This window comes from Channa argus, chromosome 24, assembly GCF_033026475.1.
Source record: "Channa argus isolate prfri chromosome 24, Channa argus male v1.0, whole genome shotgun sequence".
Taxonomy (NCBI): Eukaryota; Metazoa; Chordata; class Actinopteri; order Anabantiformes; family Channidae; genus Channa; species Channa argus.
Genome location: NC_090220.1, coordinates 3,455,299 through 3,599,477, shown reverse-complemented (window position 1 = coordinate 3,599,477; position 144,179 = coordinate 3,455,299). Strand labels below are relative to the sequence as shown.

The 144,179-nt window shown below is 39.3% G+C and overlaps 1 protein-coding gene across 1 annotated transcript; it reads left to right on the top strand.

Annotated features, from left to right (window-relative positions):
• Positions 1–48,838: 48,838 nt before the first annotated feature.
• Positions 48,839–130,849, top strand: pcdh1a (protocadherin 1a). Its single transcript, XM_067494712.1, has 5 exons — positions 48,839–49,413; positions 57,113–57,926; positions 58,788–60,974; positions 109,107–109,326; positions 126,845–130,849. Exons 2-5 carry the CDS (start codon positions 57,132–57,134, stop codon positions 127,213–127,215), a joined length of 3,573 nt encoding a protein of 1,190 aa, XP_067350813.1. The 5' UTR covers positions 48,839–49,413; positions 57,113–57,131; the 3' UTR covers positions 127,216–130,849.
• The last annotated feature ends 13,330 nt before the right edge of the window (positions 130,850–144,179 follow it).

Sequence of the window (144,179 nt, the reverse complement as noted above, 5' to 3'; positions counted from 1 at the left end):
TGAGATGTGCAGTCAGAGGCACAGGGAGGTGAGACACGGTCATACTGAGGGAGACGTAGTGACGTGTGCTTGATAGGCTAAGTGGAACTGGATGACAACTCTATTCTGAGATGTCATCCAGCATGGAAAGATTTGAAGTAAAGAGTAGGGTGTGCATTGGCACGATAGTGTGTAAAAAGTACCTTTCAGTCATTATTTTGCAAAGGTAACTGCCATGGTTGCTTACACCACATTCAAATATATTTAATATGATACCAGATGGGACACATGTACTAAATCTACAGACACTAATGATATAACTATAGGTTTTACTATCACTATTTTGGTGGAGATGTTGGGGAAAGCCCACAGGGCAATAGTTAACCACAATCAACTGACCTGGTATGGGAGCTGACTTTGGCAAGGTGTTTTTCATAGAAATGAGGTGGATACTTCACTTTCAATTATAGTCCACCGCTTAGCCTACGGGAAAGTATGACACAATAAAGAGATGCGGTTATATGCCGCTTATCTATGCTGCTTTAAACTGATTAAAGTGGATATAGTGAATGATGCGGTAATTGTGTTTCCATCATAACTTTGGATGTAGAATTGTGACTTCATCCAATCCAGGCTAAAGAAAGAAAATGTATTTTCTTTGTGAGACTTCTTCTGTGTCACATGTCCTTAGAAATGTTTCTCATCAGATAGTTTCAACTCTCTTAACTGCAAAATGTGTTGCAAGTCCCTTGTTTTAGACTGGTCCCACTTCCTCATAAGAAAAAAAATCACTTGCCCTAAAATTGTCCTATGGAGGCTACAAGTTCTTCTTTGTTCATGAAAACGTTTAATTCATAAAAAGGTTGTGAGAGTAAAGAGAAAGAAACTCTCATTGCAGAACTTCAAATCTAGTGTCAGAAAGTCAGCGAGCCACAGTAAAAGCTTTTAAAAAATTAGAAAGTGTTAAACGTACATCCTGGTGCATTATCAGAGCAGTGCTGTACTGTGACTGAAGGTAAAAAGAAGCCTTTAGGCTAAATGAAGGAAACCAGTTACAACCTGTTTATAAATCAAATTAGGACATGGTCAAGATGACAACACTCTAACATTAGAGGAGAGAACACTGTGGTTTTATAACTGAGGATGATAATGGACACAGGCCTGTATTAAAACACAGAAGCAACAAGCAACGATATATATATATATATATATATATATATATATATATATATTTAAACATATATCAGTGAGATCACAATTACATCAATCTACATGCATAACTCCTATCTATTGTTCCCCCCTTGAGAATTTCATACATAAAAACAAATATTACAATTATACTACAAACCCAATTCAAAAAAAGTGGTGATGATGTGTAAAACCTAAATAAAAAACAGAATTAGCAAATCTGATTAACCCATATTTTATTCACAATAGAATATGAACAACTTTTAAGATTGAAACTGAGATATTTTACCATCTAATGAATAATATTAGCTGATTTTGAATTTGATGGCAGCAACACATATTAAAAAAAGTAGGAACAGGGTGACGTTGTCCATTGTGTAGCATCCCGTCTTCTTCCAACAAGTGTCTGTAAACATCTAGGAAGTGAAGAGACCAGTTGCTAGAGTTTGGGAGAGGAATGTTGTTCCATTCTTGTCTGATGCTGGATTCTAGCTGCTCAACTGTCCTGGGCCTTTGTTGCCAAGCCTTTTGTTTTATGATGTGCCAATTGTTTTCTATTGGTGAAAGGTCTGGTCTTGCAGCCAGGGTCAACAAGCTGGATGGTCCCTCTCCACTTTAGTCCACAGGACATGGTTTCCAAAAAGAACTTCAAATTTTGATTCATCTGACCACAGAACAGTTTTTAATTTTGCCTCAGACCATTTTAAATGAGCTTTGGCCCAGAGAACACGGCAGTGTTTCTGCATCATGTTCACAAGTGGCTTCTTCTTTGCATGATACAGCTTTAACCTACATTTGTGAATTGCACAGCGAACTGTATTTACAGACAGTGATTACTGGACGTGTTCCTCCTGATTCTCTGAATCTTTAAATGATATTATATACTGTCTGTTCCACAATTTTAAGACGCAGTCTGTCGCAGATTGGTGAACCTCTGCACATCTTTACATTTGATAGGCTCTGCCTTTTCAAAATGCTCCTTTTATAACCAGTCATGTTACTGACCTGTTTCCAATTGACCAAATTAGTTGTCAAATGCTCCTCAATTTGTTTTTGGATTTGCACCAGTCACTTTTTCAGCCTTTTGTTGCCCCTCTTCCAACTATTTTGAGATGTGTTGCTGCCATCAAATTCAAACTGAGCTAATATTTCCCATGAAATGGTAAAATGTGTCAGTTTCAACATGTGATATGTTGTTTATGTTCTATTGTGAACAAAATATGGGTTCATAAGATTTGCATATCATTGCATTCTGGTTTAATTAAGTTTTACACATCGTCCCAACTTTATTTCAATTGGGGTTGTAATTCTTATGCATTACAGTCTGTGGCAGTTCAGAAGAAATCTGATTCTATAAGTGGTTCTTCAATACACCCATTGTGTCAGCTTTCAATCTCAAATTTTAGAATTTTAAACTTTGGGGTAGTGTGCACCAGGTCTTAAATTTATCTCAGGGCCAACATAGAGATACAGTGTACACAGTAAGACAACCATTCACAATCACATTAACACCTATGGGCATTTCAGAGTCACCAATTAAACATGCATGTCCGCGGACTGTGAGAAAAAAAACCCATGCAAGTACAGAGGGAACATTTAAACCCCACACAAAAAGGCCAAGCTGGCCCGGGGGTTTGACCCGGGGACCTTCTAACGCTAACCACTCCACCACCGTGCTGCCTAATAGGAATGGATCTTTTGGGTAAAATTATTTGAAAAAGAAGTGACTACCTTTATACTGACCAGGTGACTCTTCCACTAAATGGACATGGGCCAAAAATAATAAACCAACCAACTACAACAATAACCAACAATAAAATCAACTATAGTATGGGATTTCAAACCAAGGCCTAGTCTTTCATAACAAGGCAGTGTAAAATGGGTATACAGTAACTTAAAGTATCTAACTATTGCTGTGCTCACTTTAGAGCCCAGTTACTGCTTGTGTAAGCTGCAGCTCATCTAATCTTTTTCATTTCAGCCAAGTAAATAATATAGTTCTATAACCATGCATGCAAAGGTTAACATGGATTGGACATAACAAAGACACACCTACCTATATAAATACAAAATGTTTTACTGCTTGCTTTGTAGTTCATTAGATTGAGGGAATGGACGCCAATTTATGTCGTACTAACCTCTATAGCAAATGAAGGGCAAATATGCAACGAGGTGGGTGAAATATGAAGTTGACATCAAAGCTGAATTAGACTGCTTCTCAAAAAGGGTGCATTCTGTATGGAACTTGAATAATACACAGCAATTCAAGGACATTTGTGTTTATTGTTTTGCATGTCCTTGAGAAGTCTAATAAATAGTAATGTGCTTTGTAGTAAAGGCCAGCATGGACTATAATTGAATATGAAAAGGTCATAAACCCATATGGGTTTATGTGAAAATTGAAGGAGAGTTGTGAAACCTTGTAAAGAGTAGCCTAGTACAGCCCATCAGGGAACATTCCTCAGGTGTAGTTTTCTTTAAGTTGAGTCATGTCAACTGGACTTTTTTATTCTTAGTTGGGAACATTTCAGTGCTCATGTCATTGGGTCCTTGAGCCAACTTTCCTCAGACTGATAAAGCCACTTAGATGGGTGGCAAAACATTTCCAACTACGTAAAATTAAGTCCAGATTTATGTCATCTGGACTTCTAGATGCAGCTTATTGCAGATCGGTGAACCTCTGCACATCTTTACATTTGAAAGGCTCTGCCTCTTCCAAATGCTCCTTTTATAACCAGTCATGTTACTGACCTGTTACCAATGAACCAAATTAGTTGTCAAATGCTCCTCAATTAGTTTTTTTATTTGCACCAATTACTTTTCCAGCCTTTTGTTTCTCCTCTTCTAACTTTTTTGTGATGTGTCGCTGCCAGCAAATTCAAAATGAGCTAATATTTCCCATGAAATGGTAAAATGTGTTTCAATATCTGATATGTTGTTTATGTTCTATTGCGAATGCAATGTCAGTGGATGAGATTTGTAAATCATTGCATTCTGTCATCCCAACTGTATTTCAATTGGGGTTTTAAGTCTTGTGCATTTCTCACATATCTGAGTAGCAAAACATTTCCAACTAGGAAGAAAGAAATTCAGATGACATAACTCAACTTCCAGATGAATGGTACACGTCGGTAAATGTAGAAAACGTATCATGACGTGAGATAGAGCAATGCCAAGGTGTAAGCTGAGGCCGGATGTCTGCTGCTGCTATTTATTAACCATATCCCTTTGCCAGTTAAAGCTTCCTGCCAGCATCAGAGATTTTGTCTCCTGATGAAGTGAAATTTAGACATCAGTTCATGCTGTGTGGGTGGGAGTTAAGGAATATGAAGCCGCGCATAATGTTAGTGACAGTGCTAGCCAGTGGCATCACACTGCAGTGATGCTGATGTCAACAAAAACTATAAAATGCTATACAGTGTTTCCAGATCCTACTTAAAGATACTGTACAAGGATTATTGCCTGCTGATGTAGATGGTCAGCAAGTAATGTGATGTCATTAAGCATTTTGCTGAACTCATGTTGTCTGAAGAATATGTGTCTGTCACAGGTTTGAACGAGGCTTCGCAAAATATAAGTGTGTATAGGGATTTTTACTGGCTATTCTCCACCCCCTGCCCAACAAAATGGACAAACTGCAACTTCAGAAAGGGACAAATAGGAACTTTGGACGTTCTGCTACTCGCTATTTCATTAAAACCTGGCATGTTGCATTCATCCCAAAAACAGCACGGTAGCTCCTGGGCTGTCACCTGTGCCAACCTAACTGTAACAGAACTGAAGAGGAGATATAATGTGTTTCTATATCAATTATGGTTGGTGTACTTTATGGTGTAAAGTAGATCCTGCATTTTACCCTAGAAAAATTGTGGACTATTTTTTATTTTTTGTGAGTTTCCCTAATTCTTACCCATCAATGTTTGCATCCCACTTCACACGTGAGAGACACGCTGCAGCAGTTAGCTGACTAGATAACCAGTTTAGAGCAAAAACAATTGGCCACCATTTTGTTTGGACATGGGGACCTGTCCAAAGCGAATCTGATCTGCTTAAATACACAATAGACAGCACATAAAGTGCCCCTGCAGAGACCAGCTTACACTGGATCATTGTTCATTTCAAAATTGTTACTGCTGTGATGTTTGATGCTTTAAATTGCAAGGTTGCACACCATTGACAGGAGATAAGTTGAATCCATTGTTGTGATTGCATCACAAATTCCTACAGCCTTATTCAGCATTATACAGCATTATTGTCGTCGTCGGTATTTGATGCAGTTACATGGGACTGCAAACTTCCTGGAAAACCTCAACTGTCCTCAACCTCTCTTTTTGTGAGTTTTAGCTGGGCATTCAACAACATCATTTCAGAAATCCTTTCCTCCAACTATCAATGCTCTTGGTATCTGCCTCCATCTGTCAGTGGTTGACCAGCTTCCCGAAGGGGAAGCGGACAGTTCACACAAGGTAAATATGGGGGAAGATATTGTGCGTTTGGCAAACCATCAACAGTGCTACATAGAGATGTGTCCTCTCTGTTCTTCTCTATTTTCACAAATGACTGCACGTCCATTGAGTCTACTGTCAAGCAATAAAGTTTGCGAACCGCACAACTGTTATTGCCGTCATCCAAGACCGTGACAAGTTTGCATACACACTGTAAGTTTGTTGGCTGGCTCTGTAGTGGAGCCAAAATAACCTGGGGCTGAACGTTCTCAAGTCTGTGGACCTGTTAGGTGATTTCAGGAGGAGCCCCTCCAAACACTGCTTCCCCTCACCATGTACACCAGCCCTGTATCAACGGTGAAAACCTTCGAGTCCTCCCAAAATTTGTACTTATACATACTTACTTGTACTTATGTACAATAAAGCGATCACCCTGGACATAACCTCTTCCAGCTTGACAAAACCACCCGACACAAGAACAATTTCTCAACTCAGGCTACACACTCATTAAGAGGTGACCTCATGCTTAGTTCTAAATTGCTTCTATCCATACTGGACTGTACACGCTGGATGTACCAATACTCAAGCAGTTCATCCCCACACAACAACTAAATGTGCATACTCTGCACCTCGAGTACACAAGAACTTGTGTCGGAACTGCAACAAAATCTGCATGTGGAATTGCTTTCTTTGTCATTCTTATATTTTGTGGAGCTGGTACTCTAATTTTATTGTTGTCATCATTATCCTGTCTATATTTATTTACTATTAAACATGCCCTTGAGAGCCACCAGAAGCAAAAAGTTCAAATTCAATTCCGATATAACTAAAATGTAAATGTGGTTACAATCTTGTAGTGAAAGCAATGACTTATTCGTTATCTTCGAATGCAATGTATTTTTCGAATGGATGAAACAAGGCAAAAGGACCTACCAGGTGGTGATTGGGGAGGGTGGCGGATGAACAAAGCATACCATGAGCTCAGTTCTTGAGTCTTTTGTCTGGTTATGTTCAGGCCGGATATGCACTGAAGTTAAGGTCAGAGAAAGATTGTCGATGTGTTTCAAAGCGATGAAAGACGTTTTGTGTAAAATGACCATTACATTTTGCTGTATTACACCAGCTCTCGATCTTCTTCTGACCCTAACTAGCTCCTGTACCTGCCTAATCATAACCATAAAAATGCTTTAATAACGCTGTAGTCACACAAACAGAACATAGTACTGCAGGCTCACATATTAGGGCGGAAAACGAAACCAGATTATTATTATATACCAGATTATTTATTTATTTATTTTATGTATTTTGGCCTTTCGGCTTATCACGTGAGTTCAGGGTCGGGCACATAGGATAATTTGCATGCTGATTTGGCACAGGTTCTTTTTTTTTTTTTCCAGGGACGTTTCGACATGTGGTCAGGAAGAGCAGGGTGCACACCTCCATCCCTATGGTCGGTAGGTGGCCACTCTACCAACTGAGCCACTGCCTCCCCAACTCGCCATTTACGTTACATGTCAACATATTCTCATTATCTTAACAGTACATGTAAAGTGGTTGAAATGATGTAATTATTTGAAAAAGAAAAAGTTGGTGTATACATAATTTTATTTGCACGAGGCACTAGGAGCTGCTGGCAGTCAACTCCCACCCTGCTGACTTCCATGTCCACAATGAAAGGCTGCTGGGGGTCGGCGTACACCAGGACAGGAGCATCTGCAAGCAGGCATCACGCCACTCAAACCGCCGGCCCTTCTCAGTCAGTTGGTGAAGGGGGCTGCTGATGGTGGTAGTCTTTCACGAACCTCCTGTAGTTGGAGGCTAGGCCCAGGAGATTCCTCGGCTCGCTCGTGGTGGTCGGCTGGGGCCACTCCTTAATTGCGTCCACCTTGGCTGGGTCAGTTGTCACCCTATGACATTTTAAACACACAGAACTATTTACATGTCTTTACCCATAATGCCCTAGTGTCTAGTCCTAATGTCTAGTCGGGGCATTGCAATATTAATGAATTTCTTTGATAATGCTCGATTCTGGCCCATCCCCAAACCAGCCCTAATGCAGTAATTCTTTTCTGTGGAGTCTGAATGAATTCCAACTGTGGTGACATTTTCTGTTCACCGCCATAAACAGGAATCATCTGTCACTATGGATACTGTTCATATTTTACATGTATATTTCTCTGTAAAATTGTTTCTCTGTAACCTCCATAGAGCAATCAGTGTGCGATGGAAAATAGATGAAGAATTATTGACAGATTGATCAAATGAAATGAAAGGAACAAAGTTCTTTTTTTTAAATTTACCACACACATAAGCAGATGAACACCGTGTGAGTTTACTGCTCTACATTCTCAATTAAACATTAAAAACAATTAACATATTAGGGCACTGTGTGCATTAACCTTTGACTGAAGCAAAAGTCATGGTCTTACTTTATTTAGGTTGAGTGTCTTGTGCCATTTTACTCTGTAGCAGTGTCTGCTGTAGTTTTGTCTTGCAGTCTTGTGTAGTCCAGCCTTCCACTGAACCTAACAGTAGTTTAGAAAATCTCCTATCCCAGTTTTGAGACAACCCCCCGGAGGCATAGAAACTGATCCAGTGAGAGGGGAGACAGAATTTGTCTTTTTTCAGAATCTCTCAGCAGGCCGCTCTGCTTTAGTGTTAAGTCACCCTAACTGGGAACTTTTTTCCAACCCTAACGCACCACATTCCTTATACAGTACATCAAAATTAAACATATTTGAAAGCTAGGAAAAAGTCACACTAACCTCACTCCCCTGAGGAGTTTAAAAGAAAAGTTTGTCGTGAGTGTTTTGTCTACTTTCCAGAAACATGGTTCTGTAGCTAGGCAGCAGGGACATTTAACAAAAGCAGTTAATCTGGTTTGAAAAGGAACTTAAACATTCAACATGTTTAACAGAAACTATTTTGAAAAATAAATGTATACATACAATATAATGAGTATTTCCAATGCTTGGTTGAGACATTTAAGTGAGGAAGACGTTTGAGTTTAAGATCTAATGTAATACAAAATGTGGATTCCGAATTAGAAATATTAAAATAAGTGGCTTCATTTATTTTATTATTATGGATTTTTTTAAATGTCCTTAGTTTATATTTGATAGTTACCATTGAGGAGACAAGAGACATAAATAAAGGGTAAAACAAAGGTCCCCCCAGTGGATGTTGTAATGTTTCATGTGCTGTCAACATTTTGCCACAAAGGTACTCGAGTTTTTTAAAGTCCCAGCCAACCTTTAATAAGGAAGCAGCTACTCTGGTCCATATTGTGAAATGCTCAGTGTACAATATGAAAACAGGTGCGTTAGAGGCCTTAATAAGACCAAACATAACAGCAATAAGGAAATTCTGTGAATGTTTCTGTGTGTGATTCGTAAGAACCTAACCTTCTTCCACAAGTAGTAAACAAGGACCACAAGATGCTAGAACTGACAGTCTGCACAGCTGAACTTAATTCATTCTTTCATTCATACAATAACACATCACATCTCCTCTCCGCTATCGACTGATACAGGTATGTTCATATAAATACTTCTAGTGTAAACGGTGTATTGTAAAAGTATATAAATGCAGTAAATCTAAAGTCTAGAACACTCACTATGACACTGTTCACTGTACAGTTTTTCAGATTGTCCACCTTCACTAATGCGCAGCATAGAATTCTTCACTATAATCTGCTTGTTACGTATCATATAATAAGCAACTTTTTGGAGTCCAACTCCTCAGAGTGACAACTCCCTTCAATGTATAATTTGAAATTTCTTTGAGAAATCCATGTACTTTTTAGTGAGAGATTGCTGAAAATGAACAAAGGACTCACTTCTTTTGAGACTGGTACTTCTTGTAATTTTTTTTTTTTTTTTTTCATGATTCAATTAAGGGTATTTGAGAAGAGAATTTAAGTTTAAGGTGTTTGGAGAAGTCGGTAGGAAGCTAGCTAGTCAGCTGTCAATGAGCAAAGGGAATCTGCAAAGTTCAGGACAGACGGATTTCAAACCAGATAACATACAGCAAACATTTCAGCAGATATTAGTAACTAAATTAAAATGTTTGCATGGGGATGGTAGAAGATTTAGTAAATACTCCAATTCATATGATTAGCACACTAACGTTAGTGAAGCGGACCCTTAAACTGCAGCAGCTCAGCAAAACAAACTAGAGGCATTTAATAAAGCAGTCAACTCTGCTGCAAATCAACCTGTTTCAAAATACCTGCATCCATTCAGTATTTTCCATAAAGTTGTTCCCCACTGATGGAAATGTAATGTCAACACAGTAAGGCAACTCCCCCACTTACTCCAGACTAGATATTCCAACTTTTGTTTTTAACAAAAAGAAAAAAGACAAAAAAAAAAAAAAAAACACAATGAAAATTACATTGAGTGATAAATAACAAAATTAAATATAACCCCCCTTTTTTAACTGTTGATTAATTAATTGCATGCAGCCATTATATTACCAATAAAATCTTAACGCCTCATTTCGAAATTAATATACTGAACACAAGCAAATTGTAAAAAGATTTTTTTTTTTTAATCTGACCCCATTTCATGCTAAAACTATTCTTGGCAGTTTACCACAAACACAAGGGATTACAATGGTTTTGCTGGTGTTTACTATACTCATGGGCTTGACTTGAACGTGGACAATTAAACAGATTTTTCATTGTTTACCCAGACACAGTCAAGGTTAAAAGTCCCAGCATGAGGATAAACCTGTGCTTTCACAGTGCCATGGCTGAACCCAGCTAAGGCTTTCTCACCTATGAAACAGGGTGGTTTCATTGTTATATTATGTCTATGCCTAAACAAAGATTGTTGAATCGCTCAGTGTGACCCTTTTTGAAATCAGTTGACTTTGAGAAGTTGTTTCAAGTCCAAGATGAAAACATTTTTTTGTTCTTGCAATAATACAGTTCTTGGAATAAAATCTCAATAAATGCAGTAATACACTTTGAGTCTATCTTGACTTAGATGAGGACACAAAGTACAAATTTAGGATCTCTCTTATGACGTCACACTATTTTCTATCAAAAATCCACAATGTCCCTATAAAGCCACCCAGTTATTGGTTTAATAACAGCAAACATTTTTAAGTCACGTTATTATTATTTGTCACTGCAATCCTGTCCAATGCATGGGATTTACTGTAGTGATGCTGATACCGAATCCTTTAATGCATGGTAACACTCAAATTGCTTTGTCAGATTTTATAGACATAACCTCCTGCAGTGCACAATGCATAGGTGAACCAGCTGAAATGATCTCACTTCTTTATGCTCAAAAAAGTGACTTCTTTGATGTAATAGAAGAGCTGTGGGCAGTAAAATATCACTAAGTTTTCGCTCATTCATAAGTCCTTTTGATAGTTTGAAAAACTAATATGGATGCTGCTTCCAGGACTTTTGGTGGTTCTGATGATAGTCTTCTGAACTTTCATCTCAATTGCCCCCATATAGGAAGCCCACCATAAATCACGGCACACAACAAAATGGGCTTTGGAATATTTTTGTGAAATCAGAAGACAGATTTTAGGTGATGGGCCCATATAGGGAAGAATTAATCAATTGTTCTTAATCTTGTCATTCATTTCACATGAGGAAAAGCATTTCTTTCAGCCAATTCACTCAAGTCTACTAAATAGACTGATGATGTAAAATCCTAAATCACAATTAATTGTGCGAACAGGGAAGGCATTTGACTGTGAAGTCAGTCTACTGTTGATTCATATGCATTTTGTTAGTTTTTGTTCTGTTGCCTTCATTTGACTGCCATGCATCACTTATTGTTTGGAAGAATAATACTGTTTGTTGTCCAACTGGTTAGGATAAAATTATAGGGTTTTGTTAAGTTAGGTGTTTGAAAGCAGGAATTAAACTATTACATGTTTCATCAAATTGAAAATGCAGGTTCTTTAGTGTTTTCGTTTTGATGAAGGGCTGACTGAGATTAAAATGTCAGACACACTCTGACTTTGTCTCAACCTTTAACATATTTAAGTCTATAAAATGGATAAAAGTGCCCAAAATATAGCAGAGCTCCATCCTCTGCATTTAAGCATCTTTTATTTAAAGGTCCAGTTAGTGTATGCAATAATGTATTTCATTTCTCCTTAGCACTCTCTTTTTTTATTGTCTGTTTCCTCCAGTGAGGGGGTTTTGGCCAGTGATGCCAGGCCAGGGTTGTTTCCGTGGTAATGAGCTGTCAAGGATATAAAGAAGGCTGTTTTTTTTTTTTCTTTGCATATCTCTTCTGTCCAAATAGGGACTGTAGATGGGAGAGCTAGTCTGGCAGCAGCATCTGTGGCGAGCACGCCCTGGGGATTCTAGTGTCACAGATGCAGTTTAAGAACCATGTGAATAGAGTGGCTCTCCCTGACTGCAGGCTGTGGGACTGGCGTGATTAGACCTTTAGATGTTGTCTGTTGAATGATAACTGGGTTCTCAGGTGCTCAGAAGGACTCGTCTAAAGGACTGATTTAATTTGCCAGCCTCTAATGACAAAAATAAATCCTCCAATCAGTCTCTGCTCTTTTGGGTTTGCTGATATGTTTCCCTCTGATTGTGTAAGTACTAATTGTCCCTTTCATCATGCGGTCCAGCTTGCCTCAAAGCAACACACTTGCTCACCAATAAACTGCACAGTTATTAAGGCTAGCTGACGATGGAAATGCTTTATTTGCAGTAATTCCTCTCTGTTACAATATCACACTTGAACACTGCTTTATGCAGTTCTGTTATGTTATGTAACCCATGTGCAAGTGGCTTATCTGAAAAATTTAAATCATAATTGAAATTATTCAGATTTTCATTACCTACTTTATAACTATAAAATAGATTTGGAAGTGATTAAAAAAAAAACACTGGCAGCAACAAATGCACACTCAAAACTCTTGAAACTGAGATGAGACTGAAATACATAAGGAGCTAATCTATATTCCTCCCACTTGTAGAACTGCATGAGCAACTGGTTCCAGATAACCAGGTTAAAATGACTGGTTCTTGGCCTGAATAAATTGCATAGGAGATGAGTCATTGCATTGGAAAAATTCACTACAATGAATCCTAACTATATGGAACAAGACATTTTCCCAAATACAATTGCTAATTGTGATCCTTCATGGTGACAGTGCACTGTGAGTGAATTTAGGAGATTTGTATAATGCTGATGAAAACCAGAGCATCACTCCCTCTCTCTCTCTCTAGTTATATATATATATATGCTTTTTTTTATAGTTTACTTGGTACAGATTTCTTTTACTACAGCATGCAATAGCTCTGTTATAGTGTTGTATGTGCAAAAAATTTTTTGGTTTTTTTTTTCTGCACACATTTCACTGCTACAGCAATAGCTTTAGCATTAGCAATTGTTTAATGTATAACACCTTGTTGACATCATTAAGTTAGTCTTTCTTTGCATTTATTTCCTCAAACAAACACACACACACACACACACACACACACAGTGAAATATTATTAATATTATTTTGCCATTCATGTGCGTTCTTGGTGGACATTATGCATATGCAGGTATTTACAGGTTTATTTAGATTGGGTCACTGTTACATTCTGAGTTGTTGAGTGTGTGTTTGTTATTAATAGCTGCAGGTATACTCGATACATGTATATGCCTTACATTTTGTTATACCGACCATTACAACGTACATTTCTTGTACGTTCATTCATGCATAGCCTGCACAATTTCATTTGCACCTAATAAACATCCTTATTGCCCTGAAACCTGGACTTATTTGAGAAAAATAAATTATAGTGGCGATACGAAGACAATATCTTGGTATTAACCTACAGGGCTATCCAGAGTCCAAACTATGAAATGAGATAAGACTATAGTGAATAAAACAAACAGAGAAAACGCAGGAAAAATGAAATTTATTCAACATCTGGGACTCTTGACACTGTGATGATCAGTACTGACAGAAAATGCAGAAAGTGTGCCTGCTGCTCAGCTTACAATGTCATGGTGTAATGGAAATCAAATTAATTTTCCACCCGAGATTTCCATATCACTAGCCAGACAAGAATGATGTATTGCACATGATATTCATTTTCAATCATCTTTGGCAATCTTTGCACTTTTTGTCAGGCTAATAGAAGTCTTTTAAGAGTAGGGCCATCAATCTCAACTTCAAGATAACCACTTGTGTTACATAATAGCATGACTGCAGGAATGGGCTTCCTTTTAGAACTAACCATCTCTTACCGGTTACAGGTCAGTGGAAGGTGGGTATCAGCTGAAAATAGGGACATATATTTGTAGCAGGCAATTTTCTGCATACATCAGTCATGAAATGTGATCTGATCTTTACCAAAATACCAAAAACACAATATTAAGCTAAGAAAGCACAAAGAGTCTTTATTAGTGGTGGTGGAAAAGTAATGGTAATTTTTTTTTTATTTGACTGGTAGAACCTTCTTTTGGCAGCAAGCATCTCCTGTAGTTGTGGATTAGACCTGTAGAAACTTCAGGAGGAATTTTGGACAACTATTAACGCCAACACTAGGCTTCTGATGTCACTAAATATCAGCTGGAGTCGGGTGTTAGCAAACCTGGAGTCCAGTAAATGAAACCAGAACGAAGATGTGGTTTATGATCACCTCAACTAATAAAACCAATGAAACATTGTCAGTTCACTGTTCTCTAGCACCGTCAACTGGTGTGAGCCATACCTCATAAAAAAGAGGTAGAAGACCTAAAAGGAGTTGTTGATTTGCATGCAGCTGGAAAGTTAGATTATTTACAAAAATTTAGACAAGTCATCAGTCCAGAGTTAGACCGATTGTCTATAATTGGAGACTATTTGTTACTGTGGCTACTGTGCATGGGAAATATCAAAATTAACTAAAAACTATTATATCACAAATACCACAAAAAGAACCCTAGAATAAAGGTCTTGAGAGTAACAAATACTGATTTGAAGGAATCAGAGTTGGTTAACATTTCTGTTTATGAGTCAAACATTCCCAAAACAATGAGCAGGCATGTATCCATGGTATGATGCCAAGAAAAAGCCATTTCTCTCCAAAAACAACATGCCAAATACCACCCTGACACTCCACAATGCTGCTGGGAAAATGTATTGTGGACAGATGAAACAAAAATAGAATCGTTTGGGAAGAACACATAGCACAACGTGTGGTGTAAGAAAGAACCGCATACCAACAAGAAAACATCATCCCAAAAGCAAAGTACGGTGGAGGGAGCATCATGATTTTGGGCTGCATTGCTACCTCTGTGGAGTTTATCAAGGTAACCTAAAAGATAATGTCAGAGTGGCTTTACGCAAGATGATGCTCAGAAGAAGATGGGCAATGCAGCACCACTTTGACAATGAAGTCAACCTATTACAGACTGGCTTAAGAGATACAAAATCTACCTTCTGGAGTGACCAAGTAAGAGCTCAGAGCTCAAAGCAACCCAGATGATTTAGAATAACCGTTCACGGGAGATAGAATATGGCTGAGCTGAAGCAGTTTTGTAAGGAAGAATGGTCCAAAATCCCTCCTGCCCCTTGTACAGGCCCAATCCATAATTGCAGCAACGGCTCACTTGCTTAAGGTTACTGTTGTCAAAGAAAGTTTCATTAGTTGCCATTACTTTTTCCCACCATAATTTCTATGTTTAATGTGTGTGTTCAATAAATACATTAAAGGTCACGACTGTTTTTTGTTTTTTTATCAGCTTAGTTATATTTCGTTAGTCGATAATTGTGACTCTGGTGAAGATTGGGTCACATTTCATGATGAATTTGTGCAGACAACCAGGAAATCTCAACAGTGCCATAATGTTTTCCTTGTCACTATATTGAAGGGTGATCTTTTTATAAAAAAAAAAAAACTATTTGTGTTTTAATTTGCTTAATATTATGCTGGAAATCAGCAAGTCTGTTTAGGAGGAGTGGCACAGTGATGACACAATCACACCGCAGTGTAGGCTGGGAAAAGAGATCAAGACAAGTAGAGAGCACTTTCATTCGCTGACAAATCTGCATGAACGTCAATCCAATGAGACGCTAATCTCTCCACATAACCTATGTGCAAAAAGCAAATTGCAGTTCATTTGAGATTGATAATACAAAGATTTTACAGGTAATAAGCATGAATGTGAGAACTCCTCTTCTTCCATAACATGCAAATGCCAAATGCTGTGTACAGAAGTCATTTTCATACCTTTTCAGATGATATGTGCCTCTAAGGTATTGTAAGCAGAGGTGAAGTTAGGACAAAATAAACAGATGGTCTCTGAATAGATATAACCTCAAGAGAGGCAGTGACAGACAGATCCCTACCAGCAAGAGGACACAGCCTTGCACAGTGCAAATACACAAAATACATGCCCCGATATGATACTCTCACAGGGAAAATATGTAAAGCCATCCTCATAACAGTGTTAAGCTTGATCGACAAGCACACTTCATTCATTAATGCTCATTTCCCCGCTGTGCTATGTAATGCTACTTGGTTCAATATTTGTAGGATGCCCTTTAACAAAGGAAAACAAAAGGAGAAGATTAGTTTGAGGTTGGTGTGTGTGTGTGTGTGCGCGCGCACGTGTGTGCATGTTATCATATATTTTAGAAACATAGATGTCACTGATAATAATCTTTTTTCCCCCCTTGTAATTTGTGCCATGAATTATGTAAGTCAGGAAGAACAAGAGTAATTTGTACATCACCCACAATTACAATTTTCATTTAATCATATAAGGGAAAACATTTACAACAGCCAAGCTATATATATATATATATATAAACTAATGCCCCACTCGCCCCGGCTCCTTTGGGGCAGACTTATTCCTTGCTTCAAGCTCGGGTCCTTTATCTGAGGCCTGGGAGCTTGAGGGTCCTGTGCAATATCATAGCTTTTTCTAAGACTGGGATCTTCTCATGTTCCATTTTTCCTGATGTTGCTATCACTTGTAATTGCTACATCTGCCACTACAGCCTTTTTCTTCTGTTTGTCCACAACTACTATGTGGGGTTGGTTGGCCATTACCAGTTTGTCAGGCTGTATCTGGAAGTCCAGCTACGTCCAGCAAGTGGTAGGATTTTTCAAAATCACCCTATTCTTCTATCTGATGCTGGTACATACGTGTAGGGGTTTTTCCTTCCATGAGTGCTCCTCTTATAGCACCTGGACAGCTCAGATATCCACTACAGCTACAGCACGTCGTGGGTTTCGATTCCTGGTCAGAGGATGCTCAATCAGGGGTAGGTTCCACTCCTGTTTAGGGTGTAGTCAATATCCAGTGTGGACCCTTAGGCAAAGCCCTTAATGCTACCTGCCTACATCGTTGCTAGGGAGAGTTTGGAAACTCAAGAGTCACACCGGCTTGGATGTCGCCCAGCTCAACAAGGTCTGCATAAGGTGATAGAAGACCAGGGCAATAGGCTACTAGCTCCTGGAACAAGAACAAGACTTTCATGGACGATGAATGTCTTGGATATATAGTTTAACCTAGGTGGTTGCATAGTCCAAAATGGACCTGTTGTCCAGGAAATGTTCATCCATATTCAATTTGTTTCTTATTTGGCTGTGTTACTTGCATTTGTGGATGTCTCAGCCTTTTATTTAATTGTATTTATTTTCCTACTTTTATCACTCATTGAATGTACTTGGCTCGATTTAAATATCGCTAATATTGATACTAACATTAGTATTGATATTGATAAAAGTGTAATAAGATCAATACTATGAGTTTCTCTCCTGTATGCACTGAAGCGCTTTCATCAAGGAGGCAGCCTGGCTGTCTGTGTCTTTGGAAGTGTCGCTGCTTTCAAGTGCCGATCCTGTCACAAGTTTTTTTGTTTTGATGTTGGACCATCACGTGACTCAGCAGCGCCAGCAGGCTCAGCAAGCCAGGCAGCCAGCAGCACAGAGACGCAGGAGACGGTTGGAATAGATGAAGAGGAGGGGCTTGTGGCTGTGGTAACATATTGTTATATAATTTTAAGTCTGTGTCGCTCAACCCTAGTATTAATATAAAAAAAAAGAGTTTTTGAGTTTTTGATGATGATGATGATTTACAGTTGCTTTCTCTGTGTCAGTGATGAACCCAGAAGGTTGGGTTGACTAGGTGGTAGATAACTCCTGTAAAACTTTCAGAGCAAGAAGAACTGAACAAATCTAAAGCTGAAATAAAGCAATATTTCAACATTAATCATTATTTTATTATTATGTACATTTAAGGTGGTTTTGTATATTTTGTCACATTAGAATTTCTTAGCAGTAGCAACCACGCAGGTCATTCCTGCAAAGATGGATTCTTACTTCTCCCTAACTTTTCTATATTATTTCCTTTATGACTATTTGAGTTAAAAGAGGTAGATGAGTTAAAAATATACATAGTTACATTTCTGTCACTGAATAAACAGACTATTTGCCTATTAATATAGAGTTTATTATTATCAAAAAGGTTTTTATTATTAGAGTTTAAAACCTTCTAAATCACTTTCACCACCCTATTTTCAGCCTGGCCACCCCAAAAGAAAAAATCTAGATCTGCCCGTCTCACTTATAGCTTTTTCTTGCTTATTAATTGGGATACAAATAAGATTAACCCTTAGATGCATGAGTGACTGGACCCTACACTTTTCCATAAAGTGGGTCAAAAATGACCTGTGTTACATCAATGTGTTATTATGCCACTTTTGTAATTTTGGCAAAAATAAACATTTGTATTACATTTTTGTCCACACAAGAATGATTTCATGTTTGTTTCACTTTTTAAACATTTTTAACATTTTTAAAACATTTGGAAAATTTGAAAAGTAAAACAATAAAACAATGTCAACATCAATTTTGTGTGTGTGTCTGTGTGTTAATGGTTAATGGCCACGTGGCCACTGTAACAATCACTGTTGACTCTATTATCTTTGTTGCTTGAATGTTTTGAATCCATATGTCAATCAATATGTAGCTACATAAATAAATGCATACACGCATGTACGCACACACACCTACGTAATGTTAGCTAGCTACTTTTGCAAACTATAAAATAGGCAAATATGATGATGGACAATGAAACTCATACTCTTTCACACAACAGTCATGAATGACACACACAAACACACACACACACACACACACACACACACACACACACACAGTACATTCACTTATGTTAGCATATTTATTTTACCTCAGAAATGTGTGTGCTTGTCCTTCACACATGAAATTCCATAGAAAATGAAAATGAATTTTTGACCTCCTATGGAAGCTTTGGGTAGTAATACAAAAACTAAAATTTCCTAAAATGTATAAAATGGTTGGTATAAAATGTAAATGGCACGATTTCAAAAACATGTTTTTTAAGAAATTGCTGGACTATGAAATGATAACATTTCATTACGAAGATACTGCAAGAAAACAACCTCACCATGTCATTTTTGACCCACTTTTGCTCCTTGCTTGCTTCTGTATCCATGGATGGACACACAAGCACTAGGTGTTTTCTTGGTGAAATCAAGTGTGGTGTGTTTGTATCTGATTGAAGTGAGGATTCAATTGAGGTTTGATTTAAGAGGTGCATTCTCTTTTCTCTTGAAGCATTAAGTCACCAGACTGCAGCTGTATTTGGCTTCCGGCAGGTGTGAATGTGACGCTGTGTAAGTGTGAAGCAGGATGTTTATGTAAAATTACATGCATATTCAGTTGTCGTTCCCTTAAAAAAAGGAAACAAAGACATTCAGCAGGTGGTAGATGATGCCTCTATGTGCTTCGCCTGGAGTTGCTTGAGTAGGGACACTTCTGCAAATTTGAAGGTTTTTTGCATAACAGAGTGTCTCTTTGTCCTCCTTTAGTGCTTTTCAATCACCTCTGACAGGTTATAGAAACTGAATTTTATTTGTTCAAACTGTCTTTTAGAACCTGACTGAGAACAATCGACTATTAAATATAGTTATTATATAGATATAGATAAATATGGATATAGAAATATAGTTTTCAGACAATTTGGGTTGCAGCAGACAATCTCCTGTCCTCATGAGCAACACATCTGCCTTACGTGCTTCCTCACGACGTTGACGTGTCGCTGTAACCAGCATGCAACCTCTTCCTTTAGTTGTCTGAGTGTAGTTAACTTCATTACCTGTTCAAGCCCAAGCTCATGGAATGTTTCTTTGAGTGATGTATTAATGCTACAAAACTCACTAAACAGTTAGTTGAACTCTGGGAACAGCTTGGTTTCCGCCACCTTGTAGCAGCCCTCATACATGAGACAGCAGATCTTGCTCTTTTGTCTCAACAGCCGCTCCAACTTGGTCTTTCTTCTGTCCATCAGATTTTGCAAAGCAGTTTCCACGGCCTTGAGACTTGGCTTGGCCTTTAGTTTCCCCAAGCCGTCTGATCAACTTCTCCTTCCATTATTCGCTGTGTAGTGCTTAGCCCGTGTAGAGATGGTTTCTTACTAATGTAGAGGTGATCTTACCCGAATCTGACGCTCCTGATGCTCCAGCACATACTTCACTCCGGAGATCATTTATTGTACTTGCTTCTCAAACGACGACAGATCTATTGTACATACAACTTTCAGTACAGTGATCTCACAAGCACGTCCACAAACAGTTTCATCAAACAAGTGTCACAGAACTTGCAGAACTCGGTAAGAAACCGTGTGCCTCCACAGCTACACACTGAACCTTGTTGCCGTCCACACCACCTAGTAGTCAATTCCTCTGCAACAGTTACTTGGTAATGTCTGCTCCCTTCAGTTGCTGAGCCGAACATGTCTTTTTAACAAACCCTTTGCATTGCATTGTTCCCTTGACCACTGGTCAACAAATTTAACTACAATTAACCAAGTTACCTTTGTAACTACTACAAATGCTATATGGGGTCACTAATGACATCATCAGTACACAGACAAGCAACACAAACACATACTGCATAAAACAAAAACTAAACTGAGGAAGTACTTCGCACTTTTCCAAACCAGTTGTTTAAATGCATTGGTAGTTTTGAAAAATATGGAAGAGCTTAATACTACAAGCAACATACGAGCGATGGTCTCCAAGCTTCCATATAAGTTGAGAGAGAAGTGGAGGAATGTGGCTTATGATCTTGATAAGAAACACGAACGTAAGGCTACTTTTACTGATGTAGTTGTGTTTCTCAATGATGAGTCCCAGAGCTCACTGCACCCTTACTATGGGGACATAGTAGACAAACCTAAAGAACACTTAAAGAGTCCTTCAGGTACCAAGTTGGGGACAGTAGGTGGTATTAAAAAGAGTTTTACCACTACTGCAAAGCAAGTGATTACTCAAAGGGGTGTGAGCGTAGAGCCTGGCTTTAGTAAGACAAGCCCTTCCAGTACTATCAAAGTCTCACCTGAGTCTTGTCCTTTTTGCCGTGAGGGGCATACATTTGACCTCTGTAAAAAACTACAGAGTTCTTCTTACAAGGATAAGATAATTTCTCAGGAGGAGATGCTTTAAACCAGGACATACTAGCAGGCGCTGTCAGGAGGGCGTAAACTGTCAGTTCTGCTCAGGGACGCAGCATACGTTGCTGCATGTGAAGCCAAAGCAGAGACAGTCTGTGGATGGTGATGAACCGGGAGTGATTAACGGATTTGTTTACAGCAGTCGTAATCAAAACTTCGAGGACAGGCTCTGAGATCACAGAGGGCAGCACAGCTACGTTTTGCACAGATAAACTGACTGATGAGCTGAATCCACGTGGGAAAAGGGTTAGCCTTCTTCTTACAACCAAGGAGGAAAACAAAGTTGTGACCAGTAATATGGTGACAGAGTTGGAGGTAGGCCACCTGGACTCACATAACTTCATAGAGCGAAAGGAGGTGTTTTCACGAAAGGATATTTCAGTGAGCAAGAATAACATCCCGCGACAAGAAGATCTAGATAAGTGCCACATCTTAAGGGAGTGCAAATACATCTCATCAACACAGACATAGGACTGTTGATTGGAAGTAATGTTGCCAAGACGATGGAACCGAAGGAGTCATTCCTAACGTCAAAAATGTGCCTTTTGCAGTCAGAACCATACTGGGTTGGACAGTCAATGGGCCACTGAAAGAGGATGGTTGCAGCACAACCAGGGATGAAATAATGCAAGCTGCATCAAATCGTGTATCTGTAGCCAAGAAGACCTGTGGACACAACAGTTTCAGTATGACTTTCCTGAGGGTGGTCAAGGAACCTCATTGAATGAGCAGCTCCTTCAAGGACCAAATCTTACTAGCACAATAATTTGTGTTCTGACTAGGTTTCGTCAAGAGCCTGTGACAATAGTGGTAGATGTGGAGGCCATGTTCCACCAGGTAAAGGTCTCGTCGACCGACGCTGACCTACTCAGATTCCTATGGTGGCCAGATGGTGACGTTAGTTGGCCGACGTTAGAATACAAGATGGAGGTACATCGGTGCATTTGCAGAAGTCAACACACATCTGTTTGATGCCTCCACAGTAAATACAGTACTGCAAAACTTTTACGTATAGATGACTGTCTAAAATTGGTTGAGACTGCTGAAAACGCTGAGTCTCTACCACAGTTTGAACTATGTATGTCAGATGGGTGGCTTCAGGTTAAACAAGTGGATAAGCAGCGATCGGATGGTGTTAGTAGCCATTCCGGAGGAGGAGAAGCCCACAGAAATAATGGATCTGGATTTGGATCAAAATGCACTTCCAATGGAAAGGGTATTGGGTGTGCAATGGTGCAGTCAGTCAGATCAATTCATGTTTAGGGTCGTTATTCAAAGTGCTAGGAACATTATGCAGGAGCTTTGTAAGATGGAGTTGGGATGGGATGGGATGAGATTGTGCCTGAACATCTTGCCCAAATGTGGTCCCATTGGGTGCAAAGTCTACAACAGCTAGTCTACAACAGCTAAATTACTTTGGAATTGAGAGATCTTTCAAGCCAAAAGGCTTTGGCCAGACTGTGTCTGCTCAACTGCATCATTTTGCAGACGCTAGCGAGGACGGCTATTGGACAGTAACATACTTAGTCCAGTGAAACATCAGTAACCAAGCTCACAGTTCCTTTGAGTTGGGAAAGGCAAGAGTTGCCCCCCTAAAGCCCATGACTAGCCCTCGTTTGGAGCTTACTGCAGCTACCTTAACGGTTTGTATGGACAAAATGCTAAGGAAGGAGTTGGAACTACCACTGGAAGACTCTGTGTATTGGATTGACATTACAGCGGTGCTAAAGTACATCGAGACAGTACAACGAGACATCAAGGTTTTGCACGTTTGTAGCTAATAGGGTGTCGGCGATTCAGCAGACCTCAACCGTCTCACAGTGGCACTACGTAAACTCTCAGCTTAATCCGGCAAATGGTGCATCGAGGGGACAGAACATGAAAGCCTTTCTGCAAAACAAGCTGTGGGTATCTGGACCTGACGTCCTTACACAGGCAGTCGAGAATTGGCCGAGGAACCCAGACTTGCAAGAGATTGATGTAGCCGATCCTGAGGTGAATAGAAAGGTCACAATGAATGTTCTCGCAGTTGCAGAAAGCACTGATATAATGCAAAGGTTGATAGAGTACTGATCAGCAGCCGAGCTGCCATGCCTGACGAATCCAAGCACCCTGCTATTCTGGCTAAAGATCATCAAGTATCTCAACTTATACTGCAGGGGATCCATGAACGGATAGGTCATGGTGGTCGCAACCATGTCTTGTCTACTTTGCGTCAAAGATACTGGATACCAAATGCAATCTCAGCATTCAGAAAGATTCTATCCAGGTGTTGCACCTGTCGAGGATTACATGGAGCAACCAGGCGGCAAAAAATGGCCGACCTCCCACATAGTAGCGTCTTACCTGATGAACCACCATTTACTAGAGCAGGTGTCGATTGCTTTGGTCCCTTTAGTATTAAACGGGGAAGAAAACCTGCAAAAAGGTATGGCGTCATATTCACATGTATGGCTACGCATCATTGGACACGGATTCATTCATTAATGCACTTTGACGCTTTATTGCAAGAAGAGGTCAAGTTTTAGAAATAGGCAGGATCATCCACACAATCAAGGATGGGCGCGAGGTCTAGTCCGTCCGGTTTGGGTCCAGACGAGGACCAACGAGTTCGATAGACCCATAACTAAGGTCTGTCTTCTCCAGGAATCAGAGTGAGACAGACTGATCTCCTACGGTGTGTTAAGTGCTGGTAACCTCTGGCACCAGAAGAAAGAAGAGAGAACACCATAATCGTGTGTTATTGTATGATTTGTTTTGTGTTTGTGCAGTAATTTAGTAATTGTTTCCAACATTAAATGTTTCTAATATTGGAGCACAATACATACACACCGGATATGTATGAGCCAACCAAAAGACTTGTACTTCCTCAGTTTAGTTTTTGTGGCGTGTATTATGTGTCTGTGTACTGATGATGTCATTAGTGACACCATATAGCTTTGATAGTTGCCTTTGATGGTTACTTTTGTAGTTTACCTTTTAAGTTTGTTGACCGGGGGAACAATGCAATGTAAAGGGTTTGTTAAAGAGAGATGCTGACGGTGGAACAATGCAGATGTGACAAGGTAACTGAAGCTGGAGTGTCAGGAGCGTCAGATTCGGGTAAGATCACCTCTACATATAGCATTCAGACTTTTACTTGCTGTTTCAATATTAAGCCAATCAGTAAAGTTCAGGAATAAGGATTTGAACATTTGGCAGGATTCAGCATTTGCAAATCTATGGGAAATTATCGGATTATAGAAATAATGCCAAACTGCTCAGAATGGCAACGTCAGATGTATCCACACACTGAGTCAAGCATCTGGAGAAGCAGATGTAAAGGTTTACCCACAGATAAAATGATAACCTGATGGGCACAGAATTGATTCCACATCATGCGTGATGCAGACAGGACCTGCAGGAGCTGCTGTTAGATTATATCTCGCATGGGCCATGGCTAATATTAGTGGAACTTGTTATACCAGTCTTTTCATTTCCTGAATTATCCTGGGTCCCCGCTAGTTTAAATGGGACCTGGACTACATGGGTAAGCAGATGGACTCAATGAACCACGCCACAAAATTGTATGTAGTAATGAAAAGTGGCTAAAGGTTGATTGGATTGCACAAGACATCTCTTAGTGGCCATCTATGAACATTTGCCTCATGGCCGAAAAATCACAGAGCACAAACTAATTCTAGCTATGTGATCTGATTGTTTGCTGTTATATAGATCATTCCACAGCTCTGCAACAAAATAACCCAAAGGCTTGTTAGCTGCTACCACAGTTGTTACCCTTATCTCCCCTCAAAGCGTAGTGGAATGCTTCTATCTTCAACAGAAATGCAGGCTATTATCTGCTGTAATGTTTTTAGACATCCCCTGCTATGCTTTACTGTAGGGCTTACCACCCTGAAGCATATCGGAGCTCTTAGCGGAACAGTTAGTTTAGCTGGAAGAAATAATGCTTTATGTATAGTTGTATGTGTGTGTGTGCATGTGTGTGTGTGTGTGTGTGTGTGTGCGCGCTATCTGCAAAAGCTACGAGGAGGTAAAGGTTTGTGGGAATAATTGTGGCAGTTGTGGAGGTTTTTTTTTCTGTCTGTTGACTGACTGTACTCCAGCAGATGAATCGCTTTTTGCTTCTGAATAGTGCTCAAAAAGGCCACACACTATTTCTTTTTAAAAATGTTGGCGACTGTAGCTCAGACATCCGTAAGGGTAGTGGTAAAATAAATACATGAAGATCTAGAAGAATTATTTATAAGTAAATCAAATTACTGTGTAATGTGAAAAGTTTACTTTACGGCCAAATCCAAAGTGAAAAAGTACACAAATATGAAGCACTGAAGAGCTTATGGCCACTTCCAGCATATTATTGGTAATTTAATCCACACACAGACTGCACAGTTGCCTCCCGACAACTGTCATTGACAAACAGTGTTTGCTTCTTTCTGTCTGCAAAACATTCACACTATTTGACTGATTCCAACTCATGATTTGATAAACTTGTTTTGCCCTAAATTGTGCAGCATTTCAATGCATCTGCTTCCATGAACACAGTGTTCGGATCCAGCGAGAATTGCCAGAGGCAATGTATTCTGCTGCTGATAGACTAGAGCTACATGGAGGTGCCTGCATTGTGTTTTGAAAGTGAGTTTTTGAAACATGAAATGTAAAAATATCATATTTGTAAACTCTAATCTACTTTGCAATTGAATATCTGTGTTGTATTGACTACTTGGTGCCATGTCTTGCTGAAAATGTATCTTTCTTTTTTTTTTTTTGCAATAATTGGTACCATATTAAAGTCTTACAGAAAAATATGAGAAGGCAGCAGCACTATCACAAAAGTGATGTTCCCTCTTATTATTAGAATGCAACTGATACTTTTTTTTCATTGTTGATTTACAATGAACGCTGGAACCCGCTACCTATGGTGGGTGTCTTTTTAACTAGGAATCATTAAATTACCTCATTACCATCTGGTGTGCGGATTGAATGCATGTGCTACAGACAGCCAATCAAGAGATGGCAAACATGTTTCAAAACAACATCTTTCATTCAGAGTCTGGAAACTGAACACTTTCTGAGCGGTGTTTTAACCATTTTAATTACTGAAATACGTAAAATATGAAAATAGCATTTGGTCTTAAATTTAATTAGGTAAAAGTGGATAAATGAATTTAACAAAACAAACATGAAATCCGCCAACAACTTTTTAATGGGCACAATCTGAACTACATACTGTATTTGACAATTTTAATTGCACAATTCCAGCGCTGTTCAACTCAGAATGAATAGGAAAAAAGGCATATATTCATGTATTGTAAACCGATGAAGGGTTTAAAGACTGGCTGGTTGAGCTCCTGATCAAGAGCTCAAATAAGGGAAGAGTTGGTGGCTTTATTGTTGTTTATGTCAATTAAGGTAATGCATATTGAATTGCCAATTCCTTTATGATGTTACCAATTTCTATTTCAGATTCCTCTATCTAGTCCAACAGATGGCATCAACACACTGCAAAACGAGATGCCAGTTAAGCATAGCATGGTAAGTGTTGATTGGATGCAAAAACACCAACTATTTGAACTTATGGCTCCTTCTTTTGCACAAGCCAAAACGGCAAACCCAAAATTAAAGCATTACAGTTAAGAAACTCTGAGGATTACAATGATTTCCTTTCTTTTCAAAAGTAACACTTCTTAATAATACTACAGGACCTTTAGAACTAGACTTAAGTGTCCTATAAGTGTCTATTTAGGGACTTGGAAGTAGGTTAATCATGACGTGTTTGCTGCAAAATCTGCTGCCTGCTGCTGCTGGTAATGACCGTGATGGGATTCTGGAAACTGAACCTAAACAGTAAAGATGAAAACAATGAGCTAAAAAAGGTTAAGAAACTTTTGTAGTCCTGAGGGGAACACCAGAGTTGGTAATAACTTCCTGTGGATTTCATACTACCTTTAAAGTAGTAATTTAATCAACAGGATAGAGGAAGCATTGCTCCATAGACCTTTATAGGTTAAAATAATAAATTCTCTTATAATGTTGACCACAACCATCATCTCCCATGTGAGATCTACACTGTTGTGGTTTTCCAGGTTTCTAATGTTTCTAAATCAGGTTTGTATGTGCATATGGAAGCTAAACCGCTACAGAAGAACTTTACTTCAGTGGTTTTGTTTTCTTGATTAGCAAAACATAGAAATGTCTGTTATTTTTCTTATTTTATTTTATTTTTTGTCCTTTCAGCTAATCCCATGAGTTCAGGGTCACCACGGCGGATCATTTTGTCTGCATGTTGATTTGGCACAGTTTTTTACGCCGGATGCCCTTCCTGACGCAACCCTCCGCAATTTCTACCGGGCTTGGACCGGCACTGCACAGCTGGGGAGGGGAATGGGCGGTTAGGGGTTCAGTGTCTTGCCCAGGGACACATCGACATATAGCCGGGGTCCGGGGATCAAACCACTCATCCTGTGGTCCGTGGACGACTGCCTTTACCAACTGAGCTGTCTGTTAGTATTGGTATTAAATGATTAATACCTAGAGTCATTTCAACATTTCCACATATACACTATAGGTTTTATAAAGCATAATCCATATGAAGAGTCCAAACAATAAAACCATAGCTACATTAATAAACGCAATGATTGATTATAGTGAGTAAATATTTTTACATTTCCAAAAAGGAAAAACAAAATTAAGTTACAACACAAGTTCAGAATTCAAAATTCAAACTCAACAGATAGGTACAGATGCTGGTTAGTCAGTAAGGGGTAATGTTGCATTTGTTGTGCATCTTAGTATTGATATCATTAATAAGTAGGGGATGTTTAGATAAATAATTCAAGACTCTTAGTACGTATATGGAAACATTCAGGAACCCTAAAGTCCTGTAACTGTCACTGGAAACTCTTCAACAAGACAAATAATTTTCAAGTTGTCAAATTACAAAGCAAAGTTTGTGTTCAGTACCTTCAGCAAACAGCTTGTCATGAATCCAGATCACTACAAGTACTGTAAGTACTGCACAAAGGTAGACAAGGTACAGGAAAGTGAAGAATTGCACCTTGATGTAAATAAGCTGACAACAAGATCAGCTAGTTTTGAAATGGTGGGGACAGTTTTATTCCAGAGCTCAAGCTTGTTCCTTGCAAAGTTACTTCAAATAATAAAACATGTCATTCAAAAAAACAAACTTTCGCTGCGAACACTCCATTCGTCTTAAGCAAGACAACCAGTAAAAAAAACGAGGCTTATTGGTGACGGCACTATTATGCATGTGCATAACAACGTTTAATTGACATCAGCTGGCGTGTCAAGGTTTAAGAGAACAGACTGATTGGTAAACATGGATCAAGTTTTGACAGACAGTGAGGGCAAATTATAAGTGTCATCTATGTGCTATGACATCTATATGTTTAAGTTGCAAGAGCATTTGTAACTTTAGATTGTAGGAAGCTGTAGCATTCTTTCTCTGGCTATCTTCAAAGCTGCACATTGCTCAGTGCAGTTTTGGCAGTTTGTATCCCCCACATGCAAACTCTGTGCTGGGAGGAAAGTAAAATCAATTGGATTTGACCTTGAAGTGTCACCCTATTACACCCCACATTTTGCAGTAAATAACGTCGGACTTAGTGCTCCCTCAGCTGTTTCTGTCGGCCAACTACAGACGGTCAAAGAGACATGATCCTGCCAACAAGCTGTGCATGTGTCCCCTTAAAACCTGTTTGTTTAGCTCCCCCACATATTCTCAAGTGCTCAGAATCTGATGAAAAAGGTGCTGCTGATATCTGATTGTTTTTTGCATTGTTAGTTTTCAGGCAAGCATCACCTATAACACAGGCTGAGTGATTGTTTAACAGCTACTGAAACCGTTACAATGTTATTGCTTACATTCGCTGTGTTAATTTAAGGGTACACAATTATAACGTTGGCAATAAAGGAGGGATGTAAGGAGTTGAGAAGATGGGAAAAGGAAGCACAGGATTAGGAGCATAGTAATCAGCACAGAGAGCTGGAGGGCAGGAATAAATGAGAAGAACAGAGAAACAAAAGGGGGAGAGGATGGAGGAGAGAGGCCGAGAGAAGATATGAAGTGAAGAATAACAGGATGAAACAAAAGAGGAGAAGAGGAAGAGAAAGGCAAATGAACAGAATATTACAATAGCAGGAGCAATTCAAGAATGTGTGTGTGTGTATATATATATATATATATATATATAAAAATAATATATAAATATATATACGTGTGGTGTGTGTGTGTGTGTGTGTGTGTGTTTGGCAGGTCAATACAAAATTCTTGAACAATGCAATGCAGAAAATTGCCTCCTTTTTTTTGGTTTTTAAAATTAAGACTCAGAAGTGATAAAAATGTCTGCTTAGAATGTGCTTCATTTTTTTGTACTTTATTTATTAAATTTATGTCTCTATAACGACACAATAGGCAATTAAAAGGGTTCTGTGTTTTAGTCTGCATTTCTTCTCATAGTGCATAACCTCACGAAATACTTAGCTCTTGCAGAACTGGCCGTACCTGCTCATTATTTCATGTCATTTAAATTGCCGATTTTCAAGTCGCCACTTCAGTACCAGTTAGACTTCATGGAGTTTCTGCGTTTGGCTTCAAACACAGCATGATGACACATTAACAACACCCCTTCGTAAAAGGCCGAAATATGCTTTCTCAGTGTGTGAACCGTGTGAATCATATGCTCTGTCTGATTATATTTAGGCACCAGTGAAGAACACTTGAGGCCCCAACAGTTGTACTGTTTTCATTCTCTCTTTCTGAATAAAAAAAAAAAGTGTCAAAAGCATTTGGACCAGTTCTGTGAGCCCAGACAGTTTTTTCCCACTTTTCTGACAGTAGGTTTGGTTAGAAGCACGCAGCTGAAAATAGCTGACACAAGGAGGTGGTTGAGTGCAACACAGCTCCTTCTGCAGAATAGAGGAGCTCGCTTTGTCTTGAAGCATACTCAGATCATTTCAGGTTTGAGCATTAAAGTTAGAGGTGTGGCAATCATTGCAGCATCTGCTAAGGAGGATCAAGCCACCGTTTTGTCCATTAATAACAATATGTTTAATATAAAATTAGTCTTTTGTCATTGATAATATGAGTTTCATACTCAGTATGAACATTCAGCAAATATAATCATTGTTTTTATCAATCTGTGAGATTTTACCAGCACTTTTTTAACTCTGAATTAACAGGCTACCCCAGTGTAACCGTCCTGGATGGAAGTTCTTAATTATGGGTTTCTGAGGTTGCTGATAGGCAGCATAAAGCTCCCACTATTCTGTCTTCTGTAAAGCTGTGGGCCATGTCCTCTGGTTGAATTAATGATTGGGCTCATGCATGAAAATGAATCAGTCTCACCCAAAGGGTACACTGACCTGTCAGCTGGAATAATGACTGGAGTGTAGCAGATCACTAATGAGAACACTAAACAGTCAATTGTTCCATAGTATGGCCAGAAGATAAAAGTTGTCCAGCTGTACAGGCTGATTTCACTGTAACACAGTCTTAACATGGTGAGTAACATCATGTTAAGAGTACTGCAGCAAAGCAGTTTACATTGCGAAAAGCTTTGAGTCAGCAATCCAGACTGGCATGTAGAAGGAGAAGCCAAGTGAAACCCCCAGACTCTGCACCAGAACAATTAGTAATGGTTAATGACCTACAGGTTGAAAATCCTTCACATTCCAACAAGACTGCATTTGAAACACGATACAACCAGCAGGGATTGACACAGTGATGACAAACACAAAGGAGAAAATTGAAATCACTTGAAAGATAATTCAAAAATTAAAGATTCTGATTACAAATTCATATGATTAGAACAGCAGGTTGCCCACATCATTATAGAGGGATGACATTTTTGAAAATGAAAATTTGAGTTTGAATAGATTGTCCAATACAGTTACCACCGGAGAGGCAGAAAAACAAGGCGAAAACCTTATTTATTTTTTTGGGGGAACCACCATGTGCATTTCAGTACTATTAAATTCCCACCTGAATGTGTGACAGGCGCGTCAGAGGAAAACCATTATTACATTCAAATGTTATTGTTGTTATCCTGGTTGTAATTGTTTACTGTAAAACTTGTTTTCATCACAATACTTGAAAATGTATATGTACATGTAGTTCAGCCTATAGAGCATCTGTAGGTGTCAGGATGAGACCCAAGCGAAGCATAAAGTGTGTTTTTGTACACGCAGTAATATTTTTTTATTTTTCCCAGGGTGGACTGACTTATTCAATGGTCTGTGTGCTGCTTGTCCCTGAGCACCCTCACTGTTGGCCTATGGAGGGTATAGACAGCCATGTAAGATTGGTGTCACAGCAGCTGCTCCCTTTCTTTTGACAGTGAGGAGCTTAACACCAGACTTATCCATCCTTAAAGATACCACTATGTGCAGAAAGGAGGTGTGACCCATCAAACAACTATATGTAAGTGGGGCATGCTCCCCATCAAACAGTTTAATGGGGTGCGTGGCCATACCAGAAGTGATACTGCTGGGAACTGAACCAGGGTAGCTGTGGCAGAGGGGGAGTAAGACCACTCGTGTTTTTGGCTTGTTATTTGCGTAACTCTAGGGATAGCAATGTCAATTGGTCGGTCACTTCCCCACTCAGACTGAGGTTTCTAAAAAAAAAAAAAACTACTGGATGATGTATCCTGCATACTCCAGACTTTTATCTGGTGCCAAATAACTGGGTTATGATGATAGTTTGAACGAAAGGCCTATGTTGTATAGGTATCATCCTGTACATTACTGACATATGTTGTCATTTTATTGTCTCAAACGTGCTGTAGCAAAAGGCTTCGTGTCATTAGCACTTAAACATTGGCCAAATGAAGCCAGCTCACATGGTCGTTTAGAAGCATTACAAACAATTAGTGTTCTTAGTGGATCAGGGGCGACTGTGGCGCAGGAAGTTAGAGCAGTTGTCCACCAACCTCACAGTTTCTGGTTCAATCCCCGACTCCTCTGGTCACATGTCAAAGTGTCCTTGAGCAAGACACTGAAAAGCACTTTGAGTGCCAATAGGTAGAAAAGCGTTATATAAGTGCAGACCATTTACCATTAGGCCCTCGAGATAAGGCCTATAAATAATATAGCAATATTTAGGCCATATCACGATACACAATATCTCAATATGCAAAGCATTTCAGAAATGCTCAATTTAATAATTTAATGCATATATTCTCAACAGTATGATGATTGTAATAAACATTCTTGTTTATATGCATTAATGGTTTTCAACCAACTTTATTGAAACAAAACTATATTTTTTTCAACACAGGAAATTGCTAACATTTCTTAAAATGAAAATAATGGCTTAGATTTATATGCTGTAGCCTGGTGCTCGGTTGATCAGAAGGGAAATTATCTACCAGAAACAGTTGTCTAACCAAAAAACAATTTCACATAATTTTTAGTTCATCGCTGTTTAAACGTTTTGGATGACTTTAAAAAATGAGCAACATTTTTATTTCTATTTGTCAACTATAGATGTCTTTCTCCGTGCAGCACCCTGACTTTCTCTCCTGTGTCCTCCTTTCTGTCACTCTGAAAGTAAAACACCTCCATTTCAAAAAACCGACAGCATCAAGCAGTGACGTCACTTAAATATGCAGTGTGAATACAGGTTAGGAGCTGTGGAGTCGCTGTAAACTAAATTATCAAGCAACAACATTGAAAGAAATTATGTAAAATGACTTCGGTCCAACATTATAATGTCTCATTTGAAATGTTGCATCTATGTTTGATTAAGTCTATGACAGCAGCCTTTTTTGTGTTTACAATTTTTTAGTGTAGCATGTATGGTGTGTTTGTTTTCTATCCTGTGTAACACGAGTGGATGGCGGCACAGTGTTGCAGAATAAGTGCAGATGTCATTTTAAAAGGTTTAAGTTACTACACCCTATAGAGCAGCAATACACATTAAGTATATTCCAGATATACTTATACACCCGAACTGAGAATATTTGTAATTTTGATTTTAAGTGTTTCTTATTAACTTGAAGTGTATGCTTAGTGTTACTAACTCAACAATAGTAAGAAATCATCTTTTCTGGTATTAATAAAAATGAGGTACTGCCAGTTTAAATATTTGTTACAATGTACAGTAAGTTCAGTTAAAGAGCAACTCATTTTAGAATACAGTCTGTAAATATTGACCTTTGTAAAAAAAAAATAAAGGGGGGGTCAGTATTGGACTTAAAAGCAGGATTCTATCTTCATAAAAGAGGATTTTTGAAAAACCGATACAAGCATTAAATGGCAAAAGCTTCTCCAACAGTATTGTAAACTGTGCTCAAAGAAAACTCTAGGTTGTGTTCAACAGGCACATAGTGAATGTAAGGCTCTTAAAGAAAGGTTCTCATTTTATTAGTCCTTATGAGACTGGTCCTGTTAGGCAAACCTTGCTGCTCTTTCATGCCTTGCTCATATCACCATGGCAACACACCAGCCCCTGCAGGCGTCTGCCAAATTGACAGTGTAAAACAGAGCACACACATCCACCCATTCATCCAACCCCCTCTCTTTCTTTAGCACAGATACATTAGTTATAGAGTTAATTAGTGTATGCATACCTACTATACTTATAATTTATCAGCTGGTATGAAATGTCGCATGTTAGCCCCTAAATCAATGATTGCTTTGTTATTTTTACAAGGGTTAATTTGTTGGAATTCAAGTGAAGTAAATTGCAATAGGTGTTGCTGACAAAAAGCCTTACAGGTTGAGATAGAATCAGGCGTAGGAGCAGGATCACAGTGTAGGAGGATTTAATAGACCCTTACCTGCAGGGTATACAGGCATTTTCAACAATTGAGCTGTGATGTTAGTAAGCTGCTAGAAAGCTGGAGATGACACACATTGTGACAGTTCGCCACTGTCTCTCCAGCCATGTACTTTCAGCGCACAGCATGCATCAATAGATAAGCTTTTTTAGCAATACAAATCTATTATTTTTGACATTTTGCGTTTAAACGAAAGAGCAGAGCCCAATGTGAATAATTGACATGACTAACATACCAAATTACATGAAAAAAATACAAAACACATATCTGAAAATGCACTTTTGGAAGGGATTCGGGGAACACTAAATGAACAGCCTGAACATGTTTAAAGGTATTTTTTTCCAGATCTGTAAACTGTGAACTGATAGCCTGCAGTCTGCAAGTTCTTTTTAATAGACACTCCCAAAGGATGTTGAGATTGTAGCAGATGCTCTGAGGCTATGTGTGATGCACTTGTCAGCCTCTGCTTGCTTTTAGTGCAGCAAATGTAAATCATTACAATTAAAATGTATTAGATTACAAAAGATTTTACATCAGGCATACAAGAGTAAGTGAATTATATGTTAAGAAGCTGTTTTCTCAATTATGGAGAAAGTCTCCATGACACATGGAAGCAGCTACTAAAACAACTGAAAAACTAGATTGAAATACAAAATAAATACAGCTGATTAAAGTATTTGACAAAACACATGCACAGCTAAGCTCCATCCTTATGTAAATTATAATTCTCACTAAGAATTTATGCTATTAGCTGTTCCGAAATGAATCTTCAATATGTTCAAATAGCAATAGAAATAGCCCAGATAGATTTCCAACAACTATATTACACAGTGAACTAATCATACTTTACACTACATATGAATAGAGATGGTCATGAGCAGTTTGCGGGGGTCTTCCTGTGCTAAAGATTGAAATGATTTATGCTCATTAACAGTCCCTAGCACAGTCTAATTAGCATGTAATAGGACACCGAATCCAGCACAGGAGGCTTGTTATTTAAGGATAAAGCTCATCTCTCATTTGAATGCATTTTTCATAAGCTGCTCTAATTAAGTTTCATTAGCATTATTAATTAAACATGAAAAGCTTCTCATTTCCTTTGTATCATGGCATCTACTGTACTTCAAAACAGCTCAGACTGACAGTCCTCGTAGTAATGACAATTTCCAACGCAATATCTTAGGCCTCAAAATATGATGACTTTCAAATCTTGAATAGCTGTATGGAGAATAAAACTATAAAGTGTCTGTTCATGTCGTGAGCATCTGAATCATTCAATTGTACCTTTCAAAATACAGAATAGTATCCAAAACAAGTAGCAGTGAACCCCTTGTGCAATGTGACCCTTTGGAACAGACCAAACGTTCAAATACCCTGGTACAAAGTATCACAATGGGTGGTTGAGGACTCCAGGAATGGATTACAAAAGCCTGCTGCTCACAGAACGTCTGATCCCTATCCCTCAGGTCCAAGCAGGATAGCTCTGAAAGTCACAATTAGTCATTCTCATTCCAAAGCTGAAGTACCATCATCCTTACCCTTTCAAGGAAAAGCCTCTGGAAACAATCTTAATTCTTTTTGTCTGTCACCCGCAAATCATGTAGAGTTACCATTGTAGAGCCCATCTGGCATACTGGCAAAAGCTGGCCTTGGTTTCAGCAAGCTCAGTTCTTTTTCTTCGCCACATTAACTATGATTCATATCCACATGGAATTTAAAAGCAAACCAGTGTTGTCGATTTTGGCCGCCAATATGTCAAAATCAAATTAACAGAATATCACTAATCCACAATAAGCTAACGGAAACCTCCTTGAAAAGCCTGAATTATCGCTTATCATCAGAATTGTAATGCACTAATAAGCAGGAGTTGGTATTTTGGTTTGAATGTATCTTCCCTTCAAGTTGAAATTCTGTTCCATACAGCTGCCGTAAATACCAGTCGGGGTTTGCCATTGCTTGTGGACAGCGGTACATGTTCTTTCGTTAACAACCTGAAGCTTGTTTAAAACAAAGTTATGCCTTTAACTAAATATCCACGCTCAGACAGTATCCTTTTAGTGCAGCAGTCAAAGTTTACACCAACAGAAACAGAACACTTGGCCAATTAAATTGACATCACAAACTTTCCTTGAAACAAAGTTAAACTTGGGAAGTAAGCTAAACAACACTGAGCTAAGCATGTTTCGACAATAGGACATGATCTCGGCATCTGTCTTGCAGAAATGTCTCAGTTTTAGCTTTTGCCATAGAGTGAAAAAACAAAGACGGTTGTATACAGTGATGCCATTTGCCTTAGTGTCTCATCAAAACTATTTCGAAAAGATTCTTTTACCATAAAAATGTTACATTTCAGCATTTTAAATTGTTAAAAAGTAATATGCTAATTGTTTTGGCAGACATTGGAACAGGCAAGGTAAAACCTGTGTCCCTTTTCCTGATAGTAATCATTACACATTAGTATACAGTGTGCTCATATTACCCACAGTTCCTCTGGTATCACCATCACAGCATGTCATGTATCACAGAGCTCTGTTCCTCCAAGTGAAAGTGCTCTGGGCAGTTTCCATTTTGAGGTTAAGTTATCAAATGCACTTTTTTTTCCCTCCCTATTCGTTCATCAACACAGGCGAAAAGAAAAGCATCTGGGATTCTTCTGTCTGTCTATGACATGCAAATATATTTGGCAGCAGTTTTGTAGAAAGAGGAAGTGAATCTCTCCCTGATCTCTGTATACACGTCCCAGTACTGTACTGGAAGCTTAGTACACACAAGATCTCAGTGTACTTGTAGGCAAATTTTAAACAATTGCTTTTAAAAAACAGCCTCCAGCTGAATGTGAGGTCAGTTTTGGTTCATAATCTTGGAAAATTGAAAAATGTTCTGCTGCATGATTTGCTTTTTCTTAAAAAAAAAAAAAAAAAAGTGTTTAAAATACACTATAAACTACTCCACAATTTCCATTAATGAGTTTTTCAGCCAGCTGGGGGTAGAACAACACAAGTAGAAAAAGCAAACACACTTGACGTACAGTATTATGGCTCTATAGAAGATAATGGGGCCAACACATTGGCAGACAACTTACTCCTGTTTCTGGCAACCAAATAAATGTCGTATTCATTCTAATTCCAACTCCGTGTTAGTCTTCACCATTTCCCAATAAACATACTGTAGTAGGTCTGAGCTGCAGGACTCTGCATTCACTAGATATATAGAAATAGCTGGGCAGGTAGTGTACTGTGGGTTTATCAGAGGATTTCAGTTGGAAATGTCCGTCTGCTGCTGGGAACAACATTGATGGGACCTATGAGACCAAACCCAAAAGTAAATATAAGGGGTAGGAAATGAAAGCAGTGAGCTTTAAAAGGTAGATAAATTCTCTAGATCCCAATGTGGGTGGTGAGAGAGGTGATAATTGTCTTGGTTTGTCACTGACCTTTCTAACATTTTGTGGAACCTGTAACATTAGCATCATACTAATATACTGAAACACTACAGTTAAAGCTCTTTGCTTCTATCAAGGCCTGACAAGGTTTCTCTCTCTAACTAGTGAAGGCTATATAACAGCATTAGAAAGACAGCTGATTTGGTGTTATGTTCACAACAGACAAAGATGTTGCCTTTGCACAACATTTGCACTTATGTCGTTATGTAGCTACTGGATCCAACACTTTGGCCCTTTCCTTATTTGGAAATTCTCGTTTCCCAATAAAAGCCCTGTCTCTTGCAGATAAATACATTAAAAAGCTAATACTGTGCTCGTTTGGTGCACAGCTGGTTTTCTTGTGCTGATGTGTGACAACTTTGTCATTCATAAGGAATGTATTGAAACACATGTATTAAAATCATCAAAAATGTTCTGCTTGCTTCAGCCAAATAAAACAACAGCAATGAACTTATCCATTTTTCATGAAACTTGCTTTTAGCTATAAATGTTCTGTATTCTTTTTTATTTCTTATGTTAACACCAGTTTCATTCACGTTAGTACTCCGGACAAAATCAAAGCCACAAATAAAAAAAAAACTCTTAAAATGTACATTTTAATGGCTCAAGCACATTCAGCAATTTATTAAAAGGTATCAATAATTTTGCTTTAAAAACAAACGGACAGGAATAATTATACATTTGTGAAAAAACATAATCACTACTCTATCTCAGTATCAGAAATGATGGCTATTAAGTAAACGTACTGCTTTCATGAAGACTGTTGATGATTATGATAGAAAACCATTATTATATTAACTATTATAAGACCCTTAGACTAGAAGTCATTAAAAGTGCCAAAATGCTTTGTTGAAGTTATCCATTCATCTCTACACGTCCTTCATCTCAGAATTAAAGGTTCAAACTTGCATAAACATGAGCGACACCGTCAGAATTCAACTTCAGTGTGTTTACTGTGCATAATTCTTGTTCCACGTTTTGGTCAAACATGCTGCCCGGCTATTGAAGAGGACTGCAAACAGCAGCACATATTCTTTGGCCTGATTGTCTGCTAGTAATGAGTCTGTGTTCTCTCTGTGGGATTTAGTGTTTTTAGGTTGTACCGATGACTTATAACATTTTATGTGTTTGAGTCAAGCTGTCTGATCTTTTAAATTGAGCAAGAATGTATTCTGACAACGTCAGAGCCCCCTGGCCATTCTATAGTGTAGATTAAAGACCAAAGGCGGGTCAGACTTTGCTTTCCTGGCCCTCAGGCTTTGAGAACATCATACCTGTTTGAATAGGTGGAGACAGTGCTCTGGGTACTTTGGTTCCCACAGTCCAAAGACATGCATAGGTTAGTTAGGTTAGTTTGTGACTTGAAATTTTATATGGACCCTACCTAGAGAAATTAAATTGCAATAGCAAGACACGGTAAGAATTAATAACAATAAATATATAAACTTTTTTTTCATGGCTTGGTGCAAGATCTGGTATTTTAAAATGAAGGCGACACTTCTCTAATGACCTATTGTGGCAGCAGCACTGACCTGCTGTAGAATCACCACACAGGCTCTACCCCACCACCCAAAAAGCAGGGGGTGGTTTGCAAATCATGGTGCCTGCGTCTCCCTTCAGTAACCACAGCGTGATATCAACTACACACTTCATAGTTAAAAGATGACATGTCAAATACCAAATTACATGGGCAGACGTTGCATGAAGAAGTACAATCATCATGTATTGGAAGAGAAAATTTTAACAAACCCATTGTTATATACTAGTCAAAACCGTTTTCATTAAAAAAAAACATCTAATCCAATGCAACTTAATTAATTGTATGTTTAATTTAATTTTAAAATGATGTAATTTTGTTTAACACGCCATGTCCAATAAAGATGAGTGGGCTCTGTGGAATACTATATGTCAGGGCAATAATAGAACATTTAATAACATATTTTCAACCAAAATAAATGTCACACAGCCCCCAGTGTGTGCACAACACACTCCCGACTTCTGCTAAGACTCACAGGAATTTTGAATCTCACTAAGCTCAGTCCACTCTGCTTTTTTGAAAATTATTTTATTCTTGTTTTTTGTATAAATTTCTATGAGCTGCAGCGATGAGGTCTACTTGCATCTGTTTTACTCATGTTACAGACTGAAACAGAAACTCAGTACAGTCTATGGTACAAACTAGCATTTCCTGGATTTCACATTGTATGGTGAGTATGTATGAACCAGATTAAGTAGATGAACAAGATAGAATAATGACCTAAATATAAATGCATTTCCAAATCTCTCAACCACAAAGCTCAGAAGTACATGATGATACATTAAGGCAGTCACAATGTACTTTACTCTTATGTCATTGCAATTTCCTCCTCATCAGCTGCTAGTTGCTGATAAGCATCTCATTACTTGGTTCTTTTGTGATTTCTTAAAGCCGAATTTGTGGAACAATTGCACCCGTGTTTTTTTTTTTCTTTCAGAACAGATAACTACAAATCACATTCGGGGTTGTACTTGGCAGGAACTTGTAAGGGAAACAACAAACTACAATGTGAATGGTACAAAGTATTCACTTTGCTACAGCAAAGAAAGAATAGGAGACCACAAAAGAATAAAATGTGTTTTAAATAAATAAATGAAATGTGTCTTAAATTAAATCTAATGTAACTCTGAAAGATGCAATTGATTTGGCTTAGAGACTGTTAAAGTTGGGTATAATTTTCTTTAGCTTAAATATGCTAATTATAACTTTAGAGAATATTTTCTCAAAACGAGGGTTGTGAATTTTGGCCCTGATTGCTGAGTTTAATCGTGTTCTGGGTGAAATTTGATGAAGTGTTTACAGAGTGATTGAGAAACATGGTTATGAACATTCAGGATGTTAAAATTGAACTAAAAAAAACTAATTTCTTTACATATATTGTACGAGGATGATTGAGACGGCCCGAAAATGCGTGAAGAAAGATTAGCACTTGAGATTTTGTACCAATTTCTAACGGTGCAGCAGCAGTTTTCCTCACTCTAAGGTATTAGTAGGCAAAACTGATCTGACCATGCATGTCCTACCCCCACTGCTGATTACCTGTATTGTCTGTGGTTAGTGCCTTGAGATGACTGTTGTGATTTGTTGCTTTATTGATAAGAATGGAATTGAATTGAAAAATTGACCCAGGAACCTGATCAGGTAACCTGCAGTGAGTAGGCCAGGGAGACCCAAGGTTGCCTACCCCTTACTCTGAGGTATTTTCTATCAAGAATGCATTTCGTTATTTACATTGTAACTTTAGGCGTCATGACAATTCCCCAAGTCAAGTCTTAGACTGAGGTTTTGGTACTTGACCCGATATCAGTTATTGTGGCACACGAAGACCTAGAATTTCTGTTCAACACTGTTCTAGATATTCAGCTACGACTACAAATGCCTGTATTCCTATGGTATTCCACTTTAAATGATTAGTTTATATAGTTTATATTTTAATATTTTATTTCACATCATGTTGTCAAGTATTCCTCAAGGAGAGGAAATACCCCAGTATGTAAAATGAAAGAAATCCCAGTGGTAAGTCTAATTAAAATTTGGAGGCCAGATGTTTTGCCTTCTCTCTTTTCCCAAAAGTATTCTATTGGCAGCCTCCAGCTTCTGTCTTTTTCAAGAAGCTCTTTGGATGCACAATAAAGCAAGAAAAATGTCTTTCATTTCCAGCCAGTGGATATTCTTATATACTGTAGATAGAATTTGTTCAGTGTTTTTCATTCACATGCCCTATAGGACCACAAGGGTGTACACTGTTAAAGGCCTGATCTCACATTATTTCCTTTTGCTTTATTACCAACATGGTCTGCATGAGTGAAACCACTGGGTTTGAGTCACTTATTTTGGATATCTGCCATCTTGCCTTCTATTGAAGAAGGGAAAACAATCATTACTTTCAATGTTATGACTATTAGTGACACAAGATAGCACACCAAGGCTTTTTTGTTCCATGAGCTGAGGAATAGCTGGTGCTATTATAAATCAACTTTTTTGCAATCATAACGATTTTATAATGCTCATCCCATTAACAGTGGGGACTGATGGAGCTTCTTCTTCATTTTGGAAAGCACAGTACGTATCCGTTGTCCTATCACATCTCCATGGTTCTAAAGATGGGCATAAAATAGTTCTTTCTTCATGCTGAACATTAACACAAGTTGCTGTATGTGTCCAGACGTGTCGTTTTCCATTGAAATAGTAACCCAGCCATAGTCAAAATGTTTAACCATCTTTTTCATTTCAATTGTCTTACCTACCTGAAGCAATCCAGTTTCTTACAAATCACATTCATATACTACTAAGCTGCTTTCACAATTACTTTGTAATAGCAGCATAATCACTGGCTGAATTATGTTCAGAGGCAGGCTTTTGGTTCTGTTTTTGAATGAATGAATGAAGCAGTAGATTTATTAACTGCAACATTGCCTGGAGCTGACTGTGGTGGGTGGCTGTCAGACAAAGTGCACATCTGAAGTTACTGTTCATTTATTCTGTTTTAAACCAGACCATGATATTCCCCCAACCCTAACCAACTACCGCGAGTGCCGAAAATAACTATACAAACTGTGCATGGTACTTCTGAGAAAAAACTAATAAACTGCTGTCTGGTTCCATGATAATTTACAGTGTTGCTTGAATGAACCCCTCAGATATTTAAGGTCATGTTTTCTTCCAATCAGTGGGATGACAAGTCTTTAGTCTTGTTATTTAGTCTACTATCAGGTGTGTGGTTAAGTCAGAAGGCAACTGGAAGAAAGTTCTTGGACATTGTAAAACTTTCTGGGTAGAAGAGGAGGTGTGAAACATGGCAGTATCATGGTTTGGGCCTGCTTTGCTGCCCCTTGCATTCATTGATGAAACTCGTTCAGAAATAATAAATCTCGTATCCAAAGAATAGTTAAAGCAGGAAATGAGATATTTTAAAATTGGGTCAAAAAGCTGACATTAAGGAGCCAGTTCATGTGGAAAAGGCAACCAACATCCATTGGTTGAAGCTGTTCTTTTAATGAGGACTGGGCTAAAATCCTCCCTAACAGATACAGAAACATCTAGTAGAGGATTTCGATGAAATAAACTGGTCATATTCCTTTACTGATATTTTATTTACTTTTGCTACACATTTTTTTTTTAAAGACTGGATAATTGTTTATAGAATATACAAATTATTTACTTTATGTTCTCATTTCTTTAATCTGAACTTTAGGTCAATTAAGCAAATTCTAAATGGTTCACAAACTTTCCAGCTCAAGGGCTACGGTTTTAACACCGGAATTCAATGAAAATCCGAGTCCTGTGTGTTTAATAGTAAAGAAACTAATTCAAATTCATGCTCAGCTTGCAATAAAGTATAAACATATGCGTTGGGGGAACTTGATAGGTCAAGATCACACTTTTTATAATGTGAAATAAATGTAGAAAAAATGTTGCCTTTACCTGGCTGCAGTTGAATACAGTTATGTGGGTGAGCTTTAACAATTACAACTTATTCTTACTTCAGGCTGCATCTACAGATAGCTAAGGCAATTAGTGGCTGTAGCATTTATAAAACCATGGAAACACTGAATGGGTCAACTTCTTTAATTGAAGGCTTGGTGGGCAAGTTCTAAAGGCTTCTGTTCCTAAAGAATCACTTCATCTATTACTCTTTTATGCACGCAAAAGGTTTGTCTGACAAGCGGACAGACAGTGATTCACACGCAGTTGCTGCCATTTTGTTATTATGCATTGAAATTGGAAAATATTTTTTTCATTATTATCTCATGTATTCATTAAGTCAACTTTAATAATTTGAAAATGATAAAAACTGTGATTTCCTGTAGCCCTCGCCAAAATTTCTTTGGAGGTCTGAATCTGATTTTGAACAATATTAAAGTCATGCAAATGAGATCCCATTTTACCAACATGCAATAATGAAAATACCAATACATTTATTACGGAGGCATTTCATCTGTCTACTAGAGTGTTTCTGTTTGCAATCCATATATTTCCCAGACTTATTTAAGTTTTATATGAAATAATGTATCACACCACATGGAACATTTATCCGTCATCAAATTTTTGTGTTATATTACATTTGGTTCAAGCACATGTTTAAACATTTACTATGAATATTTCATAATATTGAGTCTAAAAATAAAACCTTTTCAAGCATTTCAAAGTGTCAGAAAATTTTGATCCACAGGGCAATATACGTGCCGGAGAACTTCTCTAGTTTGCAACAGAAATGACAAAACAACATAACAAGAAAAGTTAAAGGCTTCGTAGAAAATAACATGATTAAGTTCACATTCTAATAAACACAGCTTCTTCTGTGTCATTATTCTTTTGTCTTTGACATTTTGCACAAGACAAAAAAAAAAATATCTAAACGTATTACAAATGGCTCAAAAATGTATCACTAAATCAAGAAAATAGCAAACTCTTATCTTCTTTTATATTGTTGGTCTATTATTTTAATCTCAAAATAAAGCAACATTTATGGTCTGTTGACCCTAAAATATACACTTGAGCCTTTTCATTTTTTAATTACATCCTCTTGTTTAGGTTCTGCAAATGTTACCTATTGAGAATTTAGACAAGTTGATGATACTGTACCCACATTAAAGCTCATAGTTAAGAGCTTAGGAAACTCTGTTAGTTGCTACTATACAATGAAAACCCAGAAACCCGCCCACTGGCATTAGAGTGAGTCTGCAATCAGCCGAATGGTTTGGCACGCTACGCAGTTTTTTAAAAAAAAGTATAGAAAATGAGACAAAATAACTTGATCCACAATTCAATTAGTCAAGCCTCTGATTCAGACTGCAGAGCTAGATAAATGCTACCATTTGCTAAGCCATTCAAACCTATAGCAGTTATTTATGACTTTGTACATATTTTAATCTTTTTAAAAAGCAAGACCAAAATGCTAAGTAGCTTAATTTGCTCGCTCTCTCTCTCTCTCTCTCAGTCTGTCTTTCCCACTTTCTTTAGACGGTGTAGGGTTAGCACTTGTGCTGTGCAGCAAATGACTGCAGGAGTGTTTAAAGCCCACCGTTTCACCACGAGACATGTTATTGTTGCTACTCTTACATGCCTAACTGTCAGAATCGTGTGGATATAATCCAAAGCCAGTGGCAAACATAAACAATAAATGAGAAAAGCAAATGCAAACTACAGTAGCTCCTGGCATGGTTAAACACAATGCACCCCTCCAACCCCTACTGTGTAAGAGAAATACTGATACAGAGCACTGCTACTCAGTACAGAGAATAAATGCACTGAATAGGATGAGGAGGCATGAGACATAACAACATGTTTATGTGGCAGTAACAGGATTACTCATCCCCACAGTGCAGTATAGTCATTGCTCACACTAATGTTTTAGAATATTAACTCTAAAATGTGTTCTTAAGTTGCTTGTTTCAGTTCCAGCGTTGTGAAGATGAAGAAACTGTTTCCGAAGCGTCTTGTGTTCCCATGTTGAAATATTTCATTTTGTACAATGGGGATGTGTGATGCAGATCCTCCCACCGCTTAATACTGTCTGCTTGATAGAGAGCCCATTCTGTTAATTAACCAAACCACATGGGGCCAAACATACTAAGCCTAAATGCTCTGTCTTGTTTTGCTTTAGGTTTACTGTATACAGTCTTCTCCGAGTGACTCAAAAGCAGAAGCTGTATGCAGTCTGTTCAGAATATACCTTTATGTTGGATCCTATAAGGGGGATTGAGGGTCAGGCTACACACAGACTGGGCCTTAACCTATGACCTTATCTTTCGTCTTCGAATGGCTCCTGCTCTTCTCATTTTTTTTTTCTGCTCTACACCTACATGTATATTATGGAGAAAGCCAATGTGCATGAGGTGAAGTAATAATATCCGAAATATCAAAAATCCACACACAGACACACACCAGCTCCCACACAAACACATCGAGCTAAATAATGACAGAAGTGATGGTGAGTTGTACATGTGGCGCTGACAGCTTTATAAACACACCTCTTTTAAATCTCATCAAATGCCAGCGTGCCATTAGGAAAACAGCTCAGTTACGTTAGATCGTGTCAGCCTTTAGAGGATCATTTCTTTCTGCTCTTCTCTTTTTCCGATGCACTATTTCTATTGAGACTGAAGCCATGTGAACTACCGGGCGGCGTGTTGGAAAGAGATTTTTTCAATATGATATTGAACATTAAACTGTATCTAAAACATGATAATAAAATAAATGCAAAACTATTAACCAGCTCTAGAGCCTGCTATATGTAGGGCAACATGTAATTGTGTGTTTATAGTAGAAGTGAGACCTCTATAATGATATCAGCATTACGTTGATGGTTTACAAAGCTAAACCAGGTTTGGATCAATTATGCTGTAAATAATTATTACTTCCTACTCTGCTCACCAAGTGGGGTTTACAAGTGTGTAAAGATGAACTGATACTGAAATAAATTATAAGTTCAACTTAAATGTATCTGTACACGTGTCATGCAATGTTTTTCATTTGTTACAAATGACAGATAAAGCTGTTTAGTGTACTCACCAATTGCTACGTTCAGATACTTTGAACTCCCTCATATTGCCATCGTTGAATCCATACCTCAGTTTAGAAACATTCTGTAATAATGTATAATTAGATAATTAGGCAGTTTATGCAGATTGACTAACAACTGGTAGTGAAGATGAACTAGTTGCTTTTCAGAGTTACATCAGTACATTTAAGTTTGTTCTTGATGACTGTATTGCTGGGTTTTGGCTCAGTGCTGGACACTTCACATCACTGCTCCTTCTGTCCCTGGCTGACCCATCTGTAAGTGCTCCCACTCCACAAGTGGATGTGCTCCAAATTTAAATGCAACATATTACTCAACTCAGTGTCTGCGCATGAAGGGAAAACCTAGGAAATGTAAGGGAGGTGGAGGATGCTCCTTTCAATCACTGAGAATGAAATATTCTGGACGTTGTGAGATGTTGTTCTGCCCACACGCCATGTCACAGTAGCTGTCAATAGTAAAACAGCTGCAGTATCATCACAGACTGGGATGTGTCCAGCACGTGTAGCATTCTTGATTGTGCAGCTGATTCGTTGTGGATTTACTCTTTACCTGCAGTAGAACTTTAGTAAAACTTTAGCTGCAGTTCTCGTGCTTTTCTTTAAACTCATTCTCTCTCTTTAGATGCAACCCCATTTGTGTAATGTGTGTTTGTGCATCTTTGCACCCACCTGTGTTAGTACTTTCTCTGCATTTACCTCCTGTGAAAGTGTGTATTTGTTGGAAGTACAAAAGGTGCTCCAGGTGTGGTATGTGATAAGAAAATAGATGTAAATGTATACAGATCACATTCACATGATGTGTTTCCATGTGCCGCAATATCAAACAAGCTATGAGCGTAGAATTATAACGTTCTGTCTGCTTAGAGAGTATTCAAGCGTATTCAGCTTAAAGGTTTTCTGCAACAATTCACATAACTAGAGATCAGTTTAAATAATGCATTTCTTGAGAAAAAAAAAAGAAAGAAGAAGCCTTAATCGAGACTTAAATCAAACAGAGCCAAAGTGCAAGACTCTAATATTTAGGGGCACTGGTCACAGAAATTGTGCTGGCTAGAAACTGCATGGTGGGCATAGTCTGGGGGAATTTGAACGGCTTGATGGCCACTCACTGTCTTTGTTCTAATTCACAGATTACCCTTGCTTTGTCCTTGTTTTACCTCTTTCTTATTCAAATAGCCAACAGGAAAAGGTGAGTGGGAATCAAACGGGGCTCTGTGCTCTTTAAACCAACTAATAAAGGCATCAAATGAAGCAGTATTTCAGCCCACACTAAATTATACCTGTGAAGGACAATACCACTGTTGAATCACTCGCTTTCTGCTCTTTAGTTAGGGGAAATGCATGAATTATAATAAGTGATTTAATAAGCTGACAATGCACAAAGTTAATTTAAGTGTAATTATGTTGACTCGGTCTTAAATTCTTATTTTTATGTGATTGCTTACAAAAAAAAAAAAAAAATGCAGCTGAGAGCTGGAGAGAAAATATTCAATTAAGCATCAGGAGACTTAATTTCTGTTACCAGGCAAGAAACGTGAATTTAAATAGTTTGACGTCCCATAAATTAGGCTTTAAAACATTTTAGATGAAATGTAATCATTTTGACTCAAGTGGCTGCTCACTCACCACTGGAACACTGACTCACTCTGTTCCCCAATTATATGATATTATCTTTTATGGTACATAACAGCCTAAATCTTAACTTCTGTTCGTCTCACATTTTTGTTCCTCTCCTTTTTCCCTGCTCTCATCTCAGACACCTATGGGCTACCTGTGGAAACAGTTAAATGTGATTAGTAGAGCTGGTGAAATGCAGCATAGCCGTGGCAGTGCGTGGGCGGGAGCTCTAATATGATTGGCTCAGGGACACTGTAAGCCTGAGTGGCAGCCCTTAATGGGAGCCCTGGAGAGGTAACCCAACAGCTGTGTGTTTGCAGCTAATGAGAGATGGGGGAGGAGTAAAAGATCACAGACTGGAAACACTGATAAACTCTTGCTTCAGAATAGCTGGTGGAGATAGGAAATCAAGTTTTCTCCCGAGGACATTGCTTAAGGATTTCCTTTGTGACCAAACTGGCGTTTGACTCGTTGCTCCTGGTCTGCTGCTTATGCTTAAGCAGTTGTGATCACTGGCATCAGTGTTAGGGAAGAAAAGGAGGAGAGCAACTGTGGTGTGGGATGGATTTCACTCCCCACTGAGCCATGCTGATTTATAGCCCTGAGCAAAACCATTGTTTTTTTAATTACACTGCTGCAGTTTTAATAGATTATGTCAGACACAACTAGTTTAGCTCAGTGCTGTTCACCAACAGCGCTGCTTCTTTTTTGTGCACTTCATAGTTATCGTCCTCTCTGGCAAGAAACCAACATAATAAGATGCATTACTCCAGCATCATGCAGTGTTAACATTCAATTCCCCTAATTTCCTCAGCTGATGTAGAAGACTGTATTACTTCCCTTCCTTATTATAACCGCCTGAGGGTGGCGCCAAAGGAATAACTAGTGACTAACCAGCTTCCATTTTAGGCCACTCATTTTACTACATGCAATGCATATCAACAAGTAAACAGTCAGTGCAGGCTACCTGTTACATCCGATTTTTTCTTTCTTTTTTGTGACAAGTGCATTTTGTATCAATAGAAGCACCAGCGTCTCTGCAGCGGGATTAAAAGTAGTACAGTGCACAGTGATCTTATTTCGCCATTATTTTAAAAGATGCGGTCCCCTGTTTTGGGGTGACCCAGTTTGGTGAGATCTTCTCAGATTGTAGGAACCACACAGTTCCCTGGTAGCCAGCCCAGGCATAATGTGATGTTGAGTGTGAAGTTGCTGTGCGCTGCGGTGGATGGCAGCCCCACCTCCTCCCACGCTCTGATGAGGAGAGAGAGAGAGAGAGAGAGAGAGAGAGAGAGAGAGTGATTCTGTGTATGTGTGTGCGGGAGAGAGGAGCAACTACACTATCTCACCACTTGCTCTCTGTAAATGCTTCAGATGGGCTCCTTGTTTAGGACCGGTTAGCCATTTCATTTCACGTTGCAAAAATGACATTTATGTTGCAATCGTTTAGACACCCAGTGCGTCCTTAGAGTGCGCCCCAGGCTACTTGTATCGAGGTAAGCGCTGGACAAACTTGGACCTAAGGGATGCGCCAGCGAGTGCATATCTTGGCAGGGATCAGTAAGTGACGGTTGGAGATGGCAAACCGTGGACTATCCCTATGGTCTGAGACTCCTCAATTTCCAGCTCCGTTGGCATAAAACAACGTACCACAAATCGCTGATAACTTATATTTCTGCAGACAGAAAGACGCATCCGTTCCATAGAAACTAACGGACGACGGCCAGAGGAGCTCGAATTTTGACGCGGAAAGTTATCAATGCTATGAACGGATTTTGTGGCTGCTGAAGTTACTGTGGCGGAGGTTTGAGGGTGCGTTCAGGAGCACCGGTGGACACACCAGCTACGGACGAATTGGCTACGCGACAAGCGCTTATAGAGAAGTCCCCTGGCTCAGGTACCGAAATCATTGCAGAATTTAGCGAGAAAGTTACTGTAGCAGCATTAGTCCACAGCGCTGAAGATGTGTGTTGGGATGTGAATGAGGTTCTGTTCTTTTGAAAACCTTTGACTTGTCTCAAGTGATGTCTGATAACGCAGGCCGGAGCCCAAATCCACTGTTTATACAACAAGTTGTCCTCGGTGCACTTTTTCAAGAGACAAGCCGACGCAGCAGCACCTGCTCGGGGTTACAGGTTGATAGGGTGCCGTGATGGAAAGTTAACATTGGACACACACTGCGTCTCACACATCCATGATGCGCTGCTTGATTGATTAGACGGTGCATTGCATTTAAAACACATTGGACAAGACTTGAGATTTAGCCTCTAAATGGTATTAAGAGTAGTGGTATTAAGTCATCGAGTCTGCATATCCTTGCACTTCGGCTGCCATATGAATGCATGCACTTCTGTCCGATCTGTTCTGGTGATCGGCTAATTGCATTTTATTATACCATTATGATTCTGTGGAGCAGAAAATGTGATGCATTTGTTTCATCTGCCTCTTGTCATTTCTTTTATACTAGCTGCAAGCAACGTGCTAATTGCTTTTATTTAAGGATCATCATTTGGAGCTGTTTGCTCACGAGTAACGATTTTATTTTTTTCTTTTTGCGCAAATAATTATGACGTATAGCCTGCCGTGTTAATAACTAATCGGCTGTTTTCCCTACAGAGACATTCGTGCATGCAACCGGAGACAAAATCTTTGATAAACGCATCCACACGGGTAATCTCCTCTGCTCTGCACTCAAAGTCCGGGGTGTTGTTTCTCGCCACTCCATCGACCATCAGGCACATTTTAATAGTCTGCTCTACATAGTAATGTCGGAAGTTCTCACACACACTGTAGGCTATGAGGCCATCAAAACAGACCACATCAAAACAGGCTTATAACCCACTTCTACCTCATGTCTGCCAAACTGTCTATCACACATGAACCTGATTATGATTGGGAGTTCTCTTTAACAGCCAAAGACTTATTTTGTTACAAACAACTTCTATCAGTCTATACATCTATGAAATGATCAACGTGTGGGGAAAGACTACACTTTCTGTTGCATTGGCTTTATATGTTCACTAGTGCAAAAAAAAAAAAAAACAGGCCATTGAACAGTTGTTACCTTAACACCTTTCCTCTGTCTCCTCTGAATACTGTGCAATAACTTGCAATGTGTCTTTTAATGGAGTAGCTGGAGAAAGGTTAACTGTTTGGCCATTTGGTAAACACATCACATCATAGAAAGGGTGCAAATGGGTTTTCTGACATGACTCCTCAAACAGCTACTGGAGAGAGTGAACAGTAAAATAACCATGAAAGGAAATCAAACTCTGATTTCAGTCACATACACAGACCAACAAAGAATATAAAGCGTATGACCTGTCAGTATGTTCATATCCCCTTTTTAACACGGGCAAATGTCTGAAAGCAGCCCCAGTGATCTTAGCGTTTTTATTTAATAGTTTTTTTTTTCCTGCTAGGAGATGGGAGTGATCAGTATTTCTGTGTAGATAAATAGCTAAATCAAATACTCATGGCCTTAGCAAGTGTTTCCAACCAAAGGCCATTTCTTTCTCATTACCAATGGCCTGGGTTTAGAGTATCAGTTTGCAGTAAATTCTATTGGTAGATCAACTGTAAGGGGACATACAGCTGTGATAGTACCCATCATAAATCATGCTGGTGGGAGGGTAATGGATTTTACCTGTTATACCAGCTAAAGGCGCAGAGTCAGCCAATATATCAAACCACATCAGTTGAGAAAATCATTAAATCATCCGCTATCTTGCCATACTTCAGCAGTGTGGGAAGATAAGCAAAGCAAGGAAGTGCAGTGGTAGAAATCCACGAGCTTGATTCGTGGCAGGTAAGAGGTGAAAATTCAGATTCCACAACGAACAAGAGGACTAGCAATGCTGCTGTGGCTGCACAACAAGCAATTAGTGCCAAATCACTAATGACAGAATTTTCTTTTGCCAGCAAAAACCCCAAACATTCTGACCTATTAGTAATTTTACAATTATCCCTCAGTTAATTCTGCGCTTTAGTCATTTCTGCTGGCACTGTAGAGCAGCCAACTTAAAAGAGCAAATGTCACGCAGTCAGTCACCGAGTTGACTCAGTTAGTAGATAGTCTGTCTCTATGGTAACTGAGACAGGTGCACATGCTCCGCAACACAATTATATTGTTTATTTTCTAAAGACCTATTTTTGTGGGACTTATCATCACAATACTTACACACAATATATGCACCCGTACCTTTTTAGTTTTTCTTTTGCAAAAAAAAAAAGAATATATTTAATATCTTAACATATTTCAATTCATGTTACAACTTTTATTGGTTCTCTGTTGCAATCCTTTGCTTAGAAGGCTTCAGTTATGTTGTTTTTCCCTCCCATTTAGAAAGCATCAGCATTCCCGAACACAGTTTTGACAGCTGCCTGTGGTGCAAAAGGTTTTTGTCACAACACATGTGGGAGCAGTTTTAGCAGTCAGAGTGAATGAGCGGGATCCTTCTGTAAGGGCCCATGTGATACATATCTTACTGCATTGGGTTCCGCATCCCTGGCCTCATTAAGGCAAGGAATTATATTCCTCTTGGGAATGAGACCAAGTGTGCAGAGTTTGAATGGATGTTGATTGTGGACATGCAGAAGTTGAAACATTCCCCTTAACAGTGGGGTCGGTTTGGGTGGTGCACCGTGTGTGGGCTCCAGGTGAGACTCCGTTGCAGTTTGACTGATGTTTAGCTGCCAGTGGAGGCTTTCACCTTTTCTTCTGTGAGGTGCAGAACAGCAGCACTTGCGCTGGACACTGAGCCTTTAGGGAGAGGTGGAGAGATGGAGGATTGTAGGCAGTTGCTGTGAGGAATTTGGGAGTTCTCTGTCATTCAAGACGATATGGTAGAAAGTGGGCAGATCTACGAGGTAAGAAAGAGATCAGAAGGAACAGAAAAGGAGCCACAATTTGAGGAGACGTCCTTTTATCTTGGATCCACCGTTAAAATTCAAGTCCTCTCTCTATTCTTTAAGGAGCTGTTGCAACTGTTATAATATTCTGATTGTGAATTCAACATCAGCTTTGTGTTTTTTTTTTTTTTTCATATTTGGTTTTCTAATAAAGCAAACCCACTCCTCTTTAATTATTTAAAGGTTCTATTATCATATAAACAAACATGTCTCCTCACTGTTGTACATTTATAGAGCTCTGTGTTTTACCACTAGAAAAAAAGCATTGAAGTTTGATAATCAGAGGCGACGTTTCACACAGTACCATCCGATGATTCTGGTACCATATCTTTGTATGTTTTGCCTCTTTAATGGAAACACTTCCCCATTAAGATTTTGTCACTTTTATACAGTAATTCCAGGCGACAGTGGGCATGAGCATGAATCACTTTCCATCCCCTTTAGAGCCACTCTTATCTGCATGGGTCATTGACAGGTGAAGGGTATGCTTGAGTGAACTTCTTCTGTAGCTTGTGAGTCTGTGGAGAGATGGAAAAGCTGAGGCTGAGTCAAGAAATACAGACTTCCTGGTCTAGTCTTGTCCGTAGTCTTGGCACAGCATTTGGTTCTAATAAGCTGGGCTTTGGCCAAGCAGAGTTCTTGCCATGTGGCATGCCTATTTTGCAATGTTCCTCGGGGTCTTAAACTCCTGAAACAGCTTTGCTGAACTTTTTTTTTTTCCCTGCACTGCGTTCTTTTTTGCAAAGTTTTCACAGTAGATGAGGGAACATTAGACCCATCAGGCATTTTGAGAGACAGTCTTTGAAGGTCCACCTCCATACTGTGGAACAGGCTGCCTTCAGTTTTCTCCAAGTTGGAACCATCTGGACCATTGCATGAGCACAGCATGAGCCTACATGCTGAATGCTGCTTCACTGTTAGATTTAAAGTTCTCGCCTCAGTGAGATAGTTGATGCTTTGATTGTATATGGAAAGCTATTCCTTCAGAATAAGTGTTGCTCACCTCATAAAAGGTCTGGCTCGGTTTATTTATTTATTTATTTTCTGTAGTTGCTTTCTGCACAATACGGTGCTTAAGTGAAATACAGTTTGAGACTTTAAGGCTGTGTTGAGTCCTAATAACACGGTATAAAGCAAAAAAAAAAAAAAAATATGTGTACTGCACTCATGGAACTTATACTACAGTAGAGGTCACTCAAGCATTAGCCGGGTCTACGTTTTCCAGTAGTGTGGCTGTCACAAAGTAGCTCTGCTATTTTCCCGTCTTAATGGTTAGGTCAGCGCATAAATGAAAAAGGTTTCTTCTTAGATTCTCTTGGTTAAACTCTGAGGCACCATTGTGATATTTAAGTGTTGACAGGGTGAGTTTATTTTGGTCAAACGACTTTCAGTTTCTTAGCCTCCGCTTTACGGAGACACCAATGTTGCAAACCCTGATCCAGTTATAAAATCTGCATTTGAACTCCTCACAGAATGCGTTACTTGAACCTCCAGAGTAACAGAGAAAACTATTTGATATTAGATGCATTGTCCTGGACATGATGCATTTGAACTCACTGAAAAACTAACCTCTTGTTCCCCCCTTTGATTTTATGCTGAGTTGTGTATCACTATCTGCCTAAATCAGCTTGTAGTCTTGTGGGTCTACCACACCATCTGGGATGGCAGATGATAACCAAGTTTTTTTAGAGAAAATGCTGAGATGCAGGAAACGTAACCTCTGGTTGTGTTCAGCAGTTCTAATTTATCCATTTGCAGCACAGGTAGTGAACTTTGGTGAGATGCGTAGCAGTCTAAGAAGTCTCACATCCCTCAGAAGTGAAAAGTCTCAGCACAAGTTGCCCTTTCGCCACTACCTTAGTGTGCTTTGAGAAATACATTTGACACTGTCAACCTTTTGATGGAACAGTCGTGAAATAGTTGAGAATTGTGAGCTAAAAACCCAAAGTGACAGTGTCGGTAATGTTCAGGCATCGGATGAGGGTAACATGCATATTTCACCAGTAACGCATATTGTAATATAAACATAAACCAAAAAACAATGAACAACAATTCACTGTAGCTGCCAGGCACAGTGCCATCTGGAAGACAGGCATGAGGCCAACTGGAAGACATTAAGTCATGAGTGTCATCAACCATAACAATCATGTCACTATCAAAGCGTGCCTATTCATTATAGAAGTAGATGCAAAGGCAGGGAGACATTTACACTTAAACAAAACATTAAGGAAATATTTCTGGTTCCGTATGTGTAAATCATTTTGTTGAAATTATTTTGCAAACTTATAGGATACAAAAAACAAAGAAGTGATCATTTGGTTAACTTGCATACAATAAGACATTCAGGACTTGATTTTTAATTGTAGGTTTTTTTAAAGAAATAGTTTCATAAGGGTATTGGGGTTTTGAGATGACTGTTACAAATTGCTTTAGTCAATTTGAGTGATTACACCATTAGTTTGTTGAACATACCTTTTAACAAGCTCTTGTGTTTAATTTAAATGGCGACAACAATCTAAAACATTTACATTACAATTAGCTGTAAAATAACTTTTGCCCACTGCTTGGTTTGAATTACACATTATATGTGGCTCTTAGCTGTAAATTTAAGTTACAAAATCTAAAAAAAAAGAGGATATTTTTGTGTTTAAGGTTAGATAATGCTTTGACCGTGTCTTTTTATTTTACTTCGCACACGAACACACAGCAAACACACTCACTGTCCATGACACATTGACTAGAGACTCCCCTGCAAATGTAAAAAGGGGGACATCAATAACACAGCAATTAGTACATCAATACCTTGCACTTCCAATTTTAATGTATTCAGGAGAAATTGGATTTCTCATTGGATTTCTGTATATTTGTGTTTTGGTGTCTAACATAATATGCATTTGCTTCGCTCCTCTGTGGAACATTGTTTTATGTGAGAAGATGCAGGATTTGAGCACATAATAACACTCTCCATGTACAGTACCGTTCTCTCTCTTTCACACCCACTCACACTAAGGTTGCACTGATCCCACTTGTTTTTCTTTTAAGTATTGGCTGATGCTAGATCCAGTACCTGTATTCTTCTTTTCAATTTCAGTCTACATCAAAGTGATTGAAACTGTTGTTCTCTGTGTGTAATGTTACATAATGCTCTATTACTTTTAAATAAAAGTAGACTTTCTTTGAAGGCCTGTGCAGGTTTTAGTTACATGATTCAAGGAGATTTGGAACATTGTGATTAAGTCAGTGACACACAAACAGAATGTAACATGCGCAGATCTGGACGATGCCCGATTCACTTATCAGAACCAGTGTTGATCAATGCAACAGTCGGCGCTGAAAACACGCAATAGTAACGACCTTATTTTTAAATAGCACTTCTCAATGCAAAGTAAAAAAAGTGCTTTGCATTGTTTAGACGTGATTACATGGAGAACCAGAGCTCTGCAGTTGAAAAAAAAAAAATTACGCAAAAAAATAATCAAGACATTAGATTAAAAACTATGAAAAACAGATATAATAAGGAAATAAAAATGGCCCCGACAAGTTTAAAGAAGTGATATTAAACAATGCGCAACACAAAATCAGGTAAAAGATTCCGACCGCTAAGTTTTCCAGAGCACAGGACCTCGATACTTAACCTCAATGTCTGCTCCATTTCAGTTATCAATAGGACATTTACACCCACACACAAGAAATAATTATAGTCTACAATCAATGCAGCATGAGAAAAGGCACGTGCTTTAGCTGAAGGGGATACAGATCAAAGAATAAACTAAAATAATGGGTCGTAATTAGAGTTGAAAGGTTCGGAATCAAACATTACGATTACAGTGTTTAAACTAGCTAGCAGCAATAAAGAGAGAATGGAAATTTCTGCCTTGTACATTGTTGCAAGCTCCATGTGATGATAATGGCCAAATTGCATAATCTGCATAAGAATAAATTGCCCGAGTGGCCCTTGGTGTGTGAGCCCTTGTTGTTACAGGCTTCTCCGGTAATGAAATAGATCAAACAGTTTATCTCTGTCAATAGACAACATCTTGGCAGATTGGTAAGGATTTGTTTTTGGAGCGTATGTTTATACCGTAGGTTGTTTTTCAGCTATATTGCTTGACCACTTCATGTCTAGTGGTGTAATACTGAAATAATGAGTCTCTTAGGCTGTGTTGAATCTCTGAGATTTTGTATTTCATTTTTATTTGATTACACAGCTGAAACAATTCACACTGGCCCTCAAGTTTGTTTTGCGCATAAGCTCACGATATACAATTTCTTGTTCCTACATTAATTTCTACACGAAATGTGTAAAACTGAGACATTTATTGGAGCTATCGAAGCCCCGGGACAGAAAAGAAACCATGCTGGGATATAGCTATGAATACATTTTTTGTTTTTTAGATGCCTCTCTTCTTTTTGTTGCTGTTGTTCCCTAATTGCAGGCTTGCAGGCCTGCTGTAGGCCTTGGTGCAGCTTATTGACAAAATACCACAATGCAATGAAGAGGGTTGTTTTCTCGCTGGAGAAATGTATCATTGGTCTTCAGAACTTGCTAATGAGGGTTCTGTGATCTCTAAAATACAACTTTAAAGCAGTTGTTACCTATGGACGTTGATGCAGCTACCAAACCGTTTAGAGTAAAAGCGTGATTTCTACAACATTTTTACACAGATTCTCTCTGTCATTTACAGGTAGCCCTCCGATGACCTAATGGAACTGAACTTACAATTAGTGCTGTTTTGGGTCCTGGTGCTGCACTGTGGCTCCGCTGAAGGTAGCATCCTGTATCGGGTTCAGGAGGAGCAGCCCCCTAACACTCTTATTGGTAGCCTGGCAGCGGACCAGGGACTGCCAGACTCAGGTCACCTCTACAAGCTGGAGGTGGGTGCCCCATACCTTCGCGTTGATGGGAAGACGGGAGACATTTTCACCACAGAGATTCCCATAGACAGAGAGACCCTGAGGGACTGTAGATCACTTGCTAAGGGTAAGCCCTGCTATTTGGAATTTGAGGTATCAGTGACAGATTTAATACAAAATCAGAGCCCACGACTCATTGAAGGACGCATCGAGGTACAGGACATCAATGACAACACCCCACAGTTTCCCTCCTCGGTGCTCACCATCTCTGTCCCTGAGAACACAATCATGGGGGCACTATTCTCCATACCTTTAGCTACAGACAGGGACACTGACAGAAATGGAGTGGCCGACTACGCGCTGACTGCTGGGCCAGATGCAGCAACCCTGTTTGGTCTACAGGTGGCTGACGACAGGGGAGGGAAGCTTCCACAGCTCATTGTCCTGGGCAACCTCGATCGTGAGTTAAAGGATTCCTATGACCTCACCATCAAGGCAGTGGATGGAGGGAATCCCCAGCGCTACAGCAGTGCTTTGCTGAGAGTGGTAGTTACCGATGCCAATGATAATTCTCCCAAGTTTGAAAAGTCTATGTATGAAGCAGAAGTGTTGGAAAATAGTCCAGTGGGACACTCTGTGCTGCAGGTAAGACTGAAAAGTGGCTTTTCCTTCACTTATTTAAATCACATTGCATGTTGGGGTGCAAAGTAAATTTTAAACCAGAAGTTTTTCCTTAGCTTGGTGGTGTTTTGCATCTTCAATTTGGCTCGAATTTATCAAGATGATAAATATATTGTCTATTATTTTTGTGCAGTTTATATTTGTAGCACGTCCACATTTATTTATTTTTTCTAGTGATGTAATTTTGAAACATTTAAAATGGTGTTAAAGCTATAAATCTCAAGAATGTGTTATGCAGAAGTATTTGGGGAAAAAAAGTCCACCCACCCTTAGTTCTTTTTAAATTCCATACTGCATCTTATATGCAATTGCAAATCCATATTTTATATATTTATTTACTTGCACTTCTTTTATGTTAAATTTGGGTAATACATGATATTAACAATAAGACAATAGGCTTGTACAGGCAATTAAGGTGCTTATTGCTCTTGTTGTGCTAATAAACTTGCAGAAATACAGTTAGAAATACATAGTGTCAGAGAGGAGGAGTATGATGCTCTGTGTAGGATTTTCTCTGGTTACCACTGAGAAATTTCAATGACTGGAGTGTTTTGTCACATGTTTTCATTTGAACCTTTTCTCTGTTCCCCCCCTTTTGGAATAAAGGAGGGACAGAGTCAGTGACATAACTGCTAAAAGCATAGAGCCAATAATGAAATATGTCTAAATAAAGATGTGCACATTTAAGTCAGCAGACTTCCATTCATTTTGTTATCCATTGACCGGTGATTTGTAGAGAAACTCCTACACTGGCTTCCTTTAAATTTAAACCCAAATTGTTGTAGATAAATCATGCCTCTAACCACAGACTCTGTTTCATTGTAGGTCAAAGCAAATGACTCTGACATGGGCCCTAATGGAGAAATTGAGTACACCCTTCACCAAGCAGTAGACCCAGTGCCGAAACTGTTACGAATTGATCGATCCACTGGTATTATCTATGTCAAAGGATCACTGGACAGAGAGGAAATTAGCAGCCTGTCCTTCTATGTGGTGGCTAGGGATAAGGGTCCTCAACCTAAAAGCTCTAAGACATTTGTAACTATAGAGGTAACTGATCAAAATGACAACGCTCCAGCTGTAGAGATTCGGGGGATCGGTCTGGTTACACACAGCGAAGGAGTGGCTAATATTTCAGAGGACATGCCGGTGGGAACAGCTGTTGCTTTGGTTCAAGTCTCTGACAGGGATGAGGGAGAGAATGCAGTGGTCACCTGTGTAGTTGCAGGAGATGTGCCCTTTCAGCTGCGCCCTGCCAGCGACTCGTCCAGCGACAACAAGAGGAAGTATTTCCTACAGACCACCACCCCTCTGGACTACGAAAGGGTTAGAGATTACAGAGTGGAAATTGTGGCTGTGGACTCTGGAAATCCTGCACTCTCCAGTACAAATTCTTTAAAAGTGCAGGTGACTGATGTGAACGATAACTCTCCAATTTTCTCCCCAACCTTATTTGAGGTAGATTTTGCTGAGGAAAACCAACCAGGGGAAGAAGTTTTGGATGTTACAGCTTCGGATGCTGACAGTGGCACTAATGCGGAACTTATGTATAATATCGTGGGCGACTCATCCATCAAAGGTCTGTTTGAGATTGACCCAAATACAGGGGAAGTAAGAGCTCGGAGCCCTCTTGATCGTGAGCATAAAGAACGATATGAGTTCAGGGTCACGGCAGCAGATAAAGGCTCCCCTATTCATAAAGGAACAGCAACTGTTGTAGTAAAAGTCCTTGACCGCAATGACAATGATCCCAAGTTTATGCTTAGTGGCTACAGCTTTTCAGTTTTGGAAAACATGCCCCCCCTCAGTCCAGTTGGTATGGTGACTGTTCTGGATGTGGACAAAGGTGAGAATGCTCACGTTCACCTCTCTGTAGAGCCTGATGGAGGAAAATTCGTTGTTCAAAATGGAACGGGTACCATTCTCTCAAGCATCTCGTTTGACAGGGAGAAAGAAAGCAGTTACACTTTTCGTCTGAAAGCAGTGGATGGAGGAGAACCGCCCAGATCTTCTTATGTGGGAGTTACAATAAATGTACTGGATGAAAATGACAATGACCCTGTGGTCACTAAGCCCTCCAATTCCTCTTTCAGGCGCTTGTCTCCTCTAGCTTCCCCAGATAGCCATGTGGAATTAGTGGAAGCAGAAGACCTGGACAGTGGCCCTAACGCAGAACTGGTCTTCAGTATTGCTGGTGGAAACCCTTATCAGTTATTTCGTATTTCCCCTTCTACAGGAGAGATCACTCTAGCAAAGGAGATGACTCGAAAACACGGTGGACTGCATCGCCTTGTGGTACGAGTGAGTGACAGAGGAAAGCCCACACGCCATGCCACAGCGCTGGTCCACATCTATGTCAATGAAACAATTTCAAATGTCAGCTTAGTGGAAGCACTAGTTGGACACAGTCTTTACACACCATTGGACAGGGACATTGCTGGGGATCCTGACAATGGTTTTGCCGCACACCGTAGTAACATTCTGTTTGGGAGCCTTGCTGGCGTGGCGGGTGTTGTCATGCTGATCTTAGTGGTGGTATTTATTCGACACCGCATTCAGAGAGAAACTAAGAGTGGATATCAGGCTGGCAAAAAGGAGACTAAGGACTTGTATGCGCCCAAACAGGCACCAAAGAATGCCAAAAGCAAACGAGGACGAAAAGGAAAACCTCAGAAGTCCCCGAAACCCCTGGGGGAGGAGGAAGAGGTCAGTCTTCAAAAGAGTCTCAAGTTCAACCTTGATGGAGTCAACGATAGCCCTAGGATACACCTACCCTTAACATATTCGCCTGGAAGCCCTGATATAGGCAGGCACTACCGCTCAAACTCCCCCTTACCCTCCATCCAGCTGCAAGCCCAATCTCCATCAGCATCACAGAAGCATCAGGCCGTCCAAGACTTGCCCGCTGCCAACACCTTTGTAGGAACAGGGGGAGACGACAACTCTACCGGCTCAGACCAGTATTCAGATTACAGCTACAAGACCATCCAACCAAAGTACAACAACAAACAGGTAAAGTCTTGCCTTTAAATATAAGGTGACATCTGCCTAAAATGGGTTGTTGTTGTGTTGCTTTGGTTGTGGATTTTGAATAGAGGCAGTTTAATTGTTGAAAATATACTTTATATATTATAATATTTCCATTGTGTTCATCGCTATTAAAACAGCTATGCGATAGGCTAAATTAATATGGTTGTGGTCTACGTAAAAAAAGCATATAATGATATAAATATGAATAATTTGGATGGCTTTTGTTTACCTTGTGCAATCAGTCCAGGTTGGAAAAATGTGAAACGATATTTAAACATTTATTACAGATTTGTTAGTGTTACTGCTCTTCTATTTGTTGTATCATTTACTCCAAAACTGCACATAATCTCTGAGATGACAGATCATCTTCTTTTACAGAAGATTACTGTCTACCTCCATTTGAAAGCATATAACTTGTGGAAACAGAATTACAAATTAATTTCTAGTTGTTTTCACGAATTTCACAAATAGACATCAAAATGCATTGGGAATAATGTTATTATGAAATTTAGATAGTGGGAGTAATTTGTCTTAATATTAATTGCATTCTTTTTTCTCCGTATAACTCTGTCTAAGGGTGAAGTTAGATACTTAAAGAATGTACCACAAAAAGTTATTAGGTCCAGGTATGTGTTCAAATGCAGTAGTACTAGGAAACTTAGGTGGGGCTTCGTATTTGGTTTTTTCGCATCTGATTTGCAGTGGAGTGGAGCAGGGAAGGTCCATTTGTGAGTGACTTACTTCTGCTCTTCTGCTTCACCTCTGCTGCTCTGATCTCTGCGGGTCACTTGCTCTTATCTCCCTGATCCTTATATGTTGTTATCTCCTCTTATCTGTACAACATTTGGCAAGTTTCAAAATACCATGGAAACAGAAATATTATTAGACTCAGGAGGGATTACGGACGGAAAATTTGTAGAGTCTGGGGATAGAAAGCTAATGTGTCTCTAGGTTTCTGTGTCATCTGCAAGTGTGTGAATGTGCGTTTTTGGACTAGACAAGTATTGATGTGTATGTGTAAGTCTGTGTGTGTGTGTGTGTGTGTGTGTGTGTGTGTGTGTGTGTGTGCAGGGGGATAAAGCAGACTACCATAATCCTTGAATAGTGTAACCTTATGTATAGTATAAGGAAATGCCCAGATGTCTCGATTCTATATGTGGGTTATTGAAACGGATTAATTACGGTACTAAACTCTTTAACATGCAAGTTCAGTTCAGTGTCAGCAGGGGGTACATAACCTCAAAGAGCCCCCAAATCCAAAGACATGCATTGCAGTCAGGCACAGTAAGCTAAAATTACTGATATCACCTGTGTGCGAAAGGGAGTCCGTGGGGAGGCCAGATGCGATTCACAGTTAAATAGGTTGTGTTTAGTCGGTCTATCAACCTCTACTATTTTATTGTTGTTGCAGCAGGTGTGAATAGGACCTTTTAATCATTTATACACATTTACCATTGAAACATACATTATTTCAGTTGTATGTAATATTAGTTCTGAGAATAATTTACATTTGCAAGATTTTTGATCTTGTCTCAAACTGCTGTTTTTTTAATTGACCTAACTAATTGAAAATGCATCAAAAGCTTGTCGACATTGTGTGTATGTTGCTTATCGTTTTGTGTCTGTTCTTGTTGGATTAAGCTGTTGGAGCCCGTTTGGATCTGGTCTCTCTTTTGGGCAGGTTTCCATGAGTCAGTTTACGGTACGTGAACGTCCATCCATTGTGGCAGCTGCCTGTTCTGTCACGTTTTCTCCGTTGCGGGTCATGTTTCGGTATTTAGACTACATATGAAAAATAGTTTTACAATTTCCATATGCACCACAAAAAATATTTCAAGCGATTGCTGTCTATTACCTCACAAGGGAATGAAGGACAAATTACAGATAGGTGATGAATTTAGTCTTAGTCACCTATGACAGCTGGTCCCAGCCCCCCTGCAATAATGGATAAGTTACAAATACTGGATGGATGGAAGTTATTTTTCCTTGCATTTAAAAAAATAGACTTGGGGTGGTGTTGATGCGAAGGCAGCCACTCCCGCTGGTGCAGCCCAGCTGTGAGAATAACAGATCAAACAGCAAATCTATTCAAAATAATTACCCATATATACAAGAAATAATACTTAAAAGCAGCTCCTGAGCCCTGATAAATAATAAATAACCCACTCAGACCCCAATCAAACAGGTTAAAACCAACAGTGAGAGAAGATAAAGGTGTGTTTTGCACATTGGATTTTACCAAACTTTTAGTCATATATTTGGTTATCACACTGACAAATAGCATTAAACATTCCAAAACACAGTTATGATGTTTTTAACGTAACTTTTTGGACACAGATTGCATATCAGGTATTTTCAACCAAGATGTCTTTACATGGACTTCCAAGAGGCTTTCTCGACTAACATCACCGTGTCATACATACAAAACAGTTTGACATTCTCTAACGCTTTGCAGATAAAGTTTGCCACATGCAAATGAGCAAGGAAAATATGAGGAAAAATATGCTTCTGAGTTGTGAACAACATGTGTAGGTGACACATTTTCTGTGGAGATATCTTCAGAGCCACTCTCACAGTTGGCTGGTTGGTAGTTTCAGCAGATGCTAGCTGACAGCTTAGGTGATCACAAGCCTTCGTGGGTGGAGTCAGTTTAGAGAACAGTCACCACTGTCTCCTTGATGGACAACATAAGGGACCAAAATGACTTCAAGCCACAGGGTGTGTCTGGATATTTGTCTGTAGTGCCAATCTCTGTGATTGTGTGTAGATTCGCTGCTTAGTAAAAGAGTGTTAATTGTAACTGTGGCACAGATGTAAGCTCTCGGCACTTGACAGTGTTTGTGTTTTCTCAATATGATAACATAACTGCCTATGAGACATGACTTAGATTATTGACAGCCTGTGCAAAAACATGGACAGATGTTGAAGCTCATGTGACATACCTCAGCAGATGTTGTCTCATGTATGGCATCCCCTCTCACATCAGGAAGAACAGATTGACCAAAATATATAATTAAACTATCTGCCAAGTGATGTGACAGATGTAGAGTGGTGCCCTTGCTTTAATTATCTGTGCTACTCTCAACAATGGCTTTTCATTGGGAATGTCATCAGGTGTCTAGGTGTGAACTAAACTTATTGATGTTATTTCTAAAAATGGCAGGATGTGTGTAAAATGGATTATGAGCTCATGAAATGTGATAAGCTTTTTAAAAATTATATTTTTTTTATAGCACAGTCAGTGAAATGATGATGACAAGTTGTACAATAAACAAGAATTTAGCTCTGCAGATATCTGCTGCATTATCCTTCTCTTTCTGCAGTTTCCTCAGGCTTTAATTAAAGGCAGTTCACTTAGAAACACAAATCTATTGTCGGGTGAAACCAGAGTCAGTGTTCAACAAGCTAAAGCAGCCTGACCCGGAAACTGTCAAATGTACCGTGTGTGTGTGTGTGTGTGTGTGTGTGTGGTTCCCTCAACGTCCATAACTGAATGTCAAAGTGAAGACATGGTGTAAGGATTAGTTTAAGGTTAATTAAGTAGCGCTTATAGTTAAAGGTTATAGTTAGGGTAAGACTGCAGAAATAAATGTAAATCAATGGAAAGTCGGTACAGGGTAATAAAAAAAGAAAAAAAAAGAAAATGTGTGTGTAGGTCTGTATAAGTGCTCAAATTTTCGACGGCGGTAGTGAGACGGTGTTAAATGATATTGATTGATAAATGATTGGTAAATAAATGATAAATTATCCAAAATATCGATGTCGATTAGGTTCTACACAGTTCACATACAGAGTATTGACAATGACAAATCTGTTATACCTGCAACATTTGGCTCATCACAGGATGTGTTCATTTCAAAGAAACATCTGCATCTATAAACACTGGGCCTGAGAATACAGAATGATATTCAAATACTGTGTACATAAGAATGGCTTGTTGATGGTGCGACCACCCCAACAGATGTTTAAGATGTCCTAATTAGATCAGAGTATTAGGCACGTGCCAGCTATATGTGCAAAGACATATTTGTTTTGCTTTCTGCTGCACTGCTATCAATTCAGAAGCATTTTCATCTCCTCCCAAGACTCTGAATAGAACTTTTCAGCTGTCTAATTGCTTTAGATTAACCTACTTTGGCACAGAATTCCTGAAATGCACTTTCTCTGAAATAATGTATTACAACAGACACACTGCTTTTAAACAAAGAAGAAGGCAGTTGTTCTAAAATACCCATTGCCCTTACAGCAAACTCAAAATAACAGCTAGGAATAGATTCAGACACCCGAAACCCTTAACCACAGCTGAAACCAATGGTTGTCATGTCTTTTATGTATCTAGAACCAATGAAATTCTGAACCATGGATAGTGCTTTTTGCTGCCATGGGTTGAAAGCCTCTGTGCAGATGGAGTTACATCATGAGTGGAGAGTAAGATGATAAGCCCATGTGAGGTGGATATAGATGGACTCCTGTCCTCTGTGGCCCTTTCTCAGCACTCTTTGGAATTATGCTAAACAATAGTTAAATCTTTGAAATGCTAAATGAAAAAGAAGCCACATTTTACGGGTAAGTGTTAAAAGCCCACCTACACCATAATAAAATGAATAAATAAAAAACATGACCTGGGCCATTTTTTTCACTCTTCCAGATGAGACAATCTCTTTATCTGGCTAGAAATAACAAGTGCAAGTCTACCATCATGCAAATCCTAAATGTTTCTAATGTAGTTGGAGTTAAACAAAACACCTAAGCTCTGTGCATGATAGGTTTCTTTAGCTCCCCAGTACTGAACAGAGGTCCTCACAGTTGCCTTCAGATCGGCCTGCACCTGTTTAGCTATTATTATAGTTAAAGTTGGGACACTGGGAATTTTCCGCAGGGTCTTGGCAAGTAAACTATTCTATAAACTATTCTAATGTAGATCATACAAAAGTTTACATACAGTCATGTGTTTCAAAGGAATAATTATCAGTGTGACAATGTTGTGTACTGTTAAAATGTGTCATGTACTGCATGCAGAGGTGGAAGAAGTACACAAAGTGGATACTCAGAGTGCAAGTAACTGACTATAATGTACTGCTTTGTAAAAGATTGGAAGTAGCTGCCTCTACAACGACAGTGTCTTTAAATTGTTAGTGAACTAGAGGCTTTTGAAAAGTTGAATGTACACGTCTGGTTGAGATCTGGAATGTTGAGGTCTTAATAAGTCTAATTTATGTTTACAGATTCAAGAAGAGAACATATTCAATGTATTATTTCTATGAATTTCAGTTGGAACATAATAAACCTTCCCCTCAAAAATGTACCCTGGAAACCCTGGTTTATGTAGTAGCAATAAAAATATTTTTTTTACAGTAGTAAATATTTATTGACAACTTATTTTGTGTGTGCTGTAAACTAGAAGCAAACTTTCAGTAAGGTAAAGGAGAAACACCCATAATAATATATAATTGTTTATTTTGTTGATTCCAGTTTGTATTAAAGATTAACTAAAGCTGTTACAACATTTCCCTTCTGAGTTCTAGTGGAATAAAATCAGAAGTACCTTAAAAAGGAAATTAATAACACGCCGTCAACTATTCTTTAGCACAGAACTGGAGTAAATGTGCTTACTTACTGCTTCTGAAAGTATATAAGGTTATGTGCACATGGATGTTGTTGGTGTTTTATAACTTCAATAAAAAAAAATCTTACGATATTATTATAATAACATAAACATGTGACAACATGCACAGGCATGGACTTCTCCAATTTGTTGTTTTGGAATTCATGTCTATCATGGCAGGATAATGTCTGGAAAATCTTACATTTCTAAAACAAAGAATCTGGGGGTCTGCACACCTTTATACCAGTTATCCTTTTAGTTTTTAGTTCCCCCCCCCCCCTTGTCACCTTTGAATGTGTGATATTGCATGATGGTTGCCGGAGAAACCAGTACCTCAACTTAGCCATTAGAGCTGATAATTAGCCCTGTTGGGTCCAAGAGCTGGCACCTTTTTTCACACTTCACTTAATGAGAATCCTACGTTCGAACAAGCCACAGTGTGAGTGGCATCAACACTGACAATCCCATGTACACAGCAATCATGATTTGTTGAACGGCTGTAAATTCATCCTTTTACCGGCATTTAAACTATTAAAATCATTTTGTTATTCAGAGTGGATGAGTGTTGTCCCCTTGTGGGCTACTTGTTCATCTCCTTTCCTGTTTGCCATTACCTAAAGCCAATTCGGTGGGTTCTTAGAGCAGGAAGGGGGGATCGAGTGAGTCAATGTGAGTCTTAATTAACCTGCTTCTTTGTTAAACAGGGCCCACACTTTGTGAACTTTAGGCATCCCTTTGAGCTGGGATTAGCCCAATTTAGCCCAGTACTGCTGTTTGAACTCAGCAGAGGTGTATTACAGACGAGGCTGGAGGCAAAATTCGCACTTGTTCTACAAGAGTATGACATATTATTCTCTCTTACTTGTACTCAGGACCAGTGAAACCTAGAAATCATTGAAAATATATCATCTGCATTTCAGTTGGGGAAGCAAGGAGTGCAGCTGACTTATTTCCCCTATCTTTTCCTATCTTGGTTTCCAATCTGCCTTCCAGTATTTTTCAAACAGGCATGACACACAGAGACATACACACACAGACACACACACACACTCAGACACCCACACACAGCTCTTTGCACACCACATATTTGCCCTGGCTGATTACCCAGACAAAGAAGGCTAGAGGGAAAGTGAGGTAAAAAGCCTTGTAGATGCTGCAATAATTTACCCCGGCTCTACTGCATGCATTTTCTTTACTGTTTTATAACATTAAAGCATAAGTCAATTCACTGCATTTGTACTGTATTACAATAAAAAAAACCTGCATATTGATTAGTAACTGGTAAATCTGTCATTTCACATCTTGACAACATAACTGTGTTACCAAACCTACTTGAAAAACCAAAGTAATCTTATTTCATAAGACTGAAGGAGGGCCCGGTGGCTCAACGGCAGAGCACTGGGCTGGGATGCAGAATGCCGCAGGGCTCGAATCCCACACCACCAGGTGTGGCCCTGCCCACCCCCCCCCCCACCAAGGGCCACCTTGGTGCCGCTCGCGAGCCCAGATAAAAATGAGAGGGTTGCGGCAGGAAAAAGTCATGCTAAATGAACGGGCCGAACGCATTCTGCTGTGGCGACCCCTGAAGCGACAAGCCGAAAGCCGTTGCTCTGTGATTTTATAATAAATTACAACATATTGCTTGTGAGTTAAATAAGTGAACTTGCTAGACAACAACCACCATTTTCCAGCATACTGATCTGCAGGTGACTCTATATTTGTCAGATATTAATGCTGTCGGTAATGCTGCACTGCTATCTGTTATTATCTTATCATCTTTCAGGAGCATTTATGCATTTATGCGCTTTTCAATAGAAATGATATACGCTTGGTTGCACGGGTACAGTTACAGCAACCTGAATGCATGTTGGAAGAAAATATTGTTTTGCTTGGATAAGGTGACTTTTCCAACATTGTTTTATGAGCAGAAGCCTGTATGAATGTATGTTACTTTGAGCCATTCGGTCATAAAAATGACGGGAGCAGATTCTCCGGAGGAAGCTTTCATAGGTTGAGTAAATTTTAATTGGAAATCCTGCAGTGTGGGGAAAAAGCACATACAGTAACAAGAGGTTACCAAATAATGTGCACAGTGGACTTGTTTGTCATGGCAGGCACCGTTACAGACAAACGTGTAACGAGAAGAATGGTGGAATTGCCAAAGCGGAACAATAACATGGCCTGGCAGTGAGCAACAACCAACAAATACCGGCAGTAATTACTATTAGGGACTAGCTTGACAGACAGGTAAGGGTCAGGTGATCTACCGTGCAGTCGAACAATGGGCACAGAAGAACGGAAATGTCAGAAAGACTAGAAAGAGACAGAGGCTGCATCTGAATGTGTCTGTCTGAAGCTTGAGATGATGCAGAACATGACTATTGCTATTATATAATGTCATGTATTTAGCTAAGAGGTTAATGTCAAAATAAAATCCCAGAAACTACTCTGGGCCAGACAAATTTGGAATATATTCTAAACATCCAAAACGCATGGTTAGTTTCAGAGACAAGTTGAATACTAGGGGATAAAGTAGAATATAAAGGATTTTTGACATGTTCAACTTTGAGTTAATACCACAGAGGAATAGATAATAAAAGGTTGACTGAGGTTATCGGTACAACAATAAACCTATTGATGAATGTCATCTGTCATATAACAGCCAATAATGGATGCCATGCGTCACAGTGTTGGGTTACATAGGCCTTCAAGATTATTAGTGTTTGATCGTCCCCCACCCAGACTTTCTATCTTTTCCTTTAGAAAATGAAGCCAAGGACTCCAGAGCCTTTTCATTATTTTCTGCTGAAGCATTGCCTTTAAATACTGTGTGCTTCTAATTTCATTTTGTTTAGGATGGCTGAACACGGCGACTGAACTGGCAACTCTCCCTTGGGATCATAATTAAATTAAAGCATAATAAAATATTCTTCACACATCCTGAAATTATTCGGGCATTGCTGCATATTAAACCTTCTATGCAAAATTCAAAAAATTACAAATTTAAAAATAGTTGTATACTCAAAAGAAGAGAATCTACTTCTTTCCACTGACTAGCTACTAGCTAATTTGTCTTTGTACGAACATTTGTGTGATTAGTGTTGACAGATCACCAAACCAATCAAACTGGTGATTGCATATTTCTCTGTACCTTAAACTCTATGTGGTAGTTGTGGTGGATAATTCTACTTACTCTTAGCATAGCTGGACGCATGCTTTTCTGCTGTGCATGGATTTTACAATAAAGTAACACTATGTGGCATCTGCATCTTTCAAAAGCTGCAGGTCTGCTGCCTCCTGAAACTGAGGTGAGTTCAGGGACACTAATAATTGTAGACCATTTTTGTTTCTTAAGAAAAAGAGTAAGAGTCTGGGGCAGTGCCTCCCTAAATGATTCAGAACATATCATGACAGGCCGAGCACGTACAATTAGAAAGGCTTTCAAAATGAGGAATCTGTCCATTATTGAGCTATTTTTGGGTTACTGCCCTTTTTAAAACCCCAACACACAGTTTTGTTCACATACTGGATTTTTTCACGTAACTAATCATGAGTCCGCCTCAACATTGTGAAATCTGTCATTTTTCTGCGATGTGGGACTATGTGGGATGATGCCATTGTCTACTGGCCCAGCCCTTGTGCATTTTGCAGAAAAGAAGACAATCTGTTGACTGGGTCTAATGTGGATTCCTGTTTCGATAGGGTGCCAGTATATCAATATCAACTAACCCACCACAGTGTTGGCAATGAGAAAAAGCACAGTGACAAAATAACCCTGAAAATACATTTTAACAGAATAATGACTTTTTCTTTTTAAATTATGATCTTGAATACTTGTGGCAGTGGTTTTTGGCCGTTGGTGTAATAAATCTGTCTCAAAAGTCCTTGAGTGTTCTTTTGCTCATTAGCTCACTTGATAAGCCGCTTTCAACAACACACTAATCTACAGATGTATAGACAGTTCTGTTCATTTTCGGTTTCATATTCTTTTGTTCCTCCAAAATGTTTGTCCTTCACCTACCTGTTGCTACTGCTGCCATGGCCTTAGCAACCAAACATATGCCACTGGATTATAGACAGACAGGAGTCATATTTAGACAGCTCATTGACAGCAATATAGTCAACATATCAACACCAGATTTACCGGTATGAACAAATCTATGTCACAACCTACACAAAATGTATTGATTGATTTATTTGTTTGTTTCTTGCAAGTAGACCAGTGTCAGCTGGGGCTCAGGAGGTTAAAAAGTAAGCAGAAAAATATTATGGTTAAAACCTCGAAAGACAAGCTGGTTTCAATATCAGACAAACTTCGACTTTGTAACACAAGGCCAATATAGGAAGGGAATACATGTCTCCCCAATTCAGACTCAGTTGTTGACTCCTGCCACCTGAGTTCTGAGTCGAGGTGGTGACTCCCCACCTTCTTCTAGAACTGAAGACGCCCATAAAATGAGGGGTTAAATATCCTCAAGAACCTCAAACACGTCCAGGTTGCCAATAAGTAGACCACTTGGGATGCATTAAATATTACTTTTTATTTGCACTTCTCAGTTTGTGCATGAAATCTTAACAATCCACCCCTTCATATCTTGCCTGGCAAGTCCTCTTATTGCTATTAAAAACTGTGCTAGGCAGGTGGAGACAGAGGCCAAAAATATTCATGTAACACCCCTAGTCATCTTTTGAAGTTACTCGCCAGGGTAGAGAGGGTGTGTGTTACCTTGAGATACAGTAGACGGAGATGGATGTCAGCTGTGTGATCTGGCTTTGCACAGAATAAAAGATGGCACAGCTCAATAATCAAGGCTTATGCGGAAACGCTGGATGCACAGGCCGTCTGCTATACTCAGCACATTTACAATTTCCTGGAATCCTCTGTGTACCCTCCTGATGCTGTCTTATTTCATGTTCACTTAAAGACTGGAGTGCCTAAATATCGGGATACATCTTAATTATTCAGATGTAAGTCAACTGTCGAAACCAGGAACAACACAGTCTCTTTAAGTTCTTTATAAGTCAAATCCTATTTGATGCATATGATGCTCATTAGTATGCAGGTTTCTGGCTGTACACCAGCAGACTAATGGATGTGCCAGATTTATTGGCGGGTTCCAGGTAGTCGAGGAGAGAAGATTAAAATGAACATAACCGAAATTAAGAATCCATGGATCATGATATAAAGTTGGACACGACTAGAGTTACACATTCAGCACTTTTAAGTGCAAATCAGGCAGTAGGCTGCTTGTCATGGGGCTTAAATGAGAAGTGAAAGTTAAGCTTTTACTGAAAGTATACAGTTAATACACAAATTACTAATTAAAATTATACTAGAAATATCATTTTTACACCTTAACTTAGTAGTAGACTACTGGTACTGATATTTGATTATAATGTAATGTAATATGCATTTGAAAATAATTAGCAGTGACCACGCGTGCTGATCAGCCACAACACTAAAACCATTCATGTGCTTTAAATGTTGTGCCTGATTGGGGGTCAGCAGGGAAAAGTTGAACGCAGGCCATGATTAAAAGGTGTTAGAACAAAGTGCATCGCAGCTTGCCACATAAAAGCGGCAGTGTAGCCACAGACCAGCCTGAGTGGCTACGATAACCTCTGTCCATTTGAAACCTATTTAATTTTGTGGCTGATTGGTGCAGTTCTTGACTTGTCTTTAAGACACACTTAATCGCGTCATGTACCGTCAGGCTTTTTTGTCAGGCTGTCACGGTTTTATGTGCTTTTGTTAAGAGATTGTAACCACTGTAAGCGAAACAGGGAATATTTTGAAGGTTTCCAACTACTTTTAACAGTCAAGGTTCATCATTCCTCTATCAAAAAGCCTTTAACCAGAGAGATAGTCAACATGGTGAGGGGAACAGAGGAGAGCAAATGACTTCAATTAGCAGACATGCCCTAATAGGTGCACTATTTCTTGCGCTGAGAGATGGATTGGTTTCACTTAGCACATCACTCTTAGAATATCTGTGTTGGACATCTGAGATTGATGGCATTGTTACGGCAGGACTGGTAGGTGTAGTTAATGCACTAAGACCATGTACAGGGGACAGTAATGTTCAATAATTATAAATAATACCACACTTGCATTATCATTTTCACCCTATTACTAGTAAAAGCCTGAAATCTTTCCACACATTCTTTTCTAGAGAGGCAGGAGGTTATTTTTTTCTTTGGTGTAAGAATGACGCACGCCAGCACTGGGCTTACAGTATATGCTGCTGCTTTTAGTGTGTGAAAACAAATAGAAATACTGTGAAACTTGTTATATCCAGTTTGCCTGTTGATTCTATTGGCAATGTACACTAGGAATTGTGCAACGTGGTGATTAACATTTCAGCGGCAGGGTGTGGAGGAGTCTCCAACCTAAAATTTCTAGTAATTGATGGCACTTTTCATGAATACTGTTTCATGCATCATGTCAGCTCTAATGTGATTATTAAGCATTCAGTTGTTTTAATAATGTAACAATGCACGTTAATTTAGGGGCAAAAAGCAGCTGCGACAATAGGCTTCCTGTTAATTGGCAACTGTAACTGAACTTTATGTACAGCCCGGCCCTACCTGCCAACAATGAGCCCTCTCAATGTAATCAAAATGCTGAGCAAAGCTGGCCTGCTTTTTGATGTAGGGGGAAAATAATTAAAGTGTTGCTACTGATCTATATACATATTAAAACCCAGCGGTCTCTCCTTATCGATCACGTTTGAGGAAATGTCTGATGAGAAGCCAGTGTTTCACGGTGATGTTTTCTCATTCTTTCCACAGCCTTTACTGCATGCATGCTTTCTGCGTCTGCCCCAATGATCAGATTCCATCTTCCACCCAAAAAATAAAATGAGTAAGTCCTTTAGGTAAAGCTGTGTGGAGGCTCAGCTCCCTGATGGCATTCCCTTTAGCTGAGATATTATATCACCACATATCCCAGCCTCCTTACCTTCTGCCAGGCAGATTAGTGCTTTTATCAATAAGCAGCTTAGCACCAAAGTGTCCCTCAATAATATGCCATGACATTTTTTTTTTTTTCTCATTGCTTTAGCTCCTGGGCTTCTCTTCTTATGTTTTTTTTGCTCTACATTTTTGCTACACATACTCATAACTTTACATTTCCCAGTTTTCAACCTCTACAATTCTCCACTTTCTTTAACTCCAAGTAACCTTTAACCTCTCACTTGGAGAAACAATGATACATTGTGTATTCTGTTCAGGTCACATTAGAAACCAAGACAGGACCCAGGAGGACCAAAGCACAGCATCCCCATTAGACACACTACCCCATTAGAAGCCTGCAGTGCACCATAAAACCCATTAAGCTCCATTAGGGAAGTGCTCTGGCCCACAGACACCTTTAAGACCAGTCAGCGACAAAGGTGCACACTTAAAGATGGTCGGAAACTTATTTGAGTTGTCATTGAATTGCTATGTTTTTACTGGAGATATTTATTTAGAGTCATATGTCAGATACAGTTACATGGACACTGCTTCGTGAGTAGGGATGGAGCCAGGAGGTGGCCTGTGGTGGGACTGGTCATGCCAAAAATCTGGTGCCACCCCCCCTGCTGGCAAGTGATGCACATTACCACAACAAATATGAATTAGCACAAGCAACACTGAGCTAAAACAGCTGAGATTCCACTTTGTCTTTTGTAATTGCTTAAAAATGTCTTTTAAGAGTTGACACCTCTTATACTTTCTGTACACTGGAACAGTGAGAAACAGCTCGGCATTTTCAGCATACTGCATTCTATGTGATTTGTGTGCCCTTTATTATGTTTGATGAGTCTGAACCAATTCTATAGTAGCACTTAGGTGCAACATCAAAAATTTGTTGTCCAGTACAATGATAAATGCAGACGCATTTTTAAAAAGAAAGCTTGGCATAGTCAAAGAAAAACTTGTAATATCCCTGCCTGCTTGAGAAAGTGAATTTCATTTTTTACAGTTAATAAATATACCGGGCCACCCACCCTGAGCCTGGTTCTGCTGGAGGTTTGCTTCGTTGAAGGGAGTTTTTCCTCTCCAGTGTTGCCTAGGGCTTGCTCAAGGGGGATTTGTTGGGTTTCCTCTACATTTATTATGTTTTATTATATTTTTATGATTATATTATTTATTAGGTTTTATTCTAGACTTTATTATGTGAAGTGCCTTAAGATGACCACGTTGTGAATTAGTGCTATATAAATAAAGTTGAATTGAATAAAAAATGTACATGCTAACTTAAGAATTTAACACAACTGTTACCACTAACAGTGACTAAGACTAGTGTGCACCTTAACCAAACAGAAGCAAACCTCTGCAGACAGGTCTGTGCAAACAAGCCAATGGTAACCAGATAGCACAATAACAGGATAATGAGTAAACAGGCTGCATTTCTGTGAAAACACTGTAGAGCAGGACAGTAAAGCGGCAGCTTAGTGTGTTTGTTAAAGGAATTCAAGTCTGCAAGGTGGTAGGAGTTTTGCATCTAACACATACAGCATGTGGCCTTATGGTAACTAGGGAATGTGTCAGAGACCCTCATCAAATGGATGCTGGATAGAAGAGGGGAATTGTTAATGATAATTAAGATTTGAAAAGGTTACGATTGCTGAATCTAGGCTGAAAGTCTTTGTGCTTGAGCGTAGCTGCAGATCCTGCACAACTTGTCACTGTGCATTGCATAGATGTTGACAGTGATTAATCCATTTGTTTCTTCTGCTAAATGTGTCCATTGGTTATATGAACCATCTCCTCCGATGTGTGCTCTCTTGTCTACCTTGCAGTAATTTCAGTGAAAGTTACTGCTGCAACTCAACATTATCTGCTCAGTTTCAGTCACTATTATTTGCCGCGACTACAGTAACGAAGAAATGCCATGGCCATCGACTGGTTTGGCGGCAAAGAAAGTATAAATTCTCACAGCAGGCCTCTTACGAAGCCTACGGCGTAGGCTTTGCTTAGATTTAGCACATGAGTATAAATGAAACTTACAATGAAACTGGTAATAATTTCATTTCTAATTAAAACATTTTTTCTAAGGCAGCGTGGGGGAAACTGTGATTCCCTTTGGAAGTTTAATTACTCTTCCAAGGTGCAAATTTCTTATTGCAGGGGTTTTGCTCTCTTCAATCCGATGGTATTGTAGTATTTTATAACTGTTTCTACTTAACATTCATAATGTCTCTTAAGGTGTTGTTTGCTCTAAACAGATACTGTAAATCGAGGACATTTATTGCATGAACATTAACCTTGGAGGAAATTGTGGCATTTCAAATTGTTTTGCACCTGCAACATTTAATTTCCAGCATTCACAAAGCTGTATGTGTGTCAAATATTTAGCAGAGAGCTCACTGATGGCAGAGAATGAAGGTAGAAGAGCAGAATAAAAATGATGCTTTATACCATCATATAATTTGAAAGTATTTTAGTGTTTTTGTATTTTAGAGTGGCCACCTACCAACCATAGTGTCCCTGGGCAAGACATTGGATCCCCAACAAGCCCATCCCATCCTCAGCCGTGCAGTGCTGGTCCCAAGCCTGGTAGAAATTGAGGAGGGTTGCGTCCGGAAGGGCATCCGCCGTAAAAACTGTGCCAATATCAACACCGCTGTCACAACGCTGAACTCACAGGATAAGCTGAAAGGACAAAAAAAAAAAACAACCCAAAAACATGTAAGCAGCTGAAATGGAAATGAACAGCAATAAGACTACAGTAATGTGACCATTTCTAAAACTTCACTTGATGCAGCTTGACTAATTTTGATGCGCATGGCATTTTATAGCACATCATTTTGCTTACATTAAAGTTTCACAAATGTTTTACTTTATCAGTCAAACAGCCAGTTTTAATTAACATTTGTTACATTTTAAAACAATTACAATGATGTCAAATTTTCACATAATGGAAAATGTTTTGACACGTCCTAACAATTATGAGCTTTTAAGCAATTAGTGTTCATTTTACCTTCCAATCTCCTTGAGTAAATTGGTATCACCATTTAACTGGTGATAACTGCCAGAACAGCGCCTGTAAACATGCTAACAGGCTACAACTTGTCACTTCTAAAAACCATCCAACAAAACGTTGATATTTTCTAAAGTTTATTTATTTTTTTATTTTTTTTAGCTGTTCTCTCAAGAGTTTCGTTAAAATGATAATTGTCATGTCAACTCTGTGTTTCTCTGTGAATCTGTATGATGTGTTACTGTAACTTAGCACAGTGACTAGAAGCAGAAGAAGTACTAAGTCAGATCCAGTCCACCTGTGTGAAGTCATCGTTGCCCCTCCTGCACACACCTCATCGTCATCCCGTCTTCAAGTCTAAGGCTACAGTATGTCGGAAACATGCCCTATTTTCTAAACTGTACAGTGCAGTATACTTACCCTCTGTTGTGTAATTTGAGTTTATGGTCCAAGTGGGAAATTAATATTATCTTTTAAAATATGAAAAATGCACACAGACCTCCAGTAAGAATACCACAGAAAATACAAACCTTACCATTTAACAACTGTGATGGAATCACACTCATTGGCAGTGATCAAACATGTCATTTTGTTGGTACTGTAACATCACATTAAACTTGTCAGTGTCGGTTAGAGTAGTTATTTATTAATCATACAGAGAATAAAACCTCAATTGTTTTTATTCTAAATCAGGCAAACTCCCACATTGCTCCATATTGTTGAATATATTTAAAATATTCTTACATACATGTTACATGTACGTGCATTTGTCTCAGTAGTCATTTTGTATTTTCAAGAATGTTAAAATATACATATGCAAAAGTTGTTTAGGGTAGATAATAATAGATAGATATTCATCATAGATATTATTGCAAGTATGTAGATCAACAATGGGAAAAAGAAATCACAGAAATTATTAAAGGAAAAGCCCCTAAACTATTCGGGGGTTGGGATGCTGGTGCTGCTGGAAACAAGTCAAGAGAGTCCAAAGTAGGAAATAGTATCTTTCTAGCGAAAGTCCTTCTTATTCAGAAAGGGAATTGCTTGTCAGATATCTGCAGGAGCAGCAGAAACATCTCACAGTTAGGTGCAGTAATTGCAGACTTACCTACACACCACAGAGAATTCAGGTTAATTACACCTGGTGAAGGATGTGTAGACAGATTACCCACCGGGGACTGAACATGCAATATGATTGCCAACTACACTACACTTCCTGAGCCAAAGAAAGTGTTTTTTTAACCTCCAACTGAGTGATTTTTTTTTTTAGTGAGGAGGCACCACTGCAATACTCATTACAGGGCCCAGGTTGGGGTAGATACTCAGCCAATAAAAGTTAGTTGAATTCTGTCTGTGATGCATCCTGGAGTGCTATATCAGCAGGTTGTCTCTGCCACATTGCAGGAGGTACGTACTTGTATAGCGAAGACAAAGGGGCTATGGTCAAACTGGGCGCTAAGCAACTGTTGTGCATTTGTATAATTTTCAGTCTAAATCTTCTGTTTGGAGTTTAAGCTTCTTAAAAGACTACAATAGCATGGGTACAGTAGGCCTCATTACTTATTTATTTGGCTGCCGAAACGCTAATATCATTCAGGCATGTCTTTGTATAGACGATTTTACTCCAGGCTATAGGTTGCTGCTGTTACTGCGACATGCATTTGATTAAGCTCAGTGAGCATGTCCACACAGGCAGACAGAATTGTGTGTGTGTGTGTGTGTGTGTGTGCAGAGTGCACCGTAGCCTGGGTTGCATCCCTATCTTCAGTGATAGGAGAAAGGGCAGGTGCTGGCAGAGGTTGGAGGATAGATGGTGATAGGTGGCTGGCTTGAGAACGAGCAGGATTGAGGGCTGAGTTGTAGGCCAGATCTCGTCCTTGCAGTTATGAAGGAGAAACAAACTGATCTGACAGTGACAAATGAACCATCTCCTCTTACCCAACTGCCAGTTTTATGCCTCTGAAACTCTTTTCTCACCGCAAGTTCCCCCCCCCCACCAGTTTCTTCATGAGCACACCCTCAACCCGTGCCCGTATCTTCTTCAGTGAGCTCTTTTTCAGCTTCACTTTCCCCTGTCCTACACTTTTTTTAACTTTTCTTTTGTTCTCCCCATGATGCCATTTCCCTTCTCTGCCTCCCACTCCTGCCTGCCTTTATTCTCATTTTTGCTCCGTTGAGCAGGAAGTATAGTAGGTGATTGTGTGTGAAGAGTTCTGCCGAATGCTGTTACTGCTTATTTAGTCCATTTAGTGGCTGATTTAGTCAAAGTTAGACTGATTCTAGCACACAATTATTTCTTCTCCGACTGTGTTTCATGTCACTGATGTGACTAACATGGCATTTAAATACTATAAATTGCCTTGCATGTATCAAAATTTTATTTGCTTTTAAGTGGAATTGTCATAGCCGGGTATCATTAAGTAGGAGACACCGAAGTAGCACGAAGGATGAAGGCATAGCTCAGCAGTGATTATTGTTGAGGTTTAATGACTGTCTTGCTCCTGTAATAGACCTTCTGGGGTGCTGAAATGAGATTCCAAGCAGAGAAGACAATTAATTGCTTGGCTTCTTTTTGTCCCCCCCACCACCACCACCCCCATGAATTAGACTGAAACTTGATAAAATAAAGGCTTAGGACCACCGTAATACCTTAAGTCCAATCTGACTGTCTTGTGTTCATTGCGGGTGCATTGTTTGAGTTAGATTACTGTGGGTTGGTATAGGACAGGTGTCCTTTTTGTTGTTGACAACAAGCAAGGAACTACAAAATGAACAGAAATACGCTGGATAGTGAATTACTTTTATGTGGAGATGTCATTTACACAGTGCTGATTTCTGGAAATATTTTTTTTATTGAGCTACAGTACCTCATGGTGTTTTTTTTGATAGACTGGCTGAGAGAAAGAATGAATGAATGAACTGGAATGTAGATAGCAGGGTATTGTATTTTATCACAGTGCTATAACAATACAATTATAATATGACTGGTTTGTGTGTTTTTGCTACCTTTCTCTTCGGTGCACAATATAAACTTTATTCTGAACACTGATGTATGACACAGCACACAAATTGATAGCAGGATAAATGCATCATGTATGATCCGTCTTTCCTGTCCAATCTTTAGAAATACACTTGTGGCAAGGTATTAATGTGGAAAATCAAATAACAAGCATAGCACTCTTTGGGCCAATCTGTCTACATCTAAAAATTCTCAAATTCAGTGTTAACATGCTCTTATTTCCCTAAAAATGTATGTGATATTGTGTGTGAAACACTTGTGAATGAGGAAGTTAATCAGTGTCATTTTAAAAATGCAAAAAAAAAAAAAAACCCACTATGTAAAAGGTTTGTCAACAATACAAAAAAAGACCTTTAGAAACGGCTGAAAAGAAAATTCAAAGTACATCCATCTCACATCTGGTCCACACCTACTATATGACTAAAGCCAGTGTCATTTAATGCTGCAGCTCACCTCTGAGGCATCTCAAAGTCTACTGAAGTCTGTCTTTGTGTTTTCAGTAAGACACATTTTCATTACAATTAGCGTTATACAAAAGCAAGAGCAATTTCATACCCAGGAGATTTTTGAAAATGTCACGACCATACACACAGCTAACCGGTGGCAAAAACTTATTCTCTGAAGGAAAAAATAAGCCACAGCACACTCTCTTGTTTATGAGCATTAAAAATGCATTGGTGTTCTAAATCATTATAATGCAAATTCTGAGTCTGTTAAGCAGCAGTACACTACACAGTGCAAATCCATCAGCCAGAGCTAAAAAATACTGCGTAGTGAATGTAATTGGAATAACAAATAGTAGGCTATATTATCAACATATGGTCAACACCATACAGATTGGAATCGGGGGGGGGGGGAGCAAAATGTGCGTGTTTGCCACACCATTTCCTTTGGGTAGGCACAATGTGTGGTGCCATTAAGAGAACAGCTCGCAACGGGTAATGGAAAGTGTGAGGAATAACACAGCCTAAAATAAATACCTTCAGTCCCTTATAGGTAAAGATTAATAGCAAACAAGGTAGCATTTAATGCTGTCATACAACTTCAACATCTTATTTACATATTTCTATATAATATTTGCATATTTTATTCAAACAACATGGTTTCCACAATCTGATATCTGTCTCTTCTTGCTGTCTGGTAAGTGTCAGTACAAACAAAGCACTTAGAGTGAAGACTAAAGCATTGCAGGGTGGAATTTCAGCTCTCAACATAATGACTCTCCGAGGCTGCAGCAGCTCATACGGAGGAAGGATTGTTTCTGGTTTGCAGTCATATGAAATGTCATCTGGAATTTGACAAGATATGAAGAAGCAATCCCCTTTGAGAGCTCCACTGAACTGCACATTTTCTTATATTGTTCTCTTGTTATAATCAAGCCCTTATGGGTGACCCATGTCATTGTGTGATAAAACTAATTATTTGCCACAAGAATTATTGTGGGCTCCACTGTCTCGAGGTCAGAATAACTGGCAGCCTCTTTATACTATTAAACTGATTATTTTGTTTCACTGGCCAAGACTTAAAAACAGAGTTGATATCACGTAGCCAAGCAGACACTGCGCTAGTTTTTTTATTAGCTCTACATTGTCATGGTAAAGATATAACAACCATTCAAATGTGCATTTTTATAATTCTCCTCTACTGTGATTATTAATGTACGCTGCCAACAAGGAATTACCAAGATTATAAGATGCCTCCAAAAACCCAATTAAATAAACATATTTTACACTTATTTAAATCTATCACAGATAGCACAAATTGAAAAACCTCCCCTACAACAGTCGTAACTACTTCCACTACAGGATTAGGGAATTTCTCAACCCCCCCTTTTTTTTTTAAGAGAAAAAGATCAGTAGCTTTCACTTCTATTTTTATTTCTGACTTTATTGTTACTGCAAGTTAGTTATAGTTCTTCAGTCTTATTCGAGTTAGCTAGGAACTCCTTTTTTTTCTTTAAAGTTTTGCTCTCAGTTGCACTTTAAACTTGATCATGAATGTCCCGATCAGATCATAGCATTACTTGCTGTATGTCTGATAAATGCATCTGCTGCACTTTCAGTTTACAGACTGAAGATCAATACTTGTCAGCATCCAAACTGTAGCATGTCCTTGATTGTTTTATTATAATTTATAATTCATGCATTCACAAACTATACTGGCCCTGCTTGAGAAAACCCTGTACTTGTACAGCAGTGGATTCATAATAAAAACCTGCCTGCCAATGCTGGGTTCCAGCTGTTGAGAGGTTCGCTGGCACAGCTGGAGTGGGTTTTGCATCTAAGACTGTTTTCAGGGCTGCACAGTTTGAGCTCCAGGGCAACTTGCAGTTAGATGATTGTCCAGCTTCCGCTTTTGTTCAAACAATATGCATCCACTGCAGCTGCATGCAGTGTGGCATAGTGAAGGACGGGTCTGTGAATAGCTCACGTATATTTAAAGAAATGTGCATCTCATTTGGTCATATTGAGATGCTTCTCACACATCAAGCGTTTTGTTTCGGTGTGTGTCACATGTATGCACAATGCCAGTGGTTTTAACTGACCAGATGTATACCTATATATCCTTAACTAAAATTCCATAAATGTGTCATTGAAGAAGTACTTTGCACTGCCCTGTGACATTCCAAAAGCAAGTTACAATAGAATTAACTTACCCATGAATCAACAGGAAAACAAATTAGCTTTGAATTTATATTTTTGATTTTTTTCTTTTTGTTTGTTTTGGTTTGTTTTAGTAGGTGTCACATCAGGATGCAGATGCTTAAGTAGGTTAATATGGCTCCTGGACATGGTTAGCATGCACACAACAAATGCCTAAGTGAGTTCAATTCAAGTGAAAATAATTACATTTATTAGTTTCTGGCTTTGTAGCTGGTCAGTTAGGAGACCATGTGTGCTAATTGTTAGTCTGGTCATCAGAAACTAAATAGGCAAGAATTGGGAATTGGGGTGATTGCAGTGAGGGGAAGAGTGAAGCCATTTTGGCATTTTTCTGGCTTAGGCCCTCTGGGTACAAATAGAAGAAAGCTCAGCATTGGAGAGAATCAGTTTTCATTTATATAGTAGAATAGGTGTGTGACTACAGCTTGTTTAGGAGTTAAAGCAGTGGTGGCCACTCACATGAAGACCTTTATCCTCATCAAAGCTGTATTGACAGTTTTGGCAGTTTGGTGATCAAATTGAGTTTCTGTGCTTATTGTTCTTTTAGAAAATGTGCAAAGTTCCATGTGCACACAAACTATGAACATGCAGAACTAACACGTCCCTCATTTTACAGTACCTCTTACAGGTGTGCGACTACGAATGTTGGCTGCACTTACGCTGAATGCTTGAAGGGTATTCCCAGTCATCAGGAGTGTTAAGTTACAATATCTGCCCAGGGGCAGTTTAAGCACTTTGATGATTACAATAAGTTACAGAGAGGTTCCCCAACCTCTAGGAGAGCACAGCAAGCACCGCAATTCATCTGGTTGCAGACAGAAATGCTTACCGAGGATATGAAGCAAGTCATCTGCTTTTGTGCTTATCAGAAATGAAAACACAGAAAGGCAGATCCTTGACTGCTTGCTTCGCACAGGTGATATACTTTATGTCAAGTATCACTGTAGTATATTGGTTGTCTGACAGAAGCTCCTCATGTGCTCTCAGTGTGCTTTTCTGACTCTTCATCTAGTTAACCTAATAGCAGATGGTCTGCGGAGATGGATAAGCTCAAATACAATATATCAGTGACCTGAACGCTTTAGGGTCTGTTTGCAAAAGCTCCGGCCCCAAAGAATATGTTGAAACAGACGATGCACTTAGTACTGTTTTTGTATATATGTGATAAACATATGTCCTAAATCAGTAAAAGCTGCAAGCGTGTGATAAGCCTCACATTTGACTTTAGGCCTGCTTAAAGCTCCTGAATCTATACATTTACCACAATATTTTTCTATTGTATCTCGGCATAAAGTTCTTTAAGCTTATGGATTATTGTTTCAAGTGGAGTACTTAGTGTCTCATTTCTTGACTTTTACTTCATTTATGCTGAGCAGGGCCTGTCAATGCAGTTGTGCTTGTATCTCCATACACGAGAACATGTTTTTTTTTTTAAAGAGTCATGCACCTGTATTTACACTGTGTGACACCGGTGTTTCCTCCGTGATGAGCTGTCTTTAATTGGAAACAGGTTTTTTCATTTGAGCTGTGCCAGTAGCTCAGCATTTGTTTTCCCTCAAGGAAAAAAGCAAGGGTCACAATATTAACGTTCCTTTTTCATTCTTTGTGTATTTACATCAGGTTAAGCTAAAATGTCAACTTTGCTGCACTGGTGTACAAGATGTCTCATTGCGATAATGTCGGGATTGTTTCAGTTGGTTTATGGGTTCGATAGAAATCGGCGATAAAAGCAGAGAGGTAGCCGGAGCTCGGCATGTTTTAATACCATCAGGGTATGTATTTGATTATAACCATTTGCAATTTGCTTGATTCTGTGAATTTGTGCATGCATCTCTCCAGCTGGGAGCTTGTTTGTGCCTTTCAGCTTGTCTGCCTCGCTGTCGGAAACAGTCATTGACTCAGAAACAATTACCCTTATGACTTGAATATAATTCAATTAATTTCCTTCATTTCACATGTAATAACGCATAACGGAGTTCGTTTTCTTCAGACATAAGGTTTTCACAAGAGAACGCCATTGATGGCAGCTTTTGTTTTTCTGCCTTCTTGGAGACGCAGTTCCATAAAAGTCCTTAATCTCCTCCAATCATTCGGGATGATTTATGAATTTGTGGTGAGACCTCACTTTTTTTCTCAAAATGTCCAGTGGACAGCAGGATGACAAAGTAAGCACAATCTGAATCACTGCATGTGTTCATGTTTTTTCCCGCTTCTTCCCCTTTAAAGTGTTTTTCTCCTGCCAGTCGCAATAGCGATGATTGAATAGGTTGTAGAAGAGAATGAGCCTCACACATTTAGTTTAAATTTGACATGTATTTAATAATATGCCACGACCCCATATCAGACAGCTTGACACCTCTAATCTACATCTTGATAACATTTGCTGTGATGTCAAGAATCTCATACCAATGGAATATTTTCTAAGAGTCTATACAAAATTCATCTGCACTGTCTCTCAGCTCCTTGGAATCACCCACTTCTTCTTATGAAACGGACCCTTGATATATATTATTTCCTCCAGGATAAGATCAGAGGTTAGATGATGTCAGTGTGATGCCCCCAGGTTTTTACAGTTTTGGTAACAAGCATTTCCTCGCTGTAGAAATTCCTGCAACGGATCGTGGTCTTAATTGTTCCCCTGCCTTTAGCATTTCAGGGCTGATTCCCGATTTTCCTTGGGCTTGGCTTTTTCTGTGATAATGAAGGGTCCCTGTGATGTTTTCAGCTGTTATGTCAAAGCATATACCCAGAGCTTTAGGAGATGTGGATCAGGAAAGAATCACCTAAAAGATGATATCTTTTCTTTTTCTTTTTTTTTTTTTACTTTGGCTATAGGGCAGTATGCGGCAGTGCCACATTAAACGTGTTTTACATTTTGAAACATGTATGTCTGGCTTATGCGATACTAATTTCAGAGAGACAGCACTCTACTATGTACCGGTCTTTTACTGTTTTTTTTTTTATTGTTATTAAGCACTGGAAAAATTGTTTTAAGCTCAAGGAAATTCACCCGGGTTAACACATTTTCTTCAACATAGGAGACAAAGTGTTGTTTTTGACACCGCTGATAAACTTACATCTGTATTAGCAGTTTATCAGCTGAAGTACGGTTAGAGTAAGGCCACAAAGGTAGAACTAGTAATATGTAGAGCCGGGAATCTGCAATCAAATGCATGGTAGCTGCCGGCTTTTTAGCTTCAGGGATTTTTTTTTTTTAATCAGTAGGGTTAATGTTTTACTTGGCTTGTTATGTATATGTTGTTTGACATGCATGTTTGGTGTCATTAGGGCTTAATAGAAAGTGGTACAATGGATTCAATTTACAGTCACCGATTAACCTAACATGCATGTCTTTGGACTGCGGGAGGAACCCAGAGTACCCTGAGGAAAGAACCTTCTATCTGTGAGGCGGAAACTCTACTCCTCTCGAATAACAATAACATAATTTGAAAAAATAATCAAAGAAAATAATTTCAAACTCACTGATCCAGCAGACATTGTTGAAATTCTGTGGCTGCGTAGATAGGTGAGCATTACATGAAGCCAGTATCTCCGCACAGCTTCGGGTGCTGTTACGAGCACATAGACAGCACACACAGTTTAATGATTCTGGAGAGTTTTTTCATAAAAAATATATATTAAAGGTCTAAGGCATATTGAAGGTTGCTTAGTATAGCTTTAAGTGTAATCAAATTATTAGACCTTTTGATAAAATTATATATTTTTTAAAACATTTATTTTTTGAGCAATGTTAAGACCGTATTGACATGTAGCAACGTTTAGGATTTCACAGCAGACCATTATATACAGTACATGACACGGTTTATGGAGTATTGGGTATAAAAATATTGTAATACTCTAATCCATTTACCGCACATCTACAATAACTGAGCTACATCTTATTCTTGTACCTCTACTGTATATTAGTCTCTGTATTAGTTTTTCTTTTTTTTTTGTAGTTTGTCTTTCAGTATATAGTAAGTATATATTCTATTGAAGTCTTAAGCTTAAGCAGATGCTTAGACCCCAATAAGTTTTTTCATTTTCTGATTTAAGGTGATGACGGACACTGTTTTGTGCTGTATGAAGGAAATGAATTAATTTTTCAGGCGGCAATGTTGCTAAGTAGAGGTTCACTTAGATATAATCACTGACTCGAACAAAGTTGGAAAGAAAGAGATGAAGGCAGAGAAACACTGAGATTTGTGACTGCAATTTTATATATGGCTCCTCAAAAAATACAAAATAAAGATACTATGATGAGTGGGTTGGGGTGAAGGTGAAAAAAAGTCTAGTAGGAGATACTGTAGGATGTAGATGCTCACAAGGGGATCGGGTTAGGTTAGAGAGCAGAGTCAAAGGCCAGGGAGGTATGTGGGATTGTTGAGTAGGAGGATGTGTGAACATTACTGAATTGTTTGAAACCGAGGGGGGTTGCTAGGATATGAGGAAAGAGATCAGATTCTTTTGGAGGGCACATACAATTTATTGAATAGATTTGGCATCAAGAAAATTAGAGGCAATGAGTATTACTTGTATTACTTTTCGAAGAAAACTACTAAGCTTTAGCAATTGTTTGATCGCAAGGCGCACTGCAAGATCAGCAGTTTGCCGCCCGAAAACATGTACTGTTTATTGCAAAGCCTTGCAAATTTGACCACTCTCATACTTTTCACATAGAAAGCTCCTTTCAAGTGTTGCAACACTTGTGGATGCAAGCCAGGGATGTCAAATATGACTGTGAAATCCAAGGCCTGAGTGTAAATGAAACAAATATGTGGCTTTCTGACTTTCTCTGAAGATGTAAGTCTGACACAGCAGAACACTGCAATGTGTCAAAAGGAGAAATCACTACACACAACCTTATCAGCTCTGTGTATGCATAATTTAAAGGGGAGATGTTCAGTAATTGGCAAGGTTTAAATATCTTGAGCTATGGTAATTGAATAGTCTACTCACTAATGGAAATGTGTCAGACATGCTCTTACACCGAGCAGACCGCAGACAGCGAGTGACGGAGCACCAGGGCAAGAGAGTGAGACATGGATAAAAGAGGAAAGGAAATTCTGTCTTATTATTTACTTGGCTGTAGAGAAGAAGATGTCATGATGAGAAAGAGTGGTTGGGTCATGTTGTTCTGCTGCCATCGAGTTGCTTGGAATTATTCCATCTCTTTCTTCTAATATTTATCTTATGATAAACCCACGGTTAGCTCCAGGGCTATTCGAGTCCTGTTGGTTTTGTATTCATCATAACCCTCCTGGCTATTTAGTTAGGTCTGACTGCAGACTGAGGAAAGCTGTTGTATTCTTTCCAGTGGGAGTTATATTTCTAAAATGAAAAATCTTTTTTAGAGATACTTGGCTAATCTGACAGGCATTTTAGCAGAGCTACAGCAGTTACATGTCCATCCATATCCGATGGTTGGTTTTGGAAACACTGCGAATTGCACTGTTAGAACAGACAAACAAAGTCATAGGTTTTAACTTGACCTGAGTTAGACTGATGCCTTCAATCCTTAGCCACGCGATGTTACATTTACAGTGTTTGTGGTGCGTTTCAGGTTACAGACAAGCAAAACGAAAGATGATACAGCCATCATATGCTGCACCACCCGTCACTATGACAATATCTACTCAAAGAAAGAAAACTTTGGAATTGATATAGCATTTCTGCACTTTCTTTCTCTTTTTGTCAGTGAGCAATAATCCCAGTAGACTGCATTTATTTATTTAATTCTGTCCAGACAGCTTATTTTTCCTGTGTTTTTGCAGTGAAAATTAAACCCATGCTGTCAAGTCTTTGTGTAATGAAGAAATAATCACAGGTCAAGTGGTCAGACTGCTGTTCTTGACGCTTATTTCTGCCGTGTGAGCAACTGGCACCTCTGCAAAATGGCATGAAATTGTGACAAGCCGTATGCCTTTCGTAATTCCACCGCCACCATGCTACCATACAAAAAAGAAGCACACACTAATGTGTTGTTTTGGAGCCTTGTTAGCTTCATTTTCCTGTAAGCCACAAGCTTATCTTGTAATATTAACAGTGTAAGAGAGGTGTATCACAAAGCTTCAACACTTCATTTCATAAATGAGTTTCAAATCCTTGTGTTGTAAAACATTTTTCGACATTGTTGGAATGGCAAATAACAATGTGAAGCTGAGGTGAGCAACCTTGATCTGCAGAAGTGTGAGATCTGCGCAAGATATGTCATGCTCTCGAGTCAAAATAGCAACATGTGACGATGACTGCTGAACCAGGAGAGAACTACGGGAGAACAGGTTATGCCTCAAAAAGGGATTAGAATGTAAAAGTATGTGTACAGATCTGCATCTGGTTTTCTCATATAGATCAAAGCCACGTCCTGCCACAAAAAGGGTTTCTAAGTTCAATACATCTTGTTCTTTATGAATCAAATTAACACATTGATCAACCAGGAAGTTGTCTAAGAACGACCGTGAGTGGTTTTTCAAAGCTGCAGCACTCGCTTCTTTTATTTAGTAGTTAATGCGTGAGTGTTTTTGTCACTCATGGTTCTCATTGCTCGCGTCCAGCGACATGTACAAAAGCAGAGTCCTCGTCATTTTTGACTTATTGCAAAGCTAATGATACATTTCTACATAGAGGTCTTTGTTGAACAATTTGTCTTTGGTAAAATGAAATGCAAAATGTCAGCCATCCCTCCTGTCAGACAGCTGGAGTTGCTTTGGAATCAATGTCAACTATTTCTGTTGTGATTGACTGGCATGTCAGCAGCTAAGCAACCATCAATAGCTGCAGAAACAAACCCCACATGGGGTTATCGCTGTTTGTTTTATGGTTTCATTTTGTGGGTCAGAATGCAGAAGGAACGCTACATAGAAAGGAATATTTAACAATCTGCCAAAAACTCAATATCTAGGGACACATACTGTTGAAACCAGGGCATATTCATCTATTTCAAAGATTCCTCTGGACACCTACTGTGTCACTGAAACTGGAGACACGGACTACATTTCAAGTTAACTGTCTACCGGTTCCAACTGCTACAGGATGTGGCATGATTTTGGTCATTCGAGGCATTCAAATGAATGGGCATTCCCAATTTGATGACCAGGACAATACTGTTTAATCAGCCAGCAAAGAAAATGCCCAGAGCCTGCTGTAACCGGGACATAATTGAGCTTAGCTGGTATAGCATTGCCAAATACACAGTTTTATTCACTCATTGAACCTGCGATTGCATCACACTGCAGAAGAATAGGCCCACTGTTCTTTCTGCCCGGGTCCACTATGCAAGTAATGAAACCCTGCATGTGTTTAACAACAAGCTAGAATGTGACAGGCAGTGTCTAAATCATTACCACCAACAACATAATATATACTACAGTATATCAGAGAATTGCTCTATCGTAATATTTAGACCATTTGTCAAGCTGTGGATTGTGCTTCACACTATTAAACTAAGAAATGGGAAAGTCATTGTAGATAGAGAACGAGAGAGAGATGAATTTGATGGGGGTTGGGAATAACAGTCTGACACGAAAGAAATTAATCCTCAATATCCACTGTTCCCAATGCACCTCCACAATTGCAGGCTCAGGCTGTCTAGTCCATTCATGAATCACTGGGCCTAGGAGACACACAGGAGAAAACCACCAGCTCTCATAAATAAAGCAGGAACCTACTACTGTAGTGCCAATGAGTCATGCAGGTCTCTTCTCATTCGGTTCTGGAAAGGGGCAAAGCAAGAGAAAGCACCCCCAACACTGGTGAAAACCTGCTATTACTGTGTTTATTCTAAAAATTTAACCGCCCCATTATTGCTTCCATCAGCCCAGCAGAAACACACTGTAGTTATAAGAGAAATGCTACAAGGATTAGATTAAAAAAAACAAAACACACACACATTTAATTTCCTCTTATTGATTCTGGGTGGTCATCTGGATTTTTGGCTTTAGTGATCGATCTGAGATAGATGATACAAGGTGGTTATCAGGCGCGGAAGACTTTTTATTTGAACATATATACTTGATTTCTGCCCAACTCACCAGAGACGCTTCACATCCAAATGTCACTAAAATGCCACCAGGGAAATAGAGTTATTTTTTTCCTCATATGCCTTTAATGTCTGAAGGAGGAAAACACAGCTGAATTCCTGGAGTGGTTGTTCATTATCTCCATCAAGTAACAAGGCTTTCAACCCAGACATATCTGATGATCCACAGTGTTTGAATTTCAATCGCAGAAACGCAGTTCATATTTAAAGAAAGAACAATGTAGCTGTATTTTCAGTAGAAGTACTCAGAGGTATCCATTTGGATAGCATCTTAGAAGTGTTTGCAATTTATGGCAGTAAGATTAAAAACTCTAACAACATAAAATATATATATATTTCACCGAATGATTGGTCCTTTTTAATGGAAATAATGTTAATGTTGATGCAGAAGTTGATGTTTGTTGCAAAAGACAACGTACGTTAAGGCTGTGTTCATACCTAACTTGTTTAGTTTAGTTAAGTCTAACCTTGGTTTGTTTTCCATCTTGGTGCAGTTCATTAGCACCAAAGGTCCAAGCGCTGAGCAAAACAGCCACACCAGAACCTTTTACTGAATGCGGCTCCGTCGCGAATGGACTGTGAAGCAGATAGTTTGTGCTGAGAGCAAAGTCCGACCTCAGCTGGGCCCCAAATAGTTGATTGTTGTTAAATGTTGATGGCACAACTTTTTCAAAAAGTGTGAAGCAGTGCTGTATTATCAAGACGTTCGTGTGAAGTGCTTTCAGCACGCTCTTGCTTGCCGTATTGCCCACAAATTAACACAGTAATGAGCGAATGCCAGCTGTACAGTTTGTTGCGGAGTGATTTAATTTTTTTGTCTTTGTTGTTGGTGTTGAATGGGATGGGAGTGTGTACTTTCTTGTTTCCGTGCCACATCCATTTAACCAGACAAAAACAAAAAGTTTAGGTTCGATGTTACACCCGGGCCTATGGGGAAACCAGGACGCAACACAAATGGAGAGTCCCCTCTTCCCAGCACCCAAAAACACGCAGAACGGACATATTTCAGCCCTTGAGACTGATTGCTACTTTCTTTAATTTGGTAATACAAATTACCTTATCGGGAATACAAACAAAACATGACTAGCTGTGTTGCCCTGTGGTTTGTGTGGCTTGACAAATAAAGAATAAACAAAATACACAACGAACTTAGCTAAAGCTCCTAACAAATAAACAGGAGAAAAATGGATTCTGCATAAAAAAATAAAAAAAATTCCCCGATCGTTAGGGCTACAAGTATAACAACATAATTTGCCACAGGGTTAATAGTGGTGTCTGGTGGACTGGCAGCAAGAGAGAGGAGAGTCCCAGGTTGGACTGGGAGACACTGAATTGAAACCCTCCTACGGAAAAGGCTGCAACAAGTCCACTCCTGGAACGAGATCCAACATACCCCCCAGCCATCTAACACATTCGCCTGTGGTTTGCCTCATCGCAACACAACATAGATCACACACATATACACACAAACACACACATGCAGAGAGTGACAAGAAAAAGTCCACAGGTCACCGTGCACAAACAAAACATTACGTTACCATCAGGAATATGGTCCCGACATAAAAATGCCTTAAGACACATGAGAAACCTTTGTAACTACAGTAATTTAATACATTCGATGATTATTTTAAGGAGATAGTCTGTTGATTGTTGATTGCTCATCAAGACTCTGAGGACACCTGAAAGACAATCAGTAGTCAGCCTCATTTCATCCTACAAAGAAGATGTGAGACAGAAAGACAGAAAGATCTCATTAAGCCAATCTTGTCAAGATGTTAAGCACGACAACTTCGTTGCCTTTGCACAGCTAAACTTACTGTACCTATAAATGTGTAACTGTTCCATGTGCTCAGTGTTATAGTGAAACCTCTCAGGGTTTCTCTATTTAGAGGATCAATATGTGGAACTCCTTACGGTAGACCTCAAAAGGTTCATGCAGGGACCATTTTAAAGCAAATTTGAGACTGCAGTGAAGTGTGATCCGGTTACTTTGCTGAATAAAGCTACGTGCTTTCCTTGTTACTTTTTAATGGTCGATTGTATTTTCTATTTATAGTTTGGAATTTGTACAGTTAGATATGCATTTAATATAGCACTCAAGAGATGCAAACTATAGCCTGTGAATGCTACAGCGACATTATTCTGTTCAGTGAATTTTCTCTGTTGTGTATCTGCCACCTAAAAATAAATAAACATGAGATGTCAGCTTATGTATGATGTTTCACCATTCAACTGAATTATTTAATTCCCCCCTGAAAAGCTAATGTAGATCACTGTGATATGAAATTTAAAGACCGGTGTCCCCACAAATGCATTCAGGACTTTTTGTATGTCCTGTATTCATGGCAGATTGTTTCAAAAATCATATCTTTTGTTACGTTTTGTCTAAATGAAATCACATTAGTTAGATGCTGAGCTTCCTCTCCAAGTGGGCTGCAGGGACAGGGCTTTTTCCAATCAATGCAGCTTTAAGCCTGATAAAACACAAAATCTACCTTAAATTCACATATAATAACCATTAATTATGTTTATTACAGCTCCAAAGGTGCTTAATATTCAATAAAACAGAAGTATACATGCATACTTGTGGAAAGCACAGATAATCCGTGTAGTTGATGTTGTGTTAGTATGATGAAAGAAAAACCCAACTGTGGCACATAGGTTAAAGGTCGTAGGCTTCATGTTATTGTAGTAAGACTTTAGGAACCAACTGGTTGACTAGAAGAGTGAGATCCAGGCTCCTGCCGCAGCTGAATTCCTGTAATCCCTGAAGTTAATTTTTGTCAGGTAGTACTGAAAATGTCTAGCAGATGGCGATCAGTATTGACATTTAAGGTTGCTGCTGGATGTTATGACAGAACAAATATTGCATGCTGCCTTTTAGGAAGCCTATCAATCTGGGTGACACACAACATATTTCCCAGCAAGCCCTGCTTTTCTAAAGCACGAGTCTGAAAAATAAAACTCATGCCATGTTTTTCATTATATAGATCAAATAAAAGGTCAAATAACTAACCAAGATTCTTGAAAATTCAGGAGTCATAGTTGACTGGCTCCCAATTGTTCCCTAGGTCTCACCAACCGGTGCTATTATTTAGAGTTACTGAGGTGTAGCCCTGTGTCTGTTAGTAACAAAAGCTGGTTTGTGACTCCATAGTGTCATGAGCCTTTCAGTGGGCTGATGGACAGGGTCAAATACCATGATCTGTATTTATCAGCGGGATGCTGCTCCTGTGCTGTAAATGTGATTTTAAAGCCTCTTTATCCTCTTTTTGGGGATTTGCAGTATAGCAGATCACATGTGAGTCCCCCTGCACTTAAGCTACACTATCAGCAGCCCAGTGGGCTATGCATAACACACACAGCCTCTTTTCATTTTGTTTTTCTATTTATTGAGGAGCTATACTCGCTGGATTCCATTCAAAATCGGGAAGCAATCTGCTAAGTGCCCTAACGTTACTACTTTAAGCCAATGAAAGTATTCTGGAAAAATATCAGTGCTGCATCTGTGTTTGCAGCCTAAGAAGCTCATTCCTGAATCATTTGCTCACCTTAAAATAAGATTAGATGGCCGACGATACTACACCAGGATGTATAACAGCACGGTATAGTTTGTATTGCAATATGTTAAATATTGGGGTTTATATTTCATATCTTTTTTTTTTTTTTTTCCTCTCTGTTTTAGAAATGTGGTGGTGTTTGTGATGGTAAACACTGGATTGAAAACAGATGGAGACAGAGTGCTGAAATGTTGAATGTTGAAAGCATCACATAAACTGACAGCTTGTCGATAATATTGTAGAGATAAAGTGTGACTAATGCTTCCATTGTGGTCAAGTTTCATTACAGGAAAGTCAGAGAATCATGTTTACTAATTTATGGAAAGAATACGGGTCCGATCTCTAAGTTCAAGTTTAAATCAATATACTGCTGAAAGCACCATAAAATCCAACCCGAGATCGTATGCACGGCTGTATTGTAAGGATACTGGCCTCTCATGCTAATCACAAAGCACTTTATGCTAAAGATATACTAATGATATACTAATGTCTATTTTGTTAGACCATGATCCAATAAGCCACATGCTCTCTTCATTCATTGAGGATTCATGATATTACAGTATGATGAGGGAAGATATATATAAAAAAAACAAAACAACATTTGAATTGTAAAGGTTAGATTTGAATATGTATTAAATGGCCTGGTTGCTTTAGTGCTGATCAGGGACATCAATTTATTTCCATGACCTGATGGGAAAAAAAATGGGTCCTGGATATTTGTGGTTATAAATGCCTTCTGATGTCAGAAGAATATGGAAATCTTATAAAATAAAGAGTTTGTTGAGTAGGGCTTGCTGTTATTGTTGCATCTCCCAAGCCTCTAAAGCTCCTCAGTGGTGTCATCTTATTGTAGAGATGGCTTTCCAACATGACATTATACAAGCTTACAAAAAGCAAAGGTAATATGTAAGTGAATCTATTTTGGCAGCATGTTCTGTAACCACCCAAACAGACTTCATAGGGAATAAAGAAAGTGGGGAAGCTGGAGGGGGAGGCAGCCAGCAAGGAATCATGGGCTGTCAGAACCGTGTCTGTCTAAGCTTCAGGAATCCAGGAAGCTAATGCTGTTTGATGTATTAACCATGATGGAGGAGGCAGCGTCTGTGTGTTCATGTGCAGCCCTGTAAGTATTTGGGTACATTGTGTGTGTGCGTGTGCGTGTGTGAGAGAGTCTTCATGCATACTGTGTCTGTGGGTGTGTGTGTGTGCGTGTGTGTGTGCTCAGTGACAAGTGGAAGAGGAAGGAGAATTGATGTTGTTTGATGTATTAATCATGCATATGTGGGATTGAGAGGCGCTGTGATGGGTTGCTCGGGCACTGATTCTATCTTCAATTGAGGCTCATTTGAGTCCCTTTGTGTAAATGCTTAACATTGTTTAGCAGAAAATAAGCAGTCTGCTTATAAAACAGTTTGTGTGTGTGTGTGTGTGTGTGTGTGTGTGTGTGTGTGTGTGTGTGTGCGTGCATGGCATTTGAGACTGAGAGGAGGGGAGCTGAGTGGGTAACAGAACCCTCCTCAACTTTTTCCAGCTTGTTCTTACATAAAACACATGAGATGCATTGTTTTCCATGTTTCCCATTTTTTTCTATGATATTCATCAAATGGCTTTTAGTGGCCAGTACTAAAAGGCAACATGTTTTCAAACAGCAACTGTGCATATGAGTTAATAAATAATTCAGAGGAAGAATGCGTGACACTGATCTATATGCGATCATGATTTATCAGCCTCATGTCCACTCTTGGGATGTTTTATAGATTTCCAGCCGGTGACAGATGAATAACTTCATCCATTAGGATGATCCATTTTAAAACTACACAGTTAATTAGTTTATTTTGTGCTCATTCAAGCATCCATATTCAAGTGCAAGTCGGGTGTTCTGAAGGTTATTAAGGCGCACACAATGATTGGGTTTTTCTCCAATTCACTTTGCCCACCTTAGCTATTGAAATCTTGTCCAAGAGGCACTCCTACTGTCTAAAATTTAATCCATGTTGCCTTTGGATTACAAATGTATTTCGTTTGACACTTTAATTCACTGCAGAGCTCTAGTTCTGTTGCCAGGCAACTCTGTTAAGGTGCACACAAAGGATCATTATAGATTTCTTGGGTGCAACTTTTACCTCGCACTTCTTTCAAACGATATTTAGCATTCTGTATTCAGATAAGGCTCCGGTGCGTTGTATTTCCCTACGCTTCCAGTATTCCTTTCCTTCATGCATTCCATTCAGTGTAAGGCATTAAGTAGAATTTTTGTATTCTGCTAAATAGTTGTACTTGCAAAATCATTTCTGCCAGTAAACTCACCAACTCCGGGCTCCAGCTTCACTGCAGCACTATGAAAGAATCTAGTTGAGTGGCTCTTTTTATGCATCTATCAGACATATGTTACTAACAGGAGATGACAGCATGGCCCACAGTATTTAAATGGTTCATGGTGCTTGTGCTCTGATGGCTACGATATGACATGATGAGCCATAAATATGTCAGATATGACTCAAATGAGCTCTGAAAGGATATGGCAATAGAATATTCATACTAGATATTCTACTTTGGGGCTGTGTCCAAAGCCCGTTGTGGAGCAATCCACCAAAATTTCATCAGCAGATTAATCAGACCTGTCATCAGTATCATACCATATCTGTATCAACCATGTCTCGTGTTCCCCTCACTGAAGCTGTCGAGAGACCGTGACAAACACACGTGCTTATATGTTTCTGAATGTCAAAATGAGAATCTCTACAATATTTCACGGCAGTGTGCTTAAGCTGGGGACACACCTGAACACTAACGGCAACTTTCAGCGACTGGACAGGAACGAGTCGAAGTTCTGGAGAAGGAAACATCCACAAATCCCACAGGAAATGTGTTGAAGGTTCTGCCAAAAGAAATATGGCTGCAAACAGAAAAGTACACTTTTTAACTACAGTATAATTTGCATATAAAAGAACAAAATAAACACAAATAAGCAATGTTAGGTGGTAAGGTGAGGGACACATGGACTGTAGAGCCTAGCAAGATAAATCAAATGTGGAATGAAGCTCAGTTTGGACAAAGCTGCATTGGTTAGAATAGGTGTCTGTCAGATTTGACGCCAAAGTCGGTCGTAATATTAAAGATGTTTACAAGAATCTTTGTGACAAAGACTGGCAACAACCGGCTTTTGAGACTAGAATCGTTACACCGGACAGGATTAACGATTTTTCCTGCCAATTGTCAGCAACAACTGAACCAGAGCGGCACAGTGACCAGTCGTCACAACCGCGGCTGTGCAGTCGTTAGTGTGTGCAGGCCTTTAGATATCTTAATAGAAACTACTGATACGTTTGGAGTTTGTTACCTTGTAAACTAAGCTGAGCTTTCACGTTCAATACAAAAACGGGAATGTACAGTATGTATCTTGGAGATTTGTCTGAACATGTCAAATCAGTACCATGTTTTTATTATTCATTTTTGCCTGGATGGAGGTTGTAAGTCATCCTTTGTTTGAATCCTGCAGAAGGATCATTGCTCAGTGGCAGAAAGAGGACAGCAGGGTAGTAGCGATTGAAAGGGAGAAGCCCCTTGTAGGTAGGATCTGGACATGAGAAATGCAATAGGATCACTCGAGCATGTTTGGCAAATGTGCAATGAGACAGAGGGCAGGACTTGGTACTTGCGTGTGTGTGTGAGTTTGTTTGCACTATGATTGAGATGCAGTAGGTGGATTACAGGGCTCTTTTCACAAAAACACGCTAACTCCTAAAGGCCCCAACACACAGAGCAGCTCACTCAAACAGAGTAATCTCTACATCTGATGATTTTTGATATGTTGTTTTCTGCTTCGTTTCACTGCGCCGGGCTCTTCTCAATCCCCGGGTCTGCAGAAAGATCAATGTTGAGAACACATCCTGCTTCGACAGTGCCTGGGCGTTTGTGGCTAGAGATGAAAAAGGTCACTGTGAATCTAATTAAGCATTTTTTTTTTTTTTTTTTTACTTCCTTGATAAGATGGAGAAGCATGAGAGCCTCCATATCTCGTTGCATCAAAAAGATTACTTTGGTGCAAAAATCGAGATGCAGACACACTTCCGAAGTGGTCCAGCTCTTGGAATCTATTGCCAATCGGGACATCTTGGATGCAGGGTAACAAATCTAGACAAGCGAGACCATGAGAGCTGCTAATAATAGCAACACGTTCATGTGCATTCCCGCGCACGCTGAATTGCACGCTTTTGTGCACATGTTAGAGGATGGCCTGGGAAAAAAAAAAAAAAAAAAAGTTTTAAATATGGTTGAAGGCTTTTTCATCCCTCTCCCCAATCCAATTATGTTCCAGTTCAAACAAATGGAAGTATATGCATGCTTCTCAGCCAGATGCTGCAGCAATAGAGATATTAACTCTGAAAATGGGAAGTTTGAGAGGCAATAAGGTACCCAGCAGGGAGTGGATATTGAGGATTAATTTCTCTCATGTCTGATTCTTTACTTCCCCATCAGCCCATCTTCTCTTCTGTCTATCTTTCCCCACTCGCATTATTAACTCCTCATATGTCTTTCAGAGAGTCAGTTTGGAAGATGCTTATTTTACAGTACAGTATGTACTGTAGGGGGGGTCACGTGAAAGAAACTGACAACCTGCATCCAGAAAACTCCTCACAGCATTTAAGTGGGTATTTGACATAAACCTTGTTCAATTGAGCTTACTGTTTTTTGCTGACATGACTCCACTGACAAAGTGTATACAGTCCCATAGACAGCTATTAAGGTGTGGTGACTCTGCAACTTCTGCTGTGGGCTCAAAAACAGTACATATTGATTGGTTGCAGAGAACTTAAAACAACAGCTTGCAAGCTTTGTTGTTAACTGCACATATTAATCATAATCCATGTATGATCAAGTTGTGATTTGATACCAGAAAAGTCCTTTAGGTGAAAAACCTTATTTATTTCAGTAGGATATATGACCACACTCCTTACCGTCAGTGGTAGTCGCTTGACTGGCTTTTCATGTCTTTTGATGTCTTTTCTGGTAAAGTATGGCCTTTAAATGGGGTTTACTTTAAATTTAGTTTTGTTGTGCACCACAGCTCTTGTAGAATGAATATCCAACTGACTTTTTGGGGGGCTCTGAACCCCATAGGTCAAACACACAGATATCACACTTTGCAAACATGCAAAAAAAAATCTGCTCAGTAACATTACTGAGCTTGGCTCGACATGATCTAACAAGTGTTTGAGCCATTTCGAGACATGTATGTCAAATCTAGGATTTTAAGATTAGGATAGATCAAAGGGTTTTTTTTTTTTGGTTTGCTTTTTTGCCCGCTGTACGGCAAACAAGGCCTGAATATCGTCTCCTCTTTGATGCACAGCCTCTGCTCGGTACTAACTGTCTCTCACCAGAGCAGCAGAGGAGCTTCACTAAGGGGAAGTCACGCGATGTAAATAAAGTAAATGCAACCCTAAATACCCTGCCGAGGTCAGAGGTGTAAGGTTTTAAGCTGAAGCAACGTTTCCAAAAGTGTTAAAATCATTGTTCAGTTTGTCATGTGCGGTGACGTGAATTCACAGTTGCACTGAGAGACAACGAGCCTTGGTCAAGAACATTTTCATGCACTTGGCCTAAATTTCTATTTCTTTTCCTTTGAGGCCTGTTCGTACAAGTGTGCCAATTCAGATTTACCATACTTTAGGCAAATTTGTCATATCTTGCAAGACTGTCAAGGGGATGACAATCACTGAGATATTAGAGAACAGTAAGACCTACAGCAGGTGATGTTACACTGTCGGCTGCAGCAGACAATCATATGGACAAAGATCTGTATAAAGACCCTGAGGCAGTTAAAGAGGAAGAACATTTTGCTTTTTACTTAACCAATGTAACGTGCGTGTGTATAAAGTAGACTGTTGCTTGCAATGTTCTACACTGAGCCACAGTAATGCAAGCACAGATTAGCCTTTCTAGTAAATAGTATAAGGTATATAATCATGTTGTCTACTTCTTAAATACTTCCTGCTTCTCACTAACCCTGTGCTCTGCTGACCTGAGCACAGGGTCATTGTACAGCTCTCTTCTCAATGCAACTGCTCTTGCAGTTGTTGGAAATTATGCCGGTCGCAGATACTTCCACATCCATGGGAGCAATAATGTCAGGGTCTAAGGAGCAGTTACAATAAACTTAGTTTTATGGAGCTTCATTACACAAAGAAAATGAATGGGTGAAACAACCTGAAACATACTGCAGGATATTGTAGGATACCACCACATACATTGTGTGACGTGTCTCATCAACTGGGCGATTGTGGACATTTTTCAACATTTTATGTAAAGCAACAACATTTCAATAAATTGCAATGAAACATGTTGCTGCATTAATAGTTGTAATGTTAAAAACCCAACATTGATGTATTAAAACTTCTTTAATGTATCTTTAAAAGATCTAAAAGGTCTAGCACAGATGCTCAAAAGCGAAATGTATAAATACATGGATATAAAATGCGGCTTCACTTGTTTCATAACGATCTTCTTGCAGGAATGTCACTATTCACTGTTCAGTCGTTTAGCTTCATAACACCAGTTGCCTTTTATAAAATCCTCGCTAATATCAGATCACCATCTTTTCTACAAATAACCTTGGCAAGCTGTCCTTTTCGCTCTTTCCCCTCTTAGTTTTCCTACCTTTGAGCCAGAAGATAGTTTCCCCGTCCTTCTTGTTTCTACTCACTCCTTGTTTCCTCTGTTCAGGACACTGATTCACTTCCAGAGTTTGTAGCAGCAATTTGCTTGCAATTACCCTACTCCCCAAATCACTTTTGTTCTATAAGATGTCTTTTGGCCATGTGCGCTCATATTAGCATATTTAGTCCCCACAGTTTAAGACAATGAGAGTGTCGGTTGAAAGACATCACCATCTAAACCCTAAACCAATCACAATTTTAATCGTGTGCCCTTCCCAATTAAGCTTTACCACTGATCCCAAAGCCTGTCTCTTGGCATATTACATTTGTGTTTCCCCATCATACTTAATAATGTTAGAAAACTACCAATTAACCAATATTAATCAGCTATGTATAATAACTTCACACCCACGCAAATTCAAAGAAATGTTTTTTTTGATGAATTAGTTCAGCTGTAGCACACGCAAAGTGATTATATGGTGTTTAGGTAATTCTTAAACATTGTGTCAGTTTTTGAAACTTGGTTTATTTTTGACATGTTGTTGTGCATTAGAAATATTTAACACTCTTGACAGACACTAAATGAGCCTGATTTCATTCAAACCAGATCAGCAAAGGTGTGAGGGTTGCATGTGGTGGCTGGTGCGCTGGCACACAATCACTGCTGGATGATGCCCCGCAGCTGAAGGCAGAGAACCCACCAGAATCAGTTTCATACCCTCACTTGAAATGTACTTTATACTGAGAAGTGTTGTTGTAATGGAAAAAAAAAAAGAGACATCCATAGCTCATTGTTGGACAGAGGGGCTGACGGAGAGCTTTTTGTCGAAGGGTGATGCATTCACACCAGCACTCCCACATCCTGTCATATGGAATGGCATGAACGCTCAGATTTGTCATTAGATGTGGCAGCTATATTCACACATGGTGGGTCCTGCTGCAGTAATACTTGGTTTTACTGTGACAACATTATGGTATTTCAAGGCTAGTGCTTCCATTGAAATGAAATTTTCTATGTAGGGGGGAAAAAAAAAAACCTCTCCACAATAGGCAGCCACGCAGACAGTGAAAAATGTGAATTCAGTCTTGCCTATCAGGACCATTAATGTCTATGTGATTGTTTTTTAATGCATTCACTCCAGCCATTTTGGTCTCTCCATTTACAGTACATGAACAAAGGGACTCCTGGTCTTTATCCACCCCTCACCCCCGCCCCTCCCCTGTCTGATCACTTCATCCTCCACCCAAACCCATGCTGACTCCTCCGCACTGTTTCCCCCTCCCCGCCTCTCGCTTATGTTCTTCCCTCCCCCCTCTCCGGCGTGTCCCCTAGTTTTCTGGTAGCTGTGTCTCTTTGATAATCCAAGACTCTTTGAAGACTCCAATTCCACGCTGCTTGCCTTGGAGCTATTGCACCTACAAAAACAACTGTGTGTGTGGGTGTGTGTGTGTAGAGGAAAGAGGGAGAGAGAGCAGTAGATGGCTTGAGAATGGAGGGCATAATGGTGGAATCGAAAATAAAAACAGTTCCATATGCATTTCCTTTGCAACTGCTTCAGTCTTTATGGTTTTATGCTTGCTGCATACACTGAGAGGTGTACTTCTTCATTGTCATATTTGTTGGTGCAGCTCATTTTTTCTGTGCCTTCAGAGGCAGCAGCTCATTGATTCCTGCATACCCGCCCCAAATGCCAGAGCCAGGATGTACTCGCAAACGCTGCAAGTAAACGGCCGTTCTAGGTCCCCCGCTTGGAGGACCCTTACAGGCTATCAAAGAAGCACATTTAGTAACTAATTCTACCCTAAGCATAACAGAAGATGTGCAGTAGGTTTATTGGGCACCGGTGCACCTCACAGAAATTACTGTTTGCCCTGTTAGATCTCACCAAGAAATGATTTTCTCTGGTTCTATCAGATGCTGCAGAAAGGTAATTAGAGAAAATTAGTTGGCTATACTTAAAATGCCACAGTGATCAAAATTAATCATTGCTAATATGTTTTTCTTCTATCCACTTCCCCTCCACTTTATATCACTGCCTCCCCCTGTTACCTTTCAGTAAGTCTGGCTGCTCCGTGTGACTCTTTCTCTATTTCTCCATTGTTTCAGTCTCAATATTTAGTCCCGCTTCTTCCATCTTAGTCTCTAGCCCTCCCTTTTTGTCTCTGTCATTCTGCCTCTCTTTGGCAGAGGAGCTTGCCATCGGGATTTAGAAGAAATTGAATTGAATTATGAAGGAATTTCTCTGCAGTACGATTGGCATCATTTCCTCCACACAATAGAACATCATTCTCATATCTCTCAGTGTGGGGGAATGAAAATAGGCCGTGCACCATTCTTTCTCTCATCCCTTTAAATTGAATTTTTCATATCACACGGGCACTGAGACATCAGCCGTTTCCTTTAACATGGGCAGAAAACCCATTTCATAATATCTGAGAGACACATCAATGTGATTCAATAGGAGAAGTCTGGCTTCCAGCACCAGTACACATACAATATACCTCAACTCAGGATTGATAAACAGGGCCACATCGGTTTCCCGCAGCTTTAAAAGTTGAGGGCATTCCAGTAGAGTATACTAAAATGTGTAGTTTTACAGCTGGGTAAATGGCACTCTATTGTGAACTAAATGGAATGCAGGTTGTGTTCACATCCTTACAGATTCCTTTTTTTCCATCGGCTTTCGTGTCAGACATACACCACATTATTTACGTGAAACCTCCTGTTTCATCAGTTTACTTTTATTAGGAGAAAAGATGCTGCACTCTCTCTTAGAGGCCTCATTCCCCACAACGTAGAAATTATTGTTTAGCTGGTTATTATCCCCATACATGTGTCTTCTTTAAAGTTATGAAACTCCTGCTTGTTGTGCTTTATTCTTCCAACAATTATTCTGAATATTCAGCATTTTTCCCTGGACCCAGTGAGTCAGCTTAAACAATACCTCTGTGTAATAAAAGATTTAGATATAAACATTTGGCAACAGACTAACTGTGACAAATACATTATTACCCATTGTAAAGGGAAATCTACCAGACTTTTTACTTAAAGAGTGTTGCAGACTAATTTATGAGTAATTAAAAAAAACAATTACGCACTATTTGACTTTGATTCAGACGTGTTTTAGCCAACAATCCACGCAGCATAAATGTGCTACTGACAACTCTCTCTCTCTGTTTAAATATCAAGGTAAAAATTAGGACCGTCCAATGGCAGGACCTGTGTAAAAGAACCACCTTGTTTTTATTCTGTTCATTACATGCATTGCAGAGAGTTGCATTTCACTGCCTTACATTATGTGGATTATATCAGTCTAATCCTACGTGCCACTTACCATGTAGCCACTTAGCTGCTGCTTGTTTTAAAATGTGGTGCACCAGTGAATTATTTGTGCAAGATAGTTAAGGTACAGACAATTCAATTCAGTAGGAGGCTCTGCTGGATATGTGCTACCTGTGTGCACCTGTTAACGTTCAGAATAGACCATTTTACATGGATATAATATCCCATGGTGCAATATCTAAAGTGGAAGTAGAATTAAAAATTATCAGTAGTTTATTTCATGTTTGATGAATTTCTAAAATGTAGTTTACTCTGGTTAGATTTAAGTCATATTGAATTTGCATGCAAAGTTAATTGATCATTATCTGAAAATGAATCTTGCTCTTCATAATAAATGTGATCCTACGTTATGAGTCATAAATGTTTTTTTTTTTAATTTTATTTTAATTAAGTGTTTTGTTTCAGGCAACAAAATAATAAATCTTTGCATTTGCAAGTTAAAATTCACCAGAACCACAGTAAATTATGCATAAATCTGTCTGTGTATGTACACGTGACATTCAGCCTCACTATAACAGAATGCCGCCTCTCTTTTTCCATAAAACCAATTTTTGGTTGGTTGTAGGCAATTGAAAATGACAAAATAAAATACTATTTTGTGCTATTTTCCTTTCATTTTCTATGGTCAGGTATATTTACCAGCACCACTAAATGTATGGCCGAGGCAATAACAGGCAATCATATCAGCCTACTGCTGTAGAAAACAAGATATATGTTTAAATATGTGTTGGAATTCAAGCACTAAATCTGACTCACCTGTGACTCCGTTGGAGGTCTGCTCTAAATGTGTCAGAGAAGATGGAAAAGCTTTCCCATCTGCATAAGTACCAGCAGCCCTGTGCACTGGCAATCAGTGAGGCTTGGCTGGATGACAGGGCACCCGATGGCAGAGTGGTGTCAGGTAGCTCCAGGGCATTCACAATGGACAGAGAACCCGGCACTGTGGGAGAGCACAGCAACAGTAGGGTCTGCTGTCCCATCAGGAATCAGTGGTGCAAATCAGCAATGGCAATAGAGATGCTCCACAGTCCACAGACTGCTATCCTTGTTGCTTAGGCACAGTTATTTGCCCCAGGAATCCCTTTTTATTCCTTTATTCAAGCTGCAGGCAAATGCATTAGTTTTATTTCAAATCCAATCTTTAGGCTAGACTGTCCACACTGTTATTTGGAAGTGATTAGGTAACCGTTAAAGATAACCTGTCTGCGTCAGTTGCTGTGGAAACGACACATTCACAATTTTCTTTTTTTTTTTTCTGAGAGTACAGACACAAAACAGCAAGCCACAGGCTGAATAATGGAGATGTATCCTGTGACTCCACACACTATAGCAATATCTAGTCTCGGTGCAGAAGTCGTCCATCACAGCAGGCAACATTAATGACAGAGGTGATTGATAGTTAAGTTACGTTTTTTTTTTTTTGCAGCAGCAGTTGCAGTCGGCTAACAGAGTGAACGGAGCTTTCTGGTCATGACGTCACTGTGATGTGTCAAAATTGAGTTGATGTGAAGGGCAGTGTGAAAATGATTATTTAAATAGCATTTCAAATCGCCCATCAATGTTGTTTAAAACAGATCTGATAAATGAAACTTTCATCCTTAAGCATCAGTGTCTGATATCGGCTGCCAATCCTAATATTACCGACATAGGTGATAATTTAGCTCACATCAAAAAATATACTGCGGCCCCTCTTTCAATTGTAAACTGCAACCGAAGACAGAGAAATGAGCTGAACGTGTATAAAGGTTATTGTGTGCAATATACCAGTAATATAAATCTGTGTGGTTGTAGAGAGGAAATACTGTATAGGCACAGGTTGACATTCTGTGGAGGTTTGCTCTTTTTATGTTCAAGGCAATATGCCTATGCAGTCTCAGTTCTAAGTGGATATAGGGCATTAAGTGGGCACAGCCATTAAGTTTTTCTTATTTTTTTATTTCACTAAATGCCATGAGGAATAGCTGGTTCGCCATTGTATAAGTGGGAAATTGACCAAATGTACATTGTATTTGATTATGTATTATATTATACATGCATACAGACATAAAAAAAAAGAGAAGAAATAAGGGCATTATCATAAAACTGGCAGCTTCTATAACAATTCTTGGCACGTGAGTGTATTAATGGGAATACTCAGCTTTAACCGTGTGGTTTGAAATTCTTCTAAGACAGTAGCTCGTATGTAACATATGCGGCAGTCACATAGAAAACAGGGTCTTCATACAGCTACAGAAACTCTGGGTAGAGAGTGGATGATCTTTGTTTATTTTTATGTTGAAACTTCTGCTGTATCTTTTATCTTGTTTGGACTTGTAGGCAAAAAAAAAAAAAATGAGGCCATTTTAGCCCATTCTACACAGGGTTATGAATTCAGATGTCATCATAAATGTCCCTCTTTCATTCTCAGCCCCATAGCTTCTACTCAGACTCCTACCACAATGCCCAAACAATCCCTACTCTCCCGCCTCCAGTCTCCCAGAATCTAATCCTTTTGCTTGTCCCCTCTAGCCAAAGCATCGCCCATGTCCGCCTGACCAACTCCCCACTCGTGCTCAGCCTCGCCTTCCATCCTTCCATCTTGCCGCATCCCTGCAGCCCCCAAGGCCTGGCAACGGATTTGTGCTCAGACTAAAAGGAGAATCTATTTCCCATCTCTACAGCCTTAGCTAGTTATCATACCCAGGAAACACGCTGACTCTCTGGAGTGATGCCTTAAGGAGAAGTTTAAGCAAGAATCCATATTTAAACAAGTAAATGCCCTCTCACATTTAAATAGTCATGGAGCGTCTAAGACTTCAATCATACTTGAAGAATGCACCATTCAAATACACTTCTATGTTCCAGTTATATGAGTCAACAGCAGGTTTACTAAAATACCATGTGAGCAATAGTAGAATAACTAATTATTGTCTGTTGTGGGGGAGTTTCTGTTTCTTTCTGTTAAGTATGGTCTATTTTTTCACAATTCATACAGTCTTACTTTTAGAACTTAAATAACATAGATCAATATGCACTTTACATTCTTCTTAAGTAATACTAACCAGTGTGTTCTTGCAGCTCATAGCTGATAAACACACTTCTAGAGTTAAAGGTATTACTGTGTGTACATGCAGCAATCAAAGAGCATCCTTAATAGAAGAGAAACAAATGTCATATTTTATTCAAAACCTCCCATTGCCCCAATTTTCTTCTATTAGCATGAGGCTTAAACACCTCAAAGATGTTACAAGCCATTATTTTTATGTGTTTCAAGAATCTTTCATTTTAAAAGTGCCATTAAATGCTACACGTATCTTAACTCCAAGCGCATGACAGCTTTTTTTTTACCGCTTCACTGTCTTACTGAAGCAAAACATATGATGCACTCCAGTATTCATGTAGTCATCATTTAGATGAAGGACCAAGAGGTGCATGTCTGCAGTATGACACCAAAAAAAAACCACTGAGATCATAGGGAGATGAACATTTTAAATCCCACTAAACATATTAAAAACACAATTTATAGCTCGTACCTAAGCACTCGGAGCATTTCTCAGGATCTGGTGTACATGTACAGAGAGGCTTGAATGGTTTCAATGATTTCTGGCATGGATTTGTTTGCCAGAAAAGTGGTCGAATGGTAGAAAGCACAGACCAGTGGTATTGATCTGGGCTGACTTGTACAGCAGAGGCAGGCCTGTTCTTGCTGTATCAGTGCTTTCCTGACTTTTACGAGAGGCGCTCAAGTGTGGGGGTGGGGTGGCGAAGAGTGCGATTGCATGTGCACTGTAAGGAGTCATCTTTCTGTTGTGGATCGGTGGTAAGTAGCCATTAGTAAACTGATCTTTGAAGAAGGAAATTTAATGGTCTCCTAACCGTATTTACAAGCCATTCAATTTGATATAGGGTGTGAGCTTGAATGATTTATTAGAATGCCACCCTGCTCCTCTTTAAGCTATCAGATTCAAGATATCACCAGTATTTTCATACATTCATTAACTTCATCAAATAGCATCTATATAGACCAGCAAATTCTAGTGGTGGCAAAACGTGAATAACTGTATTTTCATTGCTGTTTTTTTTTTTTTTTTTTGTTCTTTTGTTGTTGTTAGTCTTATTTAGGTCTTTTTTTTTAAGTTAAATTGCAAACACATTGTCTAGCATTCAGCATGGTTAAACATCAAAAGATGTGGAAAAGGGAAATATTAAAATATGGAGATAGGAAGTAGTACGCTGGGGCTACTGATTAGCGTACCAATCATTGTCATCAGAATTCATTCGGCTGTAGCAGATTTAGAAAATGAAACTTTTGTCTGACTAATAATAATAACGGCAGTAATAGTGTTCTTTTCACATTTTCAATCTTTGTGACACCCTGTGACACTTGTTTATAATGTTTGCTTTCACGTCCATACAACTGTATAGACATCATCTTCATACATAGGAATCTTTTTATTGTATATGCTGTATTTGTATACAGAGCCTGCTTCTTTGCAAGGAAATGCTATGTGTGTAATTGTTGAAATGACTGACGTGCACATGGCACTTGTACATTGTTATTTTTCAGCACATATTGTAGACCATTTCCATCTGGAGCTCTTGATAAGATGGCAAATGAATAACACAGTAAATGCACCTTCGCAATTTGTTCCCGGGGATCTATACCTGTTATTTTATTATCTTAAATAAGATGGACTAATTTAGGTAAAATACATTATCAACATGCCAAGGGTCTTGCTGTAAAAAAAATATGTGCATTATTTCAAGCCACATTAGGATAATCTCTTTAATATGAAGTAAATGCACAGCATGCAAATAGCCTTGGATCATGCAGGACAGTGTCATACTGACTATTTGCGCACATGCTCCATGTTGACATATTGTTCATATAGTATAAAGAGATTTGTATAGATAATGTATTTTTGGCCTCAGTTTATTCCATCTCTGCACCTCACGTATAGTCATTTGCACCCTCATTCTATTGGAGTCCATGACCTCACTCTGATAGTATATTTCTACCTTATATAATCTTCAGAATAATAATGTTTCAAAAGACTGTTTAATATTTAAGAGTTTTTAATATTTAATGCTATTCTATGACTTATGAAGATTGAACTTTATGAGGCCAGCAAAATTCAGACAGTAGCCTGAAATGGTGGGTTTTTGAGCAGTAACTGTGTCTGTACAATAATAGTGGGAAAGAAAGGAAAAAACATGAAAAAGTTTTGTTGATAGTCTCCTTGTTTTAAAGAAATTCAATTGTTGCCTCTTTGTTTTTTAGCATCCCCATCGGCGAGTGACCTTCTCCACCACCAACCCTGTGCAGGACCTGCAGGATGCCTCTCAGCACAGTTACTATGACAGCGGCTTGGAGGAATCAGAGACTCCCAGCAGTAAGTCATCGTCTGGTCCTCGCATTGGACCCCTGACCCTGCCAGAGGACCACTATGAGAGAACCACTCCAGATGGCAGCATCGGAGAGAACGAGCACCCGGAAAATGGTACGATGACATCCCTTCTATTCTGTCCTGTTCTCTATGAATATGTATTTAAATGGAAATGGCTTTGTGCGTGAGGCTTTGCTGGCAATGGAGACATTCGTGGGGGATTCGTTTGTGCTCCGTGGCCATTTTGGAGTGGAAATGTTGTGGCAACCGTGCCATTTTCTTGCTGTGTTTGTCGATGACTGTGTGAAAATCTTATCGGTTTACAAGCAGATCTGTGCTTGTGTAGGTGTCTGCGTGGGCATGTGCACGTGTGGTAGCAGGGCCAGCCTTAGCAACGTCTCCATCCTCTTCATCAGCAGGTCCTCTGTCAGACATCCTTAATGACCCTCTCTCACAAGTGCGCTAATTAAAAAGCCCAACTAATGGAGCATTTGCCCTCTAAATAAATCTGAACCATGACATCTGTGCAGACAACACAGTGTTTACTCTAAGCATTTCCTTTCCTCCAGTTGGAGTTGCACTGCAGCTTAGGTGTGCAGGAGCTCTAATTTGTTGGTACAGTAATCAATCACCAGGCTGAACACTGTTGGTCTCAGCACAGGTCTATATTAAAAAAAAAAAAAAAAAGTAGCCAAAGCCGTAACTTTGTGGACCGTGTATCATAATACCAATTTTTCTGCCTTAAACAGGCAAACAAAATCCATTACCTGTCTTGTAACACAGTATGATAAGTAATTCACACGGTGCATTTCCTGTTATTATATTATTTTGCATTGCATCGCTCTGGATTAGATACATTTACACGGTCGTGCCTTCCAGCTCACCTTTCTGCTCGTATTTGTATATCATTGTATTTTACTGCATTGTAATATCAGACGTCTACGAGCAAAGACCTGATAAAACTATTGATCATCACTGACAGTAACTTTGTGATAAAGTGTGTGTGAAAATGACCCATATATATGACTGTACACACCCTCGTACAGAGAAATGTCGGACAAATCAGGAGAAAATAGAGCCTATTTCAATCTCAAGCGCTCCCAGTCGCAAAACATTGCAGGATCAAAGGCTAAAATGTGTCACCCTTGTGTCAGAACAGCAGATGACAAAGTTCTATTATTAGTATATCTTACATTGTGATGCATTTTCTCTTTGCTAGACAACTGTGTTGGATCTCATTTGCAACCTTATTCATCTCTAGAGCAATTTTTTTTTTTAAATTTGTTTGTTAATATCAGTTAGGGACGGCATCATCCAGTGATAATGGGGTTGGGGGTGGGGGTTGCAGGAGAAGATAAGACCTGTCAATATTACTGTTCCCTCCGGTCCTATAGAGGTCAGCTAGTGCTTAGCATTTAATAAATACATTTACTCTCCTCACATATGGGCTCGCTATTCTAAGCCCTGGAACCCAAGAAATTACTAGTTGTATTTGTTCTCTGCACTAAGGGTGTGTAATACATGCATTTTCTTTTCCTTTTGCTTGTTGTTGTAACTGGTTATTGTGTTTTTCCCATCTGCAGAACACAGGTCTTTGTCAGACAGGGTGCTCTTTGTTGTCAGCAGCAGGAGAACAAGAGTGTGAGTGGAGTTGGAGCAGTTAAAGAATGAAAAGATGGCACAAGATGAGGGATATGTTAGATTGTGACAGAGAGCGAGGACTAAGAGTCTCTGACAAGGAAGCAAAGCCTATAGGATGAACACATAGGGCAGAACGATGCAAAGATGAACTTTTATCTGAGGACAGACCTAATTACAATGTAATTCCCACTTCAGGGAGATAACAGAGAGCCCACGTAAAATGAAGGATTAGATAGAAAAATCAAACGAGTCAGAGGAATCCCTGCACAGCCTTCACCTGAACAGTGACGTGAATTTCTTTTTTTTTTGTTTTTTTCTTTAAGAATTTGAGTGACAGAGTGACAGGTTGTACTGGTGCGAAGCTTTATTCATTGCAGTAGAGATGACTGACAAGCAAAAAATGGGGAGGTGAGCATGATGTGTCATTCCATTTAAGTTGGATGAAACGCAATATATGAACCCCGGACTGTCAGCCTTTGCATCACTGAGCCCCGGAAATATGGGCATGAATGTGTGTTTTGTCATACAAGTTGAACACTGATGGTGGCTAATATCCATTTTGAGAGAGTGTAGCCTACAGTGGAGAGTTGTGTAATTCAAGATCCGTTCTAGTGTTGCTGTGGAAAGTCTGGTATCAGTCCTACCTCCACTATATTAGACTGGTATTAGGTCAGAGTCTGGCATCCAAAGAGTATGTGTGCTCTCTGCTTCACTGAAGTAGACATCAACACATTCCCTTCTGGTGCTTGGCTTTGGAATTAAGAATACATTCAGACTACAGTTATAAAATATCTAATCTATGACATGTAGTCTGTCTGATCTCCAGCAATTAATTTGCTGGAGTAGTTTTTTTTTTTTCCAATGCCTGAGCAGCTGCTCCCGCCTCCCACTTTTTTCGTTAGGTCTTCAGGCTGTGTGAAAGTGCTCTCCATTTCAGTTTCCCCATGTGGATTTTTCACTCTTACGTTCATGCATGTAAAATGCACATTTCTCAACTGTGGGTTAATCTCATCAGAAATGTTTATCCATCAGATGTACATGCCTTGCCTGCCTGCGTGTGTGTGTGTGTGTGTGTGTGTGTGTATGCATGCTTGTATTGATGTGTGATGCATCACACCCCAAATCTCTAAATCATTTTGATTACGGCACTATTTTACTTTAATAGACTCTCATCATAATCACTGAGCTCTGTAATTCTCTTTAAATTGATTGCTTCAGACAGCATGAAAACTGCTTATCTCGTATGTCTGGTTGTTGTCAAGATGCATGATTTGTCCTCTACAGTGAAATCAGAGGAACATCAAGGACTGGTTTGGTCCATTTGGTGATCCACTCTATCTGAGACACTGCTGTTCAGATTTTGAATAGTACTCAAATCAAAGCAATTTACAATAGTTGTTACTGATTGGTTTGCAGAGATGACACATCATTTTTAGGGTTAACATTTTTTTGTGGGTGTAGGGTTGGTCCCAGTAACGACAAGAAAACAAAAAGGAAATGCATGTGTTTTATTATTGATATACTAATCTCTTAAAAGTTTTTGATAATAGAAACCTGATACTTTATGATAGATTCATAAATATTTTATGCAGCTCTGTGCTAAGATGCACTTATGCTTGGTGCTTAACCTTTGATTGAGATAGAAAAGGCCATCTTAAAAGAGTTTATTGATTATTAATAATAGAAAGTTGAATATATATTAAAAATACATATAGAATATGACGTATATCAGATGAAATTTCGGTTAAACATTATTTAGGCAATATGGCATCAGTCAACTTTAATCTATTGTACGTCAATTACATAATATTATAATTGAAGGGTTTTTTTTGTAGTTTTTTTTTTCTGGGCTTGTGCCCAGAGTTCTTCTGGGGACACAAGTTTGACCAGTAATCCCATTATGTCCAGTCTAACCCAGCCAGTAATCAGTCTTCTAGGGATCAGTGGTCAGGCATCATGGCTGTGATATGGGGGCTAGCACGGACAGGATGCAGGTGGACTGAAGACGGTCACCAGTGCGCAAACACACTCACACAGACGCGCACACACGTACAGAGAAACACAGACACAGACATGCATGCACACACAAACTCAATTGACCACAGATGGATGAATTTTGATGTGGCCGGTTGCCCAGCGTGAGGTCTCCCTGTGTCTTCCTCTGTGCGGACTCACTGCCATATGGGCTATTGAGAAGGGTGAGATAAAATGGAATAAATGGCATTTGCATGATAATGAGGTTCTTTAGTGATGCTGTCTGATTTTTCGGCCTTAGATCTCTCAGAAGATGCATGTAGCATAGTATATTTGTTCCTTTTGAACTCCTGTCAGTAGGACTTGCCTTTGCTTTCAGTGCTTCCCATATCAGTATCATACAGGGTATCACCAGTTTAACCTTACTGTTTCAGCATCACGAGCACACTGGGAATATCTGAAGTGTGTGTACAAAGAACAATAAACATTTTGAACAAAGAAAGATGTGGAGGAAGATGTTGTGCAGACTGAAAGGAGGATCATCAGCCTAATGGGGCTTGTTTGGCTTACGAATGGCAGCTTGGGCCCCTGCCTGGGTGCCAATACAGCGTGCTGATGCAGTGGTGTGGGTTTCCTCAAGCAGATGTCATTGTGCCTTGTCAGAGTCCCTGCCTGTTAGTACTATTGAGTGGAGTGGACCACGCCAGCCTGTATCAGCGCTGTGGCCCATGCCAGCCACTGCTGGAACTGCCGCCACCCGAGAAGGGACAGGTCATGGGGCTGGCAGTTCTGCTGAAGCTCCTGTGGAAAAAAAAGTCCATGCAAGTGGCCCCCTGAGGCAAGTTGTCATGAATAATACGGCTACAATCTTGAGCTCATTCTAGCACAGGCATTATGCTCTGTTCATCAGCTGCTGCCCCCCCCCCCCCCCCCCTTGTGTTTGTTTTTTTTTTTTTTCAAGCAAATAGGTCACTAGGAGATCTTAAATGGAGCAGAATTAAACTCTCTAACCTGGATTAGGCTTTGACACCACTCACAATGGTTTGCTATAGCAGAGACATGACAATGCAGCCGCATCCAAAATGGAACTGATGATGTGTCAACTTGCTACAGTTTTGAATTTGTCTAGATTTCTCTTTGCCCATTTTAAATCAGAAAATGTGCTCTCGCTTGTGTGATCGCTAACAATGTGACTTAGGCACTCATCCCAAACTGTGGCCACACGCATTACAGCATTTGTCAAATTAATTCAGACAGACCAGACATTTGAACAGTGCTGTGTGAGAGACAATACATGGCAATACAGCTCAGACCATTAACTGCAGCAAAGTATGGAACTGCCTTATTGTCTTTCAGAGCGAACTGACTTATTATTGTGTGGTACAGACTGTAGCAACATGTGAAATCCAGACATGGCCAGAATAGAGGTCCCATTATCTCAATAAATCTACCCCTACTTTCTTTTATACATAAAAGTGGTTTCTCTGTAGTTTCATCATTTTGTCCAGTTGACTGGAAGACTTTTGTTACATCACAGATAATAACATGTTTTTGTCTGAATCTGAAATGTATGTGGGCTTCAGTACTCACTGTCTACAGACAGGTGAAAAATTGGAGGAAAAGCCAGCGTCTCATTCGTAAGGCGTTGAGCCATGTGTGCCACCAGGACAGCTTGGGTGCCCCGTGGCATTGACTGGATCGCCATTGTTCCATATGACATTTGCTCATCTGGTGTTTTTATGATGGTGGGGGAGAGTGCCGTGTAGAACCTCAGTCCAAAATTCCTATAGTCGTCCAACTGGGTTGAGAACGGTTGACGTGAAGGCCACAGCTTATGATGGATGTCGTTTTTATTCTCATCAGCGTGCGCTAATTGGTGGGGTCATTGCCATCCGGGAAGAGACCACTCCCATCAGGATAGAAATGCTTCATCATATAATAGGATAAAAGCGAGCACTCAGAATAACACAGTAGAAACTCCAGTTTTAGAGGACAAGTGGTCCCAAATCATTTTTGCACCACTGAAATCTCAAATGCCTATTCTTGGTAATGAAGGGCTCATGTGCTGCAGCCCTACTATTATTTCCCCTGTATGTAAATGTTGACAGATCTTGCTGACACAGGTTCATCATGGTCTGCATTGACGTTTTCAGTCGACGTTCCTCTGCTTTTCCACCCTTCACACAACCATTACCATCATCAATAATATTTTTTCCACATTTTCCAACCTTGTTTACCGATGTCTGTAGATCTAAATGCAGATGTCACTTGTCCTTTTGCCAGTGGAGCAGTCTCTGTGAACAAAGCTGCTTCCATCTGTGCCCCGACGATGAACCCCTTTTTTCAAAGCCACATCGATCTTTTCCTCTTGCCATCTTGATCAAAAGTCAGAATCAGCTGGGTTCACTCAGCATTTTTATACATGTTACAGGGCATGATTGGATGTTAATTGCTCAGATGTACCGTGCAGTGCACCTGTTTGGAAACATCTGCATTCATTATGTCCTCCCACTCATTTATTAAGGGTTTTAATTTAATTTGTCGTCGATTTATAGTTTCATGTTGTCATACAAACATTTCTATTAGCAAGTGTAGTTTTTACCTCGTTTTTTAAAATTATGTTGATTTGTTTTTTTAATCACTATTCTTTGTATATAAATATTAGTATGTTGGCATTAAAGACAGGGAAATATGCAGAAACAGACAAAATCTTGTTTAAATTATAAAAAAATAAATGTTACCAACAGAAGAGATTCAGTAGATTTCCGGAACATTGTCGAGGGACATCTCCCCAGTTCTCTTCCATTTAATTGAGGTCTACACAAGCTACTCAGCTCTTATCCACATGTATATAACATGGATGAAGACCCAGATGAGTGTTCAGAATAATGTGCAGAAAGAAAAGCACACGCATATAAGCACACATTAGGTTCCATAAATAGTGCTTTTAACACCGTGCTGCCACTGAAAATGTCTGGTTTTAGCACTAAGCCTGTAAAATGAATGAGTGAGCCAGTATTCCTAAGCCAGTATCGCTAAGCTTTAGATGCGCTCATGTATTACACTTACAAAAGTGGATGGCTCTCTATACTTGGAAAAAAATGGCGAACTGTGTGCGCTTGCCACGCCAGTGAGTTTGGGTAACAGCATGCTGAAGCAGCAGGTTTGGAGGTGGTTAATATGCGTGCAAACGTGGGCTTGAACGTACAAGTTTAGAAAGACACATGGAGAAAGACCTCTTAATTAGTCTGGTGTCGCTCATGGCGGTGAGAGATGCTCTTTTTAGTTGAACGTCCACTGGCAGGTCCATGGGATCCTGAGTTGGAAACTTTAAGGATAATTGTGGAGTCAGAAATAGAAAGTAGTGGTAGAGCTCTGTTGCTCTCGGCGGGTCTTACCCAGTCTCACCCCAAATGTGATTTGTAGAGCAGGTAGAGCACTGTGCATCGGGGAGGGGGATGCTGGCAGGGGCCCAGATCCACTTCAACCTCAGTTGGTTGGGCAGCTCAAGCCGGCATCAGAGAAAGGCCCCGGGGGTCATCTCTCCATCATAGTGTGATGGGGACCGAGAGCCGCCGAACCTCCCTCCGACTAGTGCTCTGCCCTTCAATGATGGATGGCACTTGAGGGACTGGAATTGTACTGTATGGGTCTGACATGCATTTCCTTATTTCCAGCGAGTCACAGAGGAGTGGAGCTGCTCTAGCTTTAAGGCTTTCCCACAGTCAGTTGAGGATATGTTAGAATTTGCTGCAGTTAAAGGACCTTAGAAAACGGTTACATCCTGTGAAACTGAAAATGTCCTCAGTACACTAAGAAATCAGCACTATGCTGTGGTTGTTGTTAGTGGTGGTAGTTTACAAATGATAATTTCCTCCTAGTGAAAGGATTGATTCATAACATGCAGTTATGTGTTAACTTAGTGCATTGTCCTGTCGGTGTCCTGTATGTTCTAAGCTAAATAAATCTGGCTTGAATTTCTTTTGCTTTACCTGATGGCCAAGCATGTTGCGCTGTTATGCTTTCAAGGTGACAAAATAATCAGAATACTGCAACATCTAAGTGATTACGTCTGGCATTCAAAACTGATTTTAAAACTTTCTCCTGTGAGCTACCAAAAAAGAGCTGTAGTACATTGTTTCCACTAAGCATTTCGCTGTAGCGTTGCACTACCTAGACACGGTACCTGACTTCATTGTAAAATTGTGACAGATTTTTGTTCGAGTTGCTCATCAGTCATCGGTTGATCATCATACAATTCCTTGGTCAACAGCAAAGGTCAGTTTTACTTTCGCGTTCCTTTTTTTGCTGCTCCGTCTCGGATGGTCATGTTGCAAGGCCCCAACAGTTGTCACTCATCTTGATGAGCTGTCTACTTTGAAACAGTATCTTGCCTGGAGATGAAGTACCCATCAAACACTCCGCCACCACAGGCGCTGAAAAAACAGATGGCGAGAGCAGCCACTTTAATAAAAAAAAGAAAAAAGAAAAAAAAAAAAGAAAAAGTGACAGTGATGTTTACTGTTGTTGTGCGTTTGCTGCATGTTTTTTTTTTTTTTTTTCCATCTCTTACAGCTTTCCTGCTTCGTTGTTGTTGCTGCTTTGGCTTCCCTTGCACTCGATCGCCCCAGTTTAGCACGGCACTGGCCGCATTCACATTGCACAAAATCATGGTGAATACGTCCATTATTGTTTGAAAAAACAGACTGAAAAATCTCCAGCCACTGAAGAGAATGAACCATACACAACCAGGACAACCCAGACAACTGTGCTGTGTACATGACCTCATTTAGCCACCAGTTCATTAAATTTTCATTTTATTATATCATAATGTAGTGCACGTCCTGTCCATTTATGTTATTTTAATGTGATAAAACATTTATATTGCTGTTTTAATGTCCCGTTTATATACAGAACAGCACTAAAGTGCAGGTGTGGTCTTCATTCAATTACACAAAGTAAGTGTTCGTGCCTCTCCTCCGCATTTATTCCAATATCTGACCAAAGATCGGGTCAAAGGTGTTATTGTGCTATGGTTATTTCTGTATTTCTGGTTTCAGCAACATCAAAGAACATGAGTGTTGACCCTTCTTCACCAAGCCAAAGCTTATAAAAGTCAATCAGACACAAGCAGCTGAAAGCCGTGGATCAGTAAGGAACAACAGGGGAGAGCGGACTCACGCTGGCCTCAGAAGTCAGCATCATGGCCCCTGCTGCTTTCTATGTTCTGCGTTTCTCTTTAAGTCCATACATAAAGACTGAAATATGCAGTTTCCCTTAGTAATTATATTTTCAATCATGTTCTCGATTCCATGTGATATTTTCTCCCCTTTTCTTAATCAAAGCCTTGTCAGAGAAGCTTGCGCCTGGCAGAGGGTACAGACGGGTAGAGCAGCACTGGGAGACGGCTGCAGTTCTTTTTCCTGTTGCCTCGCTGCCACACAAAAGACAATTTTCATATTTCATCATGTAAGAAATTTGAATTGTCCTGCTCCAAAGACATAGCTTCATTGTTCAGAGCTTTGTGGGAACAGAGCTTTCCATTTGACTGCCTTAGTGTGCTGACTTTCCCAGTCATTGTCAGTCAAGCAGCAACTTGCTGTTCTGCAGTAAATGGTCAAATACAGCTTTGCCTCTGCAGGGATGTTATTTAGCTGCTGCATGGACTGCTTACATGATTCTAAAGATCAGATTTTGTGAGATTATGTTGATGTTTGTCTATACTTTGCATACAATTACTGCACTGTATCATTGAAATCTGTGTGGGTTAAGTTTTATCTCTTTATATCACAGTTGTGTCTTTATATCACTGGTGCTGATATATGCATTTTGCCTGGAACACATCCAGACTATATAGACCTTCTGACCTGACCACTTAGTTGCTGTTTTAAAGATGTGATGTATGACGACATGATAAAAGTTGTCTTGGAACAGCATGTCTACTACTGAGCAGAAAAACTCTCTGAAACTGTTCGTCTTTTTCTATTTTCTGTTCAGACTTCTACGCAGGTGTAGGATAATTAGAAGCTAATGTTAGATCTCCTGAGTTCCCCGTGTCTCACACTGCAGATCGTGGAGATCAAAGGCAGAATTAGCTGAGAGATAACATCTTGATCGAAAGGGGAGGAAGAACAACAGACATTCATTCTACATGTCAATAAGATCAATGAGTTAAAGGTAGTGAGCTTGAAAGGGATGCAGTTGAATTATCTCTAAAAGAAAATCTTGAGTGAAAAATAATTCCTTCTTTGATAATTAGACCTGTAGATTGCATATAAAGGAGACTTTCATTTTCTCGCTGATAAATATAAAATTGCTGGTGAGTTGCACCCACATTATTTGATGCTGTTTGAATGTAGAAGCAGTGTATGTGCTGGGTGTACTTAAAACATGCCTCTCCTGGTGTAAAAATAATAAGTGTTTTAAATTTAATTGAAAACTGTGAGCTGTGAGATATGTTAAATAGAGTTAGGTCAGTATGTGGGAGACAAAGCTACAATAAAACCAGAAAAGTCAATTGCTGCAAAAACATTTCTCGCAAAATTCAGACAGGAAATAAACGAGTTAAGTGCAGTGGACACAGGCAGTGTAAGACTGGTTGCCAAAGGAAACATCTTCTACCTGCTAGTATGAGGCCATGGAGCGCTGCCACTGTGCTAGAAAGGGCTACAGAGTGCAAAAACGAAAGCCTAAAAGAGGAAGAAATCTTCAAAGGCAGCGACCAAGAAAGAGACATTCAGACAAGAGAAGAAAGAAGGTTCGGGTGTGAGACAGGAATAGACAAGTGACTCTTCAAGTAAATGTCACACAGTAATCAGAGACGTGTTGGGTGATAAAATGGTCAGTCTAATTATCATGGCAGTATTTCACATTAAATCAGTCATAAACTTGACATCAAAGTATTTCTGGTGATCATTTTTCTCAGCTCCGTTTTCAGTTCCATCTTTAAGCTTTCCCCAGTTATTAGGCCAAATGAAGTATTGCATGTTTTTTTTAATAGCTGATCTGCACCAGGAACAGACTCTTTTGCTTGCTGAGATACACGTCGCCCTTACAGCACAACCAAAACAAATCAGAGTCGGGCAAGTTGTTCAGCTGGACATTAACATTTTTAAACCCAGTTGTCTTCTTTGATCTATGGCAAAATTTGTAATGGAGTTACACTGTGTGGCCGAAAGAAAGAAAAAGAAATAAAGAGAGAAAGAAAGAAAGAAAAATCATCAGGCTATTGAGCGTCCAGTCACAACCTCCCCAACCTCAGGGATTTAGTCTACATTTCTTCGCTTTTCTAATTAAATTACACACAAAACTGAAAAGGAAATGCAAGGTTTCTTATTTCAAGAGAGAGAAAGCAGGAGGAGACGGAGCAGAGTGGGCCTAAATGTAATTATGCAGCCAGGTTAACACTTGACTGCCATAAAAAGATTAGAAGATCAGTTCCCCACTGAACATAAAAAGCTGCAACGTCTGTGCAATAGTTTAGTTAGCATGGTATACAGCATATTAACACATTATTACTAAATAATCATATCCCGAGTCAGATGCTTAACATTGTCCTTGTACTGTATATTATCTCGGTTAATGGTTACATCTGGACATCGAACACATACATAAAGAACCGTGTATCTAAATCCAAATCAGCATCAGCTTATGTTTAGTATTACATCCTTCATCAACTATGTGGTGCCGGTGGTAGAGCGGTCGTCCACCAATCCCTTAGTTGTTGGTTCGATCCCCAGTGTCCTTGAGAAAGACACTAAACCCCAACTTAGTTGCTCCCAGTGAGCGTTGGTCAGCTGCATAGCAGTCGGTGTGTGAGTGAGTGTCAATCGGTGAATGAAAAGCAGTGCAAAGCGCTTTGAGTACCAATAGGTAGAGAAGTGCAAAATAAGTGCAGACTATTTAACTATGGCATGACCCACAATAAAGCTTTAAATAAACAGCATTAATACAATTTCTCTACTGGCCTAAAGAACAAATGCAGATTTCTAAATGTAGGCACTGATGTCAAAGTAATGCTTTACAAACTAAACATGCACATTCTAATCCGAGTCCCTGAAGCACTCTGTGCATGAATATGAGATTGAACTCAGCATATAGATTAATGTTGTTTATCATCCAAGCGCACTGCTCTAATTGATGATTTAGGCAAAACTGTGTGGCCATCTTTTCTTCTTAAGTCAAAGTTATCTTTATAAGTAGTGCTATGGTCAAGACATACAGCACTGCAGGATCTGTAATGCTTAATTGCAGCCTATTGAAACCTGCTCTGTATTTACTGTTACCATGTGATGTTACCTCGCAGTCTCATTTATTGACTGCATAAAACAAAACTAGCATTGTTTGAACTAAATCGGTAGAGGAGCTAGATTTATGTGATGCACAAAGCTGAATCTCCTACTTTACAATATGTTCATGATAAATAATTTGTTTTGTTTTTTTGCATTGGCAGCCGCTGTAGATCAATATTCTGTTGTCAAGGTTCAGAATGCAATTTCCAGTCAGTAATTGGCCAGCAAGCCAAACACATTGTTGTAGGCAGAGGCATGAAGCTGTTCTAAACACAGGCATTTCATCTCATAACACCTCCGTGCACCAACACACAAACAATTATATTACTTTTAAAAGCAACTATATAGTCATTTAGCACTGTTCCCCTACAGTCATCCACAAATGTTTTGAATCTGTTCTATTGGAAAATACTGTGTGTGTGTGTGTGTGTGTGTGTTTGTTTTTGTGTGCATGTCACAGTTTGACAAAGCCTCACTATTGGTTGACATATCACAACGCATATCAACTTCTCAATTGGAGGAGCTGGTGCATAGTGTGATCTGTCAGCAGGTGCTAAGGCTTTGTCAAATGCAGTGATACAAAAGGACGTCTTCAAATAACGGAAGGCTAAGACAAAATGGTGGATGGCAAGCGAACTGACAGGAGGAGTAGCATCACCCATTGAACCATCCACAGCGCTTCTTTTTGTTGTTGTTGTGTTTTTTTGTTTTTTTTTTGGCTTTTTTGATGACCTCTGTTGGCGAGAGGCTCGCCACCTCAGCAAGCCGAGAATTCAGAACTTCCCGAATCTGTGAAGGAGACCCCTTAAGCTTCAATATCAATTCTTATTACCGCCTCACCTTCTGTAGGCAGTTTGACTGGGAATTGATGAACCTGGTTCCACAACACCGAACAGAGATAAAATGATTTCCATGACAATGTCAAGTAATGCAGTCGTGAATGTGTTGTCATGAAGCAAAGGACACAGCAACATCCATTAGCAATGCATTGATAATAGGCCTTGTGTCCAGCAAGGCGGTTAAAGCAGGCAGGTTATGGTGTGTATGTGAGCCACAGTACACAAAGCATGGATTGGTGTAAAACATCCTCATTATATTGAGAATAATTCTATGGGATTGTATGTAAATGGTTAATTGTATGTCTGTCTCACATCTTACTTTCTTTATAGGTAAGGTGACAAAAAAAAAAATATACTAAATCTACTTTTGCTAGTGGGATGTGAAATTGCACATCTAGGGTGAAAAAGTTTATTCTTTTGTAATACATTACAATGAGCAAGGAAACATCTGCATGTCAACACTGCGTTTGTGTGCTTGTAGCAGCTTTTCCTCTGTTAAAAATGCTCCCCTCTGGAGGAAAAAAAAAAAACAAAAGACTGGAGGCTTCTGCTTAGTGTGAGAAAGTGTTCTGAGCAATTGAAAAACAAGACTTGACATGTCATAGCAAAAAAAAAAAATGAAAACACAAAACCCCAGTTTCTTGTTTTTCTTCACAGAGAATGACAACCACAGACCACATTCACACCCAGTTATTATACTGATAGCCTGCACCAGACACTAATGTCTGCTCCGATTTCTTCTTTTCCCTTTTGTTTCTTGTAACTTTTTAGTCATTTACCACACAAACTGTTTGCAGGGACCACAAATATACCATTAATATCACTCGCACACTCCCAAACGATGGTAGCTGTTTTTCCCCGTTATCCCTCCATGAGCTGTGGGTCTCTCATATTTGTTCGCCATCGATCATAGCAGCGTGGCGCACACGCTGGAAAGCAGCCGGTGGGGAGAGGCAGCATTTGCAATCAAACAGAGAGAAGCAGTGTGAAATCTCAGGAAGAGGCAGCTTCCCCCATGCCCGTGGGCAGGGGATCAGACGATGAGGAAGCCTGCCTCAGACACTCAACACCTCCCACTGGCACCCTGATGCAAGCAGCATGCAAACCCACCCCTCACATGTATCTGTCAGCCAGGGGGTTAAGCTCTGTCTGTACCCCCACTCTGTAACTGCACTGTGGAGTGCATGTTATGCTGCTGCATTGGGGTTGCATTTAGAAGCTAAGGCTCACCGGGGTCGCCGATGTGTTACTGAAGGTGGTTGAAAGTGGAAATTAGTTTTCCTTTTTTTCTATGATATTGCTTAAAGCAAGCAGATAGGACTGACCCATTATGAAAGGAGAAAGCTGCAGGCGCAATCTTTCTCCAAGACTAGAGGAAAAGAATTCTGCTGTGCAGAGAGGAAGAAACGTCATTGAGTCACTGCTCTTCAAAACCAAATCACAAGCTCTCTAAATCCAGTCAGCCTGTTCCAGCCACTGGCATAATAGTGCTGTGGTTTGCCCATCTGTTCTCCATTGTCCACCTTGGCTTTCCATCCATGACATACAAGACTATAAACTCCAAAGGGTTTGTTCCAGACTGTGAGCAGATTTATTTCAGGTATAGGCGCAGCAGAAAACAGGTTTGAGTGGGTGAGAAAATACCAATTTTCCAACTGTGTCTTTGGCTGCTCCTTAACCGAGTGGTTGACTCATTTACTTCATCATGTCCACCAAATATTCAATAATCATCGCAGCTAAGTGCAGGAGCCTGTTTTGATGTGAAGAGCAGACAGTAGATACAGTATTGTGCCACACTGTAAGTGGGTACTACAGGTACAGATGGCTAATGGCCACAGCAAAAGCCAGACACAAAAATATAATTATCAGTATTGATTTTTTTTTTTTTTTTTTTTTCCAAAGATGGATTTTAGTGTGACATAAAGGTCAGTGCAAGCAAATGTAAAAACTTGTGCTCTCGCAAATGACACCCTATTATAACATGCTGTCACAACTACACGAAAGCCAATTTATTATTATTACTTGTTGAAAAAGTGTTGCAAGCTGACATGTGTGACTAGAAATTTTATGCCCTATAGAGCACTAATGACAGCACGCACCAACAATTAGTCCAACATGACAGGTTGCAGTTGAATATAGACCACGCGTTTGTTAAATTGTCTGGTAAGAACAGACAATATGTCAAAGCTACTTTATAAATAAAACCATATAAAATTTGGATGAAACACCAACCGACAACGTAATGACCTACTAAAAACACTGGCATTAGAGCATCCACCGTGTGTCCTCGCTCGATGATGTGTGATTTGCGCTTTGGCACGGTTGGAGGAAAATGGCAGACTTTGGCAAGCTGCATGGTGCATTTAGCTGTCATTGCTGATTTTCTGGCTCTTGATGATGATGAGCACGGTTCAGAATGTGCTTTAATTCATCATGTCACTGGTGCATGGTATCATTTTACATTACGTGTTTTCTTTTGGTTGGCATTTCATTAAATAGGTGCAAATAATATTTTCTAAGAACACAGTCATTTATCAACCTCACTGTCAGTGAAGATGTGGCAGTGTTAACCTTTATGTCTTTTATATTATTTTTTTTTTCTGGGACAAAAAGAGCAAAAAGACAAATTATAGAAATTGTATATTAAATAGTCTGCATTTTAAAATCTGTGCACTTCTCTAGTTAAGCGAGTTCTCTACCAAAGCCTATTAAGTGCACAATTTCTTATTCATAATGAAAAAAACTGTGCCCAATTGTGGCATGTGAAGTGTTGTAGAAAACCAGAGTACATGTACATACAGTGAGTTTTTGTTGTGGAGCTATGCCAGATTTTACACGAGGCTGCTTGGTGTGGCGTAAACCTCCTGGAAGCTGTGGAGAGGTTTTAATCAAGTGTGAAATCCTTTTGGAGTAGATGCCTACATGACTGTGCTTGTGCTTAGAAGCACACTTCTCAGCCCCCAACTCTCTTCCCATGAACATCTTTTGTAGCAAGGGTCCATTTCGCTGCAGTGATGCATGCAGACAACGCTCTTAGTGGAGCTGAGAAAATGAAAACTCCAATCATCATGCATAAGGCAGCGTGCGCACACACTCATGCTTTGGTTGCCTTTTCTTTAAGCTCCGGATTCAGGTTCTTCTCTCTTAATCAGGCATAAAAGTGTAGTTCATTAATTTGAAAAGAATCTTACTTCATTGACATTGGCCTAGTCAACACGGAGAAGAATTTGCCACTTAAGCATAATGATATAATTAAGCATGAAGAAGGCAGAACGTTGCTCACTTGTGAAGTAAATGGCCTAAACATCGAGCTATTTAGGATTACGGGAACAATGAGATTAACTGCTACAGTAGATAAAGCTATGCATTTGTCCTGTCTAATTACTATTATTTTACTAAACATTGGGACAATTGTATATGGATTAGCCACGAGAAATAAATATTTTAGACATTAAAAAGGAAACCCAAATGAGAACTAGAAACACGAGCGCATTTTTATGGAGCATTTTAAACCCTTAAATCATGCCCTGCCAAAACACACCCTGTCTCATTTTGGCTTTTGACTGACTGAAGTCTTGAAGGCAGATGCAGTTTTTCCCAGTTTCAGAGGTCTGACATTTTGTGGGATAATTATCTTGCCACTGGTCATGAGTACAATACTGATGGCATGTCTGATAGCCTCACTGTCAAGCTGGCATTTTCTCGATTAACTGTGAACTCTCACCACTGCCTCCAGTACGTCATCTCTCGTGGTTGCATCATTCACAGTCAGTAACATCTTTCCGCTGGTTGTGTGGAGCACTGAGCTCTCTGCTTCCTCTGCGAATGCATTTACTCTATCCAGTAGCCACAAAACAAGACAAAGTGTCTGTCATGGACATGTTCTTTCATGGTGTGAACAGCATTGTGGCATTGCAGTAATGTGTTTTATCACAGCGATCAAAACTTTACATCGAGGTGACATCACAGACACTGATTTGAGTTGTCTGCTCCTCTCTTCACAGACATTGATTTGGCCGTCCTCGTCCGAGTCTTAAGGGATAATAAAGATAAATGGAGTGGTATTTCCATTTAATCTGAGCTGTATGTTTAGCTTGTCAACAGGTGGGCTGCTTAACAAGTCTATTGTCTGCCAAGCTGCACACCCACTTTCTGAAAGGCAGATGCATGGGTTCCTCACTGCAGTTTTATGATAGTCCTGGGTGCTCGCTGAAGCCAACTTATTTTGGAGCTTTCGCAGCTCGTACATTAAAATGAGGTCACTAGGTCATGGGCCCATTTATTTAATTAGGAACAGCTGAATAAAAATTGGATGATAATCAAGGGCAGGGAACTCATTTCAGCACTGTCAATCAATACCTCATTCGACAGTAGATTTGCCCAAAGGGTTCTTCTCTATTTGTACCCAAACAGTTTGTGCCTACAGTACAGTGTGTTTTGTTCATCGTTGTAGTCTTTATTTCTAGTTGACTCATACGGTATTTGAAGGACTATAAACAGCCTACACATCATGTATAATAGAAATCAATACGATTGTATTAACAATACAGTGATGTATTACAAATGTATCAGACAAACTGCTGTTGGGTTCTTCTAAATAGCATAGACACAGTTTGCCATCTCCTGAATATATCACATCAGCCAGTGGACTACACACACACAGAAGCGCTCATTACACAGTGCATAGCAACAGCTACATAGCAACTGCTGCTGACTGCTTAGCAACAGCTGCAAAGATCTCAAGGAGGGGAGTGGGTTTCATGGGGTGTTTCAGATGACACCATTTCTGTTCGCAAATGCCTTTTAATGACTTTTATGAACGTTGTTCCGATGTTTCTCACCATGATGCTCTCACTGATGGTGCTGTTTTCTCTCTCCTGCCCACAGATATCCGCTCCCTCCCTGATGTGGCAATGACCGGAAACTGTACGACCGAGTGCAGCGAATTGGGCCACTCAGACGCCTGCTGGATGCCTGGGCATCCCTCCCCTGTACGCAAGACCAGGAACCCCCCGAAACTCTCCACCTTCGTGCCTTACCAGGAGAGAGGGAGCCTGGGACGCCTGGCAAACGGGAGCGCCAGACTGGGTGGTGAGGAGCACCGGTCGCGCCTTCCGCCCTCCCGCAGTGCCTATTCCAACAATGGTCACGACGCCAGTCAGGACTGCCCCCTAGAGGAGATGCCCCTGAGCGTAGCCTCTGAGTTCCCACCCACCTCCCCCTCTGCCCACACTCCAAAAAGAGAAATTTACCTGTGAGAATTATCATCATCTGCACAAACAAGGAAGGGATACACCCACTCTAGACAGGCTGTCCACACAGAAAAGCCAATGCCCGTTTTGTAGGTAAAAATAGGCTGTGACTCATTCAATCACTGGCATGAACACTTGTTTTTGTCATTTCCTCCTTAAATGATTAATTTATTAGCATATTTATGAAGAATTCCACAAAGTCAATGAATGCACTCATTCGTTTATACAAATGATTGACGGATACAATTCAAACAGATCAAAAGGAAATGCAAATGGCAATGGCTACTTTAGTATTAAAGTTAAATTATTGTGGTAGTTAGCCAAGTCCCACTCTGTGAAGTTTGAAAGTGGTGATCAGTGCCATTATTAGATAAACTTTATTAAACAGCCAGTCAGGACCTATCAGACCTATCGGAAGGCATAACACCTTTGACTAACAATCAGATGAAATGGTCTCTCTTAATGTACAGTGCTGTAAATACATTTGAATGGTGTGTTCTACATATATTTTTGTCTGGCATAAGCTGAAAAAAAATTGCCTCAGAATTTTAGCATATTTAAGCTTTTCTTTGCTGCTGCTGTTTAAACTTGATTGAAACCATCTCCACGAGTGGAGCTCGATATTGTGGAAGGCATTTATCCGTTCCAGGCAATCACACACACCTTTGACCCCCTAATCATAGTAGAATGGCCTTTACCTCTGCTCCCCGTAGAGTGCTGCCACTGGTGGACAAGGCTGTGTGGCAACATTTAAACTGACATGATGTTCCACTGACTCTCAGCACTGTGACCTATCGTTCATCATGGAAACGGTTGACTTGGCCACAGTACCTCGGAGTCACAATGACCAAACGCGGAGCGCTGAGTAGACATGTTCTGATTGGCTTGTTTTTATAAAACCTTGTGACTCACTCGGTTTCAAAAAAAAAAATCATACCTGCGTGTATGAGTTTAAAATGCTCTTCTCTGTCTTGACAATCAGATGGGCCCTACCTGTAACTCATACCCCTTTTCCACTAAAGCTCGCGGTCCTTTCCCCCCGTCGTCATCCATAAGAACCTTTGTAGATCTAATGAATGCGTGAGGAGTTATTTCCATGAAAGGGCACTTGAGTTGTTGAGAGACAACGGAGAGATAAGAGTACATTTGGAAGTTAATATGACACTGACACAGACTGGATGAGTGCTCTACATTCAGAGTACTTTCTTTGTTTTTCAGAGTATTCAATCTCACTAGACACGCGGTTCTTCAGAGGTGAACTGTGGCGCACGGTGCGCCCACAGAAATGATCGAACAGCCAAAGTGGACCTCGAAGTCGATTAATAGATGGGTTTGACAAATCTTCAGCATCATTATCAATAACATGAGAGGGTTCAAAATACATATTTGTTTGTAATTAATATGCGGAAATGTAGAAAAACTATTGGGCCCAAACATAGATTTAGATAGTACGAGTCAGGCTGAGTTTATTGCACATCGTGTTAATTATGAGGTTCCATGTATTGAGGACAACATGCTTAATAAGTTATTAGGCATTTTCTCCCTCTGGCTATTGAACAGAGAATAAAAAATAGGGCATGCCTGTGGGTTTCATTTATCTTTTTTATCAAGATTTTCCTAGTGAATCTGAAGGATATGTCTGAAGGACACTATGTATTAGTCAGTAATTGGATGTTAATGATGACTACACTAGCCTGCCTTACAACATCGTAGAGCTGTCTGGTGTCTTTGATTTAAACATTGATTTGATTAGATACCCCTCACCTCTGCAGAGTATTTCCATAGTGAGGCTGTGTCTCTGAGTAAGAGTGGAAGAGCCTAAAATGGACATTTCCTAATTAGGGTGAGTAATGAGTCCTGAGCTAGGGCATGTGTGAGCACACCCCCAGGACAAGGCACCCACCAGATAATGCAAATCCACCTGCAGAGCTACAATCAGTTAAAAGGGGTATTTTTATCAGCACTTACCTCATCATGCTGCCATTGGAAACTGCGTTTAGAATAATTAAACTGAAAACATATGGAAATTACTGGACATGGCCATGATTAAATAAGGTGGGCGATTATCTTGCCTTGAGGGGGAGAAAGCACATTATGCTGTTTTCAAAGCCATTTAGTGACTGAAATAAAATTCAAACAACAGCCATGATACACTGTGATTAAACCCCCACGGCTCCCTGGAGCGCACCTCTCAGACTTGTGGATAGACGCTTCACCAACTGAAAGCAGCTGGTAAGGTCACTGACCTGGAAATAGTGACAAGCGAGAAAGATAGCAATGAGCGGTAAAATCAATGACACATAGCCTCAATCACAACTTGATCTATTTAAATGCTGAAGCCAACTTACTTTGACTCAATTTCGATTAACAACTGCACGGCATCCAGATGCATCTTCAGATTTGCCTCTTTGATCGCCAATACACGATATAGATGGGTTGACGACTCAGAATGACAGAAGTTTGATTTAAGTTCTTTGCAAAAAAACTAAATTCAGCCTGGGCCTCTTTTACCCCTCTTCCTGATGAGCCGGACTCTTTCACTCCAAAAGAAAATGGCCTCCCCCTCTTCACAGCTGGAACAATATATCACCAGGTTTCTTTTGAACTCATGCTGAAAGAACTGTGTTTACTTCTCTCTCTGTCTCTCACGGATTAGTTCTCCTTGATCAAAGTAAAAAGACATTGTGAAGAACCTAAATACACTCAAAATATGTTGAATAATGTTTAATTTGTGCTTAACATTGATTTAATGTTTAATTCACTTGAGTATCTTTTGCCTCTCTGTAGTGTGTATTGTATGGTGATCATTTCTGTGGACAGATGGATGAATAACTGTACTAAAATTGGCAAGCGATTTTTTTCTTTTTTATTTTTTCTCTTACTGATCGAAGACTCTTAGCAAACCGGTTGTGTGAAAATAGAGAGAAATCCGTTGGTGGTGTAGTGTACATAGATTTCCACAACCCTGTATCTGCTGTGGAGCAGACGATGATTTTAGCATGAATTCCAAAGATAATTGGTAGAAACTGTTTACTCGATTTCTTTTTTTTCTTTTTTTTTTTTTGTATTTTAATTTTACTTTCTGAAATGTCATTGATGGTACATATTCAAATGGCCCTCTCCCAAACATCCAAACAAACAAACTGAAATTAACTGAACATTTCATCTTTTTCACTGTTCATCTAGAACAAAGACAATTGCCTTGAAAATATGTCTTTGCAAGAGAGAATCTAGTTGTTATCCTAATTGTTGGTATATTTATATAGGATAAAATGCTTGTGATGCCATGTTTTTGTACAGTTTTATGTACATACCAGTGAAGCTTTCTAAAAGTTCTAAGAAAAGCCAATGGCATATAAAAATTGTAACGTGTTTTCTTGAAATGTGCACATCTTGCCTTGGTTGGATTGACCTTTGCTGAGTCAGTGTGAATGTGGCCGTTCTATGCCTGCACTGTAGTCATTCACCGGCTCCCACCTCCTGAGGACTTAATAAGTTTTTATGTTTATTGTGAACAGTGGATTGTCTTATCTTACCAGTTTGTTAAACTCCTGTGTTCTGCTTAGTTCTGTTTTCGCATGTTGACAAAATCTCTTGTAATACTGTAAGTCCTCATGAACTTTATAATAAAATCACTTCAGGGAGAAATGAACGCCGTCAGTGGTTTCTGTTATTATTCATCACTTTTGAGTGTTAAACAAGGGTTTTGTTGTTCCATTTTTATAAGGGACTCTGCAGCCTTAGAGCTACATTGTGTGAAATGTGTCTCACTCTTAAGACCCGGGCTCATTAAGAAGAACTAGTATTCTTGTCATGTCAGTACCAGTGCCTCATTTCTAAGTCAGGAAGCTCCAGAATTTTGAGAAGGGAAGCATTTCAGGGCTTGAAGTGGGAGAGTCCCAGGACCTATGTTCGGTACTTCAACTGCGGAAAAACAGTGTTCCCAAAGTACACACAGTCCCCGTCATGCACTTGTCTTAATAAGAACACTTTAAAGCATTGATGAATTGCCCTTTGTTAGACATTTAGTGCATAACACTGACGTCAATGTGCCCTTGTTTAAAGTCAGAGACTTTTTTAAATAATTAATCCCAGCAGTGAAAGTAAAACTCTATATCTGGAGGTTCGCTTTCTGCACATTTGTAGTAATCTATGAAGCTAATTGACTTCATCATCGTTGCACCACTTTATTTAATCGTGTGTGAAATACAGTTACATAACATGAGTGATGAATTTCCGGCTGGTCTCACAATAGTATCAGTCACTGGTAATGTTGTTCTACTGTATACCGTCTCACCCATGATGACAGACAATACATCCCACTGCTCTTTTTTATTTTTTGGAAGGACTTTTGGGGCAGTACTCATTTTTTTTTTTTAACTGGGTGTAAAACTGCCAAGTGAAACCTTGTCCTCTATTCACGTTAAGTGAATGCACATGGCACTTTCACTGGGCTGGTGCTCAGGTGCTGTGCTAACCACCTAAAATTTTAGCTGAAACGCTCCAAATCGGGAAGCGAATTAACTCTGGTCTCCGACTGGGTTCTAAGACAAATATATACATATATGTGTACAGCTCAAGAAAAAGCTAAAAATGTCCTCGCACCTACACAATACTGTGTTGAATTTCCGCCCAGTAAGTTAGAAAAGGAAAAGATTCTACCTAGTGGTAAATCTTGTCCATTTTTGTATAGTTGCTATATTGATCAAATTCATTGATCAAAATCTAACCCAAAAAATGGAAAGTGCAAAAAATAGTGTGGACAATGTCTACATTCTAACAACCGAACTAAGATGGGAAATAATAGAAATACGTGTACAATAAATGAAATCAGAAATATGGAGGAATAAGTTCCTGAAGTGCATTGTAATAGGAACTTGCTAAAAGGGACACAAGTAGAGTTTCTGGTCCTTTTGGCCAGTGACATATATATTTAAATGCTGCATTAGTGCTTTGGCCTGTTACTGCGATACATTAATGTCGCGGCCACATGGACTGGGCAAGACTATAAACAAATACACACTTCCTCATAAGTATCTAGCAGCCTATCCATCCGCATTCACAGTAGACAAAACTCTTTTTGTACTACACTTATATCATTAGGTTTGTAATATGCACTGCCTGGCTCAAAAGAATCGAAAAGAACCTGCACTGGGTAATTACTGCAGTGAGTCTCAGTCTGCAACAAGTTATTCGGCACTAACTTATCCAAAAAGCAGCTTCGCATTTTTCAATCAACCATGTCAAAAGACAAGGCCCTTGGTCATGGAAAAGATGAAACTCTTTTTTTTAGAAGGGTCAAATTATTGGCCTCAGTCAAGCAAAGAAAACAATCAAAGAGATGACTTATACAACTAAAACCGGTTACTGCTAACTGTCCAGTGCATTTTTGAAACCTGGAGAGATAGTTGTAAACCATCATCCTTGAGTAAGAAATGGCAGTGTAAATGTGTAGTTTTTTTTTTTTTAATTAGTTGAGAAATGTCAACGTTATAGTGCTTTTTATTATTTTATCTCATGTTTACTTGCCCCCTATTTGTTTAGATGCCAGTCATGGCAGTGACATTAAGGATGCTTTCCAACGGGCTGCTTTGACCCATTCATGCAATACTTTAACGTCTTCACCATATCGGGGAGGTCAAGTCTGGCCTGTAGACAAATGCAATTAAATGTGTTAGTTAGTATTATTACTTCTGGACAATCTGAGCACAGCCATTGGTGAAATTGGAAATAGATTTTCAAAGCAAAATCAGGAAGTCATGAAACTATTTCTGCAAATTGTCTTTTCCCATATTCTAAAACATTCCTACATCTGCCCATTTTGTTTCCAATATAATGTCAACCTTAAAAAAAAGAAAAGGTTAATCTATATCAATGCTTTCAAATGTTGATCCAGTTAAAGGCACATAAAGAGTTAAAAGCAGCAATTGTGCAAACAACTAAAACACAAAAATAAAAGTGTGGCACTGACATTTTCATTATAGCCTTGGACCAGATAAGCTCAATCCAGCCCTGAATATTAGTTTAATATTGTATCGTCTGAAGATGGTGTGATTTAACATGACATAGCTTCAAGCTATGTTTGAGATTATGTCACGTTAGCAATGCTGCAAACCATGAGCTAGAGAGATGTAATATAGATGCACATACACACTGATATTGCCGTCATTACTGCGGAACAGTGCTAAGTGGTTACAGTGATTTAACAGTGTAGGATTTCTTTTGGCTTTTGACAACTTTGATAACTTTGGCTTTTTTGGCTTTTCACTATTGTGTAACCAGCCTTACTGCACTCGAAAGTGCTGTACCGTATATTCTGTTTGCTTCAAACATCAATCATATGCTATGGGCTCCCTGAGACTGCAGCACAACTGCAGTGGCCAAAAAAACTGGAGGTATTAACTCTTCTGGAAATAGATAAAGGCGACAATCTCCCTTGTATGAGCCCGGTAATCTGCACTCATTAGGCACATCGTCTGCAGTCATAGCTGCCAGTGAGCATTATGGCTTAGGTTTCTGTGAGTGTATGGCTTTGTTATATAATTTTTTTTTGTGTAGCCAATAATTGTATGCTTGCTTTTCCTACATTATGACAGCGAACACTGACAGAAACTGATTCTGAATATAAAATGGTTACACAAAGATGGCTCATCATATTTTAATGAATCTTACAGGTGTTAGGGATCATGTCTTTCTTTCATAAAATTAGATTTCAAAATAAGTTAAGTGAAGAAGTTTACCAAGTACTATTTTAAAATTGGGTAACATTTTAGATCACGGCCCGCGATTTACAGGGTAAGTAAAGCAAACTTACTGTGTACTTATTAGTGTACCTCCGCAGTACCTATAGAGACATACCTGTAGTTATTTGATAACAATTTGGGGGAATAACAGGGAAACAAGATGATAATAAGAAAAATACCGACAATGTAAGTATTTTGTAGTCAAGAGGTACGTATTAAATATTATTATTAGATTTCAATTTTTTTTTTGAGAAAATAAAAAGCAATCATGTTTTTATTTTTATTGCCTTTTAGTTTTCCAAACAACCTCATAAATAATTAAATCTAACATGATAGGTGCGGGTTAGCACTGCTGCCTCTTTTTTCAGAACTTACTCGATCTAAACCTCTTTGTTACCTGTTATAGAGTAGGTACAACAAATGGGGGGTGCAGTTTTAAGTGGAGCCTCTTACCTGCTTCTCATCTGTAGTTACACAATAGTTACACTGTAAGGGTTCACACTTATCATTCATTTGTTAAACAAGTACCTTTTAATTACAAAATACCAACGCAGTAGGTTTAACTAAAGACATTTTCTTTATTTGTATATTTATAAATGAAAAAATAAAATAAATGATATGCAGAAAATACTGGCCTTTATATTCAAGTGGTGTAACAAAGTGGAGGGTGTCCATTCTAATAGTGATCTAATAGAAAAGTTTTGGATTTTTTTTTTGCAGAATAATAATCTGACATTAGCTAAATATAGTATATACAGTGTATAGTATGTATCTGGTTTGTCACTGATCAGCATATGGATTTTGTCAGTGGCCCATCACCACTCTCAAAGTCTGTAGGCAGGGCACGAGGGGGTGTTATGGGTAAAATTAAATCTGAGGTGTAGGCTCCCGTATTTAACACAGAAGTCTTAGGAAGGTGTTTGTTGAGTGCTTTACTATGGAAATGGGGTGTGGAAGGTAACTGAGTTTTGAAGGTGTTTAAATTTGTGTCATCAGATATTTTCTGTGTTTTGCTACAAATTTGGAAAATACAGCAGATGTGGAATAGGAAGATGATTTAAAATACTCAGATGCTACATTGCAATAAACATAGTATTGTGTTGTTAATATTTGATGTTAGGATGTCTTGTAGTACCATTTAGCAATGACCTTTCATCACACCTGTCATATAAACAGAGCCTCTCATTTAGGTACCTTAAGAAAACATTGGAGGTTTTTTGGATGTGAATATTGTGTGTGGCCTCTTTCTCCTGCTGGTTTTAGAATTGGTTGCTTGGCACAAGAGATGTGCACTGATGAGAACAATGTGCAAAGGAAAATTTTGGCTTTGGGAAGGGTAATTTAGAACAAGTCACTACTCACAGGTCACCTCAAAACCGGCACCACCAACATACAGTATAAATGCAGGCAGCCCATCACAGGCTTTTTCCAAATAAATCTGGAAATCACTGCACTTCCTGATTGTCTTGTAATGCACCTGTTCATTGTACATAACATGGATAACAATCATGTGTCATGATTGTAACGCATGTTTTTTCCAAAAGCTGCTAGGTCTGCTGCAGTTCCACTTCAGCATGGTACTGCTCGAGTCCACTGTGATGACGTTATGATTTGGGGTAAAGGGTTGTATTTTTTTTTTTTAAATAGATAACAGCTTGAGAGGGATTCAGTTTATAGTTTCTTAGGACTTGTGAGCGCATCTTTATGAAAACACGTTCACACAGAATATTTAGACATGCACGATTTTTCAATGGTGGATTTATTAAAATAAAATAATAAAGAATTTTACTTCATAGGACTAACAAAACGCATGGCTTTGGAGCACACAGATTCACCTAATAAACTACAGTAGTTCTTCTCAGGTCTGTGGTTTTGCTCATACAAATACACCTTTGATCAAAAAATCCACAAGTACTGTATGAATAAACCTACAACTGATATTTAGTTCACCATGAGCAGGATAGCAAGAGCTTGAAGAGGCAAAGTTGCACACAGTACATGCCTCCTCCAATACGCTCCTCGCATGACTAACTTTCCTGAGTTTATCTGCTCTGATGCCATGCTTAACTTGCTGCTAATTTTAGCCCAGCATTCTTCCAAGGGAGTGAGAAGAAGCCAATATTATCAATAGCATGTGACCGTAAAGCTTGGCACAGGGCATCTAGGTTGCTGTAGAGTAAAATCTAATTCACTGATAAAAAAAAAAAAAAAAAAAAAAAAGTCACTGATAAAAAGCTTTACACTACATGATATTAACATTCTGCTCAAACTCCTCTGCAAACCCAATGCATCCAGTGTTGAAATAACGAGGAAAAGTAAAAAGCATTACAGCATGCTGGTGGCAATGAGAACCGGTTGGCTGGTAAGTGTACAAGCACTTGCTCTAATGTTTAACCTTAACAGGAACCAGGTTGTAGAGGCTTTTGGCTGAAGAGAGCCATTCAGTGATATTTTTGATCTTGGTAATATTGTAGTGGTTAAATTGTTACTGAGGCATTACAGCATTTCTGCTCTCCAGTGAATTTTAACTCAGGGTAAGGGTCTCCATTTTGTAATTTATTAGTCTATTAGATTTGCTCAGCATTTCACTTCACTGTTGTAGTGAAAGATGACATAACTGGCACCTTCAAGACCTATTTGCTGCTGGAAATTTCTCTTGTGGCAGGCGCTGGGCTTCTCGGAAATGCCTGGCTTTCTAGCTATCAATTATTAATGTGTCTATGTTCTGCTGGATACCTTCTTACTTGAGCTTACTTGTGCTGTCTCAGTATTATGGTTATTATCTGCTTTTTGACTCATGGAAGAGTTTTGCTATTCATGGGAGTCACCTGGAATTGGGCACGACAGAACAGAGACCAAACAATAATTGACAGCACAATAAAGATGAGGTCAGGAAGATGATAAATTGAAGATGTTAAACTGAGTCAATAACTCTATACATTTCTCATGAGCAGCCTGACTTGTAATTTGGTTTTATAGTTAAAATTATTTTTACAATATAGTAGGTTGGCAGCTTGATCAAATGGAGACATTTCAGTAAATGTAAGAAGACAATTTTTCTGAACATAGGAATAAGGCACGAAGGGACTGACACACAAAACCGTTAATTCTACTCAGCCCACAAGCACGAGGAGCAGGTGACTACTGGCCCAGATAGATAACAGAAATTGAATGGTGTGATAATATTTGCAGCAGGTGAGTTGGCATAGTCACATGAATACACAGAAAGTATTTAATGAAACCTTATGATCAAACTGAAATGTAGAATGTTAAGCAATTAAGTTGCGTCACGATTTGGTTAAGTTTAGGCACAATCTTGGTTCCGTTGTGGGAAATATCAGGGCTTAGGTTAAAATAAATATTTAGTTTTGTTCTGCCAAGACAAAGAAAAATAGCTTACAGCATACATACTGTATAAGGCAACTACTAATTCCTCTTAAAGTTTGTTGTATGTCTACTAATGATAAGCCATCTTGGTAAATGTTGCAAGTGCATATTCTTAAAAATAATTTACCACAAATAATCCATTGATTGAATGATTATTTTCTGACATTTGAGCTTAGACCTCTGTTTCAAATGACAGTCTTATTAAATGAGGGGCCTGTCCATTGTAGCCCAAATAGATTTACATTATCCTCGGCCTCCCAGAGGAAAACGGTTCACCAGTCAATAGCCACTTGACATGTTAAGTATTTTTTTTTTATGTTTGTTTCTTTTGCTTTGTTTTCAGTAACATTTTATGTGGCATTACTGGTTCTTAGACTAAACATATTTTGAGAGAGAGAAGCAAGTAGCAGCAAAATCAGACAATAATGTCGAGTTTTTTGTTCACTGAGGCTACACTTAATCGATAGACGGTTGGATGGAGTCAACATACTCTAGCTATGGCACAGTTTTCACATTCACAGTTTATTTTGGAAAGCACCAACACACTACCAGTCTTGAAGTGGGTTTGAAAACACGCTTGTCAATATCTCAAGCTCAATATTACATTTTTTTCCAATACTTGCTAGAACCTGGCTTGTTTAAACTCTGAGCATCTCTCCCAGCTGAACTTGACAGTTCTATTTACACACATAATCTTGGATCATACAAGATCATAATGTTCCTACACTGTATAACCTTTCCCTGAATCGTTGGGGATTTTCAGATTCTCCCTTCAGCAGGTTTCTGCTTTATGTCATCCATTACTGAGTGTTAGGCTGTTAAGCTATTGCCTGCTAGGCATAGTGTGCCCTACTTGAAATGCAACACACATGGATGCAGACCTTAGGCACAAAAAGCTATTTCTTTATTAATTACATTTGAAAATAACCAAACCTGAACATGACCTGAGGCTGAAATGCACCAAAACCCTCCAGACCTCGCTGCTGATTCTTTGTTGGGGCTTTAAGGCTCAGTCAGTTTGTGGCGCTCAACTGCCGGGGTAATGATGATCCATTGTTGACACCTGTGGTTGAAATGGTACAAAGGGACACCTCCTGGTTTCAAAAAGAAATCACATTGATACACACAGCAAGCGTGGAATAAGCAGGACAAAAAAATGACCAGTCGATTTCTTTGTCGAAATCCGCAGACAGAAACCTTTCAAAGCTCTCTCTTTGCACCTCAGAGGTCACTACACTGCACTAGTCTAATCCCGAGGTTTATCCTCTGGTGGATTGTGCCGACCGTAATCTACGGGTTTGCATGCATTTTACGGCTCTGCAACACAGCTATGAGTATATCTATTACTGTATAGGTATTCATTATAGAGCTGCAGGAAACACTGCAGGGAAACACTGTTCTCCTGTAGCCTTTCCCTCAAGATGAAAACACTACTCAGCTACCACTGCTGTTGCCTTGGAAACCTGGTCACTCTCACTCTTTTACCCACACTCTTCACCACTCGCTTCATTAAGTGCGTTGCTGCTGGCAATTAGAATAAAACAAGCGGCAGGGCTGGCTGTCTTGAAATGTGGTCTCCAATTAAATACTTTCAAATAGCAATGTTTCTTCAAGCTACATCTGCTCTCTATATAATAAACCATGCACCTGGGAGCTATTCTTCTAAAATCCTGCACTATGGCTGCTATACCGATTTATAACTTCAAAACTCCATGTCGTTTAGTACTGTGAATACAAATGTAACATGGATCAGACATTTCCTTGATGCTCTTTTCAAGCGTGTACTCAAATAGGCAAAACAATGTTCCAGACATTGTCACAGTTTGTTCACAGGCGGAAAGAAATGTCTGAGAGATCAGTTCAAAAATGCAGTCTTGCACTGTACGTGCACGACTCTTTCACTGCTTGAGAGAGAGACTCTGAGCAATTTTTGTGTTCATCTATTGAAGGCCATTTCAATATAAAAGACTGATAAGAGAAATATGGGTGAAACAAATGATCGTTACAAGTTTTTAAGTCTGACCAAACTCAGCATTTTTTATTACTGCCCAACATTTTTACTGGGATTAACTGACAATGTTATTACTGCATTAAAATTGATGAAGAAAATTTAAGTGAGTCATCACGACAGGGCATTTTCTTTAAGTGAACGAATCCTCACTCTTTCATGTGCAGTACATCATCGTCCGTTAACTTAATCTTGCCCATCAGTTGCTCTCACACATAATAAAACCAGAGAATTAAACACACCGCATGTGTACGAGCCGGAAATGAGAAGAGTTGGTGCAACCTCTCTCTACTCAGCTGAGTTTGTGGAGCTATGCATCATTCGTTTAACACTCTATTACCTCCCACCTGAGCACACTCTCAGTCATTACTGAGCTACCTACAGGCTATCCATTTGCATTGACAGACCTTTTGTAATTTAGCGACAAGCCCTCAGACAGACATTGGCTGATTTCTGAACAATTTATGATGGATGGAGTCTTGACCGTAAGACATTTTTAAGATGTTTCACTCAGCCAATCTTTTGGCTATTTTTCTATGATTGGTAAACTTCACCCAACTGTAGCTAAGCTAATGGAATAAAACTGGAGACGTATTTACTTCTTGTCAAATCTACTCTACAAAATTAAACAGAGCACAGAATCATCAAATGTAGCTGTCACTCTCAGTTCCCTTAGAAAAACAGCGGAAAATATATTTCGGAGTTAATATCTTCACTTCAATAAATCTTTGTCTAAATAGAGATACTGTCTGAGAGTGTCTCCGAATTAATTGAAACGATGAGGCACACTGCCACCAAGATCAAGGACTTGTTATGATGCCACAGCACTGAGTGAGATTGGATTTTAGTTTGGTGTAATGATTTGTTTTAGAGGGAAAGACAAAATGAGTGTGAGGTTAAAGGAGAGTGGGATTACTTTAATCAAGCCTGTCAATTTTTAAAAGAATAAAAAAAAAAAAAAAAACTTCTCTGGTTTAACGGTGTCAAAAATAACTGCTCTGGAACCGTTCTGGCAATTACTTGGGTGTGAACATCTTATTTTCTTCCCAACTGTGTTACTTCTCAAAGAATTCCAGCGGGAGCTGATCTTTGACTTTTGCGTCATGTTACTTGACGGTGGTAATAAGGGAAAACTGGCTGCTCCCTTAAAGGTAATCCTATTAACACTAAACACTATAAAAGCAACTAACACGCTAACTTCCCATGATGCCAATGCTGCCTGATAGTATGAAACTTTAGCTTAGTAGTTTAAAATTACATGTGGAAAAAATATGAAAGCTGGGGAATTATTTTCTTTTCACAGGATCAGTTCACTTGTTAGACATCAAAAATCACAACATTTTTTAAATTTAGTAGCCTCACAACACACATATAACAATAAAACAATATTTGTTACACTCACAGAAAGAAACTTGTCACTTTAATGGATGATAAAGTGCAGCGATTTTCCATTATGTGAATGGTTTCTAAGTTTATTGTGGACATCAACTGTTTCAACAATCGATTTTAAATTGTTTGTCAAAGGTGGAATTAATAACCATGTCTTGATTGTGTTTTTGTCATTCACCAATTTGACAGTTGAAAGCTCCATTATTCACTACAAATCCACAGAAAGAGGACAAAAATATGAATTAATTAAACAACTTTGCTCCCCTTTTGACATGAGCCAAGCCTTGTCCTTGGGTTCCAATGAGCCCCTCCACCTATCCCTCGTGCACCTGCTGGCTTTCAGGGTCGGGGCAGAGAAGTTAATGCGGTTCAGGTGTTGTAATTGAAGATTGCCACCAGCTGGTTGTGGTGTAACTTGGCAGGGCAGAGCAAAGCCGAGTTGGCTGTCAGGCTGAACAGGTGAGCGGTGCTTCAGTGCTGCTGGCCTCGCTTCACAACAAGCCCCTTGTTCATGAAGAGGCACTTGTGTCTCCAGGCACCACATGAGCATAATGGCTTTAACAGTAAAATAAATAGAAAAGAACAAGCGCTTCATAGAATATTAATTTGAATCTGAAGATACTCTAAAATTAAAACCAACTAACCTTATTATGTTTCTACTTCAGATGTTCGTTGAACAACGAACAACGGAGCCAAAATATCAAACAGTATTTCATTGTTCAAATACTTTTAGGGCGGACTGTAGCGCCAACTATTTGCTTAGCTTAATGTAAACCTCCCACACACTCAAAGGCTTTGTGGGCCAGTGTTCGTATTGGATTAAATCAGCCACAAATTCTGTTCCAAACTCTGCAAGAGCTCTCTGTAAGCCAGGGAGAGCTCACTCACTACCTCCTCGTACCTTTAAAGGAAACATTTAATGCTTTCCATTTACATCTCTAAACCTGATAAACATGACATTTAAGCAGTAATCTAATAAGTGACCACTTCAGGTCCAAATGGAATTAAATAGTTTGCATTCGCCTAAGATGTAAGCATTTACATAGCTGTCTTCAGATGTATTCTGTGTTACATTAGCAGTTTCTCCCTTCTCTCAGTTGTGCATTTACAATATCTACTACTCTCTGCAATAACTAATAAAGGCTTTTGACATCAGAGGTCATGGTGAGATGTTCCTTTTTTTCTCAAGTGCCCACTTGAATTTCAGCCAAGTCGAATAGAAATATGCAAACATTATACGGTTATAAAATCCATGAGATTTAATTAAAACCTATATAAGTGAAAACTAAACAAAATAATAACCCTATTAATCACATGCCTTATGCAACTGGACTAATCTGGAGTAGGCAGGCACGGTACATGCCTAAAATAAAAAGATGAAGAAACTGTCCAATTTTTTTTTTTCCCTTTTTATTGGACCTTTCTGCTGCTCCTGCCAGAGAGACATGAAATATCTGAGCAAAAAGAGAGCAAATGCTATGTTGCCTAGTGAAATGCTGCAAGGAGAAGAGTTTAAAATCTGTGGTTATGGGACAATTTGTGTAACCACTGGCATTCCCTGCAGCTCTCGAGAAATTTGAAATCGATCATTGCATTTACACACTGTGGCACCTGGGTGGGAACGGGTGCAAGTCAACAGCTTATGCCTCTCAAACAACTACAGTGGCAGTGCACCATGAGAAGCTGCACCGCTCCGTATAGAGACAAGTCAATAAACAGTTACTTGGGCCAGCGGGTTGTTTGTCAAGTGCAATTACAAGAGAAAACATTTTTGAGACTGATGTTACCCAGTTCAATCCAGGTAGAGATTGGAATAGAAAGTAAACCCGAATGATTGGAGTATGGATTGGAAGAGGTATGTGTGGCACTTAATAGCCTGAGTAATGCGAGCTGCTGTAAAGACCCACGAAAAGGGTCCGAGAAAAAAAAAAAGGGAAAAAATAAAGACAAATATGTACGTTTGCCTTGAAGATTTTAAAAGTAAAAACTCCAAATGTGAGTAAATATTTTCCAAATAGTATTCAAAAGAGTCAGAAGCATGATTTTCTTGAGCAAAAAAATAAAAAAATTAAAAATTGAAACAACACAAATAGGTCACAGTATCAGTGTGTTCATTCATTAAGATTCCACATTTGCCGAACAAGTGAAAGAGCATTAAACATCCAAACTCTTCTGTAAGAACAGAAGAAATCTCACAGCAAACAGGAGCTATGTGTATAACAATGTATGCCTGAGGGTATTACCGTGTGATTTTGGAAGATAGTTTAGATCCATGGCTTATTATATTTTACAGGCCATGGATTGTAATTAAATATTAAGTCTAATTAGTAGTTTTTCTTTGAGAAATTTATAGCATCAGAGTAAGCTCTACTTTGAGTGCAGAACTCAAAACTATAGATTAAAATGAAACATCATTTTAACGTCATTTGTAGTGGTTCAACTGCAGTGTAGTAAGGTTTGTCGCACAGAAAGCTGTTTCAACAATCGAAATGTTTCATTATTTTACGCAAAAAAAAAAAAAAACGAACTCTTGTTAGGGACTTCTTCAGAGGAATATTACCTTTCCTCCTATTAGCCCATGTAATAGTTCTTTAAGTGCAGAGTTCACAGCCCAGTCATCTGACAGTTAAAACTAATCACCTACCACAAACAATCTGTCAACCTTATACAGAGGCCTGTAGGTGACAGAATAATTGGTTGTGGTTCATTTTGTTCTAGCAGAGAGATGCTGTAGTTCCTTTAAGGTTTAGGCGACGGTTGAATCCTATGCAAAAATAGAAGCACCACTGACATTTTGCAAGGAGCAGGTTAACCTTGCTGAGCCGTGAGAGCCAACTGTCAAATTAGCAGATCCAAATAATTTGTTGCCTTATTATCCTAACACCCTATTTTCTCGGTGTGAGACTTTATGTTGTTTCGTTGTAGCAACTTATTATTTCACTGGGGGTCGTATTGCTGAATTCATTTGTGAGCTGGGTAACTAACATACTTCACGCCTGGTTTTGTTTATAACCCAATGAGTTTGAAAGTGCCTGTTGAAAGTCCAATTGGGACTCTAATCTGTCCGTGAGTTTTTTTGTTTGTTTTTTGAGGCCGGGGGTTGTGAACTATGGTGAATGCTCCGGGTTTTACAGAACATTTTACCAGTTTGAATCCACCATTTATTGAGTGGTGTTGTCTCTGCTGCGGTTCTTTTACAGAGGCACAGGATTATTTATTTGGAAAGTGTATGTAATCAGTTTATCCAGTGTATTAACTTAATAAATAGACTCCTAAAAGAAATATTAATGATGAATTTTTTTGTAAGAAAAAAGTCGTCACGCTTCTAATGCAAACCTTTTACTGGACCTTTCTTTTCACACACACATGCACACACACACATATACCTTCTGTACAGTAATCACTAGCTGATTGTAATCCTCTTGAACAGCTGACCCTCTTCC

Coding starts and splice junctions, on each gene's coding strand:
- pcdh1a (XM_067494712.1), top strand. CDS start 57,132: ATGGAACTGAACTTACAATTAGTGCTGTTTTGGGTCCTGGTGCTGCAC. Junction 57,927..58,787: donor TGGGACACTCTGTGCTGCAG/GTAAGACTGAAA, acceptor GTTTCATTGTAG/GTCAAAGCAAATGACTCTGA. Junction 109,327..126,844: donor GAACGAGCACCCGGAAAATG/GTACGATGACAT, acceptor TCCTGCCCACAG/ATATCCGCTCCCTCCCTGAT.